Below are 144,179 nucleotides of genomic sequence, written 5' to 3' on the forward strand. Positions count from 1 at the left end.
TGCCGGACTCTTAGTGGACCATGGTGGCCTGCCAGACTCTGAGTGGACCATGGTGGCCTGCCGGACTCTTAGTGGACCATGGTGGCCTGCCGGACTCTTAGTGGACCATGGTGGCCTGCCGGACTCTTAGTGGACCATGGTGGCCTGTCGGACTCTTAGTGGACCATGGTGGCCTGCCGGACTCTTAGTGGACCATGGTGGCCTGCCGAACTCTTAGTGGACCATGGTGGCCTGCCGGACTCTTAGTGGACCATGGTGGCCTGCCGGACTCTTAGTGGACCTTGGTGGTCTGCCAGACTCTGAGTGGACCATGGTGGCCTGCCGGACTCTTAGTGGACCATGGTGGCCTGCCGGACTCTTAGTGGACCATGGTGGCCTGCCAGACTCTTAGTGGACCATGGTGGCCTGCCAGACTCTGAGTGGACCATGGTGGCCTGCCGGACTCTTAGTGGACCATGGTGGCCTGCCAGACTCTGAGTGGACCATGGTGGCCTGCCGGACTCTTAGTGGACCATGGTGGCCTGCCGGACTCTTAGTGGACCATGGTGGCCTGCCGGACTCTTAGTGGACCATGGTGGCCTGCCAGACTCTTAGTGGACCATGGTGGCCTGCCGAACTCTTAGTGGACCATGGTGGCCTGCCGGACTCTTAGTGGACCATGGTGGCCTGCCGAACTCTTAGTGGACCATGGTGGCCTGCCGGACTCTTAGTGGACCATGGTGGCCTGCCAGACTCTGAGTGGACCATGGTGGCCTGCCGGACTCTTAGTGGACCATGGTGGCCTGCCGGACTCTTAGTGGACCATGGTGGCCTGCCGGACTCTTAGTGGACCATGGTGGCCTGCCAGACTCTTAGTGGACCATGGTGGCCTGCCAGACTCTGAGTGGACCATGGTGGCCTGCCGGACTCTTAGTGGACCATGGTGGCCTGCCGGACTCTTAGTGGACCATGGTGGCCTGCCGGACTCTTAGTGGACCATGGTGGCCTGCCAGACTCTTAGTGGACCATGGTGGCCTGCCAGACTCTGAGTGGACCATGGTGGCCTGCCGGACTCTTAGTGGACCATGGTGGCCTGCCGGACTCTTAGTGGACCATGGTGGCCTGCCGGACTCTTAGTGGACCATGGTGGCCTGCCAGACTCTTAGTGGACCATGGTGGCCTGCCAGACTCTTAGTGGACCATGGTGGCCTGCCAGACTCTGAGTGGACCATGGTGGCCTGCCGGACTCTTAGTGGACCATGGTGGCCTGCCGGACTCTTAGTGGACCATGGTGGCCTGCCGGACTCTTAGTGGACCATGGTGGCCTGCCAGACTCTGAGTGGACCATGGTGGCCTGCCGGACTCTTAGTGGACCATGGTGGCCTGCCGGACTCTTAGTGGACCATGGTGGCCTGCCAGACTCTGAGTGGACCATGGTGGCCTGCCGGACTCTTAGTGGACCATGGTGGCCTGCCGGACTCTTAGTGGACCATGGTGGCCTACCGGACTCCTAGCGGACCATGGAGGCCTACCGGACTCCTAGCGGACCATGGTGGCCTACCGGACTCCTAGCGGACCATGGTGGCCTACCGGACTCCTAGCGGACCATGGTGGCCTACCGGACTCCTAGCGGACCATGGAGGCCTACCGGACTCCTAGCGGACCATGGTGGCCTACCGGACTCCTAGCGGACCATGGTAGCCAACCGAACTCCTAGTGGACCATGGAGGCCAACTGGACTCCTAGTGGACCATGGAGGCCAACCGGACTCCTGGCGGACCATGGTGGCCAACCGGACTCCTAGTGGACCATGGATGGCCAACCGGACTCCTAGTGGACCATGGTGGAAGTCGTAGTAACAGAATTAGCGGTACTCGTAGCAGTACTAATGAGTAGTATTAGTGGTTGTAACCATAGTATTAGTAGTATTGTTTAGTAGTTGTGGTAATAGCAGTAGTTGTGGTAAGTCTTATGGTCTGTTTACGGTGGGCCGGTGGAGGTCTCTCCAAGCTGTCCACAGAAGGAAGGTGTAGCTCCAGATCCGTGTGCCTCCTGGTCCTCATTGTAGTTGAAGACTAATTGGAAGGAAGTCAAAGTTATCATGGCATTAGAAATTTATATATTAATGTCTGTCGAAAGTTTAATACTACTGCTTGCTGCTGCTGCTGCTGGTGCTGCTGCTTCTGCTGCTGCTGCTGCTGTTACTGCGTCTTCTGCTACTTCTGCTGCTGCTGCTGTTTATGCTGCTGCTGCTGGTGCTGCTGCTTCTGCTGCTGCTGCTGCTGTTACTGCGTCTTCTGCTGCTTCTGCTGCTGCTGCTGGTGCTGCTGCTTCTGCTGCTGCTGCTGCTGTTACTGCGTCTTCTGCTGCTTCTGCTGCTGCTGCTGCTACTACTGCTGCTGCTACTGCTGCTGTTGCTGCGACTGCTGTTGCTGCTGCTGCTACTGGTGGCCCGTGTGACTGTCTGCTGGGCCTCACGTGGCGTCCCGCACCATGTGTGGCCCCAGAAGACACTCACCATATGCAACATGTCTGCAAGCAACAACTAAGGATATACACTTGTGACAGTGGCAGGTGTTGCCTGTCCTTCACCTCGTGCAGTATTGAGAGGGGCAAGTGTGTCTGGGGCGTGTTGACGTGGCCTTGATCTTTGGCCAATATCGACTCTGCTTAAAGAGCATCGAACCAGGGCGCTGGGATGCTCCTGGTTGATACCTGGTTGATACCTGGTTGATACCTGGTTGATACCTGGTTGATACCTGGTTGAGAGGGTACTGAGGGAAATTGTGAACTGCTTATAGTCTCTTACGCGGCCGACCTCACCCCGACCTCGCCTGCCGTTCTCTCCCTAATACAGCAGTTGGATTCCTTGTCAAGTTACTTAGGATTTAAATTCCTCTCCTCGTCTGGAGGCAAGTTCACTGGGTGTCAAATAGCACCGGAGAGAAAGGTCGTACCTTGAACTTTGCTGCACATTTCGATGGGTAACAGGTATGCCTTGCGATGATTTCAGGGCACAACGTCCCTGCGGTCCAGTCCTCGACCAGGCATGGGCCAGAAATCAACACGCGAAGAGAGTGTGTGAGCCGTAAGGCCGGGTTCGTATCCCAGCAGGATGAGAAACAGCTGGAGAGCGTTTCCTTTCACCACGTAGCTTTGTTCACTAGCAATAAATAGCTTCCTAGGAGATTGACATTTTCTGGATAGTCCGTCCTGGGTAATGAGAGCTGGAGACTAATTCAAATTCAAAGTCTACATAAAACCAGCTTGCAAAAAATGGCCTCTTTCATTATCGTCGTCATAATTGGACATAAAGAGGCACAGCAGTTGGATTCCTTGTCAAGTTAATTAGGATTTGAATGCAATAATTCCTTGAATACATTCCGCGATTCCTTCCTAACCTACAAAGCCCCGACACAGATCAGTAACACCAGTGAGACAGTACCGGAACGACGGCTTCTTCTCCCTCTAGGCCCCCCAACCACTTGGGCTGGACGGTAGAGCGACGGTCTCGCTTCGTGCAGGTCGGCGTTCAATGCCCAACCGTCCAAGTGGTTGTGCCCCATTCCTCCCCCCCCCCCCCACTCCGTCCCATCCCAAACCCTTATCCTAACTCCTTCCCAGTGTTATATAGTCGTAATGGCTTGGCGCTTTCCCCTTGATAGTTCCCCTTCTCCCTCTAGGCCCTACGAGAGATAACATGCTCAATAAATATAATTCCCGAAGATAGGGAACGCCCTCCCTAATGACGTAACGAACGACGCAGTTAAGCTATTTGTAAATAGTATTTGGGGACACGTAATTGTCCCCCTTGTCGAGGTGTACCCCTTCACTCCCTCTGGCCACGTTACTAAGCGCCGCCACGAGGGTAAATATGGAAACTCGGCTCCCAATCAACACATTTGGGATTAATAAAGCATCGACGTCCCGCGCGGTCCGGTCTGGATACAGGTGATTTACGGTGGGCAGAATATGGTAACTTTGATGCCAGTAATTGTGACCGTCATTACAATTGGTGTTGTCAACACTATCACCGCTCGTGTGATAAGTCAGGAGCAACACCTGGTCAACGTCAGTGACGTCTTAAAGATGAAAAACAACACTGAATGAAGTGTAGGGCATCTGCGGTCATCAGACAGAATGAAGGAACTTTCACTAACTTGGTAAGAATTAAATAGATTTATAAATTGTGAACTGCTTATAGTCTCTTACGCGGCCGACCTCACCCCGACCTCGCCTGCCGTTCTCTCCCTAATACAGCAGTTGGATTCCTTGTCAAGTTACTTAGGATTTAAATGCAATAATTCCTTGAATATATCCCGCGATTCCTTCCTAACCTACGGATCCCCGACACACATTCCTGAACAGCTGGTAATGTTTTGGCGTGATGTTCCGGAGCCCTTACTGACGAAATGTTATCTTCAGTGAAGTCTACACTCTACGTGTTCACATTTCCTGAGACCCTTTGTCCTGGTTCCACCCTATGGAAACTGTCTTCCTCAAGCTTGTTTATTTCTGCTAATTACCCTAACTCCTGTTTACCGCGTCGTGAGGTTTAAATCTCTTATCCTTCGGTCACAACTCTGCTTCTTCAGTTCAGGGGCCCAGCCTGAGGGTAAAACTCTGGGTTTTCTCATGTTTTGTATGCTTGATTAGGTAAGGGCTCCAGGCTAGCGCTGCCTACTGTAACACTGCTCCCACATACGTGGTATACAGTATCCAGTAGGATACTGTTACACACACACACTTATACATAGGAAATTGATATCACACCGAACCTGTCCCCTAGAGGCCCACGTCAAAAGAATATCATCAGCGGCATATGCTAGATTGGCCAACATAAGAACTGCCTTTAGAAACCTGTGTAAGGAATCGTTCAAGACCCTGTATACCACTTATGTCAGACCAATCCTGGAATATGCAGCTTCAGCCTGGAGGCCATACCTTGTTAAATACAAGACAAAGTTACAGAAGATTCAGCGGTATGCCACTAGACTTGTCCCGGATCTGAGAGGTATGAGCTACGAGGAAAGGCTAAAAGAGCTGAACCTCACGTCCCTGGAAAACAGAAGAGTAATGGGAGACATGATAACCACCTACACAATACTCAGGAGAATTGACAGCGTGGACAAAGACAAACTCTTTAGCACGGGTGGAACACGAACAAGAAGACGCAGGTGGAAACTTAGTACTCAAATGAGCCACAGAGACATTAGCAAGAATTTTCAGTGTCAGAGTAGTTAACAAATGGAATGCATTAGGAAGTGATGTGGTGGCAGGCTGACTCCATACACAGTTTCGAATGTAGATTTGATAGAGCCCAGAAGGCTCAGGAATCTGTACACCAATTGATTGACAGTTGACAGACGGGAATAAAGAGCCAGAGCTCAAACCCCGCAAGCACAACTAGGTAAGTACATTGCATCCTAGACTGTGAAAATTGAACCATTTAGAGATAGCTCTAAATGTGAGTACACACACACACACACACACACACACACACACACACACACACACACACACACACACACACACACACACACACACACACACACACACACACACAGACCAAAGTATGTCACACATACGGTTGAGAGGCGGGACCAAAGAGCCAGAGCTCAACCCCCGCAAGCACAACTAGGTGAGAACTAGGTGAGTACACACACACACAGGGGGCTGGTGGCTGAGTGGACAGCGCTCCAGACTCGTGGACCTAGGGACCGGGGTTCGATCCCCGGGGCCGGCGGAAAGTAAATGGGCAGTTTCCGTCACCCTGATGCCCCTGTTACCTAGCAGTAAATAGGTATCTGGGAGTTAGTTAGACAGCTGCTACGGGCTGCTTCCTGTGTGTGTGTGCATGTGTGCGTGCGTGCGTGCGTGCGTGACCCCAGTAAGACAGGGAAGTACCAAATATTCAGACTTACCGTCCTTGGTAAGCCGGGGACGGTAGGTGTGTGGACGGCACTGGTGGAAACCTCCCTCCTATTTCATGTTAAATTTCCCTGTTTTCCCTAATATCTCTCACACACACACACACACACACACACACACACACACACACACACACACACACACACACACACACACACACACACACACGCACACGCACACGCGCACACGCACACGCACACATCATCATCATTAGTTTTCCAGTGAGTGTATTAAATTCATTTAACAACAAAGTAAGCCCAAGTGAAAAATGATTGGCGTTGAAGATCGGCTTAATATAATCCCCAGAGCGTGGTGGAGCGGGGGCTCTGTGAGAGAGCATAGTGTGGGGAGGTGTTGTTCCTGCTGTTGCCTTGCCGGAAGCCTGCAACACTGCTCTCTCTCATCATTATAACAACTAGTTCTCATTTTTTCCTGAAATCCGGGACTCCAAAGAGCTCGTGGGAAATTAAAACAAATTCAATAAAGGGAAAATTTGCTGAAAATGCATTCAAGAAAATATCAATAATCTAATCTGGCATCCACTGATATCACGAGATAAATCGGTCTCGCATCCTCTTTATAGGAGGAGATAATGAAGTTTATGGTAAACAGATGGTGAGGATAAAGAAGTAGAGGACAAGGGTGGTGAGTGTGTGTGTGTAACCTCCCTGTGAGTCGGTTACTCTCCGAGGCGCGGCTCCAGGTGTTCTCTTGCCCTCGCCCTCGGGGGATAATAGTCTAACTTCTCATTTCTGTTCTTCAGTTTTTACGGTGTTATTAGCTGTTTGTGATTTGTATTACGCTTTACATGGAGTATTCTTTGGCAGAAGACGACAAAAGGGGCTTTTTTAGTTTCATAGTTATCGTGTTTTATGGGTTTAAAAAGAAAAAAAAAGAGAGAGTTTAATTTGCATGACGCGAGGCTGTGTGGGCGACCTGGGTGAGGCAGGAATTTTAGTAATCTCCAAGTATCGCTGTTACCTTTTTTTATTTTGCAATTTTTTTCATAACCTTAACTTCTGTTCATAAGTTACTTTTCCGTTGCAAGTTAGTAGGTATTGGTTAGTGCGGTACGAGAGGGGAATAGAATATGACAAACTATTTAGCTGTCATAACCTAGCCGCCCTCCCTTCCACCCGCCACCATCACAACACTTAAGTCTCCAAATTCTCCCTTGCCATTACTCCACCTCCAAACATATACACACCCTCCATACTCCCGCCTTCACCCGAAGAATCTGTTCTATCACGTTTTGTCCGGTCGTGATATGGTTCTACCACGTCTTGTTTGGTCTTAATCCAGACTTATCACGTTTTGTCCGGTCGTGATATGGTCCTACCACGTCGTGTCTGGTCGATCTTACAGTTCAATTCTGCTATCTTCCTACCCTACGCTGGTGTTGTTGCCAACCAGTCTATCCCCCCTCCTCCAGTCTATCCCCCCTCCCCCAGTCTATCCCCCACCCCAACATTCCCTCGCTCCCGTGTTTCCTGCATGATAGCTTTTTCTCTGCCAGCTATCGTCTTCCTCATTACAATCTGTTATCATCTCTCTCCTTCCATGTTTGCTAGATTCATTCCTGGCCTGATGTCCTTTGTGCCTATAGCTGTTATCATCTTCATACCGCCTGTTGTTATCCCTCTCTCCCTTCAGGGTATCCTACTCTGCACCCATAAGACCATCATGACATATGAATCAAATTTCAGAAAGCTTATTGACATATATAACCTTTACTTCAAACAATCCAACGATCGCAGTCTATTATGTTACCTGGTAATTTCTTTCATTAATCAGCAACTTTATCCAAACCCGTATTTATTTAGAAACTTATTAAATCCTTCTTGTTATATCTTTTTCATCCATTTGTATACTTCAAACATGTCTCTCTCTTTAAGCATCACATTTCTAGAGAATGTAAATTAAGCTTTCCTAATGGCTATGGTAATGTAACAAGTGACTTTGAAGATCACAAGAAAGTGACTTAATTCAGTCCTATCTTATTTAATTATTTAATACATGCGCTGCTAAGCTTTGTGACCAGTAAACCCAACGAACGCATTATTAGCTATACTGATGATATAATACATACCAATGGGTATACTAACACCCAAAATATTCTTAATTGCATTAGGGATATGCCAGGACTAGCCTAGTCATATCGGCAGAGCAAACAGACTCTGCGCCCATCCCGTTTGCAATTATATGATAGATTTCGACTTGACTAAACGGATTCAAATAGCTTATAGTCTTGAGGCCCCGCTGTATGACCATATTGTAACCAGATAGTCGTCAGTATAATGAAAGGGTTACTAGATCCCTCAAGGCTGTGGCAGAAAATGTGTCAAGCTATGTTGCAAATATCAGATTGCAAAGCCACTAACACGCACAACGTTTCGGACAGGACCTTAATCTAACAGATAAGTTAATTAACATGTACATTGTAGCAAAATTTTAGTGTAACATAATAACTACATATAAACTGATGGCAATTATTACACTGGTGAAGTTGCATGTCATAAGTATTAATAAGGCAGTACTAAGTCCTAAGAGTTAAATTATATGTTTTAATTGGTATTACAGTGCTTGAGCTAGCTCATCCTAACCTTTGTATAAAAGCTCTCCTGCGCTTCTGTGTTGCAGGTCAACATTTTTTCAAAGTTCATTTCTAACAACGCACTTAAACTCAATTTGTATCAAATTCGCACTCTGTATCAACAGACTACAGCAACACTACTCTGTACCAATAGGCTACAGCCACACTACTCTGTACCATCAGGCTACAGCCACACTACTCTGTACCACCAGGCTACAGCAACACTACTCTGTACCATCAGGCTACAGCAACACTACTCTGTACCACCAGGCTACAGCAACACTACTCTGTACCACCAGGCTACAGCAACACTACTCTGGACCACCAGGCTACAGCCACACTACTCTGTACCACCAGACTACAGCCACACTACTCTGGACCACCAGGCTACAGCCACACTACCCTGTACCACCAGGCTACAGCCACACTACTCTGTACCACCAGGCTACAGCAACACTACTCTGTACCATCAGGCTACAGCAACACTACTCTGTACCACCAGGCTACAGCAACACTACTCTGTACCACCAGGCTACAGCAACACTACTCTGGACCACCAGGCTACAGCCACACTACTCTGTACCACCAGACTACAGCCACACTACTCTGGACCACCAGGCTACAGCCACACTACTCTGTACCACCAGGCTACAGCCACACTACTCTGTACCACCAGGCTACAGCAACACTTCCCTGCCCCGCGGGACATAACTCTCCTCCAAATTATAAACTCTTGTCTGTACTCAGACCAAGCAGAATGATATGTTTTTGATGTTTTGATGTTTTTTGACGTTTTTTGATGTTTTTGACGTTTTTGATGTTTTTTCAGAAGTTAAATAAACAGCAGCATAGACAATGAAGAATTTTAAGTAGACGTAACGCACCGGGAGTGGGGGGGGGGGTTACTTCATCACATTACAGCTATAAGGACCTGAATTACAGACAGCTATAAGGACCTGAATTACAGACATCTATAAGGACATGAATTACAGACAGCTATAAGGACATGAATTACAGACAGCTATAAGGACATGAATTACAGACAGCTATAAGGACATGAATTACAGATAACTGCAGAAGGGCTGTTGGACCAAGCAGGGCAGATCCATATTTATATCCAGCCACAGGCAGGCGTAAATGGAACACTCGTATCTGTTATGTTAGTCCTGTAATGAGGCCGTCGAGCCTCGTAGTTCAGTTAGCTATTGTCTTAGTCGTAATTGCCAAACAATGGGTGGGGGGTGACTTTTGACAAGTCACCGGCTTCCTGTCCCCGTCGAGGCCACTAGAGAGATCGTGGCCCTCGGGTAAATTCACGTAAATGTGTAGGCAGAGGACAAAGAAAGAAACAATTAAGCGATCAAATTTAAATTGATTTGCCATTTCATGCAACGACAGTTTAGATCTATCTCTAAATGGTTCAATTTTCACAGTTTAGGATGCAATGTACTCACCTAGTTGTGCTGGCGGGGGTTGAGCTCTGGCTCTTTGGTCCCGCCTCTCAACTGTCAATTAACTGGTGTACAGATTCCTGAGCCTACTGGGCTCTATCATATCTACATTTGATACTGTGTATGGAGTCAGCCTCCACCACATCGCTGCCTAATGCATTCCACCTGTTAACTACTCTGACACTGAAAAAGTTCTTTCTAACGTCCCTGTGGCTCATTTGGGTACTCAGTTTCCACCTGTGTCCCCTTGTTCGCGTACCACCCTTGTTAAACAGTTTATCCTTGCCTACCCTGTCAATTCCTCTGAGAATTTTGTAGGTAGTGATCATGTCACCCCTTACTCTTCTGTCTTCCAGTGTCATGAGGTGCGCAACCTGTCCTCGTAACTCATGCCTCTTAATTCTGGGACTAGTCTTGTGGCATACCTCTGAACTTTTTCCAGCTTCGCCTTGTGCCTGACAAGGTACGGGGTCCATGCTGGGGCCGCAAACTCCAGGATTGGTCTTACTTATGTGGTGTACAAAGTTCTGAATGATTCCTTACACAGGTTCCTGAAGGCTGTTATGATGTTAGCCAGTGTTGCATACGCCACCGATGCAATGTGTCCCTGTCTCTATGCACACACTTTACATGTGCGTGCACAGTGTGTACACTTTACATTTGATGTTATATACAATTGATGTTGCCTTGGGAACCTTCTCTTTTAAAGCTTAGCCCATGTACAGTCGGTAGAACATTGGCCTCTCATGTCAGAGCAACCCAGAGGACGGGTGTTCGAGGCTCCTATAGCCTAAAGTGAATGAACTCATGTTATATCGTAAACTTGTAGCCTATTTCTTGCCCGAAACGCTTTGCGTAATAGTGGCTTTAGGCATTGTATGTACAGTACTAGCCCTATCTATAAATCCATCAACTTTTAGTATCTTACCTTGTATGTATGTACTTTACCTGAATAAATATTGAATTGAATTGAATAGTTGTATTCAAGCTGTCACACCATGTATCATGTCTGCTGATTGTATTACTTGCCCCACACTAGTATTTTGTCTGACGCATTTAACAAATAAAACAAATCAAAGGCGTCAACACTAATTCATCCTGAAAACGGTACTGGTCGAGGAGACTGTACTACCAAGTCAATGATGCAAATGTGAAGAGGCGCGATGAATATGCAGGAAAGGAAGGTGGTGAGGAATACATTAATGTGCTTATTGCCTCGGTGTTTAGTATTCATGGCGGGAGGTGAGGAAGGAGGTGCATGGCTTGTTGCTGACCGGTTCCTAAGACTCGCGAAACTTCTCTGCATGCAAAGTTGCATGCATCATCAGTGTGATCATTATTATTTTAGGAAAATGGTTAGCATTATGACCCCCCCCCCAAAAAAAATCTTGTTTATAAAATGTGTTGTTGTATGTTGTATAGTTATTTGTATTTAATTCTAAATGTTGTGTAAAATTAGAAGTGATATGTCAGTTCCTTATCATGCCTTTCCTGTTGCCTCTGTGTTACGGGAATTTTTAATATAATAATCATGCTCTGCCTCCCCAGGAAATGTAGATGTTTATCTCTCAGAATGTTTGGTAATATGTTTATTGTTTGTGATGTGTGTGTATGTATATATTAACACGCTGTACTAAACGGGGTGAGAATAGCTTGAGCTACCTCATCCCTTTGTGTGTATTTTACCTCAATAAACTTATTTCAATTTCAATTTCAATTTCAAATTTGTATTAAGACAGATTCAATAACATTTATATTTAAAATGCTTTTACAGTTTGTGAGTGAAGAAGACCTCTTCCAATCAGTTTGGTGGCAATTTTCTGATGTGAATAGATATGAATAAACATTCTGTAATAAGTGGACAAATATCTAATGCTCTATTTATTCATTTGTCAGAATTCTTACCAAATTATAATAGTGTTATGGGGTTACTTTGTCTACACCACGTTTTGTCTGAATTAATAATTCATTGTGTCAGGGGACAGGCAGCCAGTTTATATACGTCACATGTTAGGCTTATATCCAGTTTCCCTCCCGCCCCCCCCCCCCCTCCGAGTCGAATTATTCACCCTTAGGATGCAAGCCCACAACAAGCTGACTAAAACTCCTGGGTGCCTACTTACTGCTAGGTGGACAGGGGCATTAGGTGATAGGAAAAACGCGCTCAACCATGTCTGTCCCGCCCGGGATTCGAACCCGAAATTCTCGATTGTGAGTCGAGAACGAACCCGACTGTATTTCCCGGACCCGCAATTAAATCACAATACATCGTACATTGTAAAAAAAACATTGCAAAAATATAAGAATTTTACAACTGTAAAAATATAACAGTTGTTCAATTTCTCCCGTGTGGCTGCTTAGACAAAACAGTACGAATATGTTGCAACGACGCAGACTCCTGATTCACGAAGCTGGTAGTGTCAAAGTGGTCAAGAAACACGCACTGCTAAAACAGTCACGAAACATAGGCTGCCAAACAGTCACGAAACACAGGCTGCCAAACAGTCACGAAACACAGGCTGCCAAACAGTCACGAAACACAAGCTGCCAAACAGTCACGAAACACAGGCTGCCAAACAGTCACGAAACATAGGCTGCCAAACAGTCACGAAACACAGGCTGCCAAACAGTCACGAAACACAAGCTGCCAAACAGTCACGAAACACAGGCTGCCAAACAGTCACGAAACCCGTACTGTTAAACACCTCCATTGTCCACGGTGTCCTTCGTAATAACCCATTATCACTTCCCACACCTCTTTCAGTAGGCGCGCACACCGGAGGTGGTATAGTGTGCTCTCTGTGCTGTTTCCTGGACGGAATTCATGCATGCCTTCCTTCAAATTGTCCCGGTGATTCACAGACAGGCGTCTCATATCAGCTAATGGCATTGTTTAAGCTTCGCCCTTAAGGTGTAGGGCCCTAAGGTCGATAACTGTGGATACACGTGGTCCTCCTCTACCTGCGGATGCCGCTCGTGGTCATTTAAGCATGGCGCGCGCTCACCCAAGCTTGTCCGATTCCTCTCATTCATTTCTAACTCAGCCGCGCAATGTTAACTTGTACACTAAAAAAGTCTTAAAATTATCAAAATGCTTGGACATTTTCGATATAAACAGTGCCAGTACCTCATTGCTTGCTACATTTGCATTAGTCATGCGAATATGTATATAGACATTACAAGTTAAGAAAGTCAGAAGCATGTTGTTGAGACAAGTCAAGGTGAGTCACTACCCAGACACCACAGTCTAAAGGACTGTTGCCATAGGTAGGGAAAAATTCCCATACAGCGTATATAATGTATCGGTATTTGCCATCTTTTAAAAGAGAACAGTTATTAATATATTATAATTTAATTTAATATTTTACGGAGAGGAAAATAAATATTTTATTTAGTCTATATAGATCCAAGAACATGTTTAAAGAAAGACTAACTTATTCTTATTTATACAATTCTAATATAATTTGATTTACTATTATTATGAATATATATGTGTGTATATATAGTTATATGCTGCTCATATCCATCACGTGGTCGAGAAGGCTGCAGATCGTGCATAACCATTATAAAATGACGGTATTGTGTCGCCCTTTAAGCATTTATTTGCATATATTTACTTCATGTTTCGCACCTGTAAATCGATGAATCAAGACGATAGAATCTGGGGAAATTTACTCATTTAACAACAAATGTTTTGTCTTCTGTGTATAACAATTAAAAGAGGTTCCCGTTATTAATCTTAGCATTTGCTCATGGTTTAGAGTATCCATATTTTTGCTTTATTTGAAGCCCGTTGGTTTTGAGTACACAGGAATCAACTTAGGAATAATTATACATGTAAACCCTGTTTATAAGAACCATACGGCAATGGCATGTTATACCTCATTATTCAATTCCATGGTTGACATTTCTAAATCATTTCGCTCTCCCTTATGTATCCAATAACAATACACACATTTTCCAGTATAAGAAAACAAGAAACTTTGACATGACAAAAGTCGGGCGGAGAATTGAAGGGATTTCAGGGGAAAAATTGAGGTGTGGCGGGGGAATTTAGGGAGGTTGTGGAGGCGGCCGACGGCCTCTGGCAACCCCAGTTGGCTCTAACATGGCTGTGTGAGGTGAATGATGCTCGTGCTCGCGGAAATACTGGTGATTTGCCCTCTCAGGGAAGGCTAATAATGTCGAGACTTGCGGATTATTTTGCCATCGTTGGATACGACCACACGAAAGACCGTAAGGGCCGAGTTTTGTGGTGAGACGGGCTGTAAGGGGAGGAAAGGTTGGTTGGTGTGTGGGGGAGGGAAGAGACAGACAGAGAGGGTTGGGCTGCCAAGGGTTGACGGGGGTGTTCGGACCTGTCAACCAGGCTCACCTCCCCCCCCCCCCACACACATATACATACACTAGGTCAGGTTCATGTCCCACAGTGCCACGCCTTCCACACCCACACATACACCCACATACACCCACAGGGGGGTAAGGTTCAGGGGTGTAGGGATGGGGTGTGACTTAGGTGGGAACAGGTTTGTGGGGGTTGTCCTGGCTAGACTGGCCCTTCACGCAACCTGGGGTCTACCTGTTGGTCTGGCACTGGGGTCTGTCCTGTTGGTCTGGCACTGGGGTCTGTCCTGTTGGTCTGGCCCTGGGGTCTGGTCCTGTTGGTCTGGCACTAGGGTATGTCCTGTTGGTCTGGCACTGGGGTGTGTCCTGTTGGTCTGGCACTGGGGTCTGTCCTGTTGGTCTGGCACTGGGGTCTGTCCTGTTGGTCTGGCACTGGGGTCTGTCCTGTTGGTCTGGCACTGGGGTCTGTCCTGTTGGTCTGGCACTGGGGTCTGTCCTGTTGGTCTGGCACTGGGGTCTGGTCCTGTTGGTTTGGCACTGGGGTCTGTCCTGTTGGTCTGGCACTGGGGTCTGTCCTGTTGGTCTGGCACTGGGGTCTGTCATGTTGGTCTGGCACTGGGGTCTGTCCTGTTGGTCTGGCACTGGGGTCTGGTCCTGTTGGTCTGGCACTGGGGTCTGTCCTGTTGGTCTGGCACTGGGGTCTGTCCTGTTGGTCTGGCACTGGGGTCTGTCCTGTTGGTCTGGCACTGGGGTCTGTCCTGTTGGTCTGGCACTGGGGTCTGTCCTGTTGGTCTGGCACTGGGGTCTGTCCTGTTGGTCTGGCACTGGGGTCTGTCCTGTTGGTCTGGCACTGGGGTTTGTCCTGTTGGTCTGGTACTGGGGTCTGTCCTGTTGGTCTGGCACTGGGGTCTACCTGTTGGTCTGGCACTGGGGTCTGTCCTGTTTGTCTGGCACTGGGGTCTGTCCTGTTGGTCTGGCACTGGGGTATGTCCTGTTGGTCTGGCACTGGGGTCTGTCCTGTTGGTCTGGCACTGGGGTCTGTCCTGTTGGTCTGGCACTGGGGTCTGTCCTGTTGGTCTGGCACTGGGGTCTGTCCTGTTGGTCTGGCACTGGGGTCTGTCCTGTTGGTCTGGCACTGGGGTCTACCTGTTGGTCTGGCACTGGGGTCTGTCCTGTTGGTCTGGCACTGGGGTCTGTCCTGTTGGTCTGGCACTGGGGTCTGTCCTGTTGGTCTGGCACTGGGGTCTGGTCCTGTTGGTCTGGCACTGGGGTCTGGTCCTGTTGGTCTGGCACTGGGGTCTGTCCTGTTGGTCTGGCACTGGGGTCTGTCCTGTTGGTCTGGCACTGGGGTCTGTCCTGTTGGTCTGGCACTGGGGTCTACCTGTTGGTCTGGCACTGGGGGTCTGTCCTGTTGGTCTGGCACTGGGGGTCTGCCCTGTTGGTCTGGCACTGGGGTCCTGTTGGTCTGGCACTGGGGGTCTGTCCTGTTGGTCTGGCACTGGGGGTCTGCCCTGTTGGTCTGGCACTGGGGTCTGCCCTGTTGGTCTGGCACTGGGGTCTACCTGTTGGTCTGGCACTGGGGGTCTGTCCTGTTGGTCTGGCACTGGGGGTCTGTCCCTGTTGGTCTGGCACTGGGGTCGACCCCTGTTGACCCAGCCCCTGGGGATCTACCCCTGTTGACCCGGCCCCTGGGGATCTACCCCTGTTGACCCGGCCCCTGGGGATCTACCCCTGTTGACCCGGCCCCTGGGGATCTACCCCTGTTGACCCGGCCCCTGGGGATCTACCCCTGTTGACCCGGCCCCTGGGGATCTACCCCTGTTGACCCGGCCCCTGGGGATCTACCCCTGTTGACCCGGCCCCTGGGGATCTACCCCTGTTGACCCGGCCCCTGGGGGTCTACCCCTGTTGACCCGGCCCCTGGGGGTCTACCCCTGTTGACCCGGCTCCTGGGGGTCTACCCCTGTTGACCCGGCTCCTGGGGATCTACCTCTGTTGACCCGCCCCCTGGGGGATCTAAGTCTGTTGACCCGGCCCCTGGGGATTTACCTCTGTTGACCCGGCCCCTGGGGATCTACCTCTGTTGACCCGCCCCCTGGGGGATCTAAGTCTGTTGACCCGGCCCCTGGGGATTTACCTCTGTTGACCTGGCCCCTGGGGATCTACCTCTGTTGACCCGGCCCCTGGGGATCTACCTCTGTTGACCCGGCCCCTGGGGTCTACCCTTGTTAATTTAAAAGATGAACTGTGATATTTCAAATGACGTTAAATTACTAAAGATATTCTGGAAAATTAAATAATCTTTACTGAAGTTAGTATATATATAAGACGTACTGTATAAGAATTTATTATCTGCAAAAGTTGTAAAACAGTACAGTACAGCATGTAGGTATTTATGATTTAAATTTGCTTAGTATCAGAATACATACTGTACCTGAATTTACCTGAGGGGCACCAACACTAGTGGCTTCAATGAGGACAGGATGCCAGCAACTTGTCAAAGATTCCCCCATTTTCCCTGATCTTTTCTAGTTGCATTTTAAAATTTAATGGAGATTTGGCATTTACGACTTCGACGGGTAGGTAGTTTCATGCGTTTATAACCTTTTGGGTGAAAAAGCATCTGCTGTTTTCAGTCCTGCTTATAATATAAGCAGATGTGACATCTTAACACTTTCACTAGCATTGTTAAATTAGCTGTCTAGTCAGTTTGGTTCTAGCCTTAAATTAAAAGTTTTTGTTCAGTTAAATGTCCCTGTGATGTTCTTCATGGATCTGTATTGTACAGTTTCAAAGGTTTTAATTCTTCAGTTTAGAGTGATCAGTCAAGAATGAATCTGATTTTGTGAATGTAGAAAGTCCCATGTATGTTGTTTTCAGTCAGATTCTTGAAGATGTTGCCTCATTTTAGTCATGCACTCGGGCAACGTTGTCAATGAAATCTCATTATAAACAGGAAACGTTTGTTCCCATACATTTGGACAGAAAATCTGCTATCTGTTGCGATATTTTGTTTGTTTTGAATTCAGAAAACATAACTGAAATGTTATATATAATTTTCATAGTTTCTCTGTTACTTACATATTGCTAGTTTCAAGATTTTTTTTTGGTCTGAAGACTTGAGGCCATCTGGATTTTGGTGACTTTACCCAGCATCTTGGACTTAGGCCAGGATTTCCTGATGATTTTAAAATCATATAAAAATGCATAAGCCAAGTTGAAGTTATTTTGAGTTACAACGCTACAAGGTGTCCCAATTTAGGGCGACTTGTATTTAATAAAACGACCTTTAATTGGGGTTTATAAGAGAAAAGTGGGTGATGGCATCTCAGGGCCAAGGAACAAGTGCCATGACATTAGAAGTGAAAGTGCACGTAATAAGGTAGTCGTAGAAAAGAGAAATATTAACCCAGAATGCATGTGTGTGTGTGTGTGTGTGTGTGTGTGTGTGTGTGTGTGGAGGAGTTAGCACAAATGAACCATAATAACCAAAAGGTGCAGTGTTGTTACTTTTTACATAGAAAAGCTGGAGTTTATCTTCTACCTTCTCGTCCTCTATTCACTAATTAAGCTTCTCTTTGCAATAATATAAAGCCCATTAAATAAGGAACTCCAGCATTAAAGGCATATTTAATAAAACCAATATTTACTAAACATAAGTTTATTATATACAGTAATAAGTTTTTAAATATGCCAGGTTTTGGTGCCTTATTGTAGTGCACTTATAGGACATAGTGTTCTAAGTTCTAGCCAATCAATCTACATTAGAAAAATTAGGAATGCATCCATGTTGTAAGTAGTATTATCTCTGTGCTGTACTAAATTTAACATGATTCCCACCATAAGTACAGCATTTCGGGCAGGTCTGTAGTTAACATGATGTATTATAGAAGTAAGTACATTAGATTTGGAGAGTAACAATTATATATGCCAGTACTGTACTGTAGTACTGCAGGAATGTTTAATAGATGTAAACAAAGAACACCACTTAATAAAAGATATAAATAAATTATAAAATGAAAATTTTGATGGCTTCAAATAACTGAAAGCGTCTATAATGTAAATTGATTGGAACTGTAATGCTTTTATTTCCAAATATCGCTATTAATTTTGGTGCTGATTTCAGGCAACTTGTCTAGGGTATTGTTTATTAACAGTTACAGAAGTATGTTGTGCTGGCATAATAATATTTGTTCAATAATTTAATAATACTTTATATATCACTCGCATAATCAGTACTATGTTTAAAATATTGATACATTTTAAACTACTACATTATTATACAGTAATTGCATTGATAATGAATCTAATTATGTTCACTCATCCAATTGGACTAGTCAGTAGGCCTACAGTAATGGATTTGCTTTTTTGCATGGATGGTGTTAGACCCCTGAAGATCTAGGTGTTTAGAGACTGGTCTTACAAGTGCTCTACGGTATTAACAGTTATGGCGCATAATCTAATGTATTCATAACACTATATTAAAGGTCTCTGAGATCAGCTCTATCCGTGTTAGTCCTGAAGCCCTTTGCTTTTCTTATAAGAGTTTACTTTGTTTTAGAATGATTTTCAGTGCTCTGCACTGATCTTTATCAAGTGCCTTTTTGCTATTAAATATTTTGGAGTTTTCTTTGTAACAAATGATAACACTGCATCTTTCTGCATATTTAGGCCAAAGAAATAACATATAAACAATGATTTGATTTTCATATACAGTACTGTTATATATATAAAAAACTGTACTTCCCTTTTTGTAGCACAAGGTGGCCTTGGTTAACCTGTGAAAGCAAGAAGCAGTTACCTTAGTGTATATGTAGTACAGTTGTAATAAGACCTTCATAGTATTGTAACTATGCTTTTAAGAACTGAATAAATTTGCACTACTGTACTAGCAGTGCACAGGGTATTACGGCATTGAAATGATAGGGAGGTATAATTTTGACCATAATGTACATACAGTAGTAATATTAGTGCTGGCAAACTTCCCTTAAAAAAAATTTGACTCCTGTGTGCTAGCACCAGGGTTATCATATTCACTCCAAACATATACCACTTACGGGCTACTCATGCCCGTGCCACCTCTTGGGTGGCTTAATCTTGATCAGTCATTAATCAATCACCAGGGTGTCCAGGGTGTGGGCGCTGGTGGCTGAGTGGACAGCATGCTGGATACGTAGTCCTGTGGACCGGGGTTCGATTCCCAGTGCCTGCGGAAACAAATGGGCAGAGTTTCTTTTACCATGATGCACCTGTTACCTAGCAGTAAATAGGTACCTGGGAGTTAGACAGCTGTTATGGGCTGCTTCCTGGAGGGTGTGTGTGTGTGGGGGGGTGGGGGGGGTGGAGGAAGGTTGATTGACAGTTGAGAGGCAGGCCGAAAGAGCCAGAGCTCAACCCCCGCAAGCACAAGTAGGTGAATACAAGAAAGCACCATAATTTTTGGAATCTCTAATTGAATATTACAAAACATCCATTTTGGTTTTACTTAATAGAAAGTTTTTCTTTCGATTCCAACCACATGTTTTCCAGTAAACTTCATACTGTGTAGTGTGTACTCCTGCTCAAATGGGTTAATTAGGACTGATCCGTTCCATTCCATCCCAATTCAATTGAATCCATTTCCAATTTTTTATTTTTTTTTATAATACTGTGTGTGCATTAATTCTTATTTTAACATACTGTATATGAAAAACAATGCAATAAAACTGTAGAATCAACTGCAGTATAAACATGATATGCACTATTATTATAAATAAATTTTTACTTAATTTTGAAGTTAAACTTCACTTTCCCTGTGGCCCTTCAGTAGCTAAGTGAGGTGTCCCTGATCTAAAGAAATTTGTATACACTTTGAACAATTATCATACAACAGATTGCATCAGAAATAATACCGATAATAAAAGCTGTATCTCTTCACTAGACACCAAGTTTCATCATTAACTCCTGTTTTCAGACGCAGTTAACGGTACTGTATTTCTGGGAGGGGATCCCTAATCAGTTTCCCGAGCTTAGTTTTAGTGCCCCATATGGTAGAGTACAGTACTTGAAAATACAGAACACCACCAGTGTAGCTCTCATCCTGTAACTAAAGTCCAGTAATTATGGTACACTTAAGTAATTACGTAAAAAGATCTGGATGGAAGTTCCAGCACGTGTTGTACAAACATACTCAATGTGGAGTTGATCTGCAAAGATCACAAGCTTATGAGAGCCTTCCAGATTATGCAACACTTTAAATACTGTACCATCATTAATTGTTTGCCAAATTTCTACACGATTCGTGCAAGAAAGTATTCTCACAGCAAATAATTCACTTACCTGGGTGTGGGTAGCATTGTTGCCACAAATATTGAAGTAACCACTATACTTTGGTACAGTAATTGCATTTGGGTAATTACTTTTAACTGTCTCCTTCTTTAGTAATTATACCTGTTGTGCTCTTCAAAAAAGCAGCATATCAGGCAAGCAGGACAATTCAGCCATATAAAAAGCTTTATTTCTTATATTATGTGCCCCAAAATTTCTGTTTTTATGTTTTTGGTCTGGTTTGGTTTGTTTTTAGTACAGCCATAAATACTGTACCCCATTTATGGTATTGTGCCTATGGGAAATATGGGTTAGTTATGAATGGTTCACTAATAATTGCCTTTTTGGCTGTTATCTTCCATCCTTGGTCTCCTTTTTGGTTTTGTTTTATCCACCTGGAACATCTTTGAGTTCCTCAAACACCTTGTTTTTTCATTTCCCTAACCACATGATCTTGTAAGGTTTTCTTCCTATGGTACTGAGGAGGAGTTTGGGCAAGTCGTTTGATTTTGTCACTACAGAATATTTTAACAATGCAGAAGTTGTTAAACACATTGGACATAACCTTACTGAAAACAACATACAAGCCAAAAACACTCAACCACCACCTAATTAAGACTGAAAGGAATAACGCTTAATGGGCCAGCTAGAGGGTTAGGGCCTGTGTAAAAATATCCCTGCCAAAATAAACAAAAGTCAGTTTATTACGAAGGTAAAGGTCACATTTGAGTGGAAAATGTGCTGCCTCAATAGGGTGACATCATTGTCCAATTCGGGTATTTGTTCCAATAACCTGTAAATACACGGTAATTAAAAATAAATAAAAAACCGAGAGAGAGAAAATTAGGTTGGCAAATCAGGGTAGTGCTTGATTAATAGGGTTTGATTAATTAATGATTAATAGTATGCAAAAATGATCAGTACAGAAATATTTGATTATGTAAAGAGACAGGATTTTAAATATGGATAGATATTAAAAATGAAATCACACTTAATATATGCACATAGTTCAAGACTACTGTGCACAAATTCATTTTATAGGCAAATTCTAAATGCTGAACTGTAGCCTGCACATATCCAAGCCTTTCATAGCATTTGCCTACATCAATATACATATACAGTATATAGTAGTGATTGTATTTAGTTTTTATGTACTTTTACCAATTCTATATTAATAAAGAAATGTTTTTAATAGGAATTGAGGGTAATGCACTCTATTTTTGCAGGCAATGGAATTGGTAGCGGAAAAATTATCCAGCGGTTCCCTGAGCGGGACTGGCCAGATACCCCATTTATTGAGGGCCTGGAACTGGTAAGTTTATGATAAGACTAACTTTCAGGCATAGCATAACATTCATGATCAAGAAAAATAGTTTACATAATACACAGTAGCACTGTACTATAGTATCAGTAATGTTCTTAGACTATGAAGCAACTGGTGACTGAAGAGCTCTGGAATTTTTTTGTGAAATAAAATTGGAATAATGTAGTTTGCAATAAAGAAGAGATTGTATGGTAGTAAAGTAAATTTCTGAGTTATCTAAGCCAATAGGGAGTACTGAAGAAAACTATCTACCTTGAGGGACACTTAAGGTATGTAGCAAATAAATTTTAAGCATTTTCAGGCTTTCATTGATAACACTCAAACCACCAAGAGTGTCCTTTGAAAACAAGCAGTTGGCCTGTGTGGGTGAACATCTTGCCAGCCACTGGGTGGCAGTACCCTGGGTGGAGCCGGTGGGCCGAGCGGACAGCACATTGGACTTGTGATCCTGTGGTCCCAGGTTCGATCCCAGGCGCCGGCGAGAAACAATGGGCAGAGTTTCTTTTACCCTATGCCCCTGTTACCTAGCAGTAAAATAGGTACCTGGGTGTTAGTCAGCTGTCACGGGCTGCTTCCTGGGGGTGGAGGCCTGGTGGAGGACCGGGCCGCGGGGACACTAAAGCCCCGAAATCATCTCAAGATAACCTCAAGATAACCCTTCACACAACAAGGCTTGTTGCGAGTCTTCTCACATTCTTCTGGACTGTCATACAGACACTGTGTGTCTGCCCAACCCGGGTTGGGCAGACACACAGGGACCAAAAGATTTGTTTTTGTGTTTAATGTGCCCAGAGTATTGTGATGAATTTGGGTATTTAATGTCAAGTTTTTGCCTTTTCAAGTGGAATAATAACAAAGTATTGCTTTTGGTAAACCTATGATGCCTGTTCTGAGATGGAGGGTATGGCCACATTTCCTTAAATATTAATTGAATAAGGTTCCCTGTTCCTATGACTTAATTTAAAATCTCTACCAAAAAAAAAAAAAAAAAAAAATACCAGCATTGATTGTAATGAAATGCTGCTATTTTGCTGAGATAACAACCCCTCCCCCCTTATTGAGTCACATCATCCATAGGAGTCATGCCCTACCAGGGACGAGAGCCAGAACCTGTACCCCTCAAAGAGGGGTACAAAAGCCCGGCTAATTACCCGCAGGAAACAGAGAAAGTGCGAACGAGTTACCCAGGAGCGCGCAAAAGCGATAAAATGTGTTCACTCTTTTCACTCTGGTCACCTCAATATTCGTCCTAGGTCTTTCATTTTGGTATCAATGGGTTCATAATAGAATTCTCTAGAGGAACATTAGCATATAAAATAAAAAACCTGGTCACACTCCACCCGCCGACGAGTTGAAGACCGGCCACGCGTTAACCGCGAGTGAGCGCCCAGACGCCTTCCAGCTACACTCCCAATTCCTGCCCACAAATGTTTAGTATTTAGTATTTTAGTATATGTAGTATTATAGTTTAGTTTTTTTTGTGTAGTAGTTGTACATCACATAAGCATTGTAGATAGCCATTTGCACAAAATAGATGGTCATTTTCTTCATCCATTTGTGAGTTTTCCTTATGTAGTGATAATATTTGATCATTTGGTCAAAGTGATCAACACTTTTCACGTTTGTATTGTAGTCACAGATTGCATTCGGCTTGTTGACAGTTACCAAACAGTCCCCCAAAAATCGGATAAAAACCTGATTTTTGGCAATTATTTTAGTGGATGATGCAATGCTGCGTCATCCCCGAGATTACCGACAGTAAACGGATGACGCAATGCTGCGTCATGCCCGGGCGAAAGTGTTAAACCGAGGCGCGATTGCCGTGCCACCACGCGCTAGGTCAGCCGTATGCGTATCAACAAACTCGTATCCTGATTCAAATTTTCTGAACAAATCGGGCTCATAACCCAAAAAGTTCATAAACAGGGACGTTCGTAACCCGAGGTATCACTGGAGTACTAGGAAGACTAGGAACTGATAGTACTGTAGCGTCAGTACCGAGTACTAGGAACTGATAGTACAGTACTGTAATGTCGTTATGTGACGGAGTATTGGGAATTTTAGGTTACTTCGAAGGTTATGTGCTGTATGCGGATGGTATTGAAATAAACTATTACAGTACTGTACTGGACTACCAGAAACAAATACCTGGCTATTTTCTTTAAACTGGAATAATACTCAACAGGTGTTTGTGTAGTATATTGTAAAGTACTGCACACCTTAACATTTCAAAGTCTGTGCAAACATTACATTAATTTGGTGAAATTAGATATCTTAGTCTTGGATTGTATCTTTGTTTTTCCTATGAGATCCCTAATTAAATCCAGTCTAGTACTACATAAAAACTGGGAGTCTACTGTACTTATATGCAAAGCTGCATTCAAATATATTGTTTAAGTAGCAAATAGTATTTTTTTATGGATCAAACTTTTTATTTTGTATTTTCCATGATTATTTAAATTGTTAATAAGATATAAAGTATTGTAGTTTTGTCATTAATTTTAAAACTTTTCAGTTCTGTCAGCCACAAGGTTGGGCACTGTCAACCGATCGTCAGGAGCCCAAATATTTTGTCTCGGTGCTGACAGACATAGATGCTAATCGCCACTACTGTGCAGTTCTGTGTTTTAATGAAGCTGTCTCCATCACCCCAAGTAAACCTACTGATGAAGTAAGTCGCCTAGTTTCTAGATATGACATTGATAGTACAGTACCGTAGTACGATCACGGACTTGCTAGCCAGCCACCTTGGGTTAGAGAAAGAGGTAGTGATCAAAACTTCACCCTTCCAAAATATTCCAGTGGAGTATGAAAATAGTGTACAGCAAGTAATTCAAATAAAATTTGAGGTATTCACCAAGCTTCAAATTGTGCTTTGTATTGATTTATGGACTAAATGGCTGTTGAGGGACATCAATGTGTTTGAAGCTTACCTAGAGGAGCTAGGTTGACGCCTCCCTCTCTGCATACCTTTACATGCTTAACCCATGAATATCTAGTTAAGTCCTACATCGTGGTGGACACGACAAAATGTAGTTCACCAAACTTTTCTTTAAAAAAAAAAATGGAGATTCAAGTACAGGAGGTAAACACAGATAGAGTGGAGCCTTGTAGGTTAATATATGGGGACTAAAATGGCCTTACCAACACATTTCAATAATGCTAATTATCATTTGGAAAGCTATTACATTGTCCAGGAGCAGCCATTCTTTCATAGGTCTTTGTTTTGTTTCATCTCTGGCTCTCACTGCCACTCTACATCAATTAAAGTTAACAATTAACTTTAGCTTGACTTGCTACCATTATCTGATACATTGTTTTATCACTTTCCCATCGAGCATAACTGGCAATATTCTTTGATTTATCCTTAAAAAAGTGTAAAATTGTGGCACACACTCTGCATGTTTTATGGGTGTGTGACTCCTGAAAGTGGGAAAAGGAGTGTTAAGGCAACAGCACTCGTAATGATTGATAACAGTTTATGTATTTAATGTAATGTACAACATTTGTACAGCTACTTGCTGACTGATAAAGACAAATTATCAAAAGGCAAGACACCATCCATCAGCATAAACAGATTAAAATCTAGCCCACAAATAAGGAATTGGCCACTTCTTTGGCAACAGTTAAAATCAGCATAGTGGTCTATATCCTTGACTCCTAAAAAAGATACCCAGGTTTAATCACTAGTTAAGACAGAAACAGTTGGGCACATTTTCATTCACCTGATGTTTCTGTCCACCTAGCAGTAAAATAGGTACTGGAATATTGGCAGTTACTACGGGTTGCATCCAGGGGGAAGATTAGTAGTTGATCTGGGGGGGGGAGGGGGGGCACCTCAATAAGCCTTAATATAGGCTTACTGTCCCTGACAACAGGAATTATATTCAGTGGTAAGAAGAGAATAACATGCTATGGTGAGGTAGAAGTATGAGAATATAAACAAATGCTGGGATGCAGAGTGCTAAAATAATGGTCCTACATATTGCTTTTCAAAATACAATACAATACAATACAATACAATACAATTTTATTTAGGTAAGGTACATACATACAATAAATATTTACAAGGATTGTTTAACTTATAGGTATAGCTAGTACATACAATGCCTAAAGCCACTATTACGCAAAGCGTTTCGGGCATGGACATACAGAACACACTTCATATATAATGAAAACAATTGTTGGTGGAGAGAAAATGAGAATAATTAATATACACACAGTTGTACCATTAATTAACCGACTATGTATGGTATATTTTATGCAATGTTAAGCATCTAAGCATCTTGGTTTCTATAATTAAAACCTTACGTTTATATCATTAAAATGATCAGCATCTTTAAAGCTCTCAAAATAATAATTCAAATGTGTGTTCATGGTGAAAAATTTTGCCAATTAATTCCACCTTTAATTTTATACTGGAATTGATCACACGTAATTCTCCTTAGGATACATCTTACATGTATAATCAGTCAGTTTTTTTTATTCCGATGCTAGTTCTAGAGAATTTTCTCATCCAAATAAATTACTCATTTTAAATTAAGCTTCTGTTATAAAATATTATGGCAAACACATTCTAACCTAAAAAATAAACTATTATTATTCCGTACAATCTACAGACTAATCACTTATCCTATATAACTGGAGGATATGGCAACAATAAAATATCATCTACCTTATTAAAAAAATAAATGACTTTCAAACCTTAGATTTTATCACAAGCCTGTCACACGGAATGTAGTTCCACATTTTATAATGGTAAATAAAATTTATTTATATACAGATACTGTATATATATATCTTTTTTTTTTTTGCAGGAAGATGATGCCTTGGAGCTGGGCAGTGGAGGCATACGAGGCATGGGTCCGCCAGTCCCTATCATCACACACCACTCAATCATGTACGCCCCAAAGTGCCTCGTCCTCATCTCAACACTTGACTACTTTGAAACGTTTCGAGTGAGTTTGTACCAAGTATCTTATTTAATGGAGCTTTAAGGGAATTTATGGATGAAAGTGAGAGGTGACGATTAAGAATATTGAAATAATAAATAAGAATGATTTTTGCGAATAAAAGTGCAGTTGATAAGCCGCTAGTCTTATTTTGTAAGTGTTAGTCTTTGATAGCTAAATATTGATAACCAAGAATTTGTGTAGACAACAAGAGCAAGTGATGATTTTGTTTATACCATATATAAACCATAAACCGTTTATACCATATCTTTCAGTCAGTTTTGTTTTCAGTGAAAAATGGGAAAATTTTCATTTTCAAAATGGAACCTTATTTGTTAGAGCAAAACATATCTGATCACTGGTTCCCAAAACAGCTTTTGAATGTTAAAGATGAATGAAATATGGATGGAAATTGTGTTACTGTATAACATTATGCTGGAGTTGTGTCCATCCTTTAAATAAGGAGCTTTAGTACATCTGCAGATCACTTTCCAAATAAATATCCTAGTTTAGTTATCAAATAGATAACTAAACAAGTTCTTGCAAGTGCATCCTTAGTTCACATATACCAGTATGTGGGATTTGCTCTTATTTAAAAGTTGAATACTGGGGTACATCCTTTGAGAGTTTATAAATCTTAGTCTTTGTATATTGTATTTGTATGTAACTACTGTATACTGTATGTAAATATAAAATGTATGCATGGAGTGATTCAGAGCTGATTGGTGTAAATAATTCTGTTTTCCAGTTAGGTTGAATACAATATTTAAAGACAGGATTTTTTGTTTAAAATGTACTGTGTATTATTTTCTCATCAGTGTCATGATTCTATAGAATTTAAGAAACTGGTTTACCAATATTGGTGATATTGGCTTATTTTTACAGTTTCAGCATCAGTAAAATATCATTTGATACTTTTTAATTTTTTTCACAGGTAAGTAGTTACAGCATCTGACAAAAAAAAATGTATATTAGTAAAATTAGATTGGTACCTGTCAAAGTATGGTTTTGGTAAAGCTTTAGAAGATATAACAGTGTCATTACCATTTTCTTGTTATTGGCAGAACTGTATGGGGATTGTGTACACGGTGTATATGGAAGGCTTGGGGGTGAGCATGGAGACACTCATTGGCAACATGGTGGGTTATGTCCAAGTGCCGCCGCCTGGAGGACCGCAGGTCAGTCTTCTGCTTACTGCATGTTTGTTTTCTCTTTAACTGATTTATTTATCCAAGGCTCATTATTTTAAATTTACATAATGGGTAAAGGTAGTCTAGGTGTTACTGGATAATGAGTTTATCTTTGGCTTATTGCATGTTATTTTGTTGTTTCTTAATTGATGATTTATTTGAGATCCTTAATTTTAAGCTTAATTTATGGATAAAACTAATCTAAATTTGCTTGCATAACTAGTATCATTTGGATGCCAGTTTCTGGATGCCAAATGATACATCTGTGAATTGTGTTTGTGGATTTAACATCTGTGAACCTAGTATGTTATTGATATGTTATTGTTATGAAATAGGCTAAGGAATGAGTGCCTGCAGGCAAGGTGCTTGGCCAACAAGTCCACCACTGTATCCTGCAGGCCTAGTGCAAACATTAGCAGTGCCAACTGCTGCAACATTGCAACTTCCCCTAACCAACCAGCACAGTGAACTCTAGTTAGAACACAAAAAATAGATTCAAATTATAGATGTTTTGATTTAGAGAAGAAATTGGTAAAAAATATGTTTGAAAATATATTTGCTGATCCTAGTTACCAAATAACATTATAGATGCAGACTTGCAAGAATATTTCAAGCATAGGTTAGATAGTTTTCTCACTTAGGTTAATAAGTTCTCTGCAGATTTCATTATTTGTAGTTCGTATGTTGTTCTAATTGGCCCAAAAAGATAGACACGTTGCGAGTGGTGCTCAAGTAAACTTCCCATGCTGTTATCTAATTGGTCCCAGATGGAATGTTTCTCTGTACTGTATTATTAATAATAGGTGTATAAATGTATCATTGGTGTCGGCCTACTTTTTCAGTATTGGTGTCACATTATTGATAATTTATAGTATCAGTACCACAGAGCTCCATAGGGTTTATATAACAATATTGGTATCAGTCAAAATATTGGTACATCTCTACATCCAGTACCAGTATGCATATAAATGTAGTGAAATTCTCAAACTTCCAGTACTCTTGATGTATTTAGTATTCTAGTCAGATATGATCATGCATGCTTCTCTGCAGGTTCGGTTCAGCATTGGTGCCGGTGACAGACAAGCTCTCCAACCTCCAGCCTCCCCAACTCTCCCAGTCACCACCACCACCGTCCTCAGTCTCTTCAATCAGTTAGGTAAGCCAATTGTTTACTCGTGTTTATGTTTACCCAATTGAGCTGAAATGTTCCTTTGCAGCCAAGCTTGAGCCTCCTGTCCCAGCTATTTGGATAAAATGTCAAGGTATATTTTAGAATTCTTCCAATCCTAAATTTTAGCAATGGCACAAGTGATGTCCGTTGTTCTGGAATAGACAAAGAAAATTCTGCAAGTCCTTTTTTTTTTTTTTACTGGGAAATACATACATGAAGAGAAACTGTTCAGTGGCCTTAAATTAAAAATTTATTCTTTTTGCACTTTAATTTAATAGCATTATTGATAACATTTGTGTATGAAAAGAATCATGTCTTGCATGATTCCTTTCCTGAGGGAGAGAGTAGGATATATTTTTGAGTATGATGCTTAAGTAGTCTATTGGCATTATCACTTAAATTTACAGTAACATGCAGTATTTGGTCTTATTTAGGTGTCACATAATTAGACTTATCAAATTTCTCTTATGTCTTGGATTAAAGTTTCAGCAATAAGCAGTTTGAGGGATTATACAAGGGACAAGGGAGCAGACGTTAAGCATTTTATGATGTAATATACCTTGAGGACATTTGTGGAGAATATACTTTTACCTAAATGTTGAGTACCATATATTAACTGAGGTACTGTATCATCATTTTCCTGCAGGTATCAAGAATGTTCTGGTGCTATTCTGCTCAGCTTTAACCGAACACAAGATTCTCTTTCACAGTCAATCTTACTGCAGACTCACAGAATCTTGCCATGCCCTCAAAGCCCTTCTTTACCCATTCAAGTGAGTGATTTTGGTGCAATATTGCTCTGGGGTTTCATAACTTACATTTGTTGATTTCTAGGATTGCCCGGTGTCCATCAGTCAGAATAGTTTTGCATATACGTAATATCTAGTGTAATTACAAGAAATAATAGCCATTTCAGAAATTAGTGATGCTAATTTATCTGTACAAGACCCTCTTCAACTTTTTTTTATACACTTTATTGCCTTTTGTGTATCTACCTAACATGAGGAATATGGATGTGTAAGGCTGTTTCATTGATCATCATTTTGGAGAGAAAATGGTTTGTGAATTGGTCTGTGTATTCTTAGATGCCTAGTTTCTTCAAAAGGCATTCTTCAGGAGTGCTATTATACAGAATCTCTCTAGAAATTTAGGGGCATTTTTAGGTTCTCATGTACTGGCATGTCAGGAGTAAGAATTACTTGAAATCATTATTGCAGGTACTCACATGTCTACATTCCAATTCTTCCTGCTACACTTGTAGAAGTTCTCTCCACTCCCACACCATTCATTATGGGGGTGCACTCTTCTCTCCAACACGATATTGCTGAACTGGTGAGTGTTTTTATTAGTTTGATGCTGTGCTTTATTGCTCGGTAAATATATACCTGGTATTAGAAAACGTTTTATATGTTGTTTATGCAATCACTTTATCACCTTGTTGTAATTACCAAAAAAGAAGCTTAAAGCTTAAAGTAATATTAGAAGATGAGCAGGATAGATTATGAAGTTGAGTGCTTGCGTGGATCACACATGATTTACCATTGTTGGGGACAGAATCCTAGTAGGTCTGTTGACATCCACCTAAGTTCTCCTTTTCCATGATGCAACCCATAACAGTTGCCTATCTCTTGGGTACCCATTTACAGCTAGGTGAACATGCATCATGTGTAAGGAAATGTGCCCAAAAGTCTTGTCCTGCATGGGAATTATACCAGAGATCATTTGATTGTGAGCTGTCTTTTTTGTATAACTAATGTATGTTACTGGAGAGAAGTGAACGAGTTACACAGACGTGAGGAAGAATGGAGCAGAAAAAAGGAGGCAAGAATATTGTTAGGGGGACAGGTAGGTATGAGACACATTTGATAGACAATCCGCGGTCTGTGTCCTTGGCTCACAACTGAGGATCCTGGGTTCAGTCCTTGGACAGGACACAGACAGTTGGGTGTATTTCATTTTACCTGATGCTTATATTCATCTAGCAGTAAATAGGTACTCGGGAGTTGGGTAACTATTGAGGGCAGCATATTGGGAAAGATTATCTATAGTTGGCCTAGGAGAACCTCAATAAGCCTTAGAGGCTTTCTGTCCCCAACTATGGGAAACATGAACTGAACCATCTTTTCATCTGACATGTTATGCACATTTTATGTTTCCTTAAAAAAATATAAAATATAAATAGTGTACTGTAATTTAAATTAATGTGAAAAGGTGTGTGTTTATTCATATTCTTGTTACTTAATGTGTTATATCCATTGTTATTGAAACATAATGTGAGGAGCTTGACATGTGTATTTTAAGCTAGATGTTAAGCATGTACCAGCAGAAGCATTGAGTGTCATTGTTATTATGCCACCACCTTATCACTTATCACTTTTCATATACACATCCTCAGAAGATGTTTTTTCCTATGTTCCTTTTTAACCTGCAGATGGATGTCATTGTGGCAGACCTGGATGGAGGAGCAATTCGTGTTCCAGAAAGCTTGACTTTTTCTCTTCTTCCAGAACCTTTCTGGTCCCAAACACATGCTGCTCTCTCTAGGGTGAGTAAATAATACTGGACTATTTTGACTTCTGGCCAGAGAGCTTTAATTGGGAACTGATCCCTAACTGTTCACTCAACAGTATTTGAGAATCTAAGATTAATTGATCATTAGGTCATGTTCCAGGAAAACTGGTCGAGTAAGCTGTGAGAAGAGAAAGTTTTAAGCCTGCTAACAGGAGTCAGAAGTTATCAGATACTGTACCCACCTGTGAAAAAAAAGAGGAATTATTGATTTTAAGAATATTGTGTTTAAATTTATATTTAGTTTGTGTAGAAATACAGTAGTTCATTTATTATACAATACAGCAAGTCCACTGAATGTAAGGGATTGCCCTGGGAAAGCATTGCTGAGCAACCTGTCCTCACACCTAATATAAATGCAGTTTTGATGCTGTTGACTCCAGATTAAAAATTCAGGTACTGTAGTGAAATTAATAGAATCGTAATATTCCTCAGAATAACAATGTAACAGTGGCAAGAATGAAATAGTTTTGTTAGGGTAAATCTGTACTTGTTTGAGAAGTGGAAATTTAAGAATAATGTAAAGGGAGGAAATTATGGAAATGTTACTAGATGTAAAGGTTCAGATATAATAATTATTATTAAATATAATGTACATTGAAAACTTACTGTCATGTACACAATTAGAATGAATGAATATACAGGTATATCTAAAATCTTAGAATTAATGAATAAACAACTTAAAATAATTTTGATGAGAATTTTTGAAAGCAGCTTATTCGAGCATGTATATCAACATTTATTAGAAATGAAAGAAATGAAAGAAATCCAAGTAGTACAGGGAGTCGGTTATCCTACTAGATATCTTATAAAATATCTTGCAAGTAAAATATCTTGCAAGCTCACTGGGTTGTTTTAACAACTTCTCAGCCAAAAGTCTCCACCTTCATCCTGTCTCATGGCTTCCTTCTCACTAAAGTTGTGGAGTGAGTGGAGAATGGTGAGGTGACATGAGGCTACAGTACAGTACCTTCTTATATTCTAATGTAAACAATGAAGTGTACCGTAGCTCTTGAATACTCTTTATTTTCAGTTACCTATACAGCTCATAAGATGTGTAACTATAATACATTTAATAATGAAAATGCAATTAATTCTTGGAAAAAAGGAAAAAATACTGATCATTACATTAAGCATCAGTAGCTTGGTAAGTTAGGTGGGTTATGTTGGTTTCAATGCTTGTGGTAAGGGGAAAAACCATTTGGAATTTCAATCCGTATCAAATCATCAGAACAAGCTGTGCTGAGACACCTCATTGTTTACATTTTCCAGCTCCTCTCTCGATAAAATATAATTCAACGTTTTTGTATTAGTTACTCCCACCACTCCTCATTCACAAATAGACAATTGAACTGTATAAAAGTAGATTTAACCACTTGATGTAAATGAGGGAAAACATTACCTTTTATTTCTTCATGGTGAAAGCCGACGCTGCAAAATTTTTAGAAGGTACTGTATTATGATGCACAAATGTAATCCAAAGTGTGTGTAATAAATGCAAAATTTCAGCCAAATTTTGGTGCCAAATGCCTGCCACATGCTAAAATAAGATTCATGTAGACTTGTTGAATCTTTCATATGTTTTTCAGCATATTGTACAGTTTATGCATCATGTGTTAATGCAATTTTTTTTTGTCTTGTTACAGGTATTGCACCCTGATCTCAACTCTGCAGACAATGCTTTTCCCTCCAGCAGTGGCATTAGAGCTTCTCCGCACATCATGATTGACAAGGAAATTAGAGCAATTTTTATGCGAATGTTTGCCGAGTTGTTACAAGGCTACCGCTCGTGTCTCACTCTTATCAGAATACACTCAAAACCTGTTATAACATTTCATAAGGTAAGCAGTTGTACATTGAAGGGTTTGTCAATAGCCTTATAAGTAGTGACAGTGAATCAAACAGAAATAATCTCTAAAATTTTTGTACCTAAAAGATCTTGTAATCTTTAAGCAGTAAATTATTGATATAGATCTTGCAAAACAGATTCATAATCCCTTTTAGGGGAAAAACTAGACTAATTACATTTACATGAATAAAACTAAAATGTATAATTTTAAAAATCTGTTTAGTTGGTTTCAGTTCAAATTCACTCTTGTGATCCATTAATAGTAATTTGTCAGAAGTTATGTCAAGATTTAATATATAGTTTTCAGCTGGTATTAATTTCTTGTAAATAATTGACTCGGTTCCTAGCAGAGATGTGTTTCTTGAGACCATGTATCAAACCAGAACATACAGAATCTTGTCAAGGATATTAATGTATGGGAAAAATAGGCTGCCTTTCAAAGCCTAGAATTATTACAATTTTTGTTTTTTTTAAATGCCAAATAGACTCCTTATATATGCTTCATACGGGAATCAAACAAGTCTGCAGTCAGATTGTCTATTGTGTCAAGTATTCAGTTTGAGCCACAAGTTTGATCAGTGGCTCTAGGGGTTGAAAATGACCTAGAGATGCTGCACAACATTTGATCAGTGTTATGATGTGAAATAATTGTTGTTCACATCATTAGAACCCCCATTAAGCTCATTTTCTATATCTGATACAGTGCTGTAAATACAATCTGTGCAAGGGGTCTATAGACAGTAGAATTTTAACACTTGGAAAGCGGTGGTTGTCATTTAATTGTGTTGATTCACAGGGTAATGCGGTTGTCGTCATAAGATGATTTAACCACTGAACTGCGCAACGCACCTCCGGGATCTTATATATTTAGCGTATGATTCAAAACTCCCGCGGCTACATGGGGGGTTCACATCAGCTTCCTCAGGGTTCTTGTAAACAGACGCCATTTACAAAAAAAATCGTGGGCAACATTTTTGGGGAGCCAGTCGGCCGAGTGGACAGCACGCTGGACACGTGATCCTGTGGTCCCGGGTTCAATCCCAGGCGAGAAAAAAGGGGCAGAGTTTCTTTCACCCTGTGCCCCTGTTACCTAGCAGTAAAATAGGTACCTGGGAGTTAGTCAGCTGTCACGGGCTGCTTCCTGGGGGTGGAGGCCTGGTCGAGGACTGGGTGGCGGGGACACTAAAAAGCCCCGAAATCATCTCAAGATAACCTCAAGAAGATAACATTCCCGGGTGTGAGAGCCTCAGTACTGAGTGAGCAACCAAGGTTGGCACACACAGCATGAGCTCACAGCACTGCTGTTCAGCTTGTGACCACAGCATTGCCTAATAATGTCATAATGTATATATAATTGGTATTATTTAGCCATGATAGTATTACAGAAGAGCCTGAGTGAGATGATGACTGTGTACAGTGTTCAAATATCAGTGAATCAATGCTGTTCACAATGTTCACAGCGCTAGCCACAGCACCACAGCATTATTTCGTCCATCTAGGAATCTTCAAACGACTTCTTATGTTACTGTACAAAATAAACCTGTGATCAAATATTCATTTACAGGATTTAGTGACCAGGATTGTGATAATAGCAGGATTGTGGTGATAATTAGTGCTGTTCATAGTATTGTGGGAGGAGAAATTTTGGTGAGGGAGGGAGGGAATCCAGGTAGCGTCACTGTGTGTGTGTGTGGCAGCCACTCTTTGTTATGCTCACCATACTAGCTTAGAGGTTCGCTATAGTGAAGACATATGTTCATGGGTATATACAGTGTGTGTATATATTGTAATAACAGCAACAGGAGGCGATAAGTCACAATAACGTGGCTGAAGAATATTGACCAGATCACACACTAGCAGGTGAAGGGACGACGCCGTTTCGGTCTGTCCTGGACCATTCTCAAGTCGATTGTCCAGGTCCAGGACGCACCGAAACGTCGTCGTCCCTTCACCTTCTAGTGTGTGGTCTGGTAAGCAACAGGAGTATGTTCAGAGGAGTCATTTTGGTGAGGGAGGTGGCGTCGTAATCGTTGCGTTGTCTGCTGGCTACTGTGAGTTTTCTTGTGTAGTGTATAGTGGCCACTGTGTTGTTTGGACACAATACTTGCTTACTTGCATAGTTATGGTGAATAAAACATGTAGATACATATACATAACGTGTGTAAATAGTGTAATAAAAACAAGAACAGTGTGGTGGGAGGAGGAATGTTGGTGAGTAAGGTGTAAGCTAGGTGTTGGAGGAGTGAGGGAGAGCTGGCTGGGTGTGAGCTCACACTCGCAGAGTTCTTAGTGTGTTGATGGAGAATGGATATTAGTGTTTAAATATGTTGTAAATATTCATAAATAACCATGAAACATTGGATATATGTGCAATATATGTGGACACATTTGAGACACACATAAAACAGTGAAGTGTCCCAATGCCTTATGCCTAGGCATAAGGCATTGGGACAGTACGGATGTTCCACAATCGACTTGAGAATGGTCCAGGATGGACTGAAACGTCGTCGTCCCTTCACTGTGTGGTTTGGTCAATTGAACCATTATCGTGTGTTACGTGTACTAGGAGCCTGCTGTCATCTATGGGTGGCACATTATTGGCCTATGCCTTTAATTCAATTTATGCTCTGTCATATGGTGCCGATTAGGCCATGTGTCATTGCCCAGAGCCTAACACCATTGTGTACAGTATTATGTTTATATGGTTTTTCACTACTCTATATGGTTGTAGTGAAGTATACCAGGTAAACCAATCATTAATTGGATCATTATCATGTGGTATGTGAATTGTGTAATTTATCAAGTTATTCAACACACACAGACTTTTAAATAAAGAGAAACACACAATAAATAATCAGTGAAACATCCAAGGAGAACACAGGTGTTGTCTCGCATACCTCAGTCGAACCTGGCCCCAAGCTGGGTTCGGGAAGTAGAAGCCTTTTTAGGTATGTTCCAGGTATGCTCTGTGTCAGCTTCTGACACCGAGTCTGGTATCGTATATTGACTGATGCCAGACCACATAACCACTGCGCAACCTTTCAGTGCCTCCACTCGGCAAAATGATAAATATTCACATATTTTCATGCTTTTCTTACATTTTGCAAACAAATTAATCATGCTATAATGATTTTTATTTTATTTTTATTTTATATTTTTTATACATAAGGAGGAATGACCATTTTTCTATAGCCCCACTGTCCATGAGTTAAGGCTTAAGTGGCATACCACCATTAACCACAAGGCATTCTAGAAGTCGTGCTATTTTTTTTTTGGAATTAGGCTATATTTTAATGTTTTCATCACCGTGATTTGAAAGGAAAATGGTGGAGTTTGGAAACATTTTGACATTAACTTTACCTGAATATTTATAAAAACAAAAATATGTCCTTAACAATTGCACTATGAAGGTTTTGCCAAAAACAGGTGCGCAGTGCAGTGGTTAAACATGTGTAATATTTCCTCTATAAATTTGAGGTTATTAACAATACTGTACTGTAAAATATAGTTTATTCTTTTTAAATGAAAAGGTCTGTTGTAATTGTTTTTCTTGATTTTGTTTTGTATGTAAAGACTAGAGATGAGACTAAAAAAATTGTGTAGTATTTTCACTTCATCCATTCATTGTACAAGGAGGTTGTATTTAAGAGAGACTCGGTACATGCAGATTATCTTTGGAAATAAGCGTGAATAGTACAGTTCAGTAATTCATTATTACTTTAAGCATTTTTTTATGGTTGCAATGGTTAATTAAATAATTTGGGTCATGTGAAAGCCTTTGAAAATTAATTAAGAGAGTTATGCTTTGGTTTTCATTTTGAGTTTCTCTGTTTAACTTCTTGGTATCAATGACTTTTTTTAAGCAAAAGTTGTTTCAGTACTGGTATTTGCCGCAGGTAGAAGTGGACCCTATTATCCACCACACAGCCTGGAATCATTGATGCTTATTTTGTGTATTTTAGAAGTGTATTGTACTCTAGATGACTTGGATGTGTTAATATACTGAACATGGTATTATTTGCCACAAATTTGACGTGTAAAATGTTTCAGGCATCCTTCCTAGGCAACAGAGGGATGGTAGACAACGATTTTGTAGGGAAGGTTTTGGACTGCATGTTCTTCACCACTTTTGTATCGGAGAGAGGACCACCGTGGCGCGTGTGTGATTTGTGGGATGATCTCTACTCGGGTATCGGGGACCAATTGCGCCTGGAACAACACGATAGTCGAATGCTTCTAGTCCATATTCAGGTATGAAGATGTCTTGTCATTTGTAGGATAATCTATTATTGTTTGTGTAATATTTTTTTTTTTTTTTTTTTATGAATTCCTGTTGTTCATCTTCAAGGTTTGCATGTATCTAAGAAATCCTCAAAATCTTGAAGAATTAATCATATACTATTCAGGCTTAAATGTGGGATGAATTCCAAATTTGCTCTGGAATATTTCTTGTGTACATTATCATTGTTGTTTTCAGCATGCTGATCTCCCTTCCCACCATGCTCACCCTTTCTGCTTCACTTATGGCTTCACTCTCTCTCTTCCTGGATGTACATGAATTAAATCTGTCCATAAAGGCTTCATTATTACTCTTTGTATGGATTGTATTTCATTAAGCAGGTATAAGGGATGTTTATTAATTCTTCACATATTATAAATGCTGAAAAAGTCTTCATATAGGCCTGTATCTTGGCAATATTTATATATAACCAGATATAGTATAATAGTACAGTAATACATTTTTAAGTGGTTGTTCAGATACACTGGTAAATACAAGAGAGCTAATGGGGAGGCAGTAGTATAGTGACCTTTCTTGGTGGTGTCACGTGTGTGTCCACCACCAACACTAACATCCCTGCACACAACTAATGTGTAATAAGAGTACTGCTTATTTCTTGTCTTGATTTCTTCTATTTTTGCCTTCATTTATAATGAAAGTTTTCCTGGAGAGGGTCAGAGTATAAATATTCATGGCACAAATGAAGAGGAGATCCATGCTTGCATTTTGTTACATGTTTAGGTGACTTAACTTGGCCTACAACTGACTGCTACACTATTTTTCTTGAAGTATTTCATGTTTAGAAAGGAATTATGTACCTTATTTCTTTATATTTTTCTTTACAGTATTTATAATAAAAAAATGCTTGCTTTAAATAACATCAAAATACTGTACAGTATTTCAAAATGACTTGGCAGTACTGCACCACTACATTCTGACTATATATGTGGAATATGGAAGAGGTACAATACAATGTTTATAGTGTCATACATGTGGAACAGCTGACTGGGGATAATGTTATGACCTTGAGTGGCAGTTGTGGCACAGTTGCTGCCTAGCATTTGGGTCCTGGTAACAAGGCTTCTCATCTGATTATTTTGCTAATATTGAATTTGTAATATACTTTCTATTTGCTTAAACATGTAACATCTTTGTAGAGTGACAGTATTGTAACCAATGATGTTGATCCAAGTTGCAAATATTGAGGATGTTAGAAAACTCAACATGAGCAAAGATGCCACTGAACATCATAAGTCGTAAAGAAATAAAGTAACGATACTGGAATAAAAGTGTGTTCAATGAAAATATAATTCTAAATAACTCAATGTTGCTTGTTTTCTTACGACCAAAAGTACACCCATAAAAATTGGATTTAAGTAAGCTTTGTTTGGGGGTGTTACCAGACCTTCAGAGTATTCTTGAGAGTTTGGTGAAGTTTCATATTTTTTTGTCATTTTTGACAGGGTTCCACTCCAATTGTCATTAATGCCATATTCTTATGGGCACCATGTATTTACTTTCCCTGGATAGTTGTGGGGTGCATGATAGGTAAATGGAAAAAGAATGTAACTAATTCAAAAGTTGATTAGTCTGAAGAACATTGGGCTGAAGTTTCTTGAACCCATTATGTTATTAATCTTTACACACCACCCACATACTATTTTTGTTAGTAGGGGATAGGTTATGGAGTTGCATAATGGGTTCAGGAACAGAACCCTGCAATGTTCTTTATGCTGAGCAGTTTGTTTCTGGTGAACTAGTCACATTCAGGAGGAAGTGAACATATAAACAGTTAATATCATTGCATTATCATCCTTATTTTATGTACCTAGGCATAAGGCATAAGGAAAGCTTGCTTAGTCTTAAGGTACTGTAAATAATAGGTCATCAAACCACAGTAAATTATTAAAAATTCCAATTAATTTTTGTTTGTCTAAAAGATGCCACAAAACTGCTACAGTATCTCCATTGCCTAGTAATGTTGCCACCAATTCACTACTTGCTACGAAGCCTGGGTGAGACCACACACACACACACACACACACACATTGTCCCTTGCATTTGATGTTTCTATGCAGCCATGACTGTTCATATAGAATGGGAACTAAAATAAAACCAAGAGAGTTTGTGTTACATTAATTTTGGTTTTGAGTATAATATTGATTTTCTATTTTAGCGATGGCTCAATATCAAGAGTGTGCTGTAAAATTGGAATCAAGACTTTTTTAGCATGAAATGTGTGTAAAACTCGTCCTGCATCTTAAAACTTGGGTGCCTTGTTCTTGGACAGAGAGTATATCTCATTCCAATTGGAATATTGTATATTTATAATAACTTGTTCATAACCTTTCAGAATGCGATTCACTTTCCTCTTGTTTCATTCAGTTGATTCATTGGAAATTCAAATTTGGGTCTAAAAATTAAATATTCACATCCACGCTACTGTGGGTTGCCTCTTATACATTCTTCTGTAAACATAATTACTCTCTTCCTTGACCTTTTATTTGTCATGATTGTACAATTAATCCTTAATATTCAAAATTCCTTTGTCTCCTCCTAGGCTTGACAATCAATTTCTGTAATTAGATGCAACCAAATCCATCTTATCAGTATTTAAGCTTAGCCACTTGCCATGTCTTACCTTTCTGCACTGGCTCTCTCTCCTTTTCTTGACCCCTTGTGGTGTAACTTGCTAAGAATATTTGTTAAGTTTATGCTCTAACCTTGATGTCTGTCTGCAGGAACTTGCTCAGCAGCTGTATAGCAATGAGAACCCTAACCCCCAGCCATTTGTTGCTAAGATTCCAAAGCCTACCGAAGGTTCATTTACTCGAATCCACCAACCTGTCTTCCCACACATCGATGCTCAGAAAGTGCAGAGCATTATTGATGAGGGCACAGCCAAAAAAGTTAAGTAAGTACTGGATTGATAACTTGTTTTATATGAATAGAACATAACATTTAAATATTTGATCTTCACAGTAATAATTTGCATTATTACAAGATGTATCTTGCAATACACATTTTCCGAATGTTGGGGAAGTTATTGTAATAAATTTACATAAACATTAATGGAATGTAAGTGTCTTATGATCAGAAATTCAAAACAAAATTTATAAATTCTAATAAGAACAGTTGTACATACAAATTTCAGTAAGAATAGAAGTTGAAGATGCTGTTGTATATAACTGATAAACCTTTGTTGAAAGAAAGCAGCATGCACAGTGTAGAAATGGCAGAAATTGTGAAGGATACGGAGAGAAGGGGAAAGGGGGTGAGATTTTAAGTGCCATCATAAACAAAAAGCAGTATTATGTGGTGGAGGAGAGAATGGGACATAAGAATGTTGTGACAAACCTCAGTTGTAACCAGGATTAAAGATTTTAAACTATGTTTGTGCTTATAATTTCTTCAAGTTAATTATTGGATTAATTTATGTATATGTAACAAAAACATTATATACAAGTTAAAGTGATTTAATATATTTTGTGCTATTGGATGCAAGCCAAACAAAAATAATTATGGTATGTTGTGTTGCCTGATTTAGTAAAACATGTAGCTTTTTATTTGTTTTTTTTTCAAATTTCCAACACAGTACCAAATATAACTCCTCAAAGGTTTACAAGACACTTAAAACATGAAAGCAAAAGAAGAATATTCTTACATCTCACCTTGTGAAAACGTTCTCAGTAAACAATGGTCAAATATACAATAGAAAACAATTGCATCCAAATGTCACATGAATCTTATTTATTGAATTGAATAACGTACACCCCAATAGCATTGGGTGAAAAATGTCGATGGTAATTAATCATTTGGAACAAGTGATTATTGAATAACAAGGGTTAAGACCCGTCTTATTACTGGGGATAGGGAACCTTGATTTTGTCTTGGGGAATGGCGCTTACCGTACTGCTGGGTCTTTCACCCATCTTAATACTATTATACGTTTGCGAGTCAAATAGCTCATTTTGTTTGGTACCTTACCTTGAGGCTACCTTGAGGTGCTTCCGGGGCTTAGTGTCCCTGCGGCCCGGTCGTCGACCAGGCCTCCTGGTTGCTGGACTGATCAACCAGGCTGTTAGACGCGGCTGCTCGCAGCCTGACGTATGAGTCACAGCCTGGTTGATCAGGTATCCTTTGGAGGTTGTGTTGGTACCATGTACTTATTTTATATAATGCCAAATGATACAGATCTTGGCATCGGGCCTTGGGCCTAAAATCTATCGTTTTGTTTCATATATTTGCATAATACATGTTTTACTTACATGCTGTATTTAATTTGTTAGATGCTTAGTAATATATATACATTTTTAATTTGCACATGAAGGATTCCGCAGAAGGCTGGCCAGCCCAGAATTGTTCCCATGGGGCCTCACATCTCTAGTCTTCAATCTGGCCGAGGCATGGTATCCAGTTCTGCTAGAAGATTAGAAGTGAGTGTTGTATGTCTTGCAAATACGTATTACATAAATATTCGTCTGATTTTCCTTGGAATAAGTCATTTTGGAAAGTCATCAGCACTCCTATAGTTTGAATATTTTGGTCTATTACATTTAGCATTAGTTATTCCAGTATAATTATTAAAGCATATTTTATATCAGAAATTTTGACTCAAAAGAAAATTTTTGGGGTAGGGCAGGGATTGACCCTGTCCTGCTCCAAAGATTATTTTATAGATATATCACATTTTTGTCATGTCACTGGGTATTCTACTTCAGTATATTATTGGTAAAGTTTAAAATCTGTAGCAATATTGTATTGTCAGTATCCTTAAAAGTTTTTACTCTGCAGGTAATGAGAAATTGTGTTAACTGCATATTTGAAAATAAAATTAGTGATGCCAGGAAGACCTTCCCCGCTGTCTTACGAGCTCTGAAGAGTAAAGCTGCACGCTTGGCCCTGTGTACTGAGCTGAGCCATCATGTACAGGGTAACAAAGCTGTACTTGAACACCAACAGTTTGATCTAGTTGTTCGTCTCATGAATTGTGCACTGCAGGTGAGTGACAAATAAGATGTACATATATGTATGTATCCAAATATGCAGTAATTACCTAAGTGTAGTTACAGGATGAGAGCTACGCTTGTGGTGTCCCGTCTTCCCAGCACTATTTGTCATATAACGCTTTGAAACTGCTGACGGTCTTGGCCTCCACCAAGAGTGTGTGTTTGTGTGCTGGTCATGTGATGTGAAGCAATAATGATGTCATAACCTACCTCACTCACGAAAGTATTGAGAAATTTATTTTGCCAATATTTTTATATCTTCATTTTCTTCATTGCCGATTATATTTTGCTCGTGTTTTAGAAATTAATGACCTGTTTAGATATGTTTTTAAAATTTTTAGTCAACTACAGTAGTCTGACTTAATATTATAAATAACATACACAATTATTAGATAATTTTGATTTTAATAAGGTGAGAAAGGTTAGCAGTGTGAACGTGTAAAAATTAGGGCATTAAGTGAAATGCTTTCCGAGCACTCTGGTCATGTAATTGGCGAAGGGAGACTGGTAAATTTAATTAACTACCTCTGAAACCAAATTGCTATCAGTCAAAAGGACAAACATTTGACTCAACAAACTCCTTCCAAATGGAAATTGAAATAAACTATCATTAATTATTTTTCTGCTTACTACTGTCTAGGTAATTAGTCACTACCAGGAGTACCGACACTTTGTGAGAAGGAAAGACTAACTTCCCCAAGCAAAGAAGGAAGTTGGTGGCAAGAGATTCAGGATGGCGTCCTCCGTACTGAACACAATTTCTGGGGTGGGAAAGGCCTTAGAACCTCGTCCTTTGTATCTTCAATGGGCGCATGCGTGGGATCCAAATGGGGGTGCTTAGGAGCTGCCAGTTGAGGAGAAAATTTGGAAGCTGGGCATTATGGAGTACCAGATAAGGCAGACAGAGAAATCAGTGCTAAGGAATGAGCAACTCATTCGTGATCTTCCATTTGGTCTCTCAAGTTGAGAAATAACTTCTCTATATCTTCCTTATGAAAGATGGGAGGTTGCATAGTGTCCATGCCAGGTGACATGAAGGTACCAAGCACCTTTAAGAAAGTGCACTAGTCCATAGACAATTGATAGCATGAAATGTAGCTGGCTTGAGTTGGTTGCTCACGCAGAATCTTGCTTCACACCCAGAAAATGCTAACACTCATGAGGATGGAAACAGACCCTTTACCCAAAGAAAAGAGTTATGGAGGAAGATGTGGATAGTCAGAAAGCAACTTATAACACTCAAACTGAACACACACAATCAGACATGAAGCCGATGAGACCAAACTTGAACATGGTAGCTAGAAAACCAACCCGAAGCCAAACCCAAGGAAGAAACTTAGGTGCGAGAGCATTATACTTTATGATATCTAAGTGAAAAAACTTTGCCAAAAAACATTAAGAGCAACTTATGGCCAAGTAAACAATTAAGTAAGACTACATACTCGAGTGAAAAACACAGTCAGCACAATGAATCATCTGTAAGACATCACATGCAAGGGTGCTTGTTATATATAGTAATTAGTTTCACGTCGTGCTTGAGAGTGAAGTCCCTTGGCACCACCAAGGTGCCTAGGGTACAACATTTATCCAACATAGATAAATACAACATTTATCATAGTGGCCTCTGCACAGTTAGAGGTAGGAAGTGTGGATCACCAGGCAATTAGTGAGATTGATGTAGTGTTGTAGCAGTGGTATGGCCACCTAGTGCCAGTCAGGGTAGTGGAGGATGGCCCATCTGGTACAGTAGTTAGCAGAACAATAATTTGTTTAATTTCTCTTTGGAGTGGAGTAGGATGTTTATTCTTTTGTATGATGACTAGTTGGTCTCATTAGTGGCTCGAGTTTGTATAGTCAGATTTCCTTTCCCAAGCACATGACCAATGGCCAGACTATAATGATGAGTGAACAGGTCATTAGAGCCTGGCTGGCAGAATGTGTTTCTAGAACCCTTATAGACTGATGGCTCTGTGAGCAATCACAGGGCCTTAACTTGATAATTACTTATATAACCCCCCTCCTACTGTTAATTCATAAGGTTTGTTATAAACACAGGTTAATTGAAATTCCCGCACTTGATCCTTGGTCTAATTTTATCAATCAAAACTTTAATTCCCAGGATGATTCTCCAGTTGATGAACACGGAGTGGCTGCGGCCCTTCTTCCACTATCCACTGCCTTTTGTCGTAAGCTATGCACGGGAGTTATCCAGTTTGCATATACTTGTATCCAGGTTAGTGTAACTAATAATATTATAAACTTCAAAATACCCTTGTACCCTGTATTTTGTTTAAGGTCTTCATTTTTTACCATACCTAAGTTCCTGGAAGTCATCACTGTTAAAATCATGATATTTTCTGCTTCCCAATCAAAAACCTTATTAATACCAGCTTTTAGTTTTTTCAATGTCTTCTACAGAAGTAATTTTTATGATTTTGGTGTTATCTGACTTGTATTTTTGTCTATACCTGATATGAGAATAAGGAAAAGCGGTGGTTGCATGGACTGTGCCGCAAGGTACAGAGTTTTGACTGCTTGGACTCGTTCTTAATTTGACTGTTACCCTTTGTATTCTGTTTGACAGAAAGTTGAATATCCATTGCCCTACTTCACCTGTTATTCCTGTTGACCTCATTTTATGGGCTATGATCTCTTGGTTGATTGTCTGGTCTAATTGCATTTCTTCAATCTGATATGATTGCTTCAGTGTGTGTTCTATTTCTTCAATCACCCTGCTTAAATTATTATTTTTTATATATATTTTTTGTAGGGATAATTTTCTGCTTTAGCATTTTCATTATTTTTTCCTTCTGCAATGTCTTCTGTGCTCTCCTAAGCTGGTCCTTTCTTTTTTTTTTACTTTCCTTCCACAAAGGAACATATTTCAAAAAGTATGCTTTGGCAATCAGTTGTTCTATTCCTTGCATGAGATTTTTTATTACTTAGAACAGTTTCCCATTGACTTTGTAGGTTCCATATTTGTTTTTCCAGTTTTATCTTTTCATTAAAATTTAACTTATTGAATAATGCCCCAGCAACTGTGTGTTGAACCAATCTCTCACAAGTCAAGCCAGGCCCCCGGCAAGGCTTGGGCATAGAATAACTCCCAGAACCTAATTCAGGGACAATCCAGGTACATATCAGAGCAAGAGGCAGTTGCTTCACTTGTTTAATAACCAGACTATCATGTAGAAGCTAGCCAAATTATCATATCGAAGTTAGCCAACTAGCATATGAAAGATAACTATCAAGTGGAAATTTGTAATGGATATTTCAAGCTATTCTCTAATTGTGTGTAACACCTGAATGTAGTCAAAGAATGATTATGCATGAGGTCACCACCTGATATATGCTAGTTGGTAAGGAAGTTGCTAGTTGCATGAGGTCACCACCTGATATGTCTTTCATATGCTAGTTGGTAAGGAAGTACCCAGATGAAAAAATGGTAGAAAAATTTGTGTTCCCCAAAGGGAACATAAAATCAAAATATTTATTAAATGAGTTGACTACTTTGAGTGGAACTTGTTTAGTGGGGTGGATGTACAGTATGGCGACAAAAATTGTCATTAGTTTGTATAGTCAAGATCACAACACAAATGTTAAGGGTCTTGACTGCTCTTTGAAATAATCTCAGATGACTAGTATAGTAAATTCTATAGATTTGGTTTGTGATGTTAAATTTTAAGACTTATGAAGACTAAAAGTGGTGATGATCGTCCTTCAGAGTTGAAAATGACCATGACTACATCAGATCGAAGATTGGTGGCTATGTGTCCGAAGATGGCTAATGAGACCAATCCTGGCCTGGAAGGCTTGCCCCCACAAGTTATGTGTGTGGGTGGGTGCTGCTGCTGTAGGAATGGAGGTTGCTCTAGCTTTGCGCACAGTGCGTTTCCTCTAGACCTCTGCAGTCCGTTTATTCTCTGCTGCACGGGCCCCCTGTGGTGACTTAGCTTCGCCAAGTTGGATGGTCCTGAGCAAACAATTCCCAAGTGCTGGGGTTAATATCTAGGTCTTTGAGGGTCACTTTGAGGCAGTCCTGGAATCATTTCTTCTACCACCCAACTGAATGTGTGCCCTGACATGATTCTCCATGCAGCAGCTGTTTTGGCAATTAGCTGTCAGGCATTCTAACATAGGCTGGCCATCTGACCTGAGTTTTCTGTAGTAGGGTGTAGACATGGAGAATACTGGCCCCCTTTCCAGGACCTCTTGTGTCCATAATTTTGTCCTGCCACATGATGCAGAGGAGTCTGCGGAGATGGTAAAAGTGATTGAGCTGTTTGACGTATCTGCTGTAGACGGTCCATGTCATGCCTGCATAGAGGAGAGTGATGAATATCACTGCACAGCAAACATCCAGTTTGCATCAAAACATCCAAAAGGCCGAGGCTCCTCCGCTCTCAGACATTCTCACGGAATCTTCCAAAGGCAGCGCTGGCCTTGACGATCCTGTTGCTAACTTCTGCATCTGTGTTTACCGTTCTTAAGAGTATGGCGCCAAAATAGGTAAAGTTGTTGACTGCCTGTAGGTTCTGTCCCTTGACCATGATGTGTTGTTGCTGGTAGGGCCTTTTGAGCATGGGCTGGTACATGACTTCGGTCATATACAATACAATATTTTGGTCATGTTTGGACTTCGTACAATACCCACTTTTAATGGTATTGTACTACTTAATCAATATTGTTATTTCAGTCTACTATAATCGTCTTGTTTACCATGGCTATTTGCTTTTGTTTACAAAATTATACCACTGAATACCTTGCTGTAATGAACCTCGTTTAACTGAATCTCCACATAGTCTTTACAAATTTAAGGACAATAATAAACAACACTACAGGTGCAATGGTGTTTGTTGCAAGTGTTATCATACATTCCAATTGCATCCATACCATTACATCAGATGTGGCTGATTTAATCTCATCCATTTGTTAATAAATTTGTACAAGCTTTGAGATTTGCTCAGAAATTAAAACTTTCACGAATACCATAATTACTGTGCAGTATTATAATAATTAACAAGATTATATACAACTACCAAATTTTAATAAAATTTATTTTGTATAAGCATATATTACGAACACAGGTTGACATGCAGATCCAGACTGTGCGCGGTGTATGGCTGACACCATATGTTGTCAGTCTTGTCCATGTGCAAATTTACACTACATGCTTAAAAGATTTTATTGTTAAATATTACATAAGAACATAAGACCAAAGGTAACTGCAGAAGGCCTATTGGCCCATACGAGGCAGCTCCTATTTATAACCACCCAATCCCACTCATTGCTTTGTCTTCCGGGTATTTTTATGTCTAATTCACATGATGTCTCTTGAGTAACAGTCTTGGAACTTCAGGTGTTAATAGAGAATATTCTTATCAATTGAGAAGAAAATTTACCAGATTGAAAAAATTGAGATTTGGTACTCACCAAGTTGATTTAATAGTTTAGCATTTTGGGAGAGTATTGTTTGTGATAGAAGAATTAGAAATGAAGTCAAAGTGCAGCCACAGGCAATAGAAGAACATGAATTCTTCTTTTCTGTGTTGTGGTGTCATTCATGTCAGTGATATATTTTTGTTGTTGCAGGACCACACTGTGTGGGGTAATCAGCAGTTTTGGGAAGCATCATTTTATCAAGATGTCCAGAAGGAGATCAAGAGCCTCTACCAAGATCGATCACAACAGACAAGTCGTACCTCAATCTGTTCAGATATATCTTGTGTCAAGGATCCATCTCTTAGTCCGGTTAACCCTAGAGATGTAAGTACAGTATGTAGAACATGAATTATCATTGCATACTTATTTCAGAATGGGTTAGAATGGTATTCAAATAATTGTTTTCAAATCTAATCTTGGGCTTATAAAATGATTGTTTTGAAGTTATCAAATTATTAAAGTAGATTCGATACCAATTATATGTATTCTGTACTAGCAAAATTTTGCATTCTGGATGCCCTTGAACTGAGGCAGGGTAAAATTCTTGTTCTGACCATAAAAGTAGATTGACATCCCGAAGATTCAACGGAGTTATATATATATGTATGTATGTATGTATATGTATGCAGGCATGCTTGCTTGCTTGCTTGCTTGCTTGCTTGACAGTATGAGACATTCAAATCCTCGAAAGCAGTTGATGGTACATAATTATTTAGATGGTATGTGTTGGATATTGTTGATGTTGAGATTGATTCATATACCACTCCCAGACTGCCTTACCTCTATACTCTGCACCTTAGCCTTACTTTCTGCTTTTCTATTAGGCATTACTTTTCACTTGGAGCAAAATAGTCAAAGCTAATGGCTTTAGCCTTTATAATAATGCCAACTTTCTTCTAAAAAGTCATCACAATGATTTCTCTTGGATTTCTTGTTTATTTAAGCAATCACACTACCTACCATTGTAGCTGACATGATGTATGGATGGCCTTACATTTGGGGATATTTCCAGGAATATCACATGATTGAATGCTCAAATGCCATGCTCTAACCCTAAACAAACTTGGGTTGGTTGAATAGGCCTCTTCCTCCCACTTGCCCACACCACATTCCATTGCATATCCTTCCCAACTCTCACAAGTCGCCTGGAATTTTTTTTCTGATTGTCCATGATACTTCCCAAACACTTGTTATAACAACCTTGTCCGAAATTTTTTTCACTCAACATTATCGCCATCTATATTCAGACCACCCTAAAAAGGAAATTGGTCAGTAAGTACGCTTTGCCTGGCAAGTTTTCATCTATAAATATACTGTAGAATTAAGCATTCAATTGTTCTGAGTCCATGAAGTTCCAGAAATTCTCTAGTGAAACCACAAACTTTCATTTTAATATTACACTAGTGAGCTGCATTTAAATATCTTCAGTTTTATTATTTAATGATTCTCTGTGTGAACTAATATTTCAAATTACTTAAAATTTTAAGGTATTTATTTCCTTTAAAATTTCTGAAAATGTGTTAACCACAGCTTCCCATTAGCTAAGGTATTATTTATCTTTACTTGCTGAATCCCTATGAAAGAAAGCATTGACTTTCAGTATATGTTTCTAATATGTTAAGTGGTAAATTGTTGTTTACCTTGCGTGAAAGAGCATTTTTCAGACTAATAATCATCCAAATAGGTTTCTCATATTTAGGTAACATAGGATTTAGCCTATTGCTTACAGACGGCATTAGACTTTATTTTTACATTTATATATTTCCCATTTTCATAAAGTGAAGATCTGTGTTATTGATTGAAGAAAATTTTGAGAATTTTGATTCCCAGTCCAATCATCTAAACTTTTATCACAGGGAATAGGGGGCTGTGGTATTAACCGATTGGTAATAATTTGTATTTTAGGAACCTTATCGTGTCTGTCTGTCAGCCCTCAGATACAGGCTCCTGGAAAGAAGGAAGATTATCATACTACAGACCTCACGAGCCATCGGCGCTTGAGATAGCAGCAGAACAAATGAGACTCTGGCCCAACATTGATCCAAGTAAGGCTTAGTACTAACAAGGTGACAAGTTCTGTATGTACTTGTGTTTGTTTAGTTATCTAAGTGTTGTTGCAGGATGAGAGTTACACTCATCTTCTTGAGGTTGTCTTGAGATGATTTCGGGGCTTTACTGTCTCCCGCGGCCCGGTCCTAGACCAGGCCTCCACCCCCAGGAAGCAGCCCGTGACAGCTGACTAACACCCAGGTACCTATTTACTGCTAGGTAACAGGGGCATAGGGTGAAAGAAACTCTGCCCATTGTTTCTCGCCGGCGCCCGGGATCGAACCCGGGACCGCAGGATCACAGTCCAGCGTGCTGTCCGCTCGGCCGACCGGCTCCCTCATGGTGTCACATCTTCCATATTATCTTTGTCATGTGATGTTTTGAAACTTAACCGTTTCTGCCCGAAACACTTTGCGTAATAGTGGCTTTAGGCATTGTATATACTAGCTCTATCTATAAATCCATCAACTTTTGTATCTTACCTTGTATGTATGTACTTTACCTGAATAAATATTTGTATTTGTATTTTCAATGGTTTTTGCATACATTGACCCTCATTATTTTATTCCATCCATTTATTACTCTATTTGCAAAAGATAATTTGTTTAAGTTTTCTGCGTATTTTTCTTAATTTGAATCTCTTAATGATTACAAAAAAATTTGTAACCCTTTTCTCAATTCCTGTCACAATTTTGTATGTGATGATCATATCACCTTTCGTATCCTGTCCACTAGTTTTGGCATGTAAGGCTTGTCTTGGTTCCTTTTCTATTTTACATGTTTTTGGAGATAAGAACACCATACAACTACAGTACTACATATTCTGATTCAGGCCTCACCAATATCATAAACAGTGTTAATCATTTCTCTATCCATGAATTGTGAAGGCATTCCTGAAATACAGACGATGAGTTACAACACAACTTCATGATGGTCCAAGATGGAACGAAATGTCGCATTTCTTCATTTTCAGATGTGTGGGTTGCATGTCATTTCTGAAATTTTGACCTTGATATGCTTTTCTGGTAACAGTACTACTACTGAATCTCATTGCCATAATTTTAGAGCCTTTTTATATTATTTGTAGGTTAAATGTACTGTATCTGGGTTTCACTAATTCTGCACTCCATTATGTGCCATTATTTCATATTGTATTCTATTTTGTTTAGGTTATTTGTAGGATATGACAGTTATCTAGGTTTTCACTTCTTCCCAGTAGCTAAGCATCATTTGCAACTTTGTTCGTATAGCACTGTGTCCCTTCAGGTAGATCATTTATATGTACAATGAATATTACTGCCACTCGTACTGATCCACATGGGACTCTGCTAACGATATTCCTCCAGTGGTGTTCATTGCTTCTTATAAATGCTCTCTTTTTTTTTTTTGTATTTAATAATTTTTTTAATCCATGCTTCTTGTCACTGTGAGTTCCAGCTTCCAAAACAGTCTCTTGTAATTATCTAAGTGTAGTTACAGGATGAGAACAACACTCATGGTGTCCTGTCTTCCCAGTACTGTCATATGACGCTGTGAAACTACTGACAATTTTGTCCTTCACCACCTTCTCATTTAACTTGTTCCAACCATCTACCACTCTGCAAAAGAAAACTTTCTAATACATTTTTGGCACCTTTGACTCCTTAGCTTGAATCTGTGTCCTCTTGTTCTTGAAGTTGCTGGTTTCAGGAATTCCTCTTTGTCAATTTGGTCTGTTCCTGTTAGCATTTTGTAAGTGGTGATCATATTACGTCTTTTTCTTCTATCTTCTAGTTTTGGCATGTTTAACGCCTCTAGCCTTTCCTCGTAACTGTATATGACTTCACTGGATGTTTTATTTTATAGGTGCAAATGAATACAGTCTTCGCAACAGTTTATATTAGAAAGTTCTTGGTGACCCACCTTCTAGCTAGTGGTAGTTTGGTGTAAATATTTGAGTACTTGAGACACTCTAATGTCTGTTATTTTATTATACCTTTAAAGTTGGGGATGAAGTTAGTCTCTACCACATGGCATAAAAGATTTTTTTTTATTTTTTACTACTATAGCTTTAAATGTTCTGATGTTTATAATTAGTTAATCAACAAACTTCTCATATTTTCAGAAAAACAGCGTGAATTATTTGAACAGGAGGAATCTACACTCTACTCACAAGCTATCCATTATGCAAATAGAATGGTATTTCTACGAATACCTTTAGATATCAACGCAGCTGTTCATAGACGTACATATAATGATAGAGACAATGCGAGTAACAGCATAACTAACAGGCAAGTTCTGTCTTTATCTGTAAATATTAAAATGTTTATCTTAAATGTTTTACGCTTGGATATTCATCATTAAGAATTTGGCTCGTTCATCTTTTTCTCCTTCTTGAGAGACTAATATTTATTTGCAAGAAATGTATACATTGGATGAGATAAAAATTATTGTGGGATTGGTTGAGATTAAATTTATTCTAAACCTGTTTTATTTGATAGTTCATTTTATATATATTGGAATCTAAAGGGTTAGGTTAGGTTATTTCTGTTTTGGAAAACCTGTAGATCTTATTTTTTGTTTATATTAAAATAATGCTGCTTAATAATGCTAGCATTCAGATAATTTTGTATTATTAGTCTTATTACTAGCTGGTTAGAGGTCATATTGCAGAATATGACCTCAGTTGTATTATAATTGGCCTTCTTAAGACACTTATAATTATAAATTGCATTTCTGAGATATTTTATTTGTAAAAGGGGTCAGCCAGCTCATACACATGAGGTAAGGGGCGAGTTTATAAGGGTAAATATATCATTTGATTTATTTAAATTGGTGTATTTTAGTACAACATATGAAGTCATTACTTCAATTGTGTACTCTACTGTTCTGTTTAAAGATTCATATGACTAAATGCCAATACTTCAGGTGGGAGAAAGGAAGGCATAGCTATCCATACTTATCTGGTAAATATGCCTTTAACTATTTTATAACTTGTGTCTGCTCGATAAAATATTTACTTGAAGGCCACAATCTCTAATGGCTTTGATGAGGACAGGAAACCAGTAACTTGTCACAGGTCACACCATTATGACTTGTATAGTTGCGATTCTCGCATTCATTGCTGTACCTTGTATATTATACATTTTTGTTTGCCTTGCCCCGACACAAGACTGGCTTACTTTGGGCCAACTGTTAGAACTGTAATTTGGAAAATAAAAGCAACATCATTCTCCCATTGATAGGTAATTCATTGATTAGCCAGGGAGGCTGGATTCACAAAGTCCTTACTTGTTCACTTATGAGGGTTAATATTTGTTGTTATTTATTAGAACTGTTAACTACCTGCTAAATAAAACAATGAAGAATTGCCTGAAATTTTACGAGATATCTCTACTGCAAAAATAGATCATTACCACCAGTACCGATACATTGATACACCTCAGAAACAAAATCATTAGTACAACACTAATAGTTGTACCAGATGCATCAAAGTACAATATAGCAGCAGGTTCGAGAGTTACTCCTCCCTACATGCAAAAACAAATGCCTAAGAGATACCCATTCACCCATACATGTCTACATACCAGTAGTTATACATTCTTATAATCATACATCATGTATCTTATTCCATCAGATAAATTTTGCTAAAAGAAAATATTGTCTTTACAGTATGGCAGAAAGTGACAGCTTAGATGCCGAGTCTGGGTTTGAGGACCAGGAACAGAGTGATCGGGAGGCAAGTGTAATACGTTTTGTCTCCAGATTTGTGGACAAGGTGTGCACTGAAGGAAGTGTTACAGGTAAGGCCCATTGTTATAACTCCTGGTTCATTATTGCAAATATTTTACCTTTGCAGAATTTGAGATTTTATTTTTTTGTTATTATTTTCAAGACTAAGTTTGAAGAAATTGCCTTGTTAAGCTTGAACCAATATGTAGTGAACTGCATGCTAAAAGAGTTATGTATCATGGAAGCATTAGAAGTTAATAAAGCTATGAGAATACATTGTGTTGATAATGGGGACTATACCTTTAAAATATAAAAGGTGAAAAAACACATGTTGAATTAATTATCATTATAATCCAGAGTTGTCACCTGCTGGTGGAAGCAGGCCATCACACAAAGGCCTCGGGAGTACATGTCAAGTCATGTCACCTACTAGTGAAGTTGTCATCTTTCAAGGTTAATTTTAAGTTGCCCATTATTCACATTATTTCATAAAGGTCTAGCAAATTATTTTCAAACTCTAGTTATTTAACACTATCGCTTGCTTTGGACACCGGTCGCATCCATTTTTTTTCTCTCGAGTCCTAGCCGAGGACAGGACTTGCGTCCACTACAAAAATATTTTTATAAAATTCATTTTTTTATCCGATCGACCTCGGGATAGTTTCAAAATAAGCGCCTTTAGAGTGCGCACAATTTGATACCAAAATGAAAGAGGTAACACGAAACTTGATGTTAGAACACTTGAAAGATTATAAATACGTTTTTGGTCAAAATTTTATTCTTGAGCTTTACGAGCTTTATTCGTAATTTTTAATACTGTGGTTTATGTACTTGAGGCTTAACATAGGGAGCAACTGAATGATCTGGTTTTGAAATTCAATATGAAACGTTCCTTTTTGAGCAGAGAGTTTGTTGTAGCTGGTTCCACCTGTTTTCCCATTCTCTCCTCAGGGCTGATTTTGTATTTTTATCAGAATGTTACATATTTGGAATTGTAAAAGATGTCACTTGATGGTGGGTGGGTGATTTGACCAGGCAAGCAATGATCTGGTCTGATGTCTCTCTTAGTGGTCACTTGTAATACAAAGTGAGGATTCAATAAGGCTACGAGTCATTATGGAAGTAGCTTTGTGAGCTTTCTGGGCCGGATTGATCCCTTCTTCAATGCTTCGGTAGCATCTTATTATGACCCTGCAGGAACAGTTAACACAAAATAATCATGCAGTGCCATCCTATTCAACACTTCATAAATCCTGTGTCATAGTGAATTCTTACCTTAGGAGAACAAACAAATGTATCTGTCCCAAAAGGAGCTTTTTATGTTAACTCAAAGCTTAATTATTTTTGTTCAGTGGATTTGTCAATACAGTATTAATATTGCTTTTTTTGTTTTTTGTTTTACAGAGGAGCACATAAAGTCGTTACATCAGATGATTCCGGGTGTGGTAGCTATGCACGTGGAGATGCTGGATGCTGTGTACAAAGAATCTAAACGCTTACCGCCAATACAGAAGGTTAGGGGAATGTTTGCGTATGATGATCAACTGTGTGTTTATTTGATGAAGACAAGGATATTAATATGGGGTTAACTGTAATAAATGAGTATTTTTATATTACATGACCCCTTGCATTGAGGCTTTGATTATACAACTTTGACATCATTAATGCATTATACTGTATTAAAAAATGTATGTACTTTCCAATATAGGAGAGCATTGAAAAAACATAGTTTTCATATTTTTTTCCTTTATTTTATAGTTATACTGTATTATGTATAGAAAAGGATGGATAATGATAGTAATACCATTGGTCTTGATCCTCTAGTCGACTATATACATCAGACGTGATGCATATAGACAGAGTGTAGATGGTACTTACAAACCTGACTCAAGGTACACTGAAATAGTTTATGGTCAGGTAAGTCATAGGAGTAGCTGTTATGCTTATCTGGGGGTCTAATGATGGCATATACTAAATGTTGGGATTTTCTTGTCTGACTGTCCAGTCTGCTGCTTTTTAGTTCATGTTGACGGTGTTTTGGCTTTGAAATTCGTGGTGAATCGGTATTAATACCATATGTTTTATTTTGGGGGGAAATGTGTAAAGATGAACGTTCTCTTACTGCAACACAAGTTTGAATTGCATAAATCTCACAAAATGTAAGATATCCTTTACATTACAGTATATTAATCCTAGATTGTAATGTGAAAATTGAAAAGCCATTGCAAGTTGAATATTGAATTGCCACATTAAGTAAATTTGGCAATTATAGTGCTGAATTTTCATTGAATTATTCTCCTAAACCAAATTTGTAAATAAGAAAACGCTCATCTTTGTCTTCTAATTCTTATATTATATGTGGGCTCTATGAAATGTGTTCGTATGTTCGAACTGACAATAGTTTCTATCATAAAAGAGGCACACGATTGGTTATGGGTAGACATGCTTTGTACTTTTTGCTCCTTCGTAGGTTGATAAGTTTTGTTTTCATACATTTTCAGTAATAATCATAATAAAAATTATATTACAGTACTAAAATTAATAATAATTTTATTTATAAGAAATATTAGAGGGGGTTTGTAGTGTAATTTTTTCAAAGTAGGAAATTGTATTTTCTATAAAGCCTTTAATCATGAGCAACATTTCAGGCACATGATCAGGTCTATGGATCACTACTATGTTATGTTATGATTTAATCTAAAAAAAAAGTCTTCATTTGTGAATTCTCAAACATTTTAAGTCTTGTATCTTTATTTTAACTTTCATTACTTATGATATTAAAATTATCATACTGCTACTCAAATCAATTTCCATATGTAACAATTGAATCATAATTTTGTATTTTTCAGCCAAAGATTCTGGTGCCATCGTTAGTACCGGGAGAGGAAGTTATGTACGAGGGTCTACGGGTTTACTTGCTGCCAGATGGTCGAGAGGAGTCGACCGGAGGTCATGTGGGAGGTCCTATGTTACTGCCTGCTGAAGGGGCATTATTCCTCACCAACTACAGACTTGTATTTAAGGGTCTTCCAACTGATCCTTACGGTGAGTTTTCAGAGGCGCTTCGTGTTATTCTGGTAATAGTATTCAAGACTGTTTATTCTTTCGGTGAGTTATGGATGAGCTTCGTGCTATTTTGTCATAGTTTTGAAGTATAAAGGATTTATATATGTGCTAGTAGTCCAGAATATGTAACCAACTTTTCTTTGTATAGCATGTGAACAAGTAGTTGTGCGATCTATGCCTGTGTCATCTATAACAAGAGAAAAACGAGTACCAGCCAATCAGCATCCAGGACCTATGGATCAGTGGCTCAATGAAGGCCTTCAGATACGATCTAACACCTTCCAGGTACATAATTATTTCTTAATCCCCCTGGAATTATGCAAATGTGAGGCTAAATGAACTTAAGAGCTACTTAAGCTCAGGATCCTTGGCATAACCTTTTTTTACATAAAGAAATTATTTGTATAAAATCACCCAGTTGAGAGTAGAATCGATTTGAAAATTAGGCTTTTGCATGTGGAGGCTTTTGTAAATCCAAGAGGTCTACAAAGTCAGTGCTTATAGTGCTAAAAAAGTGGGAGAGGCGAAGGCATGTTGAGATTAGAAAGGAGAGGGATATTTAACTCGGTGTATAATTTAAAGTATGGTATTTAGCAATGCTGAATTTTCCTTTTGTTCCCCTAATACTGTGTTTGATGGCTGCAATTTCTATACATTGTTCTAATAGTCTTCTTTGATGATTGAGTTTAACATGACCTTGAGTTCACAAGGTGTTGCTTCTGGTTTCTGTATTGCTCAAGTATTGTTCATGTTATCTACATAGCAGGTTTACTTGTTAGTAAATCCTTGCATCCAAGTAACTAGAAATTTTACCTGTGCTGCAATTGCTTCACAGTATAGTATAAACCCTTGCTATGTGAACCCTGTTGTCGTGTTTCTTTTTCTGATGTGGGTTTTGATTATTGTCTGAACGTCACTTTTCCTGACCACCTCTGCTTGCATTATCACCAATTTGCTATATTGGTCACCAGATCAATGAGGGCATCAGTACATGTGTAAATGCAATTATCTCCTACATATACTGTAGTATATGTACTACAGTATACATGTAGCTATATGTAGCTATACATGTAGCTATATGTACTACAGTATACATGTAGCAACACATGTAGCTATACTACAGTATAGCTACATGTGTTGTGTAATTCTCACAAACATATCTGCAGTACTCATTGGCACTTATGAGAACCCTAGCTTATCAACGCTGGACACAATTGGTTTGATTTACTAATATCTCTTGGTATCTAAGATTCCACATTCACCTGTTCAGGTGCTGACAGGTGAATCAAACTGGGCAGTGCCTTATGGCCAAGCCACAGATAGAAGACAATGTTTATATAAAATCAGTGGTTTGTACAATTTTCACTGTCACATGATCCTTCATACACAGATCTAGCAGTGACCCCAGGTGGCTGACCACTGCATTATTAGCATTTATGAGTGCATGATGTTAATGAACCACATACAGGAGGAAATTCCAAGGTTGAAGACAACAGTGCTGTAGCTCATGTAAATCTTTAAAACACAGTCAGCTGGTCATCAGTTATTGCGTACACAATCAGAGCTAAGCATCTCAAATGAACCATGACTACCCAGGTAATTGTTATGGTTAAACCACGTCTTCATTCTCACAACCATCTTTGTATTATTTATCATTAATGTTACCACAAGTGATTCTGGGTTCCTGGTGATATCAGCAATGATAATTTGGGAGGCATTACTCGATGTAGATAAGCTCCTACAGACCACATTGCTTCTATCTTGGCTGGTAGTGGGTGCACACGTTTATCTCTGATGGAGGACCTTAGAATGATCAAACCAGCTGAACTACCAGCCTCAGCAATCCTCTATATGAATCCACTAGTCAGAGGTAGCATCTTCATAATATTTTCCCCTGATTGGTTCCTTCCCAGATTTTGTATGATGTCTCCAGGGCCCAGTTCACCCGGATCTGTCTCTTCTCTTAAAACTGAGGTCAGGTACTACCTTACTTCAAGAAGCATTTAGATAGATTCTTGAAAGAAGTGCTGGACTAACCAGGTTGTAGTGAATACTTCATTCACTAAACCTGGATAAATTATCCAGGTTTAAAAGTTGTGTTGATCATTCCTTCACCTCACTGACTTGTCCCACATTTTCTTTTTTTAAAAGTAAACATTGCCTATGTTTATCTTGTTAGATTTGATAAGTTGTTACTTGTGAACTGTTACTTTTCAATAACAGTAGGATCCAAAAACAGTACTGGCGTGAACATTATGACATCATAGTGATGTGTCACATCTTGTACACACCGTACATAAAAACATAACATTTTATCTTATTTTCGTAGGCTGGGTATGGTTTAGTTTATTTAAGAGTAGCAATAACAGAGGGTTACATAATTTTCTCAGGTCATGGACCCTACTCAATAAAGCTTACTCTCAAATTGGTATGTGTCTACATTGTTTTCATCACATTGTGCTTTGAGAACTTCTTCGGAGTTGGGCTGTGGCATGGTTGGCCATGCCAACCTGTTGTCTTTGAGCTTCTAGAAGCTCTGGCACTGTTGCTGCCCTTTGCGGAAAAGTGTCCTTGCTTCCCTGAGACCTCTTTGCAATATAATCACCTCTTTTATGTTACAAAACACATACACAGTTATCCTGCCTTCCATCTAAAATATACCGGTACAGATAAATAAACAACAAATCGTTGGCTATCAAATGGGAACAAATCCCACACAGGAGGAGTCCCAGACTTGGCTCTGGGACTTAAGTTATACAGAAAAAAACTAAACTAAAATTACTCAATTTCCTGCTAAGCCTATGACAAGCATATGTTCATATTTATAATGCCTTGGTAACTAAAGAAATTTTGAAGGATGATGTGTGGATAATTTTGGTATAAATTATTTACTGTATCATGGCTTCATCATTGTAGCCTGGCACTACATGATAATATACAAAGTGTAACAAAGGATAAAGGAGAGAATGCATGCTCTGTTCCATTGTATTAGGATAGTTATTTGAAATGTATTTATAGTAAATGCAATCATACTGTTGTTTGATAGTTCTACTAAGGAAATTTTAGAACATTATTACTTTCTTTTCCTAGCTGATTAAAGTGGCCTTTGATGAAGAAGTTCCTCAGGAGAGTATTGAAACGATGCGAAAATTAATAAATCGGATGCGACACCCACCTAATATCCACCATCTATTTGCTTTCGTGGGCCACAGTCACGTGCCTCAGACACCCAGCAGACAACAGAAAGATAAGCCTGGCTATGGTACCTTGAGGTATGTTTCATGTTTGTATTGTATTACACACTTGAGTTCAAGGCTTGGGTTTATTAATAAATGATAAGCTCGTTGAACAGAGCACAAACGATAATCAATAATGTAAAGAAACGCCAGGTTGGAATTAGATGGTATAAATTCAAGACTTAGATTTATTAATAAACGATAAGCTGTTTGAACAGAGCACAAAGGGCAATCAACAATGTAAAGAAACACCAGGTTGGAATTTGATGTAATGATTTGCCTGAAAATGTCTTATCAAATCCATTGAGGTGACACCCCTATGGCACTGTCCTTACATGTGAAAGCCCTTGCCAAAACTTATAAGGATGAGCGCCCTTGATAAAGCCTTTGCAGGTGAAATATCATCTTTAGTAAGGTCTAATCTTATAGCTTGGTGAACAAATATATATATAATTGATTGTCAAAAAATATTTTTAAGTTTTTCATGTTTTTAAACTTTGTCTGTTTTTAGTTTTCAGCTGTCTTGTTTCAAAACAAATTGAAAATAATTTGAAACATTTCATATACAGTTTAGACATTTATTTTCTGTTGTGCATAGAGACAATCAGCACTGTTTTATTTCTATGTTCTTGCAGAGGATTTGCAAAGAAAACCCTCTTGAAAACTGCCAAAGCTGCAGGTCTAAAACCAAGCAAAGGAGGTAAAAGACACAAATACGTATTCCCTAGTAATAACAAGTCTATGACCTCCCCTGGACGTATGAGCCTTGCCCAGATGACCAATATGGACTTGAGTAACGAAGATTTGCCCCACGACGACGACTTGTCTAGTAAGTTCTTTTCGTGATTAGACACTGTACAAGCATTGTTTATATTTCTTGCCTTTTTCACTTGATATATTTAAACTGATATTGGCCAAATTGTTGACCAGACCACACACTAGAAGGTGAAGGGACGACGACGTTTCGGTCCATCCTGGACCATTCTCAAGTCGATTGTCAATCGACTTGAGAATGGTCCAGGATGGACTATCGACTTGAGAATAGTCCAGGACGGACCAAAATGTCGTCGTCCCTTCACCTTCTAGTGTATGGTCTGGTCAACATACTTTAGCCACGTTATTGTGACTCATCGCCTGCATACCTTGAGGTTACCTTGAGGTGCTTCCGGGGCTTAACGTCCCCGCGGCCCGGTCGTCGACCAGGCTTCCTGGTTGCCGGACTGATCAACCAGGCTGTTGGATGCGGCTGCTCGCAGCCTTGGCCAAATTTCTTTAACCACTGCACTGCGCAAAGCGCCTTTAGGCGCTCAGAGAGTTGTGCTTTTTGTTTTTTAATTTGGCTATATTTTAATGTTTTTTAATGTTTTCATTACTATTTGTGTTTTGAAATGGAAATAGTTGACATTGGAAACATTTTGACATTAAATTTACCTGAACATTTGTAAAAATAACAAAAATATGTCCTTGTCAATGGCACCAAGACGTTTTTGCCGAAAATAGGTGAGCAGTGCAAGGGTTAAGGTCCTCTCCCGTTTGCCTTGACACTTTCAGTAATGATTATTGCTATAAATTGAGGACCTTTAGTGTAATTCTGGGTTGTTATCATTGGTAAAGCAAGATTGCTCTTTATTGTACCCTTGGCCTTATTTATATTGTAAGATATTAACATTGCTTAAATTCTGGTACTGTATGAACTTATGACAGGTTCTGTAATTCCTAAATTTTTAGATCAAATGGCTCATATGAAACGAAAATATTAGTAAATGGTGTTTGCCAGATTCTTAAAAATTTTGATGATTAAATTGGTTAGCTCATCAATTACTAGAAGTTTAGTGTTTAGTATAAGTACAGTATTTTGAGATGTGCACTCTACCCATAATGTATGCTTTGCTAATGATATGGTTTCTAGATCTTTTATTTTGCTCAAGACAAGGATTAGAGGCTTAGCAATACTTAATGTGTTGTTGATGGCTGATTTTATTGTTACTTTCCTTTGAGGCAATATAGCTATTAAGGGTGGGAAGCATGCAGTAATCACCCCCAAGGCCAGGTTGTGTTGCACATTTTCAATAAAAGGTAATGCTTTGCCTTGGCAGCCTAGCGCAAGGTTATCCTTGTCCAATCTGGTGTGCTAGGAGGAGGAGTGGAGGGTTGTAGTAGTTGGTGGAATGCTAGACGGAAGCACTTAATCCCTGCACTGCACTCTCAGTTTACATTACAACCCCCTGGTGTTCAAGAAAAAATAAATTCAGAAATGTTTTATATTTTAACCACTGTACTGCACAGCTGTTTAATGTGACAAGTCCATGATGCTCATTAAAAAAATTATTCTCTAAAATTTTTTTTTCACTAATATTGTTAAAATGCATTCACGAGAAACGAAACAAAAAAAATTGTATGTGACTTTGGCTGTGATGGAGCGAGGAAATTTTGCAATTTATGGACATCAAGTGAGTAGCCGCCCAGGCTATATACATATACAAAAAACGCTGTTTTTTGTATATCTATATAGCCAACGTTGAGTGGTGGAAGGATTAAATCTTGAGAATAGATGTCACTGATTCACTAGCATTCAGGCAGCAGATGCCCCAAGTAGGTTGCTCATGCCAAGCAAGCAGTGGGAGCTGTTATTAATATTTTAATTCTGATTTATTTCAATGCCACTGATTTGATTTTTCACTTGTTTTTCTGCACTTAAATTATTCAATAATGTATAATTTGAGAAATTCTATAATATGTGCAAAACATCAATACACACAAATACATTTGTCACTATTGTGTGCACAATATTATATTCTTTGAACAATAAAACAGGATTTTTGCTATATTACACTGGATACACATGTTACATATTACTATCAGCATGTTTATAAATCATTATAAACCACTAAGCAGTTTTCTCGGGTATGATAACTCATTCGAGTTTTAAATCTTACACTAGACCTAAAATCGATCCTTGTTGACATGCACACCTCCAATGACAAGGACCCCTGGTTGATATACATAGTTGAAGAGTTAAATGAATGGGAATAGTAAATATTTCTTTTCAGGAAGGCAATTTTACTATAAAATATATTTGTGAAAGAGTTAAGATCATTATTATTCTGCAACTGTGAGCCAGAAACTAATTGCTGTAATGACATTTGATTTGTATGCCTGTTAAAATATATACAGGTACTGTAATATGGAATTTAAATTCTTTTAACCTTAGGCTGTTTGGCAATAAAAGCAAGTTTGAACTTCAGATGTGTTCAAGCTTGCTTTGTCAGCAAGTACAGTAGTTATAATAAAAGGTTCACCATGGTTGTGAAACCAACATCCTGTTTCTTCAGGATTGCCATGATCACTACTACCTTCGCTACTTTGTGCGGTCCCTACAACATCCTCACTCTTGCTTATGTCGTACTTTGACCATTGAACTTGGTCAGTGTCATTGAACTTTGTCTTTGAACAGGGTCTGTGGGCCCTGTTCCGTTTCACCACCTTCCCCTTTCTATACGATTGTCTTGCATGCAAGGTTCTCTCTCTCGGTTCGTGTTACCAATATTTCTCCTCGTGTCATTCCCTCCTTGCCCCCATGGAGGGGTCCCTCTTTTTAAGTTTTGTAAAACCTTGACCTGCATGGCAAAAGCTTTAACCCCACCTACAATTCTGAAACGCCTTTTCCTTACTCGCTATTCTTCACATTCCCGTTCCATTTTCATCTTCACAGATGGGTCTTGAGTCTGCTAACGGTGTAGGCTACTCTGTTGTGTTTCCTGGCTACACATATTTTGCCTGCCCCTGGAGACTAGCATCTTCATGGCAAAACTGTATGCAATTATCTATGCTCTTTGTCAACTGCTTTCTTGCTGTTAATCTTCCTTTCCTGTTGTAGTTTGCTTGAACTCATGGCTCTGGATTCCTTTAATCCTGTCTGTCCTGTGGTAGTCGAAATTCAACATTGGCTGTTTCTTATCTCCAGCAGATTTAAGAGTCAAGTATTGCTGGGTTTCCAGTGATATTGGTGTTACCTTAAATGAGCGTGCAGATGCTGCCACTAAGGAGGCTATCCGCACTTGTCCCATTTCCCATAAAGGTGTTCCTTATTTTGACTTTTACCCAGTTATTCATTCCTCAATTAGTGCCCGTTGGCAGGGTCATTGGTCTTCTGTTACTGTTAACAAGCTGCGTGCTATTAAGGGTAGCATATCCCCATGGCCTTCCTCCTACCATAGTAACCAGTGGTGAGAAACGGCTCTGGCGAGGTTACGTATTGGCCCATACATGTTTAAGTCAGACACTTAATGTAGCACTGCCCTGCTCCTTATTGTCCAAACTGCATTGTCCCTCTTATGGTCATGCATATCATTGTTGAATTTCCTGAATTCCAGGATGTGTGTGCGTCTTGCTTCCCAACTGTTCCTCGCGGTCACCTGTCCCTCAATAGTATCCTTGGTGAATCGGATACCTTTGCTATCATTTTGCCTTGTGCGCTTTTGTTCTCATGTTGGCATCTTTAGTAATATTTAGCGCTTTTTGAATATCCCACACATTTGATGGTGCTACATAGCCTCCCCAGCTTCATGTCTTCTTTTGATAATTACTTACTTCACCATGGTTGAAGAATGAAGCTTTGTGTAATGAGGAATTGAAATTATTTGAATCTGAAGCTAAAAAATAAAGAATTTTAAGATGAATAGGTTTAAAGGATAAATTTCCTTCATCAATTTTTAAGAGAATTTCTCTTAAAATATCCATGCAGTAGGTCCTAGCTTGGACATGAGTGATGTCTCAAGGATGGGAGGGAATGAGAAAGGAAACGAAGAGGGACGATGATAAGGGAAAGAGGGAGAGGGAGGGGGGTGACCTGGCCTGCCACCTCATGATGACCTGGGGCCAGATTCACGAAGCAGTTACGCAAGCACTTACGAACCTGTAAATCTTTTCTCAATCTTTGGTGGCTTTGTTTAGTTATTAAACTGATAATGAGCTTGGAAGCACCAGGAGGCTGTTTATAACAATAACAACAGTTGATTGGGAAGTTTTCATGCATGTAAACTGTTTTAAGAAATGTAACAAAAGCTGTCAAAGATTGAGAAAAGATGTACACATTCGTAAGTATTTGCGTAACTGCTTCGTGAATCTGACTCCAGGGTAGTTGGGGCAAGAGTCGTTTAGCTAATGGTAACTTTCCGGATGCTGTTTTTTCATATTTTAATTTTTTGTCAGTAGTGGTTTGTTTTGTTTTGATTTTCCAAGAGGTTTACTTCAGTTGTGGGTCACACTTTGGTTCTCACGTGCTTCTCTCGCATGTAAGGGAGACAAATGTTGGTCTTGATGCCCAGTAGGGTGATAAAAGTCCCATGATCTCAATTCGGTAATGTTACCGGTGCCACAGGGCCCTCGCTTCTGGCAACTTTTGTAGTCTTGCACAGAATTTTTTTTTTCCATTATGCTCTGTGTTCTTTTTAGGTTTATTGCCATGGCATGCATACATTATCTTTACCCTATTTTTCTTTCATGTTGGAAAGGCATCTCTCGCCTTCACTGAATTTGTAACATTGTGGGAAAAGAAGTCTGATTTAATTTGACCCTGAAAATTGTCACATCTTCACTAATTTATTGATTTTGTCTATAGTCTCTCTCCTTGTATTGCTAATTTATTATCACTGTCTTTTTATCTCACAGGAAAGCTTTATATATGTAACAGATTTACAATATTTAAGGGTTCTTATTAATCTTTCATTGCTGTAATTATTGAACAGATAGTCTTCATCACTGGGGAACAGCTTAGTACTGTACTTTGTTCTTAAATTATAGCCTTTTGAAGTGCTGCAGTACTGTCCATATAAAACTGGAGCTGATCTTATATGTTCAGTTTTTGTTTTTGGATTAAAAAAAAAAAGGTTCGAGCGCTCGATATGGCTTCCTAGGTACAAGTAACAAAGGACAGTGTAAGCTGCTGCGTGTAACATCGCCCGTGAGCCGCAGCTCCGAGGAATTGGGCTGCGAAGGGAGGCTCTCGCCCAGTGAGTTCTTCAGGAGAATAGTGCTGCTAGTATTTGTTTTTTTCTGTGCTCTACCCTTGAGATTATATATATTGTATGATCACCCTGAATTTTAGTATGTTTGTAAATTTTAAGCACAGTATTTTTCAAATTTAAGTATGTAAAGACCTGAGTGTAATCATCCTATTGTCTTTCTAAAAGCTCCATAGTCTTTTGAATCAACTTTATTAAATGAGTCTTTGAAAATTTGAAAGGGTAGCAGTTTAGCAGATATTATGCTGCGATACTGCTTTACATTTCAAGAAAAGTGTAAGCTTTACGGCAAATAGTTAGTTGGATTATAAAGTTAATTTAGTGTCTGGGGTGATCCTTTCAGGTCTTTTAGTAAAAATTCTAATACAATAGAGATCTGATATTTCAGATGGGATAGGCTAAGGAGAATGTTAATTACATTATGATATTGGTTATTAAAAAATACATCTCTGATGCCAGTGGAATATTTGGGGTTATCATAAACCAATGTATTTTGCATTATAACATTGTTTAACTGCATTCGAATTAGAGTTAGAAATTTGCTTTTATTTTCTACTTGGCTGATCTAGTTGTGTGAATAGTTTTCTGGATGTTGAATTCTGTTTTATTGATGGTCACTGCATATTGAAGTTGATGGAAGTGCTTCAGTATGTGACATTGTGCAATAATGCTGAAAAGGCTGCCCAAATGCACTCATAGCAAGAAGCAGCCATTGTATAGCTAGAGAGGTTTGACAAATGAATTTGTGTTGTGGAAGCCTTAAGCTCTGAGAATTCAACAACAGCTTGACTTTGGGTCAGTTTTCATTACTTCTCTCTGGATATATAATGGGCAGGGGAAAATATCCATACTGTATTGATGTTTGTGTAATGTGCGTGTTCCATAACCAATATTTCCTTAGTTCATTGTGTCGGTGTCATTTTCTTTTGTTTAAACAAATTTTCACTGTGCAGAGCATTTAGTTTATTTGTAATAACCTAAGACATAAGGAACAAAACTTTGCATATAAGAACCATACCCATAGGTGTGTGTAGTCTACATAAATAATTTGCTTTACGATTTCTCTGTGTGCTTCTTATCAATATCTCTTAAATAGTACATGTTGGGATTAATATTTGTTGTATGAATATGAAAGAGCTTTCTCCATAATTAATAGTCCAGAAATGTTATCTCTAGGCTGGAAATACTTTAATTGACATTAATAAGTACTCCTTCCACTGCTGTACTCTTGTTTGCATAATACTGTCAGTATTATAAGAATAATGGGAATATTTCTTACTTTTGTACTGGTCAGGGACAGTATGAGAGACTGTATATTTTTATCGCAGATTTTATTGCGCTTGATTCTTTTCCAGTGCCAGAGTTGATGTTGTAGATTGCTTTACTCATTGTATTTTATTTCATTATTAATAAATGTATAAATTTTTTCCTCAGAGTATATATGTATATGCTCTATTTAATGGCCATTCATTGTCAACAGTTGTAGATGAGCTAGAAGCATCTGGTTTAAGCAACGGATCAACTGGGCAACTGTCTGTAGCTGGGTTGGTTGGACTTCGGGAGGTAGATAATAAAACGCTGGAAAAACTGTCTGAACGCAGCTATCACAAAGATTACATGCGTCTTGGTCTTGGCAGTCTTGGAAGTAATGCCACTACAGTGCCACCAAGAACTAAATCTGAATTTAGAGTTACATCCTGCAATATCAGTTATCAGATATGCAGAAGGTTGGTACTATATTGTTATTCACTTGTAAAGCATAATTAAGAATAAATTGGAGGGGGGTTTTTGTCTGCCACTATTAACTGAATTGTCAGGAGAAGATGAGAAACTTAAGAATTTAAGTTTCTTAATTTAAGAATTTAACTGAATTTAACAGAATTTAACCTGTTGAGTAGTAGTTACCTAAATGTAATTGCCTAAGTGTTCCAGGACAAGAGCTATTGCTCATGGTGTCCCATCTTCCAAGGACTCTTTGGAACGGCTGACAGTTTTGTGATGTATGCATTGTACATTTAGATTATTGCGAGAAACTTAAGCAGGTTGAACACGGTGATTTTAATTTTGGCAAAATGGAGGAGCACGTGTTCTAATTCTGTATGTGAAAAAAATAAGAGAATAGCATTTCATTCATGGAAAGTATTTGATACATTTGAATCAAAGTACTTGATTCGAAAACTTTTTCCATGAATGAAAGTTAGTAAGTGAAAATTAGCATGAAATTAGTAAAGTTGTGGATGAAATAAGTAAAATTCTTACATTTGTTATCTCTCTTCGTACAGCTACCCAGCCCTACTCTCCGTGCCGTCCATTACTGGTGACGATAGTCTTCATCGGCTTGCTCGTTGCTACCGCCACAACCGTTTACCAGTCATCACTTGGCGACACCCTCGTACAAAAGCTTTACTTTTGAGAGGGGCTGGCTTTCATGGCATGGGTGTTAGGAGCATGCTCATAGGACCGTCAACAAACACAGGTATTGTGCAATATTTGTTCAGATGCAAGGCAGAATGCATTTTTGTATCAAAGTTCTAGACTTTATCGTAACTATCTTTTGTATGTCTTCAGTTAACGTTGATACTTTCACAATAAAGCAGAACAGTTAGGAAAATGAAAACAAATAAAGATTTACTTCAAATATGTACTGTAATCCATTTACAGCATGCACTTCAAACTAGGTAGCTAGTTAACTTTGGTTTCGTAAAGCAAATTTTTTTGTTCTTCCTAGGCATGTCTTTGAGTCCTCATTACTGTCTGGAGGCATCACAAATACAAAGAATCTATCGCTTATGAGAAAAATATCTTCCAGCCTTGATTTCGAGGTTTTTTTTTTATAGGTCTTTCTCCCCCAATTCATTAATCTTGGACTGACCTTAACTTGTTTATATAGTCATTTTCCATATCATAATTCACAAACCTCTTGAAATTACCATATTTCAAAACGTGGCAAAATAACTTGAAACAAATTTAGCCCCCTTTTTCTGCTGCTAATTAGAGTTTCTTTAAGACTAATTGCCTAGTGTTAAAGCTACACTACACACGTACACAAATCACTGGCCTTGTATTTCCATTCTAATCCTCCTTAGCTGTATTAGTAGAACAGAGATTCAATTCCTTAGCTTTGGTTTCCCCTCCATATTTTTACCATTTCCTTATTGTTTTCGGTATTGCTGTAAAGATCAGTGCCCTCGCTAAATTCATATATGCGTGCGAAGGTTATTTGTAGGTATGTATTCTGGTGAAGCGCTGGTTCTCGGGGAAAATGTTAATTAATCCACATGCCTTTCAAAACTGAATTAATTTCTGACATCTCTTTATCTTTACATAACATGTAAAAACAAAAAATTGCACTCAAATTTCATTGTTCATTGGTTGTCGTGGTTGAATATGTGTATAACATTAATATGGAACTGGCAGGGCTTAGTCATAATAAAATGTCTGGATATGAAAATGATTAGAGTAATTTTAGCATGTACAGTAATTATCTTTTTCAAGATTCATTAAAAAATGACAGTACTGAATGCTGTGTAAGGTGTATACATGCACACATAAGTAATACAGGGACTATATTAAAGGTTTATTTTAAAAATATATATATTTCCAGGCAATACTAGTGAAGTGTCACACTCAGTTGAACAAGAGAAATACTTAGCTTCAGTAGTTCAGTCAACACCCGTGTCAGTTCTCCGAGATGGTTCCTCGTGGCGACTTACAGATTCCACCCTCTCCATAAACTCCTTGGTGCTGGCAGCAGGGGGCCCAACCTTAGAAGTTCCCCCATATCATCCTACTTACCCTACACTCACACCTGAAGTTTGCAGGAAAACAAACCCCCTTTCGAAGGCCATGAACACGTTACGGTAAGTTATCTGAAAGGTGTGGTGACAAAATCGTGGAGACATACGGACATGTTTAACCCTCTGAGATATTTGTGTGGACTCATCCATACATGCTCGAGTAGTACCGCCATAACACTCCTGCTTCTCTTCTCAACACGACAGAGTAAGTGTGTACTATTAGACTTCTAACAATAACTAATGTTACCTGAATTACAAAAACTGCATATTCATGTGATGCCACTCATTTAAATAATCTTTTATCTCTGCGAGAATGTTTTATTTTCTTCTATGTGGTGAGTGGCATCACAGTCGTGTAATGCAGAATTTGAAGATCGTCCAGCCTTGCATAACTAGTTAGTCTTTAGCAATCAAGGGTAAATCTATCAGGCATTTCCAGTAAATATCACTTAAGAGCCATGTTAGATTAACAGGTACAGTACATGGCTCATAAGTGAATTATAGCCATTACAAAATTCATTATAGCTTTGCCCTTAATTGTAAAGCTGAAAGCGAGTTGTGACAGTATACAGCAGTGCAATGCTACTTGATACTTTTGCAATTGTAAAGAGCATGGTGCATGAAGGTAGTATTTTTTTTGTTTTGTTTTTGTAATTATAATTTTCAGTTTTGCAAGTTGTGCAGTGGAATTAAAGCTTGTAAGTGTCTTTGCTTCAGTGTAATATAATATACTTATCCATTGCTTGTTTATATACTTATATACATATTAAATTTAGCACGTTTACTAATTTTGACCTGTACTGTACACAGTCTTACAGACTAACCTGATTGTAGAGCACTGACTGAGTATTGGCTTTTATCTGACTTGTTCCTCAAGCTCTCAGTGATGTGACAAATCATCCTCTTCACATGCTTGCTCTTCCTTAAATTTGATCTCATTTACTATCCCTGAATTCAACTTACCAGCTGTCATCTACATATTGTGTGAAGCAAAGAATTTTGCCAGAATTCAATTTACATCTGATTGCAGTGCAACTGGAAATTGCCTTGCATTTGTTTTCCATTCTTGCTGTTGATGGATCACTTAAGAATAGGGTTCTGTAACGTTATCTTCACTTGTGTGTTTCATGACTTCAATACGTGGTGTAAAGGTGAAAAGTATATAGTACTGTACTTATGTGTCGGTAAAATCTATTTCTATGTTTTGCTTATTCAGTTCAGAGACATAATTTTCTAGAATGTCATAAAGGAAGAATATAAAATTTCGGTTGATATTTAAGTTGCAGCATCAGGGGGAGCCGCCAAACTCATTATGAACAGTATCAGGTTCATAACTTGCATGCCATATTTTAAGTTGTAACATCTTTGGATTCAGTATGACCTTTTTGTAACGATTGCTGCTAAACGACACTACTAACTCAGATTTGTACAGTTCACTAACCTAATAGCATGCACTCTGTATTAGTTTGGCATTAGCATGAATATTATGAGGTAAACGTTTTCTGTAGAACCTTGCATAGTGATTGCATTTGTGCTTGTTTTGTTTGGCATTGTTCTTTGCAAATGCTTTTTGGTGTTTGCTCCTAGACTGATATAGAAATATTATTTATGTAACATTATACAAAAGTTTAGTTGTGTAATAAAGAGTTTACTTGATGAATTTGCACCAACTGTGCAGTTTAAAGATAAGCTTTAATTTGTAGTTTTGTGTTAAACAGAATTTACATTTGTATATTCTTTAAAGCAAGGTTTTGCAGAATATTTTTATCACTAGCTCAGGTCATCATTCTTTTGCACTACTGCCAATGTTTCACATTAATAGTGACTGCTTGAACTTTTTTTTTTTTCATAAACATATTCTAGCATAAAACCACTTAAAGAGCATTAATATTTAGGAGTGACTTGGTTCATCACAAACTACGTTATTTTTTTTTACCCATTTTAACTTTCAAGCAATTACTAAAATATCGGCTTTGCCGTTCTTCTTTAGTGTTGTCAGTGGAGCTTCTATGTTTTTTCCCAATTCTTTGACGTTTAGGGCTTATACCAAAAGACATTGTACTTGTGTACTCATACACTTACAAAACACAAGCATATTAGTAACACAAGAAACTATTTCCTTTATTTTAGTAAAAGGGCAAACAGTGATACTGTACAAGGAAAACTGTGCTTAGGGACGTCATTAATGGGGTCCTACAAGGCTCTGTACTCGCCTTGCTCTTGTTCCCAATTCATGTAGATGACTTGCCAGAAAGTACGAGTAATAGCATAATCATTTCCAGATAATTACAGGCTACATTGAAAATTTAGTTAATTTTGAAAAATAAAATAATGCAGGGGAATTCTGAATAACAATCCCATCAGTGTGGACAACTGCCACTTATGGAAAGTGATATATGGGAAACCACCTTACCTTGAGGTTACCTTAAGGTGCTTCTGGGGCTTAGGGTCCCCGCAGCCCGGTCGTCGACCCAGGCCTCCTGGACTGGTTGCTGGACTGGTCAACCAGGCTGTTGGACGCGGCTGCTCGCAGCCTGATGAACGAATCACAGCGTGGTTGATCGGGTATCCTTTGGAGGTGCTTATCCAGTTCTTAAACACTGTGAGGGGTCGGCCAGTTATGCCCCTTATGTGTAGTGGAAGCATGTTGAACAGTCTCAGGTCTCTGATGTTGATAGTTCTCTCTCAGAGTACCTGTTGCACCTCTGCTTTTCAACTGGGGTATTCTGCACATCCTGCCATGCCTCCTGGTCTCATGTGATGTTATTTCTGTATGCAGGTTTGGGACTAGTTCCTCTAATATTTTCCACGAATAAATTATTATGTATCTCCCGCCTGCGCTCAGGAGAATACAGATTTAGGCTCTTTAGTCAGTCCCAGTAGTTTAGATGTTTTAATGAGTGGATTTTAGTAGTAAAGGATCTCTGCATGCTCTCCAGGTCAGCAATTTCTCCTGTAGCACATGAGCTGGAACTTATCTTCGTTAAGCACCATATTATTTTCTGTAGTCCATAGAAAGACCTGATTTATGTCTGATTGGAGGTTTACCGTGTCCTCTCTGTTGTCTACTCTCATGAAAATCCTATTGTCATCTGCAAAGGATAATATAGTACCTGTCTGTGTCCGATATGAGGATGAGAAAAAGTACCGGAGCAAGCACAGTACCCTGGGGGACTGAGCTTTTCACGGTTGATGGACTGGGTTTTATTTTATTGACTATTACACATTGGGTTTTGTTAGTCAGGAAATTGTAAATCCATCTGCCTATTTTTCCGGTAATTCCTTTTGAACGCATTTTATGTGCAATAACACCATGGTCACATTTGTCAAAGGCTTTTGCAAAATTTGTGTAAATTACATCAGCAGTTTGTTTGTCTTCCATGGCATCTAATGCCATGTCATAGTGGTTTAGCAACTGTGACAGGCAAGAGCACCCTGTTCTGAAACCATGTTGTCCAGGGTTATGGAAATGCTGTGATTCCATGTATTTTGTGATCTTACTTCTTAGCACTCTCAAAGATTTTTATGATGTGCGATGTTAGTGCTATCGGTCTGTAATTTTTTGCCTCTGCCTTATTACCTCCTTTATGGAGTGGTGCTATCTCTGCTGTTTTTAGTATGTCAGGGATAACGCCAGTATCTAGGCTTTGTCTCCAAAGATTGTGAAGGGCCTGCGATAGTAGTTTTTTACAGTTTTCGATGAATATGGAGTTCCAAGAATCAGGGCCTGGTGCAGAGTGCATAGGCATACTGTTTATGGCTTCTTCAAAATCCAATGGGGATAGGGTGACATCTGATTTATGTTTTGATGTTGGTATCATAACCATGAAAAATTCATTTGGGTTTTCAATCTTTAGTGTGGTTAGTCCTCGCTGAAAACAGTGTTGTACTGCTTCCTCAGTATCTCGCTCATTTCTTTGTTGTCATTAGTAAAAGTTTCATCTCCCTTTTGCAGGGGCCCGATACTAGATGTGGTTTTTTATCTTGATTTTGCATAGGAGTAAAAGTATTTCGGATTAGCCAGGCCATATTCAGCTCACAACTCTTGGGGAAAGACTAAAAGAACTTGGGCAAGTATAGAGACCTTGAGTGATCTGGATTGTCACTACTGTGGCCAGTTTCAAAATTCCCTTCTAATAATTGTGTTGGGGAAGGGAATTATCAGGGGAAATTGCCAAGCTATTATGACTATATAGCACTTGGAAGAAGTTAGGATGAAAATTTGGGATGGGACAAGGTGGGGAAGGAATGGGGGCCATCCATTTGGACGGTCGGGGATTGAACACCAACCTGCACGAAGCAAGACCGTCGCTCTATTGTCCAGCCCCAGTGGTTGGGCCTAAATGGGTGGAGAAATATTTGAAATATTGTTCACAACATTATTTAATAACAACTTATCTAGAATATGTAGCTGTTGTATAGTCAACATCTCTCTAAAAAACATGTGCACAGATTAAACGGGAAGACTTGCAAAGACTAAATGTCTTGCAGGCTTTAATAAGTTGGTGGTGTAAGGAGAGGCTGGAGACACTAGATATGCCAAAACTAGTACAGGTACAGTACATTATACATAAAAATGCGATATGATCATGTACAAAATTATCACACAAATTAAATAAGAATTAATGGGGATTTTTTGTAAATCTCAACATTGTGAACAAAAGATTACATATGAAATTATGACACCTAAGGCCCCCCCCCCCCCCCTTTCCGCCACTAAAAAAAAAGTGCAAAAATTTTGTTTTGTAAATATTGATAGATGGATGAAATAAATTAATGAGTATTGTATACTAAAACCATTTGAAGCTTCAAAAATTTGTATGAAAAATATTTATATTGAAGATGACACACCAGGAGCTTCTCTAACATCGTGTAACTACACTTGGCCAAATTACACACACGCACGCACGCATGTACGCATGCACATGCCACTAAGTGGCTCCCAGAACTGAAGGACAAGAGCTATGAGGAGAGGGTAGAGGTATTAAAAATGCCAAAACTAGAAGATAGAAGTAAGAGGCGATATGATCACTATGTACAAGATAGTAACAGGAATCGATAAAATTGATAGGGAAGACTTCCTGAGACCTGGAACTTCAAGAACGAGAGGTCATAGATTTAAACTAACTAAACAAAGATGCAGAAGAAATCTAAGAAATTCACTTTGGTAAACAGAGTGGTAGATGGTTAGAAGAAGTTAGGTGAGGAGATGGTAGAGTCCAAACCGTCGGTACTTTCAAAGCGTCATATGACAGAGTGTTGGGAAGACGGGACACCACGAGCATAGCTCTTATCCTGTAACTGCACTTAGATAATTACATCCACACACACATTTAGGTAATTACACATACTTTCAGCGGGTAATTAGAAGTTAAACATAGCACTCCATTGCACTGCCTCCACTCACACCACAGTGCATATCACTCTCCACTTTTACCACAGTGCACATCACTCTCTACTCACACCACTGTACCTTGGTAGTCTGCTCCATGTTCATTTTCATGTTGTGTGTCTACTCAGTACTCATTCTCTTCCTAACTATTCATCAAACTTTTCATTTCTTCTATTTGTGCTTTTACTGCCTTGGCTGAATGAACCATAATGCACTGGGTAGTGTATTTCCAGTTTGTGTTTTCATCTCCTTGTTTATGCTCTTTAGGTCTTCACTTGTAGGTGTTTGTTTAAGCAGGCCTCATTCTTTCTTCATATTGTTGTTCTTCAGTGCAACTAGCCACTGTTTCATTATATGATACCTGTCCATACAGTCTGGTGTACAAAATGCATTGGCAGACTGTTTTGGTATCATTTCACCACTTAAAAGAAATTTAGATTTAAATGATAAGATTCTATTTGAGGCTAACCCTTAAGAAAGTGAAATTCCTAGAGGGAACAAGATATCAGAATTATAAAAGAAAAAAGATTGAGTAATAGAGCTTTCAGCTGTCATATCTTAAGAAGATTAGATTTTTCAAACATTGTTACGTGTGGGATTATGGTGGACCGTTGTTTAATTACAGTACTTCTAATAGAGGGTAAAGCGTTTGACTAATAATTTACATTTTTTAACTTAACCCGACCATGGAATACGTAGCTTTATTACAAAAATACCTCGGAAGTCACCCCATTGTTCTAGTATGACCATTTATGCTTAACCCTTGCACTGCTCACCTATTTTCGGCAAAAACGTCTTGGTGCAATTGACAAGGACATATTTTTGTTATTTTTACAAATGTTCAGGTAAATTTAATGTCAAAATGTTTCCAAAGTCAAATATTTCCATTTCAAAACACAAATAGTAATGAAAACATTAAAAAACATTAAAATATAGCCAAATTAAAAAACAAAAAGCACAACTCTCTGAGCGCCTAAAGGCGCTTTGCGCAGTGCAGTGGTTAAAACAGCTTTCTTTATTCAGGGATTTGTTTTTACCCCCTTACTGTGATTTGTTATTTATAGATGGAGTTAGTAGCACCCATTCATTAGAGCATCATCAAATAAGATGAAAATTGAAAGTTCAAACAAAAATCGGAAAGTAGTTTATCAAAATGTAATAGGAAATAAGTGCAAGTAATTCAAATATTTTTGTTTCGTGTAACTGGAAAGAAACTAAAGTATGTGGTAAAAAATTTGTTCATTTAAAAATGTAAAATTTTGGTTAAAGAAAGTGTTTATAGTCTGTGCTTGTCGTTATTTTTCAATGTTTTATTGTTTATTAAAAATATAACATTAATCCTTACTTTTATATGTGAAAGTTTGCAAAAGTGATTGAAAATTCAGCTGGCATTATATCGCATGACCTTCGAAAATGGCCATATAAATCTGATGGTTGCAACGAGGGTCGGTCGTAGGGTCAAGTGTGTCATTATTCATCGTCATTGTTTTATTGCCAACTCTTTAATTTCATCTGTATTTATATCTCTGGCTTTTCTTAAACTGTTATTTCCTCTTTGTAAATATTTTGGTGGTTATTTAAATTTCTAATGAGGATTGCATGATGTAAGGGATAATGCTCTGCAACTGCAGCTTTTGAGACTTGGGCTTAGTTCTGGAGATGGATTGGACTGTTAATCATAGAATTGGGCCATGCTTCACGGTGCACTTATGTGTCCCCCTTGCAAGATTGGTACCTGTTACCTCGATCATGGCAGCTTAATCTGTATATAGTTTGCCAGTTACAGTGTGCTACAAGGTCATCCATAATACAAATAATCTCTGGCTGAAGATATGTTTAATAAATGCAGTATAAACTGCCATGATTGAGGTAAGAAATACAGATCTCATAGTTAGACACACAAATGTTTCATGAATCATGGCCCAGGTCACATGCCACGTTAAGGCCTCAGTTTGATTAAATTAGTCATGCACGTAACAGTGTCGTACAGTGAACAGGTGCCACATCAATACAGTATTTTTAAAGTGATACCTAGATACAAGATACACTTAACATGAACAGCCAACTCCACAACCTGTGACTTTCTCTGTTGTCATACAGGGTATTTAAATTATTTCATAATTTTTTTATTTTTATTTTTAAGATTACCTTATGGCAAATTTCTGAAGCTGTGGCTATATTAGCTTTTGCTATTTTGCTTTTGCTTTCACAGAGGGTGGCCTAAAGACTCGAGGATTTAAGATAAATGCTCTGCTGTATGTATTTGTAAAGGATATTTCTGCTTTTCCCTATAAATGTGTACATTTCTGCACATACTTTTGTCTGTCTTAGACATCTTACTCTTCTCATAATCATCTGTTTTCCAAAAATCTATAGCAGCATGCCCTGCCACATTCTTCTCTTCTTACCTCACCTCCTCACATCCGGGCAGCCAGTCACTCAGTCAGGTCTCCAGGTGGCCTGCTGTTGTACGTACTGACCTTCCCCCCTGCCCGTTTTATCAGGACAAGCGGGGGCAAGGGTACTGGCAGGATGGGGCGGTGGGGCTCCATACGTGGGTCACGTCTGGGTGTCCTGTCCGGTGGTGGGGCTGGAGGGACCCTCGGGACCCTCCGCCACTACCCTACAACCACCACTGCCCTTCGTTCCAGCATCAGCACGGGGCCAAGACTCTCTGTTGATTCTTCTGACACTGGTTCTGAAGCAGTACAATCCTTCCACAAGGCTGCTCTCTATGTTTTTGGTGAAAAGACACAAATTAAGGTATGTTCATTAAAACTATCTTTTTTTCTAACACATTATTTTGATCAATGTAAATAATAAGCAGTTGTGTTTTTCTGAGTAAATAGTGGCATATATTATTTTTAATCCAAGCTGTGATCTTTACCTCATTTCAAATGTTAGTAATATATGATGTTTCATGTAGGAAGAGAAGTTTGATTTAAAATTAGTCTTCATTGTGTAAATTGTGAATCATATTTAATCATTTAAAGAACTGGTCAGGTGTAAATCTTTTCTCGAGAGCTTGCAATTATGAAATACTGTACTGAATATGAAAATATTTTTTCAATTTGAATTTCATTTGTCTTATCTGATATTTATCAGCTTACCTGTTTGCCATGTCTCAAGCTCTGACAAAATCAATTTTAAAAATAAAATTGTAATCCATTATTATGCTATTGACTAGAAAGGAGCATGAAATTTCATAGCATTTTCTTTATCAGTAATGTGATGATTTATACAGAGACTTTATTTATCTTTTCATGCATATAAGAATTAAGTTAAAATATTAAGCATTTGCAATTGAGGGGAATCTTGCTAATGATCTACACCATATTTGGCTAAGTACAAGGCGCTTGTAATTCTAAGACTCTGATTTTGTTTGGATATATTGCATGCAAAAATGCGTGGACCACCAATTCTAAGGTGCAATTTGAAATCGAGTCATTAAGTTAAACACTTTCCATCAATATTATATTTGTGGGAAACTATTTTAACTCGTTAACAAACTGACACCCATGAAATTAGTGCAACAAAGTTTTGGACCATCCTGGACAATTATTAGTTATGGCTTAAAAAGGGTCTAGAACAGGCTGAAATAACATCACTTTCATATTTCACGTGTGTGGGTGAACCTACTTGTGTTCAGCCACGTTATTGTGGCTATTTCTTTGAATGGTTTAATAGTTTTTATTATATATAAGCATACAGAGTTTCATGGTAAATTAAAGTTTATGAAATAGTATAATAAAAAAGGAATAAAAGTTTATTACGTGTACAGTATTGTCAAACTTAATGTACTCTTTTTACCTATGCTTTATGTGAGCGTGGTGGTGGTGGTGGTGGAGACCCGTAGTGGTAATGTTTTGATGGTAGGCAGAGATACCTAGTGAGAGATGGAGGAAGAGTTGATGTTGAGAATTTTCGTTACACATATCTTAGCTTTCTACTTTATGAAGTTAATTTTTTTTGTTTTTAAGTGCGCACTAAAGTACTTGGGTAAATATGGTATAGTCTGAATGATAAATTGATTCAGTAGTACACTCAAATACCAGATAGTGAGGTATCAATTTACTAATACAATTTTATAGGCTTCCTTATTCTGAGCCTTATTGTTTTAGTTTATAAGCAAGATGTTTATTCAATTGGCTTCTAATAATTTATTGTCTATTGTCTGGTAAGATAAGAAAAGTGTTAAGACATTCAAAGTATCGCCCACCTGTCTTAAACTGTTAAATATACAGTGCATTATCACTTTAATTTGTTATTTAAGTTGTTGTATACAGCAACAAAGTGCAGTAAATTATACCCCCGTGGTCTACTAGGGCATCAAGACGGATGCTTACCATAAAACTGAGTTCATCCCAGTAGACTTCACCGAGGTACGACAGATCAAATCTTCATTTAAGAAGTTGATGAGAGCCTGCATACCTTCTTCCCCAACTGCTGAGCAAGAACAGTCCTTTTTCAGGTAAAATTTTGATCCATTTGACTTCAACAATATCTGATGAACTCAAAAGGATAGGAACAAGGCAGGGAAGTTGATTTGGGCTATTTCTTCTGATTGTTTTCCATTTTTTCATACTGTTCATGAAGGTTTCTTGGGTAGAATGGGAATGTGATGTGCTTTACAAAGAATATGATGAACTTTAGGAGGGGTATGATAACCTTTAGAAGGGATATGATAAGCTTTAGGAGGGATACATTAAGCTTTAGGGGGTATGATAAATTTTAGGGGAGATATGATAACCTGTAGGGGGATATGATAACCTGTAGGGGGATATGATAACCTGTAGGGGATATGATAACATGCATGGGAATATGATAAGCTTTAAGGGGATATGATAGGCATTAGGGGGATATGATAAACTTTAGGGGAATGTGATATACTTTATAGAGAATAAGATATACTTTAGGCTTAATGCCAAACATTGGAACTATCAATTGGCATAGTTTGGAAGTTGGGTGGGGGAGGTTATTGAAACAAGGCCAATCACTGGCACTAATATGTTAGTGTAATTGGATTGGCAGGGACATATTTAGCCGAAAGTCAAACACCGGAACTACTGTGATGTCCAATAGTGCAGCTGGTACAGGGAGTGGGTGGGATTTTATGCCTAAGGCCAAGCAGTGGTATTACCAATCATTAGCACAATTGGGTTGATGGAGAGGCATACTGATCGGCATTTATTGGTTTGGGAGATTGGTGCTTTAGCTTTGATGTCCAAAGGGATTGGAAAGGATGGGGGATGAGAGGTAGAGGGATGGGGAGATAAAATTCAGAAAGAGGATGTGGGTGTAGAGAGAGAGGAGGTTTGAAAGTTCGGTGGCCTGTCCACCACGGGTTGACGTGTGTGTGTGTTGTTTGTTTGTGTATGTGTGTTATGTTGGGTTGTCAGTACATTGGCTGGGGGGGCTAGGGAATTGGTGGGGTGGCTAGATGATTTATATAAACCCCATTAAATGTTAAGATTAAAGGCTAATGAGGCAAATCATCTTTGGATAATTCTGCTCATGGCAGTTTGTGAGCTGGATGGAAAAGCATGTGACCGGAAACATATATGGTGTGAAGGAGGAATTAAGGCAATATCTTAAGATTTTGTTTATGTATTGCAGGGCAATTGAGAACAGCGAGTGGCTGAACCAACTAGAATCTCTACTGCAGGTTTCTGGGGCCATAGTTGACCTTATAGACCTGCTTGGTGCATCCGTTATGGTGCTACTGGAGGATGGGTGGGACTTTACTGCTCAAGTAAGGACAATTTTTTTTACGTTTTTGTATCTGAAAAATGATTTCTTTTGTTCACTATCTCTTATTACCATGACTCTTCACCACCACACCTTGTACAGTTAAATTGTTTATGGAGAATAATAATTCCCATTGATGGGAACAGGAAACCTGTACGTAGGCATCTTGAGATCCTGCTAAGCCTACTAATGACCTACCCCAGCATGCAACCCACTACAGTTGCCTAACTCCCATGTGCCTATAAGGTAAAAGGAAATGTGCCCCAACTCTTTGTTCTTACTTGGGATTGAACCCATGTGTTTAGTGTTTATTGTGGCCAAGTAGAGTGGAATACAAGCGGTGAATAAATCACATTATCTGTCAGGGCTATATGTAGTGGTTTTATACAACCTAGTTATTTTAATTATCAAATTTATATTTGGTAATGTCTATACACAATTGTGTATATTATTTTTAAGGATCTTGTTTCAAGCCTCATTTTGTGTGTGTTAGACTGGTAGGTATTTGTAATATTTTGTTGTTCTTGCAGTAATGTTTTATGAAGAATGACGACTTACATTTATGCTATAGTCCTGTACAGTATAGGTTTTTGTAATGTGTTAAGCAATCGTACATTTTTAAATTCTGTATACTTTTCAGGTTACTAGCATAGCCCAGCTGTGCCTTGACCCATACTACCGAACTATTGAGGGATTTCGAGTTTTGGTGGAGAAGGAATGGCTAGCTTTTGGTCACAGATTCAACCACCGATCAAATCTCCTTCAAGGATCCCAAGCTAGTGGATTTGCTCCCATCTTTTTACAATTTCTTGATGCTGTGCACCAGGTAAGAAATCAGTTGATAGTTGTCATCCTCCTGTTGTCACAGCCAGTAATACAATGGCACAGTAATGAGTATAATTAAATCTTTTCCTTTATAATATTTATTTTGGTTAGAAAATTGAATAGGCAGATAAACAATTAAAGTATGAACATATCAGTTAACAAATTTGAAAAATCATATTCTGTGGCCATTAGCTTGTATTACATTTCACTTCCTTACTAACTATAATCTTTACCAACAGATTCAACGCCAATTTCCCTTATCTTTTGAATTCAATGAGTACTACCTCCGATTCTTGGCTTATCACTATGTTTCTGCACGTTTCCGCACTTTCCTGAGTGATTCTGAGTTGGAGAGAGCCGAGTTGGGAATTATGACTGAAGAGGACAAACGGGGATCCCTCTCTCGGCATCATAAAGGTCTGGAAGCAACGCAGGATGATGATATTTATCCGGGAGGTATTAAACTTAGCTTTTCTCTGACAATCTACTTGTATTAAGTCTGCTAGTAATAGTAGCTCTGCCCAGTTTCTTTTTTTTAGGTTTCCAACTCACTATAAATTTACCAGCCGACTAAATTTTTTGCTTTACTAGAAACCAGCTTGTTAAAATTTCAGACTTTAAATTTATAGTCTTAAAATTTTCATACAGTTTTGAAGTTTGCACATAATATAGCTAACTACCTTTTATAAAAGGCCTAAATGCTGAACAATATAGCTGGTGAAATACTAAACCTATTGTTTTTAGCATGCAGCCATAAAAATGAGAAGATATTAGTTTAGTTTTATGCAGATCTAATGCGTATTGGAGAAGTAGACAAAATGTGTTGCATTAAGGTTCACCTTAAACAGCTGGTGATACATGTATTAGTAGAACTGAAGCCGTTGAAAAGCAAGAGATTACTAGATGGAGCCATCCAGTCAGAACTGATTAAGTGTAGGCCAGTAAAATGGTGTCATTTGATTTAAGCTAACAAGCTTACAAAAACATTTATATTTAGCACCACTAAATATAAATTAGCATTATATATATAATGCTAATTTATATTTAGGTCCATTAGCATTCCTCTAAATATAAATGTTATGAAGATTAAGTTGAAGAAACAATTTTTAATAATTTTTAATATAGGTACAAGAGAGATAATTTACCATTACTGTACTGTATTTTGTACATAGTAAAATGATACCGTAGTAGCATTAAAAAGGTTTACATTGGTAGCTATATAAGATTAAGATAATTATAGTTTTACAAATAAAAAATCAAACTGGCCCTTGTGATTTGTACAAGTTAGTTAATTCTTATGCAAGTAAACTTAATTTCTTGAGAACTGTTGAAGGATTTCCTGTTTATGAATTATTTGGCATTTGTTTTAACAGATGAGCTACACTTTATAATGTGTGTGTGTATATGTATATATATATATATACTGTATATATATATATAAAAATTTTATTATATTATAAATCTAATTGGATGTTTAATTTTCAGGGGGCCGTTTAGGATCACCTGGATCATCAGGTCACCTCGGACAGTCTGTATTTGACTATATAGAAAAACTGAGTGGACGCTCTACAGTCTTCCACAACTTCCTGTACATGGGTGATAGAATAAGTGACTCAGCAGTATGTATTTAGTGTGGGTGCATGGTTCCACTAACTTTGGCAAATGTGCATGGACTTAATAGGTATAGAATTTCTGTAATTGTCTTTCAAATTATTGTTAGATATATAACCCAACCCATACATATGAAAAGACTGGAATGTGGTGAGGTTTTGTCTCACCCTGGACCCTTATTGAGTTGCAACGGTCCAGAATCCAGGATGGACCAAAATGGCATCGCATTCCTCTTTTTTTTTTTTTATATGTATGGGTTATGTTGTTTGTTTTCAGCCATGGTATTGTCGCTTATTCTCTGCACTGAGTCAGATAATTGACCAGTTAGTCTCAGACATCCATAGAATCACTAAAATTGTGTTCTTTACTTTGGCTATGTTTACACTAAACCCCACTACTGTCTTCCCAGTTAAATTTTCTCCTCCGCATTTGATAATCAATCAATATTTTTGTCTCGTTCTTTTTTCTTTATGTAGATGCCTCTTTTCTTTTCTTTTCCTATTTTTAGGGATTTTAGATTTCCATATGTACTTGCAGAGACAATCCTTATTCTTCCTATGGTATTATTTCACATTTTAAGCAAGTAGTAACTACTCACTTGTGTAGCAGTTAAATCATTATCTGGATATATTTCCAGTGTTTTGAATGTTTAAAACATCTTTTAACATTTGATCTGTAACCTCTCCAGTTCCATGAAAGCAGTTGACAGCTATGTTTCAATCTTTATGGAGAGAATCTGTTCTGCTCTGTAATAATTAAAATGTCCTGCTGAGTCTGTCATGATGTCATTTGACACCAGAGACCTTTGGCATCTGTTCACCATGTGTTATTACTTGAGCTTTTATTATTGTTATTTTCATCATCATTCCCCATTTCTCACTTTTATGAGGCTGGTACACAATAACATGCATAAGAAGAAGAGGCAGTATAGATAAAAGAGAAATATTAAACAATTATTCGTGTCATTTCACTTTATCTTATTCTGTATAGCACCACTGATAAATGAACACCACACACTCCAGCAAATCATCTACAGCAGCAGCACCCCACCACTTCTTAAGGCTAGGTGTACAGTGTTTGGCATGAGTTGTAATAACAAATATTTTCTTCCTCTTCACAAATTGTTGTGACTTAGCTTTGTTCTCCATCACATCCTTGCATCCTCAAGTCTTGTTTCTGGGCAGGGTGATTTTCCTCCGTCACCTTGGTTTTTATCTTCTCGTACCCTTAAATTTAGTTAAACACTCACTCTCCCCACTTATTGTCACCCATTCATTCATCATAACTAAATCATCTTGGTTCACTCTCCTCAATCAGGGGAGTTACTGACTTGCACTCTACATCTTTGTATGACATTTTCATTCCCTACTCCTGTTTTTGGCACAACTTTATTTCATAGCCATATCTACTGGAAACACAACCCCTCCTTCATGCAGCACCCCCCCCCTCCCCAACCTCCTGACTTCATCTCTTCCTATAAACATATTCATTCTCTTTCACTACACCAGCTCCTCTCCTTCCCTGACTCACTGAACTTTGATTGCACAAATTCTTATTTTATGTCACACTTCCAAGATATATAAACTAATCAACCACTTCTCCATTCACATTAATTCCATTCACTATTCACCATACACTATTCTGTTCTTTCTCCACAGCTATGTCCACATTTACGGTATCAATAAAATGTTATTGATATATAAAAAAATTCTTACATTCTTGTACAGCCATTAGCACGCATAGCGTTTCGGGCAAATCCTTAATCCTAAATTTTCCCCAGAATACGACCCGCCAAATCGTTTAACAACCAGGTACCCATTCACTGCTGGGGGAACAGAGGCTACAGTTAAGGATTGGCACCCGGTCAATCCACCCCGGCCAGGATACAAACCCAAGCCAAAGTGCTCATGAAATGTCATGCGAGTGTGTTACTACTGCACCACGGCGACTGCTTAATCCCCATGGCAGTCAACATATCATTGTCTTCCTCTCATTATCTAATAAAATATGTTTCAATCGGCATTAGGGACCAAGGATACTTTCCTTAATTTTCATAACGCAATATAGAAATATCCAGTTTATATAACAATTCAGTTGTAAAATATAGTTTGCCATTTTTGTTATGAAGACCAATAAAAATGTCTCAAATGTTTTTGCCTTGCCTTTCAAGCTATGGTTTATTTTTAGTTTATCTATTTTTTGTATTAATTATATTTGAGCTTGGCGCACTCAAATTTGCTACTGTATTCACCTGATGGCCTCTAGTGCTAGTGACAGATGCATCATGCATATTTAATCTAAATTTCAGGAAGGTATTGTAGTTCTATGCACTTTGGTCACCACTGACCAAAGTTCACAGAGAACTACAGTGCTTTATCATAGCACTTTGGAGTGAAACACATGTTAGGAATGAAACATTTTGACTTTGTTCTCTATAACTATTAAAGTAATTAATGCAAACTCCATTAATATTCTTCATACTCCAAGTACAGTATGCTTAAGAGATGTTGGTCCATCTATTGGCAATTTAAAACTTCAAATTAATAAAGGATTTGACCTTTGAAAATGAGATTAAATAGGTTATTTAGAATAAAATATATAAATTTGTATTGTGCTTAACACTGGAATATGGTAAATCATTATTTATAGAATTTAAACTTGTATTTGGTTTTCTTCTATATTTTTATATACATAGTGTATGATAATTTATATTCCTTATATTACCTGAATATGTCTTGAAGGTGCTACGACCAGTGAAAGAAGTTAGTGCTCTCCAATTATGGAATTACTTGCTTGGAGAGGAGCTGCGTCACGGGCCATCATATGACCCTGAGGTTCGGAACTTAGACAGACAACAGGAGGAGGAGGCTGAAGCGGCAGACGGCACGATCACCACATCTCAGCGGAGAATAGTTATGAGTGGGCAAGTATGAAGGGTATTTGTATCCCTGGTGTGGAATTGATATAGTAATACAGTACTGTGTATTGTTGTGTGCTGGAAGTTTATCATTAAGGAAAGCTCATATTAACCAGTCTTGCTATTGCCACAGAATTTATTAACAAAAAATATTTACTTGTATATTATGTATATGCATATGTATTTATGCAGTAGTCATTGAGAAAAATGCAATTTTGTCAAGCATTATTGTGTGACATTCATCAGGGTGCCATGAAGTGACAGGACTTGTTCAAAATTGAGTTGTTTCTCAGTGGTTCTACTGCAGACCGTATCCAGGCTCAAGAACTTTATGCATACTGGTATATGTGAATGTTAGTACAAGTAAATATTAACTTCATTGCCTTCCTTGAAAATGATAAAAATACATAATGAGAAGCTATGACCATTTTGTATTGTACGTCAGCAGATATGACTGCGTCTGGGGCGTGCAACTAGATGCCTTTTCTGCTCAGCTAGAGGAACTACGCCACCTTGAATTAGAGCTTGGACATCTCCCCCAAAAATGGAACATGCACTGGGATAAGCTGGAACTGCCTCCACCTGAGCAACTGACTGTAAGTGAATCATCACATGCCAAAGCTGAGTTATCCAAGTCTTAGAAAAATTTAATGATTTTCCTGAGCTACAGTGATCAAATGTGGCATTAAGTGTAAGAGGGATAAAGAAATGAAATGCTAGAGGTTAACTGCTCAATGATAGTTACTACGAGGATGGAAAGTTAATTTTTCACTTGTATGGTGTATTGCATACAGTACTGAGGCATGGTAAAGTATGTTCCTCGTTACATCACATTTTGTCTTTTAACTAAAGGTTTCTTTTATAATAATTTTGTTTTACACTTTCGTGGAGTGGGGAGGTATCAGACTGCTGGAGACAGAAGCCCTATAGGAAAAGTAGGTTAAATGTATTCTAAATATATCCAGGTTGCTCACTACCACATAAACTTAAGATTCTAAACCAAACATTTGTTTATATACCGGATTTTTTGGTATATAAACTGTACCTTTTTTACAAGGATATTTTGTGTGAAAACAGTTTTGTGTATTTCACCATACATTTCTTGAAAAGTGATTTTCAAGTGGTTTTGTAGAGGAAAACATGATTTTATGCATGTAAATGCATATATTGGGTTGATTATGAACATGAATTATGCATACACTGGAAAATCATAATAACTGGTTCAATCCCTGTCCTGCTCCAATGAGTTTTGTAAAAATTATGCATCCTATATGCCAGAAATTATGGCACATCTTGCATGACACTGAGGTGCAATATTGGTTCAGTCAATTTTCTCTAAGATTACTATTACTTTTTCTGCTCTCACTTTTTTTTTTTCAATGGTAGTAAGAGGAATATGTGGAGAATCATTGGGTCTTTTGATAATACTCTTGAATACTGTAGTAGAGAGAAGATGGTTCCATGGAAAGCTTCAAGATGTTATAATATTTTAACTATGTGGCCAGTCTTTAGTAATAGTCAACAATTATGTTCATTTTTTTCAAATTTGTTAGATTGCTGTTTATATCTAAGGTAACATAGTGAGTTTGAGAGTTACAAGTTTATGATGTGTGAAATACATTTGTTGTAATTGATATTTTGTAAATGTTAGTTAAAGCGTAATACAGTATGCTCTATAGAATTAGCTTATTCATAGCTTATGATCCAATTTACAGCGCATTTTAATATTATATATTATCGTTGATTCATTTTTGCTCTTTTCTCATCAGCGTCAGGTATCCATGACAACCCAAATGGTGCGTCACCATGGACGAAGTGTTCACAAGCGTAGCACGATAGAAATACTGATTCGAGGAAAGACAAGTGGAAGCACTCCAGGTGGCGGTGGTGACACCCCTCAGGGTTGTTATTCCCACCCACACCGATTTGAAAAGTACAATTACACCACGCCCTCGTATTGTGATCATTGCTCTTCGTTATTATGGGGTCCACTTAAGGTGAGTTTATGATAGTTGGTAAACCGTAATGTGTAAAGTGTTTCATTTCACATGTGGGGTCATTTCACATATTCATTTGAATCACTCAAATCTAAAAACAATTTTTGGCATATTTTGATGTATGGATAGGTTTTGTTTCAATGAGCAAAAATTTTTCTTTTGCATACATGTGAAATGTTCATGGTAACTTAGTTAAAAGATGGGTAAAAGGTGGAATTTGTACTAGATTGGTTCCATTCTTTCCTCTACTGACCTCTCCTCTTTCCTCTCGTGTTCCCTTTTATTTCTTCCTCTTATTTTTCTCCCTTTATTCATTCTCTCTTTTGTCCTTTCACTTTCATTGTGAAGATATTGTAAGGTGAGGTTTCTGGTTTCTGGTTGCTTAAATAAGTTATTTGTGTTCAAATTAGAAGTGCCTCCTTTATTAACGTTGTGGAAAACCATTATTAGGGATTATCATTTAAAATTATTTGTTTTGGACTGCTAAATGTGGACGAGAGCCTTCCTTGTTAGTGGTGACCTGAGTGGACCAATGGACCTAGGGCAGCAATGAGGGACCACTCCAAAAGAAGCTTTTCATTACACTTGTTATGCTGTTTGTTCTGTAATACGGTAGTATAAGTTATATTTTTATTATCTGTGAAATAAATCTGCTAGTTACAAGCATGTGATGTGTTATTGGCAGACGGGAATGCGGTGTATGGACTGTGGGTATAACTGCCATGAAAAGTGCATAGAGTCGGTGCCCAAGAACTGCACCAGGTTTAAGAGTGTCCGAGAGTCTGGAGTGAGCATACAAACCAGCACAAAACCTACCAGCTTAGATACTACCTCTGTAGGATCAGGTAAGGTTACTCGCTTTATTTATGCATTTCTTTTATTTGCAGTTTGTATTGTAGGTGTCTTATGGCTCCAGATTTTATAATGAATAATTTGCATTTTCCCCTCGAGTCTTATAGCTACAGATGTTATCAAAATTTAAAACTGCTCTAAGGCCAAGCTGCCCCCTAACATTTGTCATTTATTTTCTCCGTTCTTATTGCTTACAACCTCAAGACCAGGGGTTACATAAATTATAATGCTTACAACGCAGGGAAGAATATTATATTATTAGACCATTTTTATGCAGGTTTGTCAAAGGGAATATTAGCTGGGGACTTTGCTCTCAAAGTCAATAGTCAAAGACAAAGTAAATAGCGAGAGCAAAAAAACTTTATTATTTGTTCTCACTATGTAAATGTGCTTTAATTTGTTTTTAATTCCTATCCATTTCAAATAATTTTGGAAGTTATTAAATAAGCAGTAGTCAGGATTTTTGTTTTTCCTGGTAATTTTGCTGGTTTCTAGTTCTGTCTCAGATGTAATAGTTTATTAATGATGTAATTTGTAACAGGTGTGACATCCCTACAAACTACATCGCATCAATACTACGAGCAGTTTTCTTCAAACGTAGCAGAGAACAGAACACTTGAAGGATATTTATGGAAACGTGGGTCTCTCCTCAAAAACTGGAAACAACGGTGGTTTGTTCTAGACAGTGTAAAGCACCAGTTGCGGTATTATGATAGCATGGAAGATTCTCATTTTAAGGGAATTATTGGTAAGTATCTTTTTGAAGTAGCGTTTAGAGAAAATAGTACGAAACATTTTTGAGGAATAAAGCTATATAGCACTGACATAAGGTTTTGAAGCATAATGAATACTGTATGGCTAAATTAAAACAAATTTCTTGTTGTAATTTAATTGGAAAAAAAGCATCTAGAAAGCATAACCCTATGCATCATTAGTTTAAGAGATTTTTGTAATTAATCTCTCTCATTGTATAACACGTGTGGTTTTGACAGAAGCTTCATCATAGTCCAACAAGTGGTCCAAATTCTGTTACAGGAAAAATAATTCTCAACATTATAAAAGCTTCATTTCACTTTAATGTTAGTTTTCCATAAACGGGCTAGATCCTCACCCCAGAAAGCTTGTATCTGAAAAATATATTTTTATATCATGGATGATTTTTGTCCTGTACCATGTTCTTCATTTATGTATATCTTACATACCGGGAAATATTCTTTAAAAATTATTCGTCCACAGTTCTCTCACCAGTGTTTATTTTGTTCATCTACCTTGACTTGTTTTTGTTACTTTCCTTCTTTATTTTGTAGAGTGTAAACATATTTGTATAAATACATCCTGTCAATAACTGTTTGACTTCTAGGATAGCAAGTGTGAAAGATTGAGTTTAGTGTATGATAAATTGACATGAGGTTAATGGTAATGTTAATTTACAAAGGACTGTGCATCTTGGTATTAAATTTTGGAAAGTAGTAACCAGCTTAGGTTAACAAATTAGTAGGTTACATAGTTACAAAGAGGATCTTGTATTCCACTAAATGCTTGTTACCTGAAGCAAAATGTAAAATAGTCATGAAGTCACAAGATCAGTGCATGGTACTTAAGTATTGCACACAAATAGAATTTCCTTAGTGCCTGAATCTCACTCGTTATCATGCTGAACATGCACATTGAGAAAGGATACTAGTAAATAAATTATTTCTGAATTCCCATCTACTGACACCACACACACACACACACTAAAAGTTGACTATTGATTGATAGAAATTGGTGCTTTACTGTTAAATATTGATATATAATTAAGCATGTTATATTCCATGTTGAAATTGCCCACAGAATTGTCTGATGTTGTTGCTGTGATCGCATCTTTACCAACGCAAGGAGCGCCAAAGAAGGTTGATGAAAGAGCCTTTTTTGATGTAAGTGTTTTTGTTTAATGTTAACTGCAAGTGGCTAGAAATTGTGTGCGTGTGTACATTTATGTATGCGTATGTTTGTGTACCTAATTGTAGGTACAGGATGAGAGCTACGCTCGTGGTGTAATTATCTCGTGGTCTTTAGATAAGCTTAGATTCAGGAAAGACCTGGGTAAATACGGGTTTGGTAATATGGTGGTTGAGCTATGGAACAAATTTCTGGCTAAAATAACGACATAGGATCACTTGATTGTTTGGAGACATATTATAAATGAGTTTTGGTGGATATAAATAGCAGGCTAAAATGTTGTTAGCCTGCCTCATATGGGCTAATAGGTCTTCTGCAATTTCCCTAATTCTTAATGTTCTTACGTTAAGAGTGAGAAGGCATTGCCGAAGATTGTGAATGAATTTGATAGTGAGAACAAGAGAAGAAAGTTCAAGGTCTGTTTTGGAAAAAATGAGATTTTAAGAGAAAGGAAAGAGATGTAGATTTGTAGATCAGTTATAATGGCAAGACATAATGGTTTGATGAAATGGGGGAAGAGATAGTAATAGTGCCATGATTATTATTATTGGAATATGTAGTTTTTAAATACTTTGGGGGTAGTGTTAAATATAAAAGGGAGTATGATCAGAAGAAATAAAGAGGAGAGCAACCAGTGGTAGGAGAGATGACTAGTATAATAAAAGGAAGATATGTTAGTATGGGATTTATAAATGATTTAAGATTAAAGGATTTAAGAAATGTTGAGATAGCATACTGCTCCCAGTTCTGACATATGGGAGTGGAATGGGTGTGTGGAAAGGGAAAAGGTCTCAGGAGTAAAAGTAGTAAAAAATTAAATTATTTTGAGGAAACCATCATGTAAGGTGTGGTGAGCAATGAGGAAGTGAAAGGTTTTGTACGAGTGAATAGTGTGAGATGAAATGTGGAGTGGGTAAAGCACAATATATTAGGTGGTATGACCATCATCTTGGAATGTTTGAGGATTATTGAACTGATGTTCTACTTAAATACAACATGTTGCATATATATATCTCTTAATATTAATTTTTAATTTTTATTTAATTGTCCACAGCTCCAAACGAAACGGCGTTTGTATAATTTCTGTGCTTCAGACGGGCAAGCTGCACAAGAATGGATTGAGAAAATACAATCATGCTTGCAGTAGTGTGGACTCAGATGGCTGTACATGGTGAATTAAGTTAAGCTGGCTTTACATTGCTATGATAGTTGTCTAATGTACTTTGCTGATATCCTTCAGAAAATTTTGTTCAGCCTGGTTCCTATCCAGTATTATTATGACATTTTAAGACAATTTATAATTTTGAGGTTATTTTAGTCATGCTTTACTATCTCAAAGTTCTCATAATTATATCAATGGTGTCCTTTAGCAAAGAGTTTCTGCATAACTAAAATTGCAAGTAATTTGCTACTTGGTAATGTCTTTGATACATGGACTTACCTGTCACAACATATAGATGTACTTTCTGTCTGAGCCTAGATGTTTAGGGGACCAAACTATACATGAAACCACAGTATTCTTTGCAAGCTTTGCCTCTGATTTAGATTTTCTTTCATAATGGGTAGTCTGGTAAAGTGAAGAAAGCACGACGACTCATAATTTGATGCGAGTAGGGGGCTGGTCACCCTGACTGTTGTGTCCTGCTTATTGACAGTGTTGAGTAGACTGTCTTTTTCATTTTTCCTCTGGAAATTTGCATTAAGACTGTGAAAGGAATAAACAAGTCTGCATGACTGATGAGAAGACCCGAATTCCTGTAGATTGCATTTATTATCGTTATTATTATTATTGTTTTAAACATATGCCAGATTTTGTGTTTTGAATAATGAATGAAATTTTATATTGTGACAATCACATATTTTCTTATTAATCCTGTTGAAGTTGCTGTACGAACTAAACGTGTACGGCATTCTCTTTATAGCGTACAAAATAAAACAATCTGTCTGTCCTCCCTTCTCCTCTCTATCCCTCTGTCTCTTACCCTTATATCTTATTCATTGATAAAGGAAGCATGCTCTTGAAGAACATACTGAGGTAAACAAAACATGGTGGTGAAATTATTAGTCGTGTTGCCCTGACTACTTTGGTCTTTTCAAAATCTGATCAATTCCTAGTCTTGCCTCAATGTAAAATAAATATACTGTATATATATATATATTTGTTCCTCCTTCCCTTCTCCCCCCTTCTCCCCCCCCCATTCCCCAACCCACATCAGATCCCCTTAGTTTTCAGTCATATGTTCATCTTGTCTCCCTGTAATTTATCTCACTCTTATCACTGCCGGGATCAGTACTTTTTACGTATAATTATTGTCTAATTTTTTCGCAGCAAGTTTGTAGACTGCTCTCTCTCTCTCTCTCTCCCTCTTCCTTTAGACAACTACATTTATTTCCAAATTCTATTCTTGAATGCTATGGATACCAAGGTTTCTTTATTGACATAATCTTGATTATTTGCACTGGATGACTGGAAATTATTAGAATGGAGTCTGTGTGATCCTGAATGTCTTACCATTTCTTTAGCGGCATCTTCTGGCCTGCAATTTTAGTTATTTGGAGCGGTTTATTTTTGGTATTGAAAATCAACTTTAAGTCTGGGCTGCTAATCACGATTAATCTCAAGTTGTGCCATCAACATACAAAATGGGAAACATTAGGTGGGGATGTGAGGATGTTGCATGTATTTATTGTCTTCATTCTAGTTTAATGTCATCAGGCATTCCTTTTAAAAAAAAAGTTTATGCTTTTTTAGCTCGGTGTGCAATGTTGAATATGTTGCAAATATCTCGTGTGTGTGTGTGTGTCTGTCTTTGCTGCTGGTCATTCTCAGTTGGCCTATAGGAGTGTCTTAGATAAGTTTAGTATGCATTTTTTGGAGCGGTTGCTTTTTGTGGGTTTTAACTGCAAATGTTTCATTTTAGATACAAGAAGTACATGACACATAATAAGGCAGCATTAATTTTGCATATCATCTTGTTGATCGTGAAGAAGTAAGAAAACGTTTGGGAAAATGTTAGCGTTGAGAGAGAGATACTTATTCACTTTATATTCATAGAATAATTCAGTGAGTGCTCAACACTTTTTATTTCTCAATGTTTTCTGTCATGTACATACATAGATTAGATTGAGTACCTGGCAGTGCACGGCTCTATATATCTACAAAAGAACGTCTGTCTGTCCAGAGTTGGAGGCCAGGTGCTAGAGGCTAGCCTCACCTAAATTTGCAAGGGGAAATATGATCTGGGGTAAGGAACAAACATTGTCTGGTTGAGGTAGGCCTAACTTAAATCCTTTTAAGAAACATAAGCCTGAAACCCAACCACTCGGGGGAGCAGAACTCCCGAAACTCTCTCCAGGTACTACTGTATGCACATGGAGTCTGAAATGAAATTGGGGATGTTATTTCTGTGTAGTTTATTGTGCACTTTCATGAGTTACTGGGAAAGATGACCTGAATTCATTTGGGTTTGTGATGAAAATAGTTAATAAGGAAGATGGTTAGTGATGAAGATAGTGAGTACTGTAGTAAAGATAGTATGTAGTGAAGATGTGAGATGGTGGGAATGGAGGAGGGGGGGACAATGAAGGAACAAGGTAGACAGAGAAGGGGGTAGAGGTAGATAAATAGAAGTAAATATAGATAGATAGATATAGAGGAGACAGACAGACCCAGGCAACACCGGACAGTGGTGATTATATATATATATGTATAAAATAATAATCCTCTCTCGTTTCTCTCATTCTCCATCTCAGAACATGCAGTATATGCACCCAGCAAATACACATTGTAACCACAATATTAATTTGTACTAGTGTTACTTTGCAACAACATTGTGGTTGCGTTGTGTGAATGATGGAAAAGCTGAAAAAAAACTGCTAGAAAAACTCTATGAAAACAAAACAGTCATTTCAGACTTCATAGGAGCCAATCCCATTTCAGGAGCAGCCTGGGGATCAACCCCCAACTGTCTATAACAACCCCCATACAATCACAAATTGCTATGGAAAGCTATGTGAGCCTAAACACAACAAATCTGGCTTCCAACCTCAGGCAGATAAACTAATACTGTACATTCTCCTTTATATATATACATATAAATACACATACATACACACACAAATATATATTTGTATGTATGATAGATAAATAGCACACAGAAAAGCAATACCGATGATAATGTAGATACCTCCAGTCATGTTTCCTTGGCCTCATTTTTTTTGCCAGGTTGCTAAGCATCAGCACTCATGGATGATGGTGATTCATCTAAATCCATTTATATGGATAATATGCCTTGTCATATTACACAAGATAATGAATCCCCAGCGTAATAGGAATATTCTCGGCTAGTTAAGAGAGAATAGATCATATTAGTACTCTTAGTATTGTTGGACTCATGCTCATCATTTAGAATTATGGCCTCTTTTTCTATAGATTATTGACTTGTTGTGTTTTTACATTAATGTGCATCTGTTTTCTTCACTGTCATGTACAAATAAACATTTTGAAATGTGATGTAACAGCTTAATCTGTTGTGAAGTGATATTTCCAGCATGCTCGATAAAATTAGGTCGTATTGAAAAGTTTTGTAGGGCTAATAAGTACGAGCTTGCCACTGAATTGAAAGTTGACCCAAAATGAGGCATTAGATTATATTGTGTGTTGATTGGAAAGGGAGGAGTGAGGGGGGGGGGAGGTGCACACAATTAATCATCGTAGATCCTTCGCACATATTATATTTGTCCTCGGTACTCTGTATTGGTTGGAAGACAAGGAAGCGATACAAATGTTTCTATTATATTCAATTTGAAAAGGCAGTATTGTTCTGGATGCCTGTTCTTTCCTTTCATTAATTTTTTCTCCATCGTTTTGGGTCAACTTTAAACATTTGTATAGTACTAAGTATTTTAATCTTATACCCCCCAAAAAACAGAATCTTGATAATACTAGTTATTTTGAATACTCATAAGATCTAGTAATGTGAAAGACAGATTAAAAAATACAAAAATAAAAGTATGGAGGACTCACAGAGTTTCCCTATGCTAGTCATGGTATGTTAGATTGCTTTTACGTCATTGTTTTCCCAGACTCAATTATAGCTAAATAAGACTTTTTATTTGTTTTGACTTTTTGTGTCCAGTTATCCATTTCTTTAATGTTTAATAGGTCTTAGTACTGCCACCTGGAAACTTTTGAAAAATCCTCTGTATCCTTTTGAGCCATACATAGGTGCTGCACTCCTGTATTTGTTATTGGTTTTAAATCAGAGGATTATTTCATGTTTATAGCATAATTATAGATTTATTTGTAAATTGAGTGCAAATATTATAGTAAAATTAAATGTTACAAATTGTCATAATGACTTGAGTGTAGCTTCTGGGTGTGGCTTTGTTTTTTTTATTTATCTTTGTTTATTTTTATTATTCCTGAATATACGAACATTCTGTGGAAGATTTAAATGTGTTCAGCACCAAATGTTTAAGAGTTTCTTTTATACTACACATGGTTTATATTATTTTTATACTTTTCATAGTTGCTAGAGGCAGCAGAAACAATTTAATTGGACTGTTTGTGTGTGTTGGCATTGTATCTATTTATGATTAGCCAGTTAACAAATTATTTCCAGATCTATTACTGTCTAATTTGTCTAATGTAAGAAAATGGTAGTTACTGAATCATCTTTGGTAGAGTGATTCAGTGTTTGACCATTGGGAGTGAAATTGGGACAATGAGGATTTATTTTGCCAACTGAATTTGCTCCAGATGTTTTACTCCATCGTGTGATGGAAAGAGAGTGAGTTGACAGGAATTATAAGATACAACTAGCAAACTAATTCACTGCAGGAATATTGTTGTTAGCCTGCTGTATGGGCATGCAATCCATTCGAGTCTATCTGCACAAAATTGATTTAACGTTTGAGCCAGGTATTGTATCATCAGTAGTTTTAAATTACCAAAAATAGTGCATTTGGAAACTTAAATGTACAGATTATTTGGCCAATTTTCAAACCATATGTTGAAAGTACGGTATTTGAATAATAAATTTTTGTGGCTTGTTAGAATGATACTTAAAACATTCTGCTCAATTCTGGCAAACAATAATATACAATATATATTTATAAAATTGATCCTAGCTTAATACAGGTATATGTATGTGATCAGAAATAAACATTGAGGATTCAGGTGAATAAAAACATTTGCCTACATTCTGCAAAGACAGGGGTCAAACTTCATCATAATTTATAATGACTATATATATATATAATTTGGTAAATTTCAGCCAGTTACTCTTTAGAAAAGTAAACGTCTTCACTGTACTACACTAACATTTATCAACAAATATTTACTAGTGCTCTCTGTTTTATTGCCTAATTTTGTTATGTTTTTTCCCCACATGTAGTGAATTGATTAGAATCCTATTTGTTCCTCTAAGATGTGATAAAGACAGACAGCTTTAAGCTTCTCAGTGTTCTGAAGTATATTTTGATGATCATTTGCTCACAGCTATGCATTGGACTCTCCATGAGAAGTGAGTGCTGAGGATCCTGCAATTGTAAGATGTGCACTAGGTAGCCTATCTTGATGTGCTTAACACTGCAGTTACTGCTGATATTAACTTGGCACCTTGGATCCTACTAAGTGCTAAGCATTGGGGAATCCTCCTGTTATGAGCACAGTACTGGTGATCCTACCACTATAAGCTCGGCACTGGAATCCTACTGTTTATGACCTTTGCATTGGGGATCCTATCAGTATGAGCTCAGCATGGTACCCTACCATTATCAAAGGATTCTCTTGCAAATCACTTGGTGATTGCATAATAACATGGAAGATAGTGAATGAGAATTTTCAAATGCTAGATTTTGAGCTGTGCTCCTCAGTTCTCCAGAATACAGAGAATGTTTTTCAGTTCAGAATACAGATAAAAAAAGTCCAGAGACCTTACAGTTTAGGTTTTTGTATTTCTCCAGTTGGGCATCAACAGAATTATGTGGTTTTTAAACAAAACTTGGTTTCCGGATTTCCATACATATAAATACAAGATTTTAGTTAGAAACTTTGTCGATTTGGCACCATATTAAGAAATGTGGTCCATCTAAAAAATTTAAAGATTTGGTTGACATTTACAGCTTATCTCTGTATGGCTGACAGTATCTTAATTGATTGTCAAATGAAAAATAATATATCCTAAGAAAGAAATTTTTTAAACAGTTTGAGAAATTTTGTCAAATGGTTATGTTGGATGTTGTCAGCAATACCCAAGTTTGTGGAATCCCTCAAAAGACCTAACCTGCTGCTTGCTCGAGTTGTTTGGCATGTGTGTGTGTATACGAGTTTGTGTAGCTGAAGTGTGAATATGGATGTGTGTATGCATGTATGCTCACAGATGTACATACAATGTTGATGTATATGCATTTATATTGTTACAAATAAAGCGAAGATATGGAAGCGTGCTCTTTTGATTACCACACTTTCTTCAAATGTATATATTGCAAGTAGATGATACAAAACATATCTTGAGTTTTAACTGATTAAACTTGAGACTGTATAAAACTATGGGTTTCTCAATCTTGAGCGATTGTCAGAAAAAAAAAAAATCGGTATTCACCTAGTTGTACTTGCGGGGGTTGAGCTCTGCTGTTTCGGTCCGCCTCTCGACTGTCAATCAATCAACTGATTCTCTACGTAGGACTACGAAACCATCTGGCACTCATCAGGGAGAAAGCACCACATGAGCAGGACAAAGAAGGGGCACTAGGCTGGGAGCCACTAGAACTCTGGTCGACTCCCAAAACCCATGCCCGAATATCAGTACAGCAAACAGCCAAACACAAGGCATAGTTCCAAACATCAAGGCGACAAGGAGAGACCACAGGCCAACAGGTCCCAAAAACACTGAATAACCTGACATGAGCCATGGAACAGGGAACCAAGGCAACCAGAACTACCCACAAAGCACCCACCAAGGCAGAAATGGCAGCATGAAGGTGGTGGTGGAGAGTCTTTACCGGACACAACAAGAGAGACATCCCCAGCTGAACCAAACAGCAATAACAAAGGAACCCTCTGGAAGCTAGTTGGCACATTTGTCACCAGAAAAGTAGCTGGCTTCAGACGAACAAGCCAAAGAGCAAAACCCCTTGCCGACAGAGGAGAGCAAGAATCTGCCCAACCCTACAACCGGAGATGATGAAAACCAAAAACAAAAACATAAAGAAACAATTCCAGCCCAAAAGGGACACCAGAAACTAAGAAGAAACAAGATATGGTCCAAAGACCCAGCAGGGTCAGGAGGCACACAAGCTGGCCAGAGGGGAAAGAAGGCGCAAAACAGGCTGAGAAAGCGAGCCGAGGAAGTATCAACCCCTAACACAAGCTGCAGCGGCTCTGCCAGTGCCGCATAAGACAAGGTGACAGTATTCAGCATGAGATGTTGGTCTAGAAAAAGCGTTAAAGGATAGGAGAGCACTGCCTGCTCAGAATCCAAGGAACAACTCCAAGAAGGAAAGTGGCAAACGGAGCACCACAAGACCATACTAATACCGAGAAGAGGAATGCAAGTGGGACACCCTGAAGGAAGCCACTAGGTTGCCATAATTGATGAGAACCACGCATCAAATCACCAGATGCAGAGAGAGAAGGTTGAACCAGGGAGAGGAGAGAGATACCAAATAATATACACATGGAAAATACTGGAGGGCCAGGTCCCAAATCTACACAGTAAAATAACAACGTACTGGAGTGAACGATATGGAAGAAAATGCAAGATTGAACCAGTGAAGAGCAGAGGTGCCATAGGCACAATCAGAGAGCACTGTATAAACATCAGAGGTCCACAGTTGTTCAACGTCCTCCCAGCGACTATAAGAAATATTGCCGGAACAACCGTGGACATCTTCAAGAGAAAACTGGACTGTTTTCTAAGAGAAGTTCCGGATCAGCCGGGCTATGGTGGGTATGTGGCCCTGCGGGCCGCTCCAAGCAACAGCCTGGTGGACCAAACTCTGACAAGTCGAGCCTGGCCTCGGGCCAGGCTTGGGGAGTAGAACTACTCTCAGAACCCCATCAAGCAGGTACCGGGCCAACCCTCTGGAAGAGGCATTGCCACTGACAAAATAAGCCTTGGTTCAGACACTGAGCAGGCAGAGGACAAAAAGGCTGAGCTGGCCAGAAAGGGCATTCACCAGTGGAAAGACAACAATATGACAGGACCCAAAGCAAAAGCTGGACCAGGGAGAAGTAATAGTAATTACTATTAATAGTATAGTAATTACAGAGTTCAGCATACCTCAGGCCAGGAGGGCAAAAGTCAGTTAATATGGGACATTTTACAATATAATGTTCAAGGGAGTGCATGTTTTCTCTTTCACCAATTTGACACATTGTGTAGTGAGTGTGGAGGACAATCCCTGAGTATGAACCTCGCAGAGAACCAAAACCCAAAACCTTAAGAGGAGCGATTCAAAGAGCCTAGCCCCAAAGAAGTAGGGACCAAAGTGAACCCCTGCAGCCAAGAAGGGAACCGCAGAGGACAGCCCGAAAAGAACAGGCATATGGGGCACAGAACCCAGAGGAATCTAAATCCACCACTGCATGCCACATGGCTGCAACCACCAAACCATACTGGAAGTCCAAAGAAGGAAAATGACCATGGACAGCTTAGAGGGCACAGGGCACAAAGGCCCAACTCAGAGTATGGCAGTCAGGAATGCACCAAAGGCAGAGGAAGACACTAGGAAACTGAACACTGAGAAACCCAAAAAAGTCTGCAAAATAGCAGCCAGCACAGAGCATAAAAAGACTGCACACAATGGTCACAGCAGAGGGAGAAGGCCGCCCCGGAGAAACCAAAGCAGTGTCCGAAGCCACATCTCGCCTAGAATACAAACACTACTAAGATATGGCCCCTGCACAACCGGCCAAGCAACAATAGAGTCACCTGGGTCACCCCAAAAGAGAAACAGGTACTACAGCCAGGTCAAGGCCACTGAATGCAGGGAAGCAATGACAAGTCCCCCCAAGTCCCCCCAATGACAAGGCCCAGCCAAGTTCAAACCCAGAACAGAACCAACCGAAACTTCTATTCAAACCAGGTACATGAACCCGGTGAGCTGGGCAGAACCATGAACCTAGATAGCAGACAAACAGGCCAATTGGGTGCCCACACCAGCACGATAACGAATGAAACCAACCAGAGATGAGGCAGTTAAAGCTGAGTGAAGAGGATGAACATGCTTGGAGCCAGATAGATCCAATGGGAAAACCCCAGAGGGAAACAAACGGAATGCCCTCAGACCGTGAGGGCACAGGGAAAACCCAGAAGCCATCCTAGAAACGAGAAACCCCCCAAAAATGGGACTAGGAACAAAGAGCAAGGAACACTCCAACTCAGCCAGAAAAGGGCAAGGAGAACCAGAGGACACCCAATCTGAAAAGAACAGTTGGAGGTGAAGAAGCAGCCCACCAGAACCCCAAGAGGGTAAGGAACCCCAAAAAGGGGAGTGTGAACTGGAAGACCTATGAACAGCCAAAGCAACTGAGCAGGGTAATGAAGACAGACCAGCCGAGGGAAGCATAATCAACCAAAATCCGACTCCACAGAGAACCTCCCTTGTCTACAAGGAGGAGAAGCATCAGTACCATCAGATTACTTGCCCAGAACAAAGACTAAAAGGGGCGGACAGAATTTAGCCAGCAACAAGCCTGGCCTCAGGCCAGGCTTGGGGGTAAAAGAACTCCCAGAACCCCATCCAGATACAGGTATAATGCAGATACAGGGTCTGCACCACCACCACCACCACTGAGGGAAGAGGTGAAGAGAATGACGAGGCAGACAGGAGTGCGAAGGCCTACAAGAAACCTGAAGAAGCCAACCATGTGATGAGGACCTCCAAGGAAGTGACTCACAAAAACCCCAGAGAAGATAATGACCGTGAAGCACAAGGGCATCAGTAGGAAGCACAAATTTCATGTGGCATTCCCCCATTTGATTATATTTGCTATAGAATTTCCTCTGTAATGATGCATCGATATCACTCCTGAATTGTTGCTAACCTTCCTATCAGAATAGTTTCACTTCCTTTGATATCATTTGTAAGTCAAATTGAAGCATATGAACAATTCAATGCTCAATACCATTCAATTAATTGGAGCTAATAAAATAAGTTTAAGCTAAAAGCGCCATTTCAAAGACCCATTGTACCTTAGTGAGAGAAAAACTTGCGTATCCTATTAAGATCAAGCAGCAATTTTGGCATAGATAGGAGAGCTGCTGCACAAATACCTATATCAATGAATCGTGGAATAAAGCAAAATTTCACCAATGTTCGTTTGGAGCCCTCTTTTGATAATTACTTCACCAATGCCCTTACCCTACCAACATTTCCCTGACTGTCTATTGTTGGATCCAATCGTTGTAACAACCACATTAACAAATCATTTTGCAGAAGTATCCGGTACACACAGGTACAGGGCCGACTCTTAACACATCTGACAATCCTCTTGCCTACCTGTTGATGAATCTAAGGATCATCGTGGATATCTTCAAGAGGATACTAGATTTATTCCTCCAAGGAGTGCCGGACCAACCGGACTGTGGTGGATATGTGGGCCTGCAGGCCGCTCCAAGCAACAGCCTAGTGGACCAAACTCTCACAAGTCAAGCCTGGCCTCGTGCCGGGCTTTGGGAGTAGAACTCCCAGAACCCCATTTACCAGGTTAATCAAGCAGATAAACTTTCCAGCGGTCTGGTCTCTGACCAGGCCTCCTGGTTGCTGGTCTGATCAATCAGGCTGTTTGATGGTGTTGTGCACAGCCAGATGTACGAATCAAAGCCAGGTTAATCTGGTATCTTTTGAAGGTGCAAATAGAGTTCTCTTATATTTAAACACTGCGAGAGGTCCTCCAACATCCCCCTTCCCCTGCATGTGTAAGGGAAGCATATTGAAAAGTCTTGGGCCTTTGATGTTGATGGTGCTCTCTCAGCATGCTTACTGCACCTCTGTTTTTCAGTGGGGCTATTTTGCACAACCTGCCATGCCTTCTGATCTCATGTGGTGTTATTTCTGTGTGCCTGGTCTCATGTGGTGTTATTTCTGTGTGGTCGGTGTCATGTGGTGTTACTTGTGTGTGCATAATTGGAATCAGTCCTAATCATTTCCAAGTGTAAATTATTATACATTTCTCCCACCTAGGGAATACAGACTTAACATTTTTATGTTGTCCCAATAATTCAAATGTTTTATTCAGTGGATTCTAGCAGTAAAAGAACTTTGCACACTCAGCAGGTCAGCAATTTCTCTAGATTTGAATGGGGGTGTTGTGCAACAATATTCCTCTGTAGAGAGCACTAATGTCTTAAAAAGTATCATCGTGGACATGGTATCTCTTGCGTGGAGGTTCTTGTTATTCAATGTCAGTTTTCTTGCATCTGTGATCAGTCATTCCATCTATCATCATAATATCATGCAAGAGGAGCCACACATCTATGGTTCATCCAACAAAATCAGCAGACTTCTAGATGTTACTACTGCTCTGCTTAGATTGATTGATTGATGAAGATTAAGGCACCCAAAAGGTGGCACGGGCATGAATAGCCCGTAAGTGGTGGGCCTGTTGAACCATTACGAGTATCAATAGATGATACTGGAGATCTGTGGAGGTGTGACTGCACCCTGCGTGACGGGAGATGTCTCCCGTGTGCTTGGCTTAGACTCTGTTACAAGTATCTCTGTGAATTGTCATTATCTGCCGATGTAGACGTGACCAAATGTAAAGTGTGTAAAAAAAATTATTCGCACACCCTCCGTCATTATGTGATAGAGTGCGAAGAGATACGTGAATTGAGAGACAAATCTATAACCAATGTTCCAAAGAAGTGTAAATATTTCATTTAAAATGATCTGCCACCAGAAATTTGAGCCAAATATTCCCAGTTTGCTAACTGTAGGTAGTAAGTGAGTGATTGTAACCTATCTACTACTGCCCACTGGATGGGGGGCGGTGTGCAGGACAAAAATATCAATTGTGACACTAGCTCTCCACATGTCAGTTGCTTAATTTAGAAACTGCACTTGTGGTCGATCTCGAACCCATTGATAATGTGACGACGTATGTTGAATTTTGCAACTAACTCATCAAGACTGTAACTTGCTTAGCTAAAGGAATTGTGGGGTTCAGTCCCTGAGCCCATTATGTGGCTCTGTAACACTTTCCATTACCGCCCACAAGATGGGCGGTAATGCATAAAGATCGGGTGCATAATAAATGAAGTAAACTAAACCAAGAAACTTTCAGTATCTTTGTTGTGTTGTTTAAAAGGTGTTTCGACGTCATTACTCCTAAAACTTGTACAAATTGTTGTTTAATTGTGTGGTTAGATTGTTTTCAATGTGGTTTGTATTGTGGATGTTTTAATTTGTTAGATAGCGCAGTATAGTATTTGGAACTTATCCTCATTAAATATTATATTATTTTCTGTGTGCCATTGAAAGACTTGATTAACATTGTATTTGAAGTTTGCTATGTCGTCTATATTGTCTACTCATGGAAATTGTAGTGTCATCTGCAAAGGATGAGACAGTACTAGAGTGTTTTTTTTATTTTTGATTGATGTCTCGCATGAGGATGTGGTAAAGTTGGGGGGCTAATAGATGAGCCTTACATTTTATGTTCTCACCTGATTTTTCGTATTTTTCGTTGATATGTATTTGTATTGAGGCTGGTGTTTTCTCCCCTGATTCTATTTATAAATAACCATCGTGTGAGATGGGAATATTAGATGAAGTTATAGCTGTTTTTGTATCTACACTGTGTAATGTTTCATAATGAATAGGATAGCAGCACATTGCTGTGTCTACCTAAGTTTGTTAATAAACAAAGCAGGAAGAATACCGGAGCAAGCACGGTAGTTTGGGGTAGTGAGGTTTTCACGGCGGCGGATTCAAATTTTCCTTTGATGACTACAGTATCATACTGTAGGTTCTGTTTGCTAGGAAATTGAAGATCCATCTCCCTACTTTGCCAGTAATTCCTTTGGTGTGCAATAATACCATGATCGCATTTGCGTGTCTAATTAGTTGTACAGATCGGTGCCTGCAGTATTTTGGGTACCTCTACTCCATGTTGGGTGGTTAGCATTGAGATCACCTGTAACAATGATCGGGTGTCGTAATTGGTTAAGATAAAATTCCAGTTCATTTGAGTTTATTGTGCCTAGAGGGTTGTATATACCCAGAAAGGATATGTGTGTACCATTTGAAGGTATTAGGCACGCTAGAACTTGTAGTTTACCGTTCACCAAATACGTTAGTGTTAGAGGTTTACATGTCATATTACTTCGTGTTAGGATGAAACCCCCCCCCCATCCCCCGCATACGGTTGGGTCTGTCCAGTCTCTGCATCTGAAAGTTTTATATACGAGATTTTATTTGGGAGTGAGCCAGGAATCTGTGATGAATGCTAAGTCCGGTTTGGATGAGTAGATGAATAGTTTAAGTTCTGTGAGGGATGTTTTAACGCTTTTTGCGTTGTAAGTCATGAAGGTTAGGGGAGCCATTTAGGATGTTTGGGTTGTGGATGTGGATGTTTTCTTTGGTGCGCCAATAGTGGTACGTGTTGGATACCTAGATGTGGATGGGGGCTGTGTCTTACTCTTGGTACTGGTGGTTGGGGTTTGTGGCACGTCAGCCTGGGGAGTGGTTTTGGTGAGGCGCGCTAAGGAGGTAATTAGAAGGTTTTTCAACATCTGATCAAACAATGTGTGTCCAGCAATGGTAGCTTTATTTGGGTGGATGTCAGTGTCTGTAGCTGTTGATGGGGGGGTCTGTTGGGTCACCCTCATGGGTGGGTTGTGTTACTTAGGCAAACAATTTAGTTAGAAGTCGGTCCAGGGTCTTTTCTAGTGCATTTTCGATGCGAGTGACAAGCGTTTCAATAAGATCATTTTCGATGCGAGTGACAAGAGTTTCAACAAAATCAGGATTGAGTTGTGCATTACAGTGGTGATGCCGTTGGTACATTTGAAAGGCAATTAATGAAATGTGAGTGTAGGGTACTGTACTGTTGTGTCATGTAGTGTACTGTACTGCTGTGTAGTGCATTGTACTGTAGTGTAGTGTAGGGTACTGTACTGTACTGCTGTGTACTGCATTGTACTGTAGTGTAGTGTAGGGTACTGTACTGTACGGTACTGTAGTCCACTTTACTATACTATACGGTACTGTACTGTTGTTTATTGTACTTTAGAGTACTGTGCCCTTGGTGTTGTGTATCGTAGGGTACTGTACTGTACTGTAGTGTATTGTACCGTACAGAAGTGTACTCTTCAGTACTGTGATGTATCGTACCGTAGGGAAGTGTACTGTACTATACTGTACTTACAGTTTCAATAAGTAATGTTAATATTCAATCCTTATAATAATATTATTAAATAAGTAAGTAATGAAAAGTCAGAATTTTTGAGTGTAATGTAAAACATTGTTTCTCATACATTGGATATACATTTGGGTGTATATATTTAAGTATGAATAAATAAATTTCCTGAATTACTCGATTATCGAATTAGGTTGAGCCGACCAATGAGAGTACAGCTTGCGAGAATGTGACGTCAAGTGAAAATGAGAAAGGTGATTGGCTGTTGAGTCGACGTGGTGGGTGAGGATCAACGGAACGTTATTTTGACCCTAGTATTCGCAGAGTAGTGGTGTACAAGTTAGTGTTAGGGCGTGTTGTTACTCTGAGCTGGTACCCCGTTACCCTTTGGGGTCGCTAGGGCTGACAGACCCCTAGCTTACACTCACTTTGTACACCGTCAAAACGCGAATACATAGGGTCAAAACTATATACATATATATATATATAAGGCTCGTTATATATCACCCTTGGGGGATATATAACGTGTACATATATACACGCTATTATTGTAGTGCAGAGTTTATGATCAGTAGTAAAATATATTTAGAAATGTTAACTACGTCCTGAATTGGAATGTTTCAGCGGTGTTGAGTGAATGAGGTAGTGGTGTGAAGATGAAGAATCGCGTGAAATGACCCGATTGGTGAGTTAGGAATCTGCTGGAGAGAGTAAGGTTGTCATGGGACCAGTGGTGGAGCGTTGATTCAAGTCAGACCGGGGCGAGCAGAAGCTGGTGGAAGATGAGTACCACGTCTACTTCAACCGGGACGAGTTAGCACATATGGAAGTATGAGTATAAGGTGATGTATTTATTTATTAACTTAACCTAGTTTAAGAAGCATTTTACTATTGCATTAGGATACCCTACTAATCGATGAAATGGTCATTAAATTCCTAAGTTGTAAAATGTAAAATTTGACGACCACGTTAATAACCAATTTATACTCTGATTACATATTTACTAGTATTAGCTGCTCATCTGTTGGTTTGAACGGTTTAACAGCTCCCAAAGCCGTTGACTATGCAGGTGTGATCTATGGCTTGAGGTTTAATTTTAAATGAGCAGATATGTACTATAACAAATTAGGAGTAAATTTCGTATAATTTAAAAGGTATGGTATAGGCATGATTGAAACATTGATATTGTTAGCATTGGGTAACTGTTGGCTTGTTGCAGGTAATACCGGGACAGATTGCCAGGCTGTTGTGGAAGAACACGGAGACGCGTCCACTTGAGTATTCGTGAAAACTTGGCAGCAAGTGTTGGAATAGTTGGTAGAATTTTCGTGGATAGATTGTAGGTTAGCGCACCTTACAAGAGAATGGGCTTTAATTTTATTTGTGGGTGTTGTTTAAATCTCACGTTGATGGGGGCCAAGAGTTAGCATAATATGAATGATGTGGAGAATCGTACCTTACATAGGTGTTAAAGGCAGTAGTTAATAACGTACGCAGTCGTGGATATTGAAGAGGCACCCACTAGATGTCGAGTTAATGAAATTTACGTGATAGGCAGTGAGGACTTATTTTATATTCACCACTTTATTTACTAGGAATGAGGTTAAGGCAATAGATCAGTGGCATGGAATAGATGTGTGGGTTTGTGAATAACGCAGTTGTCGGTGGATTGTGTGAGGTTGACATTGTTGTGAAATAATGGGGAGAGTTTGAGGAGTAGTAGTCATATCAGGACCCTCACCGCGAGTATTTTCACAACGTGAGTCATTATGTTGCGTTTTAAAAATAAGTTTGTTGTGAAAATATCACGCATTGAATAAGTGTGGAAAGGGTTTTGGCTAGGTTCCCGCGTTGTCTTGAAAATAGGTATTCCACCCACCCCATAGTTTGTTGAAAGGTGTGCTTGTATTTGATATAATGTTGATAATGAATGTTTGTATTCATAATGCTGAACATTCATATAGTACAATGTACTTTCGCAGGTAAGAGGCTTGAGTACGTTATACGTGGATAACATCGTGTATAGGTACTTTAGGGACAGACCTGCAAGTGTTTACTGAAGTTGGCGTGTTCCATACAAGGTAAGAAATAACGTTGAAATTGGTTTGAAAGGTTTATTTTAGTCGTTGAGCATATAGTGTAATGGTTATTACATATGGAGTGTTTGAAATAGTTATTAAATTGGAGTATATGTACTGTTACAATATTATAGAGAATGGGGATAGTGGGCTAGAAGGCGGGAGGTTACTGTGCTCATAGAGGGCAGTATGGGTGTGTTGAATGAAGGTGAAATATATAGTTGATGTAGATATATTAAGGGAGAAATGTTGAATAATAAAGGCAGACAGTTTTAGGCAATCCCAAATGTTTTACTTTATGAAATCGGCAAATGTAGGCAATAAATAGTAAAATATATATGGGAAGTCATAGAAAGAAAAAAGTTTATAGAAATGTAAAGGAAACGTGAATGTAGTCGATCATTGACTGTAAGACAGCAAATTGGTTTCAGCATGTATATATTTGTAGTGATTTATTTAGTGAATACATTATATTTATAAGTGATATGGGAACATTCCTGAACGTAAGGGATGTGGTGGTTTTAGTTCCGATTTATAAAGTTATTGCAAATGGAATAAAAACCTAATTGTTTCAGAATTGCGAGATTATGGTAATGATGGTTCAATGGTAGAGGGAATCAGAGGCAGCGGACTTTGAGATACAACGGAGCCACAGGCTGAGGTGGCAGAAAGATGTGTTAAAGACGAGGATGAGGCGACCCACACGGTGAATAAAGAAAGGACTTGAGATTGGGAGATAAAACGGGACAAGAAATTGAAGGGTATTCCTGAATCAATAATGTTTACACTAGTGAAGAGTTGGTGAAAAAGGAATAATGTGAGTTGAAATCGCATTTGCTACCTGTAATGGGAAATTGTTTAGTGTCTAGTTTAAAAATGAGATCATAATGTATTGGTATTGAGGGGTAAGAATGTGTGTTTTGTGCCCTTAATAATAAAATCGTGTCAGTGTTGCCATGAGATACAGGGCAAAATGTGTGGGTCGTGAAAGACGATGCATGAAGTGTTGCAAAAGTTGTGAAATGAATGTTATGGAAGGTGTATAGTAAATATATATTAGTTACTAGGTTGTGTTGTAAATGACGTATTTGTAAATAGGAATAAATGAGAATGTCTGTTGCGTGTTATATAAATGGTAAAACGGTAGAAGTTTGTAATGTGCAATGGGATGGTGGTGTAAGGACGTCATTAGGAGATTTAGTGACATGTATACTATGCTATTTATGCGAGTGTTATGTTTTGGACAATAGTAAAAGCCGTGCTCGACAACTGTAATGCGGCCAGAAGTGCAAATATGTACTATATATGTGAGTCATGAGATATTAAACATTTGAAAGTACATTTTTATAATTTAGTTTACGTCCTGTTTTCTAGTCATCTTTTTAGGTAACGTAACCGTGTTAGTTGATTGAAATATCATGTTATTGGTTGTAAAATACAAATAGTAGTTAACGTATAGGTATATTGATAATATTGTTTTGTCTCTACAAATATGTAAATTTTAGTTGGAAATGAGAAACGGTTATATAAAATAATAATAAAAAATTTTTTGTTATTGCTATATAAAACTTTAGTATAGGAAAGTGCACGTAAAAAAAATTGTACAATCGTGATTGTGTTAACATACAAGGATAATGAATGTGTGATGGAAATGTATGAGGGGCATAAATTAATTGAATTATGTATGATAGTGTGGATATGTAGTGGTTATAGTTTGTGTTAAAATGTGGTATGATGGTTGTTGGTGCAGTAATATATGCACGAGTGTGTTGTATATTATATCTTTAGACACCACCTTACATAAGATGGTACGATATATATATATATACGCCATATTAATTTGTCATTAGCTTAATACTTAAAAATAAGTAAAAAGTTATGGTTAGTGTGAATCGCATATAATGGCTTGTTACAAAGAAATTGTTATGGTGCTGTGATGAGGTTGATATTTTAGTGACTAGGTTATTTTCTCGAGTTGATTATGGTTTGCGGCTTTGTAGCAGTTAGAAAAAGTTACGTAGTTTGTGTGAAAATGCATTTTGTTAGTGTCATTGGGGGCGGAGGGTATGTGAAATGTTTCAATTAGAAGGTAACAATGAATGATAATGTTTTTAAAAGGTATTAAACATTTTTCATGTTATAGTATTGAAGCTGCGTATGGTAATTGACATGACGGAAATATTTATTGTTTAACGAAGCAGAGAATGCTTTAACATGGGTATGATAGGTTGAGACATGTATGATGTAGTTAACAGGCGATGCATGCCCTGTGATGACTGGTGTAGTTTGTAGGCGTTGCTAGCAATGAATGTGTAGTAGGTAATAAAATAGTATCAATCATTGTGTGACGAATTTTGTATGCATGAAAAATAATAAATTAGTTAATTTAAAAGTATTGACTAGAAATGTGTTATTGAATACGGATTATTATACAATAGTGATTTGTATTGAATAGGGGCCACCGATCATGGCTTAGTTCTCTGAGTCTAAGACTTGTGCTATGACTTACTCGGAAGCATGTCGTTCTTTGTCCCTCTTTGTCGCTTTATGGTCATCCCCTTGTGTACAGGGATTCCGCAAAGCTCTTGTGGTTAGTCTGACACTCTTGTGTTGGTCAGCACATATGTTACCTCGTAGTTTGGTGCTGTATGGCCGTTAAGGTTTTGTCCCATACTTTTTGGGAAGCGGATAGACGCACGCTCCTATCTTTGCACTCCTCTCTCGTCCTGTCTAAAGTCGATTATGGTTGTCCTGCATACTCTTCTGCTTATCCATCTACTCTTCGCCGTCTTGATGGTTTGCACCATACTTGGTTGCGTCTCGGCTCTGGTTGCTTTCGTTCGACTCCCGCCCTCATTTTGTATGTTGACACTGGCTTTGTCTCTCTTCAGGACGGCCGTGATCGCTACTGTGTTCGGTATCTTGCGCGGTCCTTCACCATCCTTCCTCTCGCCCCTGTCGTGCTTTTAGTTTTCCTCCTCCTCCTGTAGCTCGTATTGCTCTTAATCGTCTCCCACTTTGTGTCCGGTTATGTCGCTTGCACGAATCTCTATCTGTTCATATTTCTAATGTTTCTCATCATATTGTTACTTCGTTGCTTCCGTGGAGTCCCCCCTTCCCAAGTTTGGTACGTCGTTGACTAGACTTAGTAAAGCCTTTAACCCTGCTACAAATATGAAAAGGCTCTTCCTTGAGCACTTTTCTTCGCACTACCAATGTATTTCCATCTTTACTGATGGGTCTAAGTCTGCGGAGGGTGTTGGCTACTGTGTTGTTTTTCGTGACCGTGCGCCTTTAGGGTGGAACTTTATGCTATTCTCTCTGCATCTTGCTTTCTCATTCCTCATTTGTGGTTGACTCTCGTAGTGGCCTCATGGTTCTTTGGTCGTTTAATCCTGTCCACCCAGTGGTTATCGAGAATCATGAATGGCTGTTTATTTATAGTAAGTTGAATTCTGTAGAGTTTTGCTGGGTTCGCAGGCATATTGGTGTTTCTTTCAATGAGCGTGCGGATGGTGCCGCTAAGGGCGGTATCCGTTCTTGTCCCATGTCCCGTAAAGGTATTCGTTATTCCGACTTTTATCGTGTTATTCATTATTGTTGCCCGTTGGCAGGGTTGTTGGTCCTCTGTGGGTGTTAACCAGCTGCATACTCTGAAACGTAGTGTCCCCCCCCCCCCCCCCCCCCCCCCCCGTGGCCTTCCTCCTACCACCGTAAGTTGTGGTGGGAAAGTTGTTTTGGACGGCTGCGGCTTGGCCATACTCGCTTAACCCACGGTCACTTAATGGAGCGCGGGCCTGCTCCTTATTGTCGGAATTGCGTTTTCGCTCTTACAGTTGTGCATATAGTTGTTGAATGTCGTGAGTTCCACGACGAGCGTGTGTCCTGGTCTCGGAGCGTCCCTCGATAGAATGATAGGTGAATCGGATAATGTTGAAAAAAACAAAACGCATAAGACGAACATGTTATTGGCGATATTTAACCGGGTTTTATTATTTCGGAGTTTGATGGTGCTAGGTAGCGTTCCCGGTTTGGTGCCTTGTTTTGATAATTACCTTACGTTGTATTGAATATGGGATTTAAATGAATAATGTGTAATGAATAGAGAAATGTATTTAGTTTTATTAATTAATAAAGAATAGTATATGCTGATTACTATGATTGCGTTGTAATGAATATTGCAAAGCACTCAATACACTTTTCAGCAAGTTTAATAAGAAATGAATAATGTTGATAATACATGAATTGTTTTAATTTTTAACAATATTCAATCTTGTACAATTTACTCTGAATGTTGATAAATATTGACGTATTGTGTGTTGCATATTAAATGTGACTAGTGTTCAGTAATGGAATAGGTTATAAAGTTAATAATAAAGATGAATATGCTATATTGTATTCAATGATATTATGAATAAAATAATGAAAATAATATATAGTACATGTTTCAGGAATAATGATTGTAATGTTACGGAAATCATTAAAGTAAATATTAGTTACCGATATATTGTATAATTTAGAAAAAAAATATTAATGTATATTTAAAAATAATGTATAAGACACTATTATATGGTTATATTATTTGATATTGTTACATTTATACCATATATTATCCATGAATAATAATGACCGCATTAGTATTCAATTGTAATGATATGTATGACTATTAATGTATAATATGAATTGAATAAGTGTCAGAATTCTATTAATAATTAATATTGTTCAATATTCCTGAATAATAGATAGTTCCATATTATTGAACAATATTAATATATAAATAAATATTGCATATGAAACTATTATATTAGTGTATAATATTTAATATCCGAATAGTGATTACTTATCGGTTAATATTGACTCTTAATAAAGAAATTATTATTGTGTAATAGTACATATGTATTAAATTGTGAATACTCCATAATATTTATTATTAGTGAATATTGTAAATATTTTGTTTGTGTTATTATTGAATAGTATTATTTGTTAAATATTATCGTTTACTCGTCACTACTTTGAATTATCAATGATATTCACGTAAATATTAATCATTTATAGTATTGTTCAGTATTGAACAACTCAATATTGAATAATATTAAATATTGTTTATTATTCACTATTGAAGAATACTAATAAATATTGAAGAATAATAATCTTCAATACTATTCTACAATATTTAATAGTATTCTACAATATTTAATAGTATTCTTCAATATTTAATAGTATTATTGAATACTATTAAATATTATTCTTCAATATTGAAGAATAGTATTCAATATTGAAGAATAGTATTCAATATTGAAGAATACTAATCAATATTGAAGAATAATATTGAATACTATTCAATATTGAAGAATACTATTCAATATTGAAGAATACTATTCAATATTGAAGAATAGTATTCAATATTGAAGAATAGTATTCAATATTGAAGAATAATATTGAAGAATAATATTGAATACTATTCAATATTGAAGAATATTAATCAATATTGAAGAATATTAATCAATATTGAAGAATACTATTCAATATTGAAGAATAGTATTCAATATTGAATAGTATTCAATATTATTCAATATTGAAGAATAGTATTCAATATTGAAGAATAGTATTCAATATTGAAGAATAGTATTCAATATTGAAGAATAGTATTCAATATTGAAGAATAGTATTCAATATTGAAGAATAGTATTCAATATTGAAGAATAGTATTCAATATTGAAGAATACTATTCAATATTGAAGAATAGTATCCAATATTGAAGAATAGTATTCAATATTGAAGAATAGTATTCAATATTGAATAGTATTCAATATTGAAGAATAGTATCCAATATTGAAGAATAGTATCCAATATTGAAGAATAGTATTCAATATTGAAGAATAGTATTCAATATTGAAGAATAGTATTCAAAATTGAAGAATAGTATTCAAAATTGAAGAATATTAATCAATATTGAAGAATATTAATCAATATTGAAGAATAGTATTCAATATTGAAGAATAGTATTCAAAATTGAAGAATACTATTCAATATTGAAGAATATTAATCAATATTGAAGAATAATATTGAATACTATTCAATATTGAAGAATATTAATCAATATTGAAGAATATTAATCAATATTGAAGAATAATATTGAATACTATTCAATATTGAAGAATATTAATCAATATTGAAGAATAGTATTCAATATTGACGAATAGTATTCAATATTGAAGAATAGTATTCAATATTGAAGAATAGTATTCAATATTGAAGAATACTAATGAATATTGAAGAATAATATTGAATACTATTCAATATTGAAGAATATTAATCAATATTGAAGAATATTAATCAATATTGAAGAATAGTATTCAATATTGAAGAATAGTATTCAATATTGAAGAATAGTATTCAATATTGAAGAATAGTATTCAATATTGAAGAATAGTATTCAATATTGAAGAATAGTATTCAATATTGAAGAATAGTATTCAATATTGAAGAATAGTATTCAATATTGAAGAATAGTATTCAATATTGAAGACTAGTATTCAATATTGAAGACTAGTATTCAATATTGAAGAATACTATTCAATATTGAAGAATACTAATCAATATTGAAGAATAGTATTCAATATTGAAGAATATTAATCAATATTGAAGAATAGTATTCAATATTGAATAGTATTCAATATTGAAGAATAGTATTCAATATTGAAGAATAGTATTCAATATTGCATATTAATCAATATTGAAGAATATTAATCAATATTGAAGAATATTAATCAATATTGAATAGTATTCAATATTGAAGAATACTATTCAATATTGAAGAATACTAATCAATATTGAATAGTATTCAATATTGAAGAATACTATTCAATATTGAAGAATACTAATCAATATTGAATAGTATTCAATATTGAAGAATACTATTCAATATTGAAGAATAATAATCAATATTGAAGAATACTATTCAATATTGAAGAATATTAATCAATATTGAAGAATAGTATTCAATATTGACGAATAGTATTCAATATTGAATAGTATTCAATATTGAAGAATAGTATTCAATATTGAAGAATACTATTCAATATTGAAGAATACTAATCAATATTGAATAGTATTCAATATTGAAGAATACTATTCAATATTGAAGAATAGTATTCAATATTGAAGAATAGTATTCAATATTGAAGAATAGTATTCAATATTGAAGAATAGTATTCAATATTGAAGAAGAATAGTATTCAATATTGAAGAAGAATAGTATTCAATATTGAAGAAGAATAGTATTCAATATTGAAGAAGAATAGTATTCAATATTGAAGAATACTATTCAATATTGAAGAATAGTATTCAAAATTGAAGAATATTAATCAATATTGAAGAATAGTATTCAATATTGAAGAATAGTATTCAATATTGAAGAATATTAATCAATATTGAAGAATATTAATCAATATTGAAGAATAATATTGAATACTATTCAATATTGAAGAATATTAATCAATATTGAAGAATAGTATTCAATATTGACGAATAGTATTCAATATTGAAGAATAGTATTCAATATTGAAGAATACTATTCAATATTGAAGAATACTATTCAATATTGAAGAATACTATTCAATATTGAAGAATACTATTCAATATCGAAGAATACTAATCAATATTGAATAGTATTCAATATTGAAGAATAGTATTCAATATTGAATAGTATTCAATATTGAATAGTATTCAATATTGAAGAATAGTATTCAATATTGAAGAATAGTATTCAATATTGAATAGTATTCAATATTGAATAGTATTCAATATTGAATAGTATTCAATATTGAAGAATAGTATTCAATATTGAAGAATAGTATTCAATATTGAAGAATAGTATTCAATATTGAAGAATACTATTCAATATTGAAGAATAGTATTCAATATTGAAGAATATTAATCAATATTGAAGAATATTAATCAATATTGAAGAATAATATTGAATACTATTCAATATTGAAGAATATTAATCAATATTGAAGAATAGTATTCAATATTGAATAGTATTCAATATTGAAGAATACTATTCAATATTGAAGAATACTATTCAATATTGAAGAATACTAATCAATATTGAATAGTATTCAATATTGAAGAATAGTATTCAATATTGAATAGTATTCAATATTGAATAGTATTCAATATTGAAGAATAGTATTCAATATTGAAGAATAGTATTCAATATTGAATAGTATTCAATATTGAATAGTATTCAATATTGAATAGTATTCAATATTGAAGAATAGTATTCAATATTGAAGAATAGTATTCAATATTGAAGAATAGTATTCAATATTGAAGAATACTATTCAATATTGAAGAATACTATTCAATATTGAAGAATACTAATCAATATTGAAGAATAGTATTCAATATTGAAGAATAGTATTCAATATTGAAGAATATTAATCAATATTGAAGAATAGTATTCAATATTGAATAGTATTCAATATTGAAGAATAGTATTCAATATTGAAGAATAGTATTCAATATTGCATATTAATCAATATTGAAGAATATTAATCAATATTGAAGAATAGTATTCAATATTGAATAGTATTCAATATTGAAGAATACTATTCAATATTGAAGAATACTATTCAATATTGAAGAATACTAATCAATATTGAATAGTATTCAATATTGAAGAATACTATTCAATATTGAAGAATACTAATCAATATTGAATAGTATTAAATATTGAAGAATACTATTCAATATTGAAGAATATTAATCAATATTGAAGAATACTATTCAATATTGAAGAATATTAATCAATATTGAAGAATAGTATTCAATATTGAATAGTATTCAATATTGAAGAATATTAATCAATATTGAAGAATAGTATTCAATATTGAAGAATAGTATTCAATATTGAAGAATATTAATCAATATTGAAGAATAGTATTCAATATTGAATAGTATTCAATATTGAAGAATAGTATTCAATATTGAAGAATACTATTCAATATTGAAGAATACTAATCAATATTGAATAGTATTCAATATTGAAGAATACTATTCAAAATTGAAGAATAGTATTCAATATTGAAGAATACTAATCAATATTGAAGAATAATATTGAAGAATAGTATTCAATATTGAAGAATAGTATTCAATATTGAAGAATAGTATTCAATATTGAAGAAGAATAGTATTCAATATTGAAGAATACTATTCAATATTGAAGAATAGTATTCAAAATTGAAGAATATTAATCAATATTGAAGAATAGTATTCAATATTGAAGAATACTAATCAATATTGAAGAATACTAATCAATATTGAATAGTATTCAATATTGAAGAATAGTATTCAATATTGAAGAATAATATTGAATACTATTCAATATTGAAGAATACTATTCAATATTGAAGAATACTATTCAATATTGAAGAATACTATTCAATATTGAAGAATACTAATCAATATTGAATAGTATTCAATATTGAAGAATAGTATTCAATATTGAATAGTATTCAATATTGAAGAATATTAATCAATATTGAAGAATAGTATTCAATATTGAAGAATAGTATTCAATATTGAATAGTATTCAATATTGAATAGTATTCAATATTGAAGAATAGTATTCAATATTGAAGAATAGTATTCAATATTGAAGAATACTATTCAATATTGAAGAATACTATTCAATATTGAAGAATACTAATCAATATTGAATAGTATTCAATATTGAAGAATACTATTCAATATTGAAGAATATTAATCAATATTGAAGAATAGTATTCAATATTGAATAGTATTCAATATTGAAGAATACTATTCAATATTGAAGAATACTATTCAATATTGAAGAATACTAATCAATATTGAATAGTATTCAATATTGAAGAATACTATTCAATATTGAAGAATACTAATCAATATTGAATAGTATTCAATATTGAAGAATACTATTCAATATTGAAGAATATTAATCAATATTGAAGAATAGTATTCAATATTGAAGAAGAATAGTATTCAATATTGAAGAATACTATTCAATATTGAAGAATAGTATTCAATATTGAAGAATAGTATTCAATATTGAAGAATATTAATCAATATTGAAGAATAGTATTCAATATTGAATAGTATTCAATATTGAAGAATAGTATTCAATATTGAAGAATAGTATTCAATATTGCATATTAATCAATATTGAAGAATAGTATTCAATATTGAAGAATATTAATCAATATTGAAGAATAGTATTCAATATTGAATAGTATTCAATATTGAAGAATAGTATTCAATATTGAAGAATACTATTCAATATTGAAGAATACTAATCAATATTGAATAGTATTCAATATTGAAGAATACTATTCAATATTGAAGAATAGTATTCAATATTGAAGAATAGTATTCAATATTGAAGAAGAATAGTATTCAATATTGAAGAATACTATTCAATATTGAAGAATAGTATTCAAAATTGAAGAATATTAATCAATATTGAAGAATAGTATTCAATATTGAAGAATAGTATTCAATATTGAAGAATACTATTCAATATTGAAGAATAGTATTCAATATTGAAGAATAGTATTCAATATTGAAGAATATTAATCAATATTGAAGAATAGTATTCAATATTGAATAGTATTCAATATTGAAGAATAGTATTCAATATTGAAGAATAGTATTCAATATTGCATATTAATCAATATTGAAGAATAGTATTCAATATTGAAGAATATTAATCAATATTGAAGAATAGTATTCAATATTGAATAGTATTCAATATTGAAGAATACTATTCAATATTGAAGAATACTAATCAATATTGAATAGTATTCAATATTGAAGAATACTATTCAATATTGAAGAATAGTATTCAATATTGAAGAATAGTATTCAATATTGAAGAATATTAATCAATATTGAAGAATACTATTCAATATTGAAGAATACTAATCAATATTGAAGAATAGTATTCAATATTGAAGAATATTAATCAATATTGAAGAATAGTATTCAATATTGAATAGTATTCAATATTGAAGAATAGTATTCAATATTGAAGAATAGTATTCAATATTGCATATTAATCAATATTGAAGAATATTAATCAATATTGAAGAATATTAATCAATATTGAATAGTATTCAATATTGAAGAATACTATTCAATATTGAAGAATACTAATCAATATTGAATAGTATTCAATATTGAAGAATACTATTCAATATTGAAGAATACTAATCAATATTGAAATAGTATTCAATATTGAAGAATACTATTCAATATTGAAGAATAATAATCAATATTGAAGAATACTATTCAATATTGAAGAATATTAATCAATATTGAAGAATAGTATTCAATATTGAATAGTATTCAATATTGAATAGTATTCAATATTGAAGAATACTATTCAATATTGAAGAATATTAATTCAATATTGAAGAATAGTATTCAATATTGACGAATAGTATTCAATATTGAATAGTATTCAATATTGAAGAATAGTATTCAATATTGAAGAATACTATTCAATATTGAAGAATACTAATCAATATTGAATAGTATTCAATATTGAAGAATACTATTCAATATTGAAGAATAGTATTCAATATTGAAGAATACTAATCAATATTGAAGAATAATATTGAAGAATAGTATTCAATATTGAAGAATAGTATTCAATATTGAAGAATAGTATTCAATATTGAAGAATAGTATTCAATATTGAAGAATAGTATTCAATATTGAAGAAGAATAGTATTCAATATTGAAGAAGAATAGTATTCAATATTGAAGAAGAATAGTATTCAATATTGAAGAATACTATTCAATATTGAAGAATAGTATTCAAAATTGAAGAATATTAATCAATATTGAAGAATAGTATTCAATATTGAAGAATAGTATTCAATATTGAAGAATATTAATCAATATTGAAGAATATTAATCAATATTGAAGAATAATATTGAATACTATTCAATATTGAAGAATATTAATCAATATTGAAGAATAGTATTCAATATTGACGAATAGTATTCAATATTGAAGAATAGTATTCAATATTGAAGAATACTATTCAATATTGAAGAATACTATTCAATATTGAAGAATACTATTCAATATTGAAGAATACTATTCAATATTGAAGAATACTAATCAATATTGAATAGTATTCAATATTGAAGAATAGTAATTCAATATTGAATAGTATTCAATATTGAATAGTATTCAATATTGAAGAATAGTATTCAATATTGAAGAATAGTATTCAATATTGAATAGTATTCAATATTGAATAGTATTCAATATTGAATAGTATTCAATATTGAAGAATAGTATTCAATATTGAAGAATAGTATTCAATATTGAAGAATAGTATTCAATATTGAAGAATACTATTCAATATTGAAGAATACTATTCAATATTGAAGAATACTAATCAATATTGAAGAATAGTATTCAATATTGAAGAATAGTATTCAATATTGAAGAATATTAATCAATATTGAAGAATAGTATTCAATATTGAATAGTATTCAATATTGAAGAATAGTATTCAATATTGAAGAATAGTATTCAATATTGCATATTAATCAATATTGAAGAATATTAATCAATATTGAAGAATAGTATTCAATATTGAATAGTATTCAATATTGAAGAATACTATTCAATATTGAAGAATACTATTCAATATTGAAGAATACTAATCAATATTGAATAGTATTCAATATTGAAGAATACTATTCAATATTGAAGAATACTAATCAATATTGAATAGTATTAAATATTGAAGAATACTATTCAATATTGAAGAATATTAATCAATATTGAAGAATAGTATTCAATATTGAATAGTATTCAATATTGAAGAATATTAATCAATATTGAAGAATAGTATTCAATATTGAAGAATAGTATTCAATATTGAAGAATATTAATCAATATTGAAGAATAGTATTCAATATTGAATAGTATTCAATATTGAAGAATAGTATTCAATATTGAAGAATACTATTCAATATTGAAGAATACTAATCAATATTGAATAGTATTCAATATTGAAGAATACTATTCAAAATTGAAGAATAGTATTCAATATTGAAGAATACTAATCAATATTGAAGAATAATATTGAAGAATAGTATTCAATATTGAAGAATAGTATTCAATATTGAAGAATAGTATTCAATATTGAAGAAGAATAGTATTCAATATTGAAGAATACTATTCAATATTGAAGAATAGTATTCAAAATTGAAGAATATTAATCAATATTGAAGAATAGTATTCAATATTGAAGAATACTAATCAATATTGAAGAATACTAATCAATATTGAATAGTATTCAATATTGAAGAATAGTATTCAATATTGAAGAATAATATTGAATACTATTCAATATTGAAGAATACTATTCAATATTGAAGAATACTATTCAATATTGAAGAATACTATTCAATATTGAAGAATACTAATCAATATTGAATAGTATTCAATATTGAAGAATAGTATTCAATATTGAATAGTATTCAATATTGAAGAATATTAATCAATATTGAAGAATAGTATTCAATATTGAAGAATAGTATTCAATATTGAATAGTATTCAATATTGAATAGTATTCAATATTGAAGAATAGTATTCAATATTGAAGAATAGTATTCAATATTGAAGAATACTATTCAATATTGAAGAATACTATTCAATATTGAAGAATACTAATCAATATTGAATAGTATTCAATATTGAAGAATACTATTCAATATTGAAGAATATTAATCAATATTGAAGAATAGTATTCAATATTGAATAGTATTCAATATTGAAGAATACTATTCAATATTGAAGAATACTATTCAATATTGAAGAATACTAATCAATATTGAATAGTATTCAATATTGAAGAATACTATTCAATATTGAAGAATACTAATCAATATTGAATAGTATTCAATATTGAAGAATACTATTCAATATTGAAGAATATTAATCAATATTGAAGAATAGTATTCAATATTGAAGAATAGTATTCAATATTGAAGAATATTAATCAATATTGAAGAATAGTATTCAATATTGAATAGTATTCAATATTGAAGAATAGTATTCAATATTGAAGAATACTATTCAATATTGAAGAATACTAATCAATATTGAATAGTATTCAATATTGAAGAATACTATTCAATATTGAAGAATAGTATTCAATATTGAAGAATAGTATTCAATATTGAAGAAGAATAGTATTCAATATTGAAGAATACTATTCAATATTGAAGAATAGTATTCAAAATTGAAGAATATTAATCAATATTGAAGAATAGTATTCAATATTGAAGAATAGTATTCAATATTGAAGAATACTATTCAATATTGAAGAATAGTATTCAATATTGAAGAATAGTATTCAATATTGAAGAATATTAATCAATATTGAAGAATAGTATTCAATATTGAATAGTATTCAATATTGAAGAATAGTATTCAATATTGAAGAATAGTATTCAATATTGCATATTAATCAATATTGAAGAATAGTATTCAATATTGAAGAATATTAATCAATATTGAAGAATAGTATTCAATATTGAATAGTATTCAATATTGAAGAATACTATTCAATATTGAAGAATACTAATCAATATTGAATAGTATTCAATATTGAAGAATACTATTCAATATTGAAGAATAGTATTCAATATTGAAGAATAGTATTCAATATTGAAGAATATTAATCAATATTGAAGAATAGTATTCAATATTGAATAGTATTCAATATTGAAGAATAGTATTCAATATTGAAGAATACTATTCAATATTGAAGAATACTAATCAATATTGAATAGTATTCAATATTGAAGAATAGTATTCAATATTGAAGAATAGTATTCAATATTGAAGAAGAATAGTATTCAATATTGAAGAATACTATTCAATATTGAAGAATAGTATTCAAAATTGAAGAATATTAATCAATATTGAAGAATAGTATTCAATATTGAAGAATAGTATTCAATATTGAAGAATACTATTCAATATTGAAGAATAGTATTCAATATTGAAGAATAGTATTCAATATTGAAGAATATTAATCAATATTGAAGAATAGTATTCAATATTGAATAGTATTCAATATTGAAGAATAGTATTCAATATTGAAGAATAGTATTCAATATTGCATATTAATCAATATTGAAGAATATTAATCAATATTGAAGAATATTAATCAATATTGAAGAATAGTATTCAATATTGAATAGTATTCAATATTGAAGAATACTATTCAATATTGAAGAATACTAATCAATATTGAATAGTATTCAATATTGAAGAATACTATTCAATATTGAAGAATACTAATCAATATTGAATAGTATTCAATATTGAAGAATACTATTCAATATTGAAGAATATTAATCAATATTGAAGAATACTATTCAATATTGAAGAATATTAATCAATATTGAAGAATAGTATTCAATATTGAATAGTATTCAATATTGAAGAATACTATTCAATATTGAAGAATATTAATCAATATTGAAGAATAGTATTCAATATTGAAGAATAGTATTCAATATTGAAGAATATTAATCAATATTGAAGAATAGTATTCAATATTGAATAGTATTCAATATTGAAGAATAGTATTCAATATTGAAGAATACTATTCAATATTGAAGAATACTAATCAATATTGAATAGTATTCAATATTGAAGAATACTATTCAATATTGAAGAATATTAATCAATATTGAAGAATACTATTCAATATTGAAGAATACTAATCAATATTGAAGAAGAATAGTATTCAATATTGAAGAATACTATTCAATATTGAAGAATAGTATTCAAAATTGAAGAATATTAATCAATATTGAAGAATAGTATTCAATATTGAAGAATAGTATTCAATATTGAAGAATATTAATCAATATTGAAGAATATTAATCAATATTGAAGAATAATATTGAATACTATTCAATATTGAAGAATATTAATCAATATTGAAGAATAGTATTCAATATTGACGAATAGTATTCAATATTGAAGAATAGTATTCAATATTGAAGAATACTATTCAATATTGAAGAATACTATTCAATATTGAAGAATACTATTCAATATTGAAGAATATTAATCAATATTGAAGAATACTATTCAATATTGAAGAATACTAATCAATATTGAAGAAGAATAGTATTCAATATTGAAGAATACTATTCAATATTGAAGAATACTAATCAATATTGAAGAATATTAATCAATATTGAAGAATAGTATTCAATATTGAAGAATAGTATTCAATATTGAATAGTATTCAATATTGAAGAATAGTATTCAATATTGAATAGTATTCAATATTGAAGAATATTAATCAATATTGAAGAATAGTATTCAATATTGAAGAATAGTATTCAATATTGAATAGTATTCAATATTGAATAGTATTCAATATTGAAGAATAGTATTCAATATTGAAGAATACTATTCAATATTGAAGAATACTATTCAATATTGAAGAATAGTATTCAATATTGAAGAATACTAATCAATATTGAAGAATACTAATCAATATTGAAGAATAGTATTCAATATTGAAGAATACTAATCAATATTGAAGAATACTAATCAATATTGAAGAATACTAATCAATATTGAAGAATAGTATTCAATATTGAAGAATATTAATCAATATTGAAGAATAGTATTCAATATTGAAGAATACTATTCAATATTGAAGAATAATATTGAATACTATTCAATATTGAAGAATAGTATTCAATATTGAAGAATACTATTCAATATTGAAGAATACTATTCAATATTGAAGAATATTAATCAATATTGAAGAATAGTATTCAATATTGAAGAATACTATTCAATATTGAAGAATACTATTCAATATTGAAGAATACTAATCAATATTGAATAGTATTCAATATTGAAGAATACTATTCAATATTGAAGAATACTATTCAATATTGAAGAATACTATTCAATATTGAAGAATAGTATTCAATATTGAAGAATACTATTCAATATTGAAGAATAGTATTCAATATTGAAGAATACTAATCAATATTGAAGAATAATATTGAATACTATTCAATATTGAAGAATACTATTCAATATTGAAGAATACTATTCAATATTGAAGAATAGTATTCAATATTGAAGAATAGTATTCAATATTGAAGAATAATATTGAAGAATAATATTGAATACTATTCAATATTGAAGAATATTAATCAATATTGAAGAATATTAATCAATATTGAAGAATACTATTCAATATTGAAGAATAGTATTCAATATTGAATAGTATTCAATATTGAAGAATAGTATTCAATATTGAAGAATAGTATTCAATATTGAAGAATAGTATTCAATATTGAAGAATAGTATTCAATATTCAAGAATACTATTCAATATTGAAGAATAGTATTCAATATTGAAGAATAGTATTCAATATTGAAGAATACTATTCAATATTGAAGAATAGTATCCAATATTGAAGAATAGTATCCAATATTGAAGAATAGTATTCAATATTGAAGAATAGTATTCAATATTGAATAGTATTCAATATTGAAGAATAGTATTCAATATTGAAGAATAGTATTCAATATTGAATAGTATTCAATATTGAAGAATAGTATTCAATATTGAAGAATAGTATTCAATATTGAAGAATAGTATTCAATATTGAAGATTAGTATTCAAAATTGAAGAATAGTATTCAAAATTGAAGAATATTAATCAATATTGAAGAATAGTATTCAATATTGAAGAATAGTATTCAATATTGAAGAATATTAATCAATATTGAAGAATAGTATTCAATATTGACGAATAGTATTCAATATTGAAGAATAGTATTCAATATTGAAGAATACTAATGAATATTGAAGAATACTAATGAATATTGAAGAATAATATTGAATACTATTCAATATTGAAGAATATTAATCAATATTGAAGAATAGTATTCAATATTGAAGAATAGTATTCAATATTGAAGAATAGTATTCAATATTGAAGAATAGTATTCAATATTGAAGAATAGTATTCAATATTGAAGAATAGTATTCAATATTGAAGAATAGTATTCAATATTGAAGAATAGTATTCAATATTGAAGAATAGTATTCAATATTGAAGAATAGTATTCAATATTGAAGAATAGTATTCAATATTGAAGAATACTATTCAATATTGAAGAATACTAATCAATATTGAAGAATACTAATCAATATTGAAGAATAGTATTCAATATTGAAGAATATTAATCAATATTGAAGAATAGTATTCAATATTGAATAGTATTCAATATTGAAGAATAGTATTCAATATTGAAGAATAGTATTCAATATTGAAGAATATTAATCAATATTGAATAGTATTCAATATTGAAGAATAGTATTCAATATTGAAGAATAGTATTCAATATTGAAGAATATTAATCAATATTGAAGAATAGTATTCAATATTGAATAGTATTCAATATTGAAGAATACTATTCAATATTGAAGAATACTAATCAATATTGAAGAATAGTATTCAATATTGAAGAATAGTATTCAATATTGAAGAATATTAATCAATATTGAAGAATAGTATTCAATATTGAATAGTATTCAATATTGAAGAATAGTATTCAATATTGAAGAATAGTATTCAATATTGCATATTAATCAATATTGAAGAATATTAATCAATATTGAAGAATAGTATTCAATATTGAATAGTATTCAATATTGAAGAATACTATTCAATATTGAAGAATACTATTCAATATTGAAGAATACTAATCAATATTGAATAGTATTCAATATTGAAGAATACTATTCAATATTGAAGAATACTAATCAATATTGAATAGTATTAAATATTGAAGAATACTATTCAATATTGAAGAATATTAATCAATATTGAAGAATACTATTCAATATTGAAGAATATTAATCAATATTGAAGAATAGTATTCAATATTGAATAGTATTCAATATTGAAGAATATTAATCAATATTGAAGAATAGTATTCAATATTGAAGAATAGTATTCAATATTGAAGAATATTAATCAATATTGAAGAATAGTATTCAATATTGAATAGTATTCAATATTGAAGAATAGTATTCAATATTGAAGAATACTATTCAATATTGAAGAATACTAATCAATATTGAATAGTATTCAATATTGAAGAATACTATTCAAAATTGAAGAATAGTATTCAATATTGAAGAATACTAATCAATATTGAAGAATAATATTGAAGAATAGTATTCAATATTGAAGAATAGTATTCAATATTGAAGAATAGTATTCAATATTGAAGAAGAATAGTATTCAATATTGAAGAATACTATTCAATATTGAAGAATAGTATTCAAAATTGAAGAATATTAATCAATATTGAAGAATAGTATTCAATATTGAAGAATACTAATCAATATTGAAGAATACTAATCAATATTGAATAGTATTCAATATTGAAGAATAGTATTCAATATTGAAGAATAATATTGAATACTATTCAATATTGAAGAATACTATTCAATATTGAAGAATACTATTCAATATTGAAGAATACTATTCAATATTGAAGAATACTAATCAATATTGAATAGTATTCAATATTGAAGAATAGTATTCAATATTGAATAGTATTCAATATTGAAGAATATTAATCAATATTGAAGAATAGTATTCAATATTGAAGAATAGTATTCAATATTGAATAGTATTCAATATTGAATAGTATTCAATATTGAAGAATAGTATTCAATATTGAAGAATAGTATTCAATATTGAAGAATACTATTCAATATTGAAGAATACTATTCAATATTGAAGAATACTAATCAATATTGAATAGTATTCAATATTGAAGAATACTATTCAATATTGAAGAATATTAATCAATATTGAAGAATAGTATTCAATATTGAATAGTATTCAATATTGAAGAATACTATTCAATATTGAAGAATACTATTCAATATTGAAGAATACTAATCAATATTGAATAGTATTCAATATTGAAGAATACTATTCAATATTGAAGAATACTAATCAATATTGAATAGTATTCAATATTGAAGAATACTATTCAATATTGAAGAATATTAATCAATATTGAAGAATAGTATTCAATATTGAAGAATAGTATTCAATATTGAAGAATATTAATCAATATTGAAGAATAGTATTCAATATTGAATAGTATTCAATATTGAAGAATAGTATTCAATATTGAAGAATACTATTCAATATTGAAGAATACTAATCAATATTGAATAGTATTCAATATTGAAGAATACTATTCAATATTGAAGAATAGTATTCAATATTGAAGAATAGTATTCAATATTGAAGAAGAATAGTATTCAATATTGAAGAATACTATTCAATATTGAAGAATAGTATTCAAAATTGAAGAATATTAATCAATATTGAAGAATAGTATTCAATATTGAAGAATAGTATTCAATATTGAAGAATACTATTCAATATTGAAGAATAGTATTCAATATTGAAGAATAGTATTCAATATTGAAGAATATTAATCAATATTGAAGAATAGTATTCAATATTGAATAGTATTCAATATTGAAGAATAGTATTCAATATTGAAGAATAGTATTCAATATTGCATATTAATCAATATTGAAGAATAGTATTCAATATTGAAGAATATTAATCAATATTGAAGAATAGTATTCAATATTGAATAGTATTCAATATTGAAGAATACTATTCAATATTGAAGAATACTAATCAATATTGAATAGTATTCAATATTGAAGAATACTATTCAATATTGAAGAATAGTATTCAATATTGAAGAATAGTATTCAATATTGAAGAATATTAATCAATATTGAAGAATACTATTCAATATTGAAGAATACTAATCAATATTGAAGAATAGTATTCAATATTGAAGAATATTAATCAATATTGAAGAATAGTATTCAATATTGAATAGTATTCAATATTGAAGAATAGTATTCAATATTGAAGAATAGTATTCAATATTGCATATTAATCAATATTGAAGAATATTAATCAATATTGAAGAATATTAATCAATATTGAATAGTATTCAATATTGAAGAATACTATTCAATATTGAAGAATACTAATCAATATTGAATAGTATTCAATATTGAAGAATACTATTCAATATTGAAGAATACTAATCAATATTGAATAGTATTCAATATTGAAGAATACTATTCAATATTGAAGAATAATAATCAATATTGAAGAATACTATTCAATATTGAAGAATATTAATCAATATTGAAGAATAGTATTCAATATTGAATAGTATTCAATATTGAATAGTATTCAATATTGAAGAATACTATTCAATATTGAAGAATATTAATCAATATTGAAGAATAGTATTCAATATTGACGAATAGTATTCAATATTGAATAGTATTCAATATTGAAGAATAGTATTCAATATTGAAGAATACTATTCAATATTGAAGAATACTAATCAATATTGAATAGTATTCAATATTGAAGAATACTATTCAATATTGAAGAATAGTATTCAATATTGAAGAATACTAATCAATATTGAAGAATAATATTGAAGAATAGTATTCAATATTGAAGAATAGTATTCAATATTGAAGAATAGTATTCAATATTGAAGAATAGTATTCAATATTGAAGAATAGTATTCAATATTGAAGAAGAATAGTATTCAATATTGAAGAAGAATAGTATTCAATATTGAAGAAGAATAGTATTCAATATTGAAGAATACTATTCAATATTGAAGAATAGTATTCAAAATTGAAGAATATTAATCAATATTGAAGAATAGTATTCAATATTGAAGAATAGTATTCAATATTGAAGAATATTAATCAATATTGAAGAATATTAATCAATATTGAAGAATAATATTGAATACTATTCAATATTGAAGAATATTAATCAATATTGAAGAATAGTATTCAATATTGACGAATAGTATTCAATATTGAAGAATAGTATTCAATATTGAAGAATACTATTCAATATTGAAGAATACTATTCAATATTGAAGAATACTATTCAATATTGAAGAATACTATTCAATATTGAAGAATACTAATCAATATTGAATAGTATTCAATATTGAAGAATAGTATTCAATATTGAATAGTATTCAATATTGAATAGTATTCAATATTGAAGAATAGTATTCAATATTGAAGAATAGTATTCAATATTGAATAGTATTCAATATTGAATAGTATTCAATATTGAATAGTATTCAATATTGAAGAATAGTATTCAATATTGAAGAATAGTATTCAATATTGAAGAATAGTATTCAATATTGAAGAATACTATTCAATATTGAAGAATACTATTCAATATTGAAGAATACTAATCAATATTGAAGAATAGTATTCAATATTGAAGAATAGTATTCAATATTGAAGAATATTAATCAATATTGAAGAATAGTATTCAATATTGAATAGTATTCAATATTGAAGAATAGTATTCAATATTGAAGAATAGTATTCAATATTGCATATTAATCAATATTGAAGAATATTAATCAATATTGAAGAATAGTATTCAATATTGAATAGTATTCAATATTGAAGAATACTATTCAATATTGAAGAATACTATTCAATATTGAAGAATACTAATCAATATTGAATAGTATTCAATATTGAAGAATACTATTCAATATTGAAGAATACTAATCAATATTGAATAGTATTAAATATTGAAGAATACTATTCAATATTGAAGAATATTAATCAATATTGAAGAATACTATTCAATATTGAAGAATATTAATCAATATTGAAGAATAGTATTCAATATTGAATAGTATTCAATATTGAAGAATATTAATCAATATTGAAGAATAGTATTCAATATTGAAGAATAGTATTCAATATTGAAGAATATTAATCAATATTGAAGAATAGTATTCAATATTGAATAGTATTCAATATTGAAGAATAGTATTCAATATTGAAGAATACTATTCAATATTGAAGAATACTAATCAATATTGAATAGTATTCAATATTGAAGAATACTATTCAAAATTGAAGAATAGTATTCAATATTGAAGAATACTAATCAATATTGAAGAATAATATTGAAGAATAGTATTCAATATTGAAGAATAGTATTCAATATTGAAGAATAGTATTCAATATTGAAGAAGAATAGTATTCAATATTGAAGAATACTATTCAATATTGAAGAATAGTATTCAAAATTGAAGAATATTAATCAATATTGAAGAATAGTATTCAATATTGAAGAATACTAATCAATATTGAAGAATACTAATCAATATTGAATAGTATTCAATATTGAAGAATAGTATTCAATATTGAAGAATAATATTGAATACTATTCAATATTGAAGAATACTATTCAATATTGAAGAATACTATTCAATATTGAAGAATACTATTCAATATTGAAGAATACTAATCAATATTGAATAGTATTCAATATTGAAGAATAGTATTCAATATTGAATAGTATTCAATATTGAAGAATATTAATCAATATTGAAGAATAGTATTCAATATTGAAGAATAGTATTCAATATTGAATAGTATTCAATATTGAATAGTATTCAATATTGAAGAATAGTATTCAATATTGAAGAATAGTATTCAATATTGAAGAATACTATTCAATATTGAAGAATACTATTCAATATTGAAGAATACTATTCAATATTGAAGAATACTAATCAATATTGAATAGTATTCAATATTGAAGAATACTATTCAATATTGAAGAATATTAATCAATATTGAAGAATAGTATTCAATATTGAATAGTATTCAATATTGAAGAATACTATTCAATATTGAAGAATACTATTCAATATTGAAGAATACTAATCAATATTGAATAGTATTCAATATTGAAGAATACTATTCAATATTGAAGAATACTAATCAATATTGAATAGTATTCAATATTGAAGAATACTATTCAATATTGAAGAATATTAATCAATATTGAAGAATAGTATTCAATATTGAAGAATAGTATTCAATATTGAAGAATATTAATCAATATTGAAGAATAGTATTCAATATTGAATAGTATTCAATATTGAAGAATAGTATTCAATATTGAAGAATACTATTCAATATTGAAGAATACTAATCAATATTGAATAGTATTCAATATTGAAGAATACTATTCAATATTGAAGAATAGTATTCAATATTGAAGAATAGTATTCAATATTGAAGAAGAATAGTATTCAATATTGAAGAATACTATTCAATATTGAAGAATAGTATTCAAAATTGAAGAATATTAATCAATATTGAAGAATAGTATTCAATATTGAAGAATAGTATTCAATATTGAAGAATACTATTCAATATTGAAGAATAGTATTCAATATTGAAGAATAGTATTCAATATTGAAGAATATTAATCAATATTGAAGAATAGTATTCAATATTGAATAGTATTCAATATTGAAGAATAGTATTCAATATTGAAGAATAGTATTCAATATTGCATATTAATCAATATTGAAGAATAGTATTCAATATTGAAGAATATTAATCAATATTGAAGAATAGTATTCAATATTGAATAGTATTCAATATTGAAGAATACTATTCAATATTGAAGAATACTAATCAATATTGAATAGTATTCAATATTGAAGAATACTATTCAATATTGAAGAATAGTATTCAATATTGAAGAATAGTATTCAATATTGAAGAATATTAATCAATATTGAAGAATAGTATTCAATATTGAATAGTATTCAATATTGAAGAATAGTATTCAATATTGAAGAATACTATTCAATATTGAAGAATACTAATCAATATTGAATAGTATTCAATATTGAAGAATACTATTCAATATTGAAGAATAGTATTCAATATTGAAGAATAGTATTCAATATTGAAGAAGAATAGTATTCAATATTGAAGAATACTATTCAATATTGAAGAATAGTATTCAAAATTGAAGAATATTAATCAATATTGAAGAATAGTATTCAATATTGAAGAATAGTATTCAATATTGAAGAATACTATTCAATATTGAAGAATAGTATTCAATATTGAAGAATAGTATTCAATATTGAAGAATATTAATCAATATTGAAGAATAGTATTCAATATTGAATAGTATTCAATATTGAAGAATAGTATTCAATATTGAAGAATAGTATTCAATATTGCATATTAATCAATATTGAAGAATATTAATCAATATTGAAGAATATTAATCAATATTGAAGAATAGTATTCAATATTGAATAGTATTCAATATTGAAGAATACTATTCAATATTGAAGAATACTAATCAATATTGAATAGTATTCAATATTGAAGAATACTATTCAATATTGAAGAATACTAATCAATATTGAATAGTATTCAATATTGAAGAATACTATTCAATATTGAAGAATATTAATCAATATTGAAGAATACTATTCAATATTGAAGAATATTAATCAATATTGAAGAATAGTATTCAATATTGAATAGTATTCAATATTGAAGAATACTATTCAATATTGAAGAATATTAATCAATATTGAAGAATAGTATTCAATATTGAAGAATAGTATTCAATATTGAAGAATATTAATCAATATTGAAGAATAGTATTCAATATTGAATAGTATTCAATATTGAAGAATAGTATTCAATATTGAAGAATACTATTCAATATTGAAGAATACTAATCAATATTGAATAGTATTCAATATTGAAGAATACTATTCAATATTGAAGAATATTAATCAATATTGAAGAATACTATTCAATATTGAAGAATACTAATCAATATTGAAGAAGAATAGTATTCAATATTGAAGAATACTATTCAATATTGAAGAATAGTATTCAAAATTGAAGAATATTAATCAATATTGAAGAATAGTATTCAATATTGAAGAATAGTATTCAATATTGAAGAATATTAATCAATATTGAAGAATATTAATCAATATTGAAGAATAATATTGAATACTATTCAATATTGAAGAATATTAATCAATATTGAAGAATAGTATTCAATATTGACGAATAGTATTCAATATTGAAGAATAGTATTCAATATTGAAGAATACTATTCAATATTGAAGAATACTATTCAATATTGAAGAATACTATTCAATATTGAAGAATACTATTCAATATTGAAGAAGAATAGTATTCAATATTGAAGAATACTATTCAATATTGAAGAATACTAATCAATATTGAAGAATATTAATCAATATTGAAGAATAGTATTCAATATTGAAGAATACTAATCAATATTGAAGAAGAATAGTATTCAATATTGAAGAATACTATTCAATATTGAAGAATACTAATCAATATTGAAGAAGAATAGTATTCAATATTGAAGAATACTATTCAATATTGAAGAATACTAATCAATATTGAAGAATATTAATCAATATTGAAGAATAGTATTCAATATTGAAGAATAGTATTCAATATTGAATAGTATTCAATATTGAAGAATAGTATTCAATATTGAATAGTATTCAATATTGAAGAATATTAATCAATATTGAAGAATAGTATTCAATATTGAAGAATAGTATTCAATATTGAATAGTATTCAATATTGAATAGTATTCAATATTGAAGAATAGTATTCAATATTGAAGAATACTATTCAATATTGAAGAATACTATTCAATATTGAAGAATAGTATTCAATATTGAAGAATACTAATCAATATTGAAGAATACTAATCAATATTGAAGAATAGTATTCAATATTGAAAGAATACTAATCAATATTGAAGAATACTAATCAATATTGAAGAATACTAATCAATATTGAAGAATAGTATTCAATATTGAAGAATATTAATCAATATTGAAGAATAGTATTCAATATTGAAGAATACTATTCAATATTGAAGAATACTATTCAATATTGAAGAATAGTAATTCAATATTGAAGAATAATATTGAATACTATTCAATATTGAAGAATATTAATCAATATTGAAGAATACTATTCAATATTGAAGAATATTAATCAATATTGAAGAATAGTATTCAATATTGAAGAATAGTATTCAATATTGAAGAATAGTATTCAATATTGAAGAATACTATTCAATATTGAAGAATAGTATTCATATTGAAGAATACTATTCAATATTGAAGAATACTATTCAATATTGAAGAATACTATTCAATATTGAAGAATAGTATTCAATATTGAAGAATACTATTCAATATTGAAGAATAGTATTCAATATTGAAGAATACTAATCAATATTGAAGAATACTATTCAATATTGAAGAATAGTATTCAATATTGAAGAATACTAATCAATATTGAAGAATACTAATCAATATTGAAGAATAGTATTCAATATTGAAGAATAGTATTCAATATTGAAGAATATTAATCAATATTGAAGAATAATATTGAATACTATTCAATATTGAAGAATAGTATTCAATATTGAAGAATACTATTCAATATTGAAGAATACTATTCAATATTGAAGAATATTAATCAATATTGAAGAATAGTATTCAATATTGAAGAATACTATTCAATATTGAAGAATACTATTCAATATTGAAGAATACTAATCAATATTGAATAGTATTCAATATTGAAGAATACTATTCAATATTGAAGAATACTATTCAATATTGAAGAATACTATTCAATATTGAAGAATAGTATTCAATATTGAAGAATACTATTCAATATTGAAGAATAGTATTCAATATTGAAGAATACTAATCAATATTGAAGAATAATATTGAATACTATTCAATATTGAAGAATACTATTCAATATTGAAGAATACTATTCAATATTGAAGAATAGTATTCAATATTGAAGAATAGTATTCAATATTGAAGAATAATATTGAAGAATAATATTGAATACTATTCAATATTGAAGAATATTAATCAATATTGAAGAATATTAATCAATATTGAAGAATACTATTCAATATTGAAGAATAGTATTCAATATTGAATAGTATTCAATATTGAAGAATAGTATTCAATATTGAAGAATAGTATTCAATATTGAAGAATAGTATTCAATATTGAAGAATAGTATTCAATATTCAAGAATACTATTCAATATTGAAGAATAGTATTCAATATTGAAGAATAGTATTCAATATTGAAGAATACTATTCAATATTGAAGAATAGTATCCAATATTGAAGAATAGTATCCAATATTGAAGAATAGTATTCAATATTGAAGAATAGTATTCAATATTGAATAGTATTCAATATTGAAGAATAGTATTCAATATTGAAGAATAGTATTCAATATTGAATAGTATTCAATATTGAAGAATAGTATTCAATATTGAAGAATAGTATTCAATATTGAAGAATAGTATTCAATATTGAAGATTAGTATTCAAAATTGAAGAATAGTATTCAAAATTGAAGAATATTAATCAATATTGAAGAATAGTATTCAATATTGAAGAATAGTATTCAATATTGAAGAATATTAATCAATATTGAAGAATAGTATTCAATATTGACGAATAGTATTCAATATTGAAGAATAGTATTCAATATTGAAGAATACTAATGAATATTGAAGAATACTAATGAATATTGAAGAATAATATTGAATACTATTCAATATTGAAGAATATTAATCAATATTGAAGAATAGTATTCAATATTGAAGAATAGTATTCAATATTGAAGAATAGTATTCAATATTGAAGAATAGTATTCAATATTGAAGAATAGTATTCAATATTGAAGAATAGTATTCAATATTGAAGAATAGTATTCAATATTGAAGAATAGTATTCAATATTGAAGAATAGTATTCAATATTGAAGAATAGTATTCAATATTGAAGAATAGTATTCAATATTGAAGAATACTATTCAATATTGAAGAATACTAATCAATATTGAAGAATACTAATCAATATTGAAGAATAGTATTCAATATTGAAGAATATTAATCAATATTGAAGAATAGTATTCAATATTGAATAGTATTCAATATTGAAGAATAGTATTCAATATTGAAGAATAGTATTCAATATTGAAGAATATTAATCAATATTGAATAGTATTCAATATTGAAGAATAGTATTCAATATTGAAGAATAGTATTCAATATTGAAGAATATTAATCAATATTGAAGAATAGTATTCAATATTGAATAGTATTCAATATTGAAGAATACTATTCAATATTGAAGAATAGTATTCAATATTGAAGAATAGTATTCAATATTGAATAGTATTCAATATTGAAGAATAGTATTCAAAATTGAAGAATATTAATCAATATTGAAGAATATTAATCAATATTGAAGAATAGTATTCAATATTGAATAGTATTCAATATTGAAGAATACTATTCAATATTGAAGAATACTATTCAATATTGAAGAATACTAATCAATATTGAATAGTATTCAATATTGAAGAATACTATTCAATATTGAAGAATACTAATCAATATTGAATAGTATTCAATATTGAAGAATACTATTCAATATTGAAGAATAATAATCAATATTGAAGAATACTATTCAATATTGAAGAATATTAATCAATATTGAAGAATAGTATTCAATATTGAATAGTATTCAATATTGAATAGTATTCAATATTGAAGAATACTATTCAATATTGAAGAATATTAATCAATATTGAAGAATAGTATTCAATATTGAAGAATAGTATTCAATATTGAAGAATATTAATCAATATTGAAGAATAGTATTCAATATTGAATAGTATTCAATATTGAAGAATAGTATTCAATATTGAAGAATACTATTCAATATTGAAGAATACTAATCAATATTGAATAGTATTCAATATTGAAGAATACTATTCAATATTGAAGAATAGTATTCAATATTGAAGAATACTAATCAATATTGAAGAATAATATTGAAGAATAGTATTCAATATTGAAGAATAGTATTCAATATTGAAGAATAGTATTCAATATTGAAGAATAGTATTCAATATTGAAGAATAGTATTCAATATTGAAGAAGAATAGTATTCAATATTGAAGAAGAATAGTATTCAATATTGAAGAATACTATTCAATATTGAAGAATAGTATTCAAAATTGAAGAATATTAATCAATATTGAAGAATAGTATTCAATATTGAAGAATAGTATTCAATATTGAAGAATATTAATCAATATTGAAGAATATTAATCAATATTGAAGAATAATATTGAATACTATTCAATATTGAAGAATATTAATCAATATTGAAGAATAGTATTCAATATTGACGAATAGTATTCAATATTGAAGAATAGTATTCAATATTGAAGAATACTATTCAATATTGAAGAATACTATTCAATATTGAAGAATACTATTCAATATTGAAGAATACTAATCAATATTGAATAGTATTCAATATTGAAGAATAGTATTCAATATTGAATAGTATTCAATATTGAATAGTATTCAATATTGAAGAATAGTATTCAATATTGAAGAATAGTATTCAATATTGAATAGTATTCAATATTGAATAGTATTCAATATTGAAGAATAGTATTCAATATTGAAGAATAGTATTCAATATTGAAGAATACTAATCAATATTGAAGAATAGTATTCAATATTGAAGAATAGTATTCAATATTGAAGAATATTAATCAATATTGAAGAATAGTATTCAATATTGAATAGTATTCAATATTGAAGAATAGTATTCAATATTGAAGAATAGTATTCAATATTGCATATTAATCAATATTGAAGAATATTAATCAATATTGAAGAATAGTATTCAATATTGAATAGTATTCAATATTGAAGAATACTATTCAATATTGAAGAATACTATTCAATATTGAAGAATACTAATCAATATTGAATAGTATTCAATATTGAAGAATAGTATTCAATATTGAAGAATATTAATCAATATTGAAGAATAGTATTCAATATTGAATAGTATTCAATATTGAAGAATAGTATTCAATATTGAAGAATAGTATTCAATATTGCATATTAATCAATATTGAAGAATATTAATCAATATTGAAGAATAGTATTCAATATTGAATAGTATTCAATATTGAAGAATACTATTCAATATTGAAGAATACTATTCAATATTGAAGAATACTAATCAATATTGAATAGTATTCAATATTGAAGAATACTATTCAATATTGAAGAATACTAATCAATATTGAATAGTATTCAATATTGAAGAATACTATTCAATATTGAAGAATATTAATCAATATTGAAGAATACTATTCAATATTGAAGAATATTAATCAATATTGAAGAATAGTATTCAATATTGAATAGTATTCAATATTGAAGAATATTAATCAATATTGAAGAATAGTATTCAATATTGAAGAATAGTATTCAATATTGAAGAATATTAATCAATATTGAAGAATAGTATTCAATATTGAATAGTATTCAATATTGAAGAATAGTATTCAATATTGAAGAATACTATTCAATATTGAAGAATACTAATCAATATTGAATAGTATTCAATATTGAAGAATACTATTCAAAATTGAAGAATAGTATTCAATATTGAAGAATACTAATCAATATTGAAGAATAATATTGAAGAATAGTATTCAATATTGAAGAATAGTATTCAATATTGAAGAATAGTATTCAATATTGAAGAAGAATAGTATTCAATATTGAAGAATACTATTCAATATTGAAGAATAGTATTCAAAATTGAAGAATATTAATCAATATTGAAGAATAGTATTCAATATTGAAGAATACTAATCAATATTGAAGAATACTAATCAATATTGAATAGTATTCAATATTGAAGAATAGTATTCAATATTGAAGAATAATATTGAATACTATTCAATATTGAAGAATACTATTCAATATTGAAGAATACTATTCAATATTGAAGAATAGTATTCAATATTGAAGAATAGTATTCAATATTGAATAGTATTCAATATTGAAGAATAGTATTCAAAATTGAAGAATATTAATCAATATTGAAGAATAGTATTCAATATTGAAGAATAGTATTCAATATTGAAGAATATTAATCAATATTGAAGAATATTAATCAATATTGAAGAATAATATTGAATACTATTCAATATTGAAGAATATTAATCAATATTGAAGAATAGTATTCAATATTGACGAATAGTATTCAATATTGAAGAATAGTATTCAATATTGAAGAATACTATTCAATATTGAAGAATACTATTCAATATTGAAGAATACTATTCAATATTGAAGAATACTATTCAATATTGAAGAATACTATTCAATATTGAAGAATACTAATCAATATTGAATAGTATTCAATATTGAAGAATAGTATTCAATATTGAATAGTATTCAATATTGAAGAATATTAATCAATATTGAAGAATAGTATTCAATATTGAAGAATAGTATTCAATATTGAATAGTATTCAATATTGAATAGTATTCAATATTGAAGAATAGTATTCAATATTGAAGAATAGTATTCAATATTGAAGAATACTATTCAATATTGAAGAATACTATTCAATATTGAAGAATACTAATCAATATTGAATAGTATTCAATATTGAAGAATACTATTCAATATTGAAGAATATTAATCAATATTGAAGAATAGTATTCAATATTGAATAGTATTCAATATTGAAGAATAGTATTCAATATTGAAGAATAGTATTCAATATTGCATATTAATCAATATTGAAGAATATTAATCAATATTGAAGAATAGTATTCAATATTGAATAGTATTCAATATTGAAGAATACTATTCAATATTGAAGAATACTATTCAATATTGAAGAATACTAATCAATATTGAATAGTATTCAATATTGAAGAATACTATTCAATATTGAAGAATACTAATCAATATTGAATAGTATTCAATATTGAAGAATACTATTCAATATTGAAGAATATTAATCAATATTGAAGAATACTATTCAATATTGAAGAATATTAATCAATATTGAAGAATAGTATTCAATATTGAAGAATACTATTCAATATTGAAGAATATTAATCAATATTGAAGAATAGTATTCAATATTGAAGAATAGTATTCAATATTGAAGAATATTAATCAATATTGAAGAATAGTATTCAATATTGAATAGTATTCAATATTGAAGAATAGTATTCAATATTGAAGAATACTATTCAATATTGAAGAATACTAATCAATATTGAATAGTATTCAATATTGAAGAATACTATTCAATATTGAAGAATAGTATTCAATATTGAAGAATAGTATTCAATATTGAAGAAGAATAGTATTCAATATTGAAGAATACTATTCAATATTGAAGAATAGTATTCAAAATTGAAGAATATTAATCAATATTGAAGAATAGTATTCAATATTGAAGAATAGTATTCAATATTGAAGAATATTAATCAATATTGAAGAATATTAATAAATATTGAAGAATAATATTGAATACTATTCAATATTGAAGAATATTAATCAATATTGAAGAATAGTATTCAATATTGACGTATAGTATTCAATATTGAAGAATAGTATTCAATATTGAAGAATACTATTCAATATTGAAGAATACTATTCAATATTGAAGAATACTATTCAATATTGAAGAATACTATTCAATATTGAAGAATAGTATTCAATATTGAATAGTATTCAATATTGAAGAATAGTATTCAATATTGAATAGTATTCAATATTGAAGAATATTAATCAATATTGAAGAATAGTATTCAATATTGAAGAATAGTATTCAATATTGAATAGTATTCAATATTGAATAGTATTCAATATTGAAGAATAGTATTCAATATTGAAGAATACTATTCAATATTGAAGAATACTATTCAATATTGAAGAATAGTATTCAATATTGAAGAATACTAATCAATATTGAAGAATACTAATCAATATTGAAGAATAGTATTCAATATTGAAGAATACTAATCAATATTGAAGAATACTAATCAATATTGAAGAATACTAATCAATATTGAAGAATAGTATTCAATATTGAAGAATATTAATCAATATTGAAGAATAGTATTCAATATTGAAGAATACTATTCAATATTGAAGAATACTATTCAATATTGAAGAATAGTATTCAATATTGAAGAATAATATTGAATACTATTCAATATTGAAGAATATTAATCAATATTGAAGAATACTATTCAATATTGAAGAATATTAATCAATATTGAAGAATAGTATTCAATATTGAAGAATAGTATTCAATATTGAAGAATAGTATTCAATATTGAAGAATAGTATTCAATATTGAAGAATACTATTCAATATTGAAGAATAGTATTCAATATTGAAGAATACTATTCAATATTGAAGAATACTATTCAATATTGAAGAATACTATTCAATATTGAAGAATAGTATTCAATATTGAAGAATACTATTCAATATTGAAGAATACTATTCAATATTGAAGAATACTAATCAATATTGAAGAATACTATTCAATATTGAAGAATAGTATTCAATATTGAAGAATACTAATCAATATTGAAGAATACTAATCAATATTGAAGAATAGTATTCAATATTGAAGAATACTATTCAATATTGAAGAATACTAATCAATATTGAATAATACTAATCAATATTGAATAGTATTCAATATTGAAGAATAGTATTCAATATTGAAGAATAATATTGAATACTATTCAATATTGAAGAATAGTATTCAATATTGAAGAATACTATTCAATATTGAAGAATACTATTCAATATTGAAGAATATTAATCAATATTGAAGAATAGTATTCAATATTGAAGAATAGTATTCAATATTGAAGAATACTATTCAATATTGAAGAATACTATTCAATATTGAAGAATACTAATCAATATTGAATAGTATTCAATATTGAAGAATAGTATTCAATATTGAATAGTATTCAATATTGAAGAATACTATTCAATATTGAAGAATAGTATTCAATATTGAAGAATACTATTCAATATTGAAGAATACTATTCAATATTGAAGAATACTATTCAATATTGAAGAATATTAATCAATATTGAAGAATAGTATTCAATATTGAAGAATACTATTCAATATTGAAGAATAGTATTCAATATTGAAGAATACTATT

The 144,179-nt window shown here is 34.6% G+C and overlaps 1 protein-coding gene across 6 annotated transcripts; it reads left to right on the forward strand.

Moving 5' to 3' along the window:
- Positions 1-14,040: 14,040 nt before the first annotated feature.
- On the forward strand, positions 14,041-99,000 carry Sbf (SET domain binding factor). 6 transcript variants are annotated; one of them, XM_045748671.2, is made up of 41 exons: positions 14,041-14,190; positions 21,831-21,916; positions 24,444-24,599; positions 26,746-26,886; positions 27,945-28,058; positions 29,121-29,226; positions 29,888-30,014; positions 30,459-30,573; positions 31,673-31,786; positions 33,456-33,650; positions 37,709-37,909; positions 40,679-40,851; positions 42,268-42,373; positions 42,732-42,938; positions 45,066-45,179; positions 48,539-48,712; positions 50,319-50,433; positions 52,542-52,707; positions 54,089-54,219; positions 55,553-55,662; positions 55,973-56,065; positions 56,998-57,193; positions 57,363-57,499; positions 60,305-60,486; positions 61,086-61,279; positions 67,954-68,200; positions 68,756-68,949; positions 70,078-70,333; positions 78,167-78,425; positions 79,988-80,133; positions 81,279-81,414; positions 82,051-82,236; positions 82,475-82,691; positions 83,721-83,854; positions 86,588-86,769; positions 87,212-87,359; positions 88,533-88,760; positions 89,446-89,605; positions 90,154-90,360; positions 91,446-91,528; positions 92,608-99,000. In XM_045748671.2, the coding sequence occupies exons 1-41, from the start codon at positions 14,136-14,138 to the stop codon at positions 92,698-92,700; spliced, it is 6,384 nt and encodes a 2,127-aa protein (XP_045604627.1). In that variant the 5' UTR covers positions 14,041-14,135; the 3' UTR covers positions 92,701-99,000. The 6 variants fall into 6 exon arrangements, 5 of the variants coding, with proteins under 5 accessions (XP_045604627.1, XP_069180950.1, XP_069180959.1 ...); XM_069324849.1 differs by having other exon boundaries at positions 82,475-82,652; XM_069324858.1 differs by having other exon boundaries at positions 78,314-78,425.
- Positions 99,001-144,179: the final 45,179 nt, after the last annotated feature.

This window comes from Procambarus clarkii, chromosome 2, assembly GCF_040958095.1.
Source record: "Procambarus clarkii isolate CNS0578487 chromosome 2, FALCON_Pclarkii_2.0, whole genome shotgun sequence".
NCBI lineage: Eukaryota > Metazoa > Arthropoda > Malacostraca > Decapoda > Cambaridae > Procambarus > Procambarus clarkii.

Excerpts from the sequence above, each read along its gene's own strand:
- Sbf (XM_045748671.2), top strand. The coding sequence starts at position 14,136 with ATGTCGAGACTTGCGGATTATTTTGCCATCGTTGGATACGACCACACG. Across the intron at positions 48,713-50,318 it reads GTCCGGTTAACCCTAGAGAT|CCCTCAGATACAGGCTCCTG; the intron begins GTAAGTACAGTA and ends TCTGTCTGTCAG. Across the intron at positions 56,066-56,997 it reads CTGAAATAGTTTATGGTCAG|CCAAAGATTCTGGTGCCATC; the intron begins GTAAGTCATAGG and ends TGTATTTTTCAG.